This window comes from Dendropsophus ebraccatus, chromosome 12 (assembly GCF_027789765.1).
Source record: "Dendropsophus ebraccatus isolate aDenEbr1 chromosome 12, aDenEbr1.pat, whole genome shotgun sequence".
Classification (NCBI taxonomy): Eukaryota; Metazoa; Chordata; class Amphibia; order Anura; family Hylidae; genus Dendropsophus; species Dendropsophus ebraccatus.
Window position 1 is genome coordinate 9,774,937 of NC_091465.1, and position 144,179 is coordinate 9,919,115.

At 46.2% G+C, this 144,179-nt stretch overlaps 2 protein-coding genes across 5 annotated transcripts; one reads left to right on the forward strand and one right to left on the reverse strand.

Moving 5' to 3' along the window:
* The first annotated feature begins 11,361 nt into the window (after positions 1–11,361).
* On the forward strand, positions 11,362–37,819 carry PIK3CD (phosphatidylinositol-4,5-bisphosphate 3-kinase catalytic subunit delta). Its single transcript, XM_069947101.1, has 23 exons — positions 11,362–11,590; positions 25,363–25,532; positions 25,628–25,856; positions 25,938–26,161; positions 27,085–27,264; positions 27,413–27,553; positions 27,644–27,733; positions 28,168–28,386; positions 28,461–28,557; positions 28,662–28,792; positions 28,872–28,922; positions 29,495–29,662; positions 30,131–30,252; positions 30,467–30,610; positions 30,756–30,855; positions 32,346–32,524; positions 32,613–32,722; positions 32,911–32,989; positions 33,345–33,512; positions 33,623–33,746; positions 33,855–34,000; positions 36,386–36,518; positions 36,977–37,819. Exons 2-23 carry the CDS (start codon positions 25,392–25,394, stop codon positions 37,112–37,114), a joined length of 3,114 nt encoding a protein of 1,037 aa, XP_069803202.1. The 5' UTR covers positions 11,362–11,590; positions 25,363–25,391; the 3' UTR covers positions 37,115–37,819.
* A 1,204-nt stretch (positions 37,820–39,023) lies between these two features.
* Positions 39,024–115,875, reverse strand: CLSTN1 (calsyntenin 1). Of its 4 annotated transcripts, XM_069949093.1 has the most exons (19): positions 115,553–115,875; positions 91,040–91,162; positions 73,991–74,020; positions 66,882–67,077; positions 62,931–63,139; positions 61,789–61,938; positions 61,457–61,642; positions 60,699–60,947; positions 57,114–57,235; positions 54,614–54,776; positions 50,236–50,286; positions 48,574–48,731; positions 47,857–48,005; positions 47,264–47,490; positions 43,813–43,983; positions 43,440–43,585; positions 42,895–43,027; positions 42,173–42,357; positions 39,024–41,892 (listed from the first exon to the last, which is right to left on the reverse strand). In XM_069949093.1, exons 1-19 carry the CDS (start codon positions 115,629–115,631, stop codon positions 41,695–41,697), a joined length of 2,925 nt encoding a protein of 974 aa, XP_069805194.1. In that variant the 5' UTR covers positions 115,632–115,875; the 3' UTR covers positions 39,024–41,694. The 4 variants fall into 4 exon arrangements, with proteins under 4 accessions (XP_069805194.1, XP_069805196.1, XP_069805197.1 ...); XM_069949095.1 differs by lacking the exon at positions 73,991–74,020; XM_069949096.1 differs by lacking the exon at positions 50,236–50,286.
* Positions 115,876–144,179: the final 28,304 nt, after the last annotated feature.

The window sequence follows — 144,179 nt, forward strand, 5'->3', positions numbered from 1 at the left end:
TATTCATACAGCCCCCTCATAGTATACATACAGCACCCATGTAACATACCCACAGAACACATACAACACCCACGTAGTATTCATACAGCACCCTTAAAGTATACATACAGCACCCACGTAACCTACCCACAGAACACATACAGCACCCTCATAGTATGCATACAGCACCCATGTAACATAACCAAAGAGCACATACAACACCCACACGGTATTCATACAGCACCCTCACAATATACATACAGCACCCATGTAACATACCCACAGAACACATACAGCACCCATGTAACACAACCAAAAAGCACATACAGCACCCTCACAGAATACATACAGCACCCATGTAACATACCCATAGAATACATAAAATACACATAAACACATACACATAAAATAACCACATAGTATTCAGACAACACCCACATAACATACCATTGGCGCACCAAAGGACATTCACTCATGCAGTCAGTAAGTGGACGTTGTTCTCAGCTCATGGACCTCCACCAACAACGCGTTCTGTCAGACCAGGGGCAGATTAACTTTACAATAGGCCCTGGGCTGTTCACCAAGCTTGGGCCCCCTCGCCCACCCCACTGTAACTATGGCAGTACTAGCGCAGTGTTCATAGTATGGGATAGATAATGTCAAATTTACCATGTATCCGTAAAGTTTTATGAAAAATGATTAGGCATCACTGTGCTCATTTTTCATTTTCTAAAGTACTTCCATTTTGAATTTAGTAAAGGACCAGTGGTGACATCATAGTCACATGATAAGGTCCTTCAGCATGTTCTCTAATGTTACTAAATTGTCTCCTGGCTGCAGTTTTGCCCTGATTTGTGCAAAATCGTGGTAAAATATTTTTGCAAATCATGGCAGAATTCTAGCCAGGAGACAATACACCACTGAAAGTATAAGTCTGTGTGGGTGGCCATGGGCCCCCTGGGATCTCAGGGCCCCGGGCTACCGCCTGAAAAGGACCTATTATAATCCGCTACTGTGTCAGACACATGTCTGAGGACGTTTAGCGGCTGACATACTCTTTGTAAGAAAAAAGTGGGAAAGGGGATTAAAGTAAGGACTGTAGGGAAGTGGTGACTTTTTGGGGTGCAGGTCCATAGAAGTAACTGGTTATAATGTTGTCCATTTACCCTCTTCACGCACATTGCACTAGAAGAGAATGGAGATGTGTTAGTGGTTTGGATCTGTAGGGTGTGGAGCGATGGTCCAGAACATGGAGTAGACACCCGTCCTCATCTAGAACCATCTGCTCCAAACCCGGCGGAGCCTTCTAGCTCCATCCCCCTCTGCTTGTGTTTCCTGTGGTTAGAGTATTTTTCGATCCGCCGACACCCCCTACGTGTAGCTTACAGACAAGTTTCTCTGAAAACAATTCTACATAACAAGAGCCGTTTCCTCTTTCCAAAATAGCAAACCAACAAGCTAACCACTTGTATAGATAAAGGCTGTGCGCAGGATTGTGTCAGGCCGCTTGTATCTACTACTCTAGTACTACTACTGCTTCCGCCATGCTGGAGGGACCTTCACTAGACACTGTCTTTGAGGTCCTTGTATCCAGACTTAGTGGCCTGGAGCCAAAAAGACAATGAGATTCTGAAGAAAAACCTCAATGAAGGGTTTACTGGGGCGCGTCCTTTGGTGGAGCACAATGACTTCATTGATAAAATTCATTGATCCAGGCATACTTCCAAAATGGACAATCCCTTTAAATGTGCACTTAAAGATGACTGTACCTATGGTCACAAAACATCACCATCCATTGTTAGTCCATTGTAGTGGAGCCAGGGAGGCTGTGTATTACTTGCAGATTTTAGGCCTTTTCCTCCCTTTTTCATAATGGATGTGACTGGATGGACTGTTCTTGGGTGGAGCTACTGTGAGCTGCTCCCTCCCCCCTCTCGCAGCATGAGCTTCAGACAAGGTTCAGATAAGAAAACTGCAGCTTCACCTCCCTCCCACCATCTCTCAGCATAAGTCTCAGGACCCTATTACACTAAATGATTATTATGTGAAAAATCCTTAGACCGTTTTAATTTAAAGGGTTTGTTGACCAATTTGTTTTTTCTTTTCAAATCATCCGGTGCCAGAAGGTGACAGATTTGTAATGTGCTTCTATTAAAAAATCTCAAATCTTCCAGTACTTGTCAGCTGCTGTATGTCCTACAGGAAGTGGTGTATTCTCTCCAGTCTGAAACAGTGCTCTCTGCTGCCACCTCTGTCCATGTCAGAGCAGGAGAGGTTTTCTATAGGGATTTGCAGCTACTCTGGACAGTTCCTGACATGGACAGAGGTGGCAGCAGAGAGCACTGTGTCAGACTGGAAAGAATCCACCACTTCCTGCAGGACATACAGCAGCTGATTAGTACTGGAAGAGATTACAAATTTCTGGCACTTTCTGGCACCAGTTTATTTGAAAGAATTTTTGTTGTTGTTGTAAACAACCCCTTTAAGCAATAATCTTTCCCTGTGTGTGCAGGTAACAATCAAAAGACTAACAAAAATTAAGTTGCGTGTTGTTGATCGGATCTTTTGAGCTGACCATAAGATCATTGTTAATCGTTTGTTAGTGTCAAATCTTTCTGTGTATGTACACATTGTTCTCTCGTTATTACGATCTTTCGTGTACTTATGGTGAACAATTTCCGGTCGTTCACAGAAGCAATTGTTTGCTCTCATGTATCGTAAATCGGAGAAAACGAAAAGTCACTAATAGGACCCTCAGACACGGTGGAGGTGAGAAATCTGCAGCTTCATCTCCCTCCCCCTCTCCCAGCATGAGTCTCAGGGCCCTATTACACGGGATGATTATCATGCGAAAAATCGTTATATTGTTCGAATTTGAACGATAATCGTCCTGTGTAATTGCAGGCAACGATCAAAAAATCGTTCGTATGTCGTTGATCGTTGATTTAGATCTGAACCTAAAATTATTGTTAATCGTTCTCTGTAATTCCACATTCGTTCGCTCAAGTTCCGCATTTTTTCACTGATCGTTCAACGTAATTGCACATTGTTCATTCATAGTAATGATCGTAACTAATGACCATCGTTCTGTGTAAAATGGTGAACGATTTTAGGTTAACGATAAACAATCTCGTTTGCAATAGTTTATCGTTAGTCGTTAATTGTTAAAAATCGCTCCATGTAATAAGACCCTCAGACAAGGCTGAGGGGAGGAATCTGCAGCTTCAGCTCCCTCCTCCCTCTTCTCCTGCTGTTTTAGTGACATAGATGGGGGAATATAGTTTGCTGTAGGGTGAGAAAGATGAGATTGTTATATTAAGCTGTACTAATGATTTATACCAGGGATGGGGAACCTTTGGTCCTCCAGCTGTTGCAAAACTACAATTCCCATCATGCCTGGACGGCCAAAGCTTTTTAAAATCATGAATACAGCCTAATATAACAATCTCATCTTTCTCACTTTCCAGCAAACTGTATTCCCCATCTATGTCACTAAAACAATGGGAGGAGGGAGCTGAAACTGCAGAAGATTAGTCATTCTAATTACCACTTATTATACTTGATAAAAAAAACTTTTCCACCCTCAAATGAGTTGACAACAGGAAGAACAACCCCAGCTTGACGTCCTATATGGTCATATCAATTTGATAGAAAGAGGCCCCTAATTTGGGACCCCATTGATGTGAGGATCACTTTTTTTTTAACAGAAGCAGCGCCCCCTATGTCTATAGGCTGTTTTTGGTATTGCAGCTTCACTCTGTGCTCATGTATTCCATGTGTTGCTGGTAATGGAGTGCGTAGAAAGATCCTTTTGATTATCTATTTTTTTTTTTTTGTGTCTTGGCGATGACGGCTGCTTTACGCTAAATTTTAACTTTTCCTGCCGTGGATTTTGCAGATAACTTTCCCAGCTGGAAGGTAACACTTCTACAATCACTTTTGTTGCAAACCTCATAAGTTCTAGAAATATCTGTTGAGTTTTTATGGTTGTGGATAAAGGTCACTCACATAACTCTGGTCGTGTTTACTCCTGATGTAACGGCAAGAAATCAATGTGCGCTGTGCCACGACTGCCGAGCGCCATAAATCCCGGGAATTCGAGGAAGTAAAGAAGGAAAATCTGACATCTGTTTCTAGCATGACACATGTACCAGCGGCTGCTGATAAGGGACAAATAATGAGGCTACTGCCATTAGGGGGTCCCGCTGCCATAAAGGGGGGGCTTGGTGTGTATAATGGTTAGGTAGGTGGTAGGTGTCACAGTAACCTCCACATGATGCCAGGACACAAGGTCTCCAGCAGAACATTGCTCATCACACTGCCCCCGCCGCCATCTTGTCTTCTTCCCATAGTGCATCTCTTCTCCAGGTAACTGATGCACATGCACGTTACCCATCACACCAGACAACTTCCTCCATTGCACGAGAACAGCGCCGAGGAGAAAGGTAAGACTATGGGTGGTATTACATGGGACGATTTTTCGACGATTAATGATAAATGATCTCAAACGGCCGCTATGACGAACGATCTTAATCGTTCACCCTATTACACAGGACGATGATCGTTAATTGCGCTCGTCCTTTCCTGGCTGATAGACCAGGGAACAAGCCAACGACACATTATTACACCAAACGATGTTCGAACGATTTGTGAACGATTAACGATTTCTCGTTTGTCATTTAATCGTTGTCTGCTATTATCTAGCAATTTTCTAGCGATCTAGAGATTTTTGGAACGATAATCGTCCCGTGTAATAGAGCCCTAAGGGTATGTGCACACTACGGATCACCCGCCGCGAATTCTGCAGCTTGCCCTCGCTCGCGGACGCTGGCGGCAAAGCACATCTCCGCTGGTCCTGTAGGCTTCATTCTATAATTTGCCAGATTCTGCCGTCCGACTGAAGAATGAGCGAGTTCATTCTTTGGGTGTACAGTGGAATCAGCGGAGATGCGAGTGGGGGCGAGCTGCGGAATCTGCGGCGAGGGATCCACCAGGATTCTGTAGTGTGCACTTACCCTCATAGCTTCCTCCTTGGCGTCTCCTGTACAATAGGGACATAGATCCGTCTAACCTGCTGATAGTTCCCCTTTAATGTTACCGCTGTTAATGCTACCGCCACAATGCGCCACTGTTGACTCTTCTACATATAATACAGATTTTCTCTCCTCACAATACAAAAACAAATAGACTTAGTGGGGAGGGATAGGATTCTGCAGCTGCACTTTACATAGTCTCAGCCTTATAGGAAGTGCACAACACATGACTACACATAAAGGGGTCCTCTGACAAGTCACAGCATGATAAGAAGAGGGGCGCTGTACCTTATTTCCCACAGCCATGGATTTAATATTCTCATTCTGCCACTTGGACAGAGCCCCCTGGCGTGCACCTTGGTATAGGAAGGGGTCCGCACTTTCTATATTATAAACATCTATGGTCAGAAAACCCCTTTATCTGTAATCACAGGCGCCCCTATAACAATAGTAATAAAAGCAGAGGAGATGACAGTAGACACACAGAGTTCCTGTGCAGGTGACACAACAAGGACAGGTGTGCAAGCAAATCCCCGGAAACATGAATGGCAATAAGAGAGCAAGGACAGGTGCGCCGTACCGCCACACTCCCGATAAGTCACTGTGCACACTATGATGTCTTGTACAAGGTCATAGACATCTCACTTGTGTATCTTGTGCCGCTCTCTAAGCTTCGCTCTGTCATTTATTAACATTTTTTTTTCTTTCAAATCAACTGGTGCCAGAAAATGGCAGAAATTTGTAATTTACTTCTCTAAAAAAAAAAAATCTCAAGTCTTCCAGTACTTATCAGCTGCTGTATGTCCTGCAGGAAGTGGTGTATTCTCTTTAGTCTGACACAGTCCTCTCTGCTGCCACCTCTGTCCATGTCAGGAACTGTCCAGAGCAGCAGCAAATCCCCATAGAAAATCTCTCCTGCTCTGGACAGTTCCTGACATGGACAGAGGTGGCAGCAGAGAGCACTGTGTCAAATTGTAGAGAATACACCACTTCCTGCAGGACACACAGCAGCTGATAAGTACTGGAAGACCCGAGATTTTTTAATAGAAGTAAATTGCAAATCTCTTGCACTTTCTAGTATCAGTTGATTTAAAAAAAATTTTTTTGTGATCTACCCCTTTAACACATCCTTCCCTCTGCGCTGTGAGACTTTTATTAATATCCTGATAAGGAACTGCTCGGAGAATTATTAATATGTGATGCTATTCATTGTCATTGGTCCCGCAGGAGCCTAAAACATAATTTCCCTGCCAGGCAGATTCATAGGAGGATAATTGTAGTTTGTGATGCGGAGGGACCATTCGTCTCCTTCATGGCATCTATTAGAGGGGTTCTCAGCGTTGGACAATCCCTGATCACCAAGCGTCCCCCAGTGATAAGCTGTAATCTGACAGTAAGGGCCTTATTACATGGGGCGAGACTTTGTAACCGCTCTCTGATGAAGAGATGAGGGTCCCAGACACCAGATCCTCCTCTATCAACTCAGACTTCCCTAATAAGATGTATGAAAAATTTTAGTGGACAACCCCTTTAAAAAATGCCCCTGTCCCTTTAAGAAAATAACTTTTGATGTGTCACCCAGACATGTGCAAAGGTTTGATCGGTCAGGGTCTGAGTGATCAGATGAGAGAAGCTTCTCTCCTCGGCTTGTAGTGACTTCTGTCTCCATAGACTTATAGTGGTGACCATGGAGAGTGAAGTGCACAGCCGCATGCTTCTCCCTGTTATACTTAGAGATCTGTGGGGGTTGGAAACTTTTAACATATCATGTGTGCCATGTCAAAAGTTAAAGTGACAGTGACACTTTAAAATGGACCTGTTACAGGGTTTTAGTTTGTTAAGGTAGAACTCCAGCAAAATGTAAAAATCCAGGGCAGGGAACATAATAAAGAAGCTATACATACCCATACAGGCGTCTCACGGTCCTCTGTAGATCCTGGTCCTTTGTCATCACGACCCTGGCTAGGAAATGCCCACAAACACCAGGCAGTGACTGCAGCAGGTTACCTCTGCAGTCACTGACCGGCTGGGCGGTTAGTTCCAGCCGGATCGTGACGACACAGGAACTGGGAGAAAACTGGAGACCGGAGGCTGAGAGTAACCGGTGGCATCGTACATAGAAAGGACCATCTATACATGGTATACATGGCAGGGGTCATACAAATAGTCAGAGCTAGTAACCCTAACCTAAAAGTACAAGACAGATAAAAAAAAAAAGATGACTGCAGGGTCAGACTACACAGGGTTTGTTTGTAGTCTGTAACCATGGAGACACTTAGGTTTGCATAAGAGCTGTTAAAAGTGGAAGAGACTACTTGAGCCTGTGCAACATTGCTTCACTCTTCACTACTTGCTCTGCGTGTTCCTGTTTATGCCCAGAAGCCGCTCTGACCTTGTCCGGTTGTAGTTTGTTATAATATATTGTGTAGATAAAAGATAAAAGCTCCGAGCCAGGCCACTAAAGGAAGTTGTTGTGATGCTGTGTTCAGCTCACAGAGCGTTGCCTGGTCTCACACAGTAAAGTGAAGACCAGAAGCTTTAGGGGATCTTTAGCCCCTAAAACATATTAAAATGGTTGTTCAGCCCCCCCCCCCCCCCCCCAAATTATTTCAGATCAACTGGTTGTAATTTACTTCTATTAAAAAAACCTCCAGTCTTCCAGTACTTATCAGCTGCTGTATGTCCTGCAGGAAGTGGTGTATTCTTTCCACTCTGGAGAGCAGGAGAGGTTTTCTATGGGGATTTGCTGCTGCTCTGGACAGTTCCTGACATGAACAGAGGTGGCAGCAGAGAGCAATGTGTCAGACTGGAGAGAATACACCATTTCCTGCAGGACATACAGCAGCTGATAAGTTCTGGAAGACTGGAGATTTTTTAATAGGAGTAAATTATAAATCTCTGGCACTTTCTGGGACCAGTTTTGAAAGAAAATTTTGGGTGAACAATCTCTTTAACCCCTTAAAGATCATGGGCATACATTTAAACCCCCGCTGCCTGGGCCTTAATGCAGGAGGGTGTAAATGTACGCCCTGCCGGGGTCCCGGGCTATGGAGAGGACTGAGCTCGCTCCATAGCCGGTGAGGAACGGCTGCTATCTGCGCGCGGCCACCCACCATTAACCCCTTAAACGCCGCAATCGAGTCACGACCGCTGCGTTTAAGTGTAAGTGACAGGAGCCCGGTAATTCTGATCACATGATGAAGCCAGGTAATGCTGATCACATGATGAAGCCTGGTAATGCTGATCACATGATGAAGCCTGGTAAAACTGATCACATGATGAAGCCCGGTAATGCTGATCACATGATGAAGCCTGGTAATACTGATCACATGATGAAGCCTGGTAATACTGATCACATGATGAAGGCTGATCACATGATGAAGCCTGGTAATGCTGATCACATGATGAAGCCTGGTAATGCTGATCACATGATGAAGCCCGGTAATGCTGGTCACATGATGAAGCCCGGTAATGCTGATTACATGATGAAGCCTGGTAATGCTGATCACAGGATGAAGCCTGGTAATGCTGATCACATGATGAAGCCTGGTAATGCTGGTCACATGATGAAGGCTGGTAATGCTGATCACATGATGAAGCCTGGTAATGCTGATCACATGATGAAGCCTGGTAATGCTGGTCACATGATGAAGGCTGGTAATTCTGATCACATGATGAAGCCTGGTAATGCTGATCACATGATGAAGCCCGGTAATGTTGATCACATGATGAAGCGCGGTAATGCTGGTCACATGATGAAGCCCGGTAATGCTGGTCACATGATGAAGCCCGGTAATGCTGATCACATGATGAAGGCTGGTAATGCTGATCACATGATGAAGCCCAGTCAATTTAGACAGAATTGGCACAGTATTATATTAAGGGTCACAGTGTGTTGTAGTATTAAATTCAGGGAATATACTGCTAGGAGGTGTTGTTTTTAGGGGACCTCATGTGTGGCAGTAGTATATTCAGGTGCACAATGTTTGACAGCAGTAAATCTAAGGTACATTGTGTGGCAGTAGTATATTCAGAACACAGTGTGATGTGTTACATTAAAGGGCACAGTGCACTCATGGACGGGTTTCAGGGGGGGGGGGGGAGTGTGTGGCAGTATTAGGGGCATTTACCGTGCCAACTTTAGGCCGATTTTTGGCAATGAGTGTTTCTAGAAACGCCCATTCGGCCGATAATCAACCCGTGTAAAAGCCAATGCTCAACCAAGGAGCAGGAAAAAGCCCAATCATTGGCTGATTTAATAATGAATGTTAATGGCTGCATGAGCGATATATCAGTTGTTCATGCAGCCCGGCCACGCCATTTCACAGGCCTTGTAAAGGTACTGTAAACAAGCGCCAATATTGTTGATATTGGGCCGTGTAAAAAGAACCGAAGAAACCTGTTCTTCAGATCAGGGGGTGCACACATCCAGCAGGGTACACTACACTGGGGTACAGATCAGGGAGTGCACACATCCTGCAGGATACACTACACTGGGGTACAGATCAGGGGGTGCACACATCCTGCAGGATACACTACACTGGGGTACAGATCAGGGGGTGCACACATCCTGCAGGATAGACTACACTGGGGAACAGATCAGGGGGTGCACACATCCTGCAGGATAGACTACACTGGGGAACAGATCAGGGGGTGCACACATCCTGCAGGATAGACTACACTGGGGTACAGATCAGAGGGTGCACACATGCTGCAGGGTATATAACACTGGGGTACAAATTAGGGGGTGCATCAAACTGGGGTACAGATCAGGGGGTGCACACATCCTGCAGGATACATCACACTGGGGTACAAATTAGGGGGTGCACACATCCTGCAGGATACATCACACTGGGGTACAAATTAGGGGGTGCACACATCCTGCAGGATACATCACACTGGGTTTCAAATTAGGGGGTGCACACATCCTGCAGGATACACTACACTGGGGTACAGATTAGGGGGTGCACACATCCTGCAGGATACACTACACTGGGGTACAGATTAGGGGGTGCGCACATCCTGCAGGATACGTCACACAGGGGTACAGATTAGGGGGTGCACACATCCTGCAGGATACGTCACACAGGGGTACAGATTAGGGGGTGCACGCATCCTGCAGGGTACATCACACTGGGGTACAGATTAGGGGGTGCACACATCCTGCAGTATATATATAACTCTGGGGTACAGATTAGGGGGTGCACACATGCTGCAGGGTATATAACACTGGGGTACAGATCAGGGGGTGCACACATCATGCAAGGTATATAACACTGGGGTACAGATTAGGGGGTGCACACATCCTGCAGGGTACATCACACTGGGGTACAGATCAGGGGGTGCACACATCCTACAGGGTATCTAACACTGGGGTACAGATTAGGGGGTGCACACATCCTGCAGTATATATATATATAACTCTGTGGTACAGATTAGGGGGTGCACACATCCTGCAGGGTACATCACACTGGGGTACAGATCAGGGGGTGCACACATCCTACAGGGTATCTAACACTGGGGTACAGATTAGGGGGTGCACACATCCTGCAGTATATATATAACTCTGTGGTACAGATTAGGGGGTGCACACATCCTGCAGGGTACATCACACTGGGGTACAGATTAGGGGTGCACACATCCTGCAGTATATATATATAACTCTGGGGTACAGATTAGGGGGTGCACACATCCTGCAGGGTACATCACACTGGGGTACAGATTAGGGGTGCACACATCCTGCAGTATATATATATAACTCTGGGGTACAGATTAGGGGGTGCACACATCCTGCAGGATACACTACACTGGGGTACAGATTAGGGGGTGCACACATCCTGCAGGATACACTACACTGGGGTACAGATTAGGGGGTGCACACATCCTGCAGGATACACTACACTGGGGTACCGATTAGGGGGTGCACACATGCTGCAGGATACACTACACTGGGGTACAGATTAGGGGGTGCACACATCCTGCAGGATACACTACACTGGGGTACAGATTAGGGGGTGCACACATCCTGCAGGATACACTACACTGGGGTACAGATTAGGGGGTGCACACATCCTGCAGGATACACTACACTGGGGTACCGATTAGGGGGTGCACACATGCTGCAGGATACACTACACTGGGGTACAGATTAGGGGGTGCACACATTCTGGGGTACAATAACAATGTAACACATAACAGGACACACCACACAGCAGACAATAAACAGGGAGGCTCTAGGACCTCACGTTTCACATGAACAGCCACGCCTATAGCGTCATCAGTCTCCGCCCTGTCTTACCATTGGGTGATGTGATTGGCTGGGGGAGGTTGGCCCCGCCCCTGGTGCTGCTCTGTCACCTCTGATGGGAAATGCTCGGCAGTTGGAGGCCGGCCTGTACCGGGAACACACCGGCGTGTCTGCGGCTCTGGGGAGCGCGGAGGGCGGCACAGCGTGCTTCACACGCCCGGCCCGTTCACATCACCGTCCCCAGGAACAGCTGGAGATAACGGGTTAATGCCGGGGGGATACGGGCAGAAGACCGGAGGGGAGCGCGGCACCGGAGCCAGGGAGGAGGCAGGTGAGACCGCGCATCCTCCGCCGCATCCAGCCGCCCTGACTGCCATCCTGCTGTGTCTGCCCTGTCTCCTGCCACCACCCTGTCTGCAGCCACATACCCCCCCCCCCCGCCTGGCATCACTGCCCCCCCACACTCTGCTCACCCCCCCCCCCCCCCCCGCCTGGCATCACTGCCCCCCCCGCCTGGCATCACTGCCCCCCCCCACACTGCTCACCCCCCCTGCCTGGCATCACTGCCCCCCCCACACTGCTCACCCCCCCGCCTGGCATCACTGCCCCCCCACACTGCTCACCCCCCCTGCCTGGCATCACTGCCCCCCCACACTCTGCTTACCCCCCTGCCTGGCATCACTGCCACCCCACACACTGCTCACCCCCCTGCCTGGCATCACTGCCCCCCCCTGCCTGGCATCACTGCCACCCCACACACTGCTCACCCCCCTGCCTGGCATCACTGCCCCCCCCTGCCTGGCATCACTGCCCCCCACACACTGCTCACCCCCCTGCCTGGCATCACTGCCCCCCCCTGCCTGGCATCACTGCCCCCCACACACTGCTCATCCCCCTGCCTGGCATCACTGCCCCCCCACACTACTCACCCCCCCTGCCTGGCATCACTGCCCCCCCCCCCCACACTCTGCTCACCCCCCTGCCTGGCATCACTGCCCCCCCCCGCCTGGCATCACTGCCACCCCACACACTGCTCACCCCCCTGCCTGGCATCACTGCCCCCCCCACACTGCTCACCTCCACTGCCTGGCATCACTGCCCCCCCACACTACTCCCCCCCCCCCTGCCTGGCATCACTGCCCCCCCACACTACTCACCCCCCTGCCTGGCATCACTGCCCCCCCACACTCTGCTCACCCCCCCCCCTGCCTGGCATCACTGCCCCCCCACACTGCTCACCCCCCCTGCCTGGCATCACTGCCCCCCCACACTGCTCACCCCCCCTGCCTGGCATCACTGCCACCCCACACACTGCTCACCACCTGTCTGGCATCACTGCCCCCCCACACTACTCACCCCCCCCTGCCTGGCATCACTGCCCCCCCACACTACTCACCCCCCTGCCTGGCATCACTGCCCCCCCACACTGCTCACCCCCCTGCCTGGCATCACTGCCCCCCCACACTACTCACCCCCCCTGCCTGGCATCACTGCCCCCCACACACTGCTCATCCCCCTGCCTGGCATCACTGCCCCCCCACACTACTCACCCCCCCTGCCTGGCATCACTGCCCCCACACACTGCTCACCCCCCTGCCTGGCATCACTGCCCCCACACACTGCTCACCCCCTGCCTAGCATCACTGCCACCTCACACACTGCCCCCCTTGCCTGGCATCACTGCCCCCCCTGCCTGGCATCACTGCCACCCCACACACTGCTCACCCTCTGCCTGGCATCACCTCCCCCGCCCCCACCCTGCCTGGCATCACTGCCACCCCACACACTGCTCACCCTCTGCCTGGCATCACCTCCCCCGCCCCCTTCCCCCCCTGCCTGGCATCACTGCCACCCCACACACTGCTCACCCTCTGCCTGGCATCACTGCCACCCCACACACTGCTCACCCTCTGCCTGGCATCACCTCCCCCGCCCCTCCCCCCCTGCCTGGCATCACTGCCACCCCACACACTGCTCAGCCCCTCTGCCGGTCACTCCTGCCCCCCCTTACACTTGCTTTTCTACCACCCACAAGCTTCTTACCTTTCCGCCTGGCATCACTCTTACTTCCTATGTGTTATAAGCAGCCCGGTGCCCGCATCCTGACTGTCACTTCCTCTTTGCCTGCCATGTTACCACCCTGTGGTAGGGAATCCCCGTCCCATCATTTGGTCACCTGGTGCCCTGGCTTGTGGAGCGGTAGTGCCCGGTGCCACTCTCTTGCCCTCACACCAGCTTTCCAGAGACTGGCATCTGTACCAGCTTGGTCTGTTCACCCATTTCCCCAGTAACTGGCACTTATCTGCCTAATCACCACATCTGTCCACCTAATGGGTGACTCAGGCTGGCATGAATCACTGCTCATTGACTGGCATCTTGATCTTCTCTGCAGCTTCACCATTCATCCCCTCTGAAATTACAGAGCAATTATACCCGCTGTCCGGCGGGCGCTGACGAATCGTCTTCATTATCCTCCGCTACATAAATCACCCCCGCTCTGTGATGGGGTGCCTGCCTGGGCAGACTGATGAATGCCCGTCTGGCTGCTGCCCATGCCAGCCTCGTGCAGATTTGTTTGGAGTTCTGCAGCTGGGTTGGCGCTATGGCTTGGCATTTTCCTGATACATTGGCATGGCTACGTTGTTGCCAGTTGTACAGGTCCTTCTCACAGCTGAGGGTCTGTTACATTGTATCCAGTGTAGAGCTCTCATCTTTATACTTTGTTACAATGTATCCAGCTGCTTCATAACTGTATTTGGCTGCCGGGCATGCTGGGAGTTGTAGTTTTTATATTTCATGGTTTAGACCAGGGATAGGGAACCTTCCGCCCTCCAGTTGTTGCAAAACTACAATTCCCATCATGCCTGGACAGCCAAAGCGAAGCTTTGGCTGTCCAGGCATGATGGGAATTGTAGTTTTGCAACAGCTGGAGGGCGGAAGGTCCCTATCCCTGGTTTAGATTGTAAGCTCTTGAGGAGAGTACATGTTCAACCCTCTGGGCTCTGCTACATCTACCTATAGATCCAGCTGCGTTCTTCATCAGGTTGTGGACTATGAGGCAGGCAGCTGCTGATTATTACAGGTAGTAGCCCTGGGTCCACTTACCTTCCTCCAGTTGTCGTTCCGATGACTGTGTGATAAGTGCGGGGTTTCCCCCCGTTCTCCTCTCACCTTGTTTGCTCGCCCCACAGTTCCTCATACCTGTGATATCACCCATTACTGTGTAGAGAGGCGTGCGTTAAAGGGGTACTCCGGCAAAAATCTTTTCCTTTCAGATCGATCGGTATCAGAAAGTTACTTAGATTTCTAATTTACTTCTATTAAAAAAAAATCTCCAGTTTACAGTACTTATCAGCTGCTGTATGTCCTGCAGGAAGTGCAGTCTGACACAGTGCTCTCTGCTGCCACCTCTGTCCATGTCAGGAACTGTCCAGAGCAGCAGCAAATCCCCATAGAAAACCTCTCCTGCCCTGGAAGTAATTTACAAATCTATATTTTGTTTTTTTTGTTGGAGTACTCCTTTAATAGCAGTTCCCTCTAATTCACACTTGTCATAAGGTATAATGTTAGGGACGGGGCAGGATCGTCCATCATTGGCTCCATTGGTGGCTGCCGACTTACAGTGTCACTGTTGTTTAAATTTTTTTTTGCAGAAATCAATAGTACGGGCGATTTTAAGAAAATCTGTAATTGGGTTTATTAGCCGAAAAATGCATTTTCAGCATAAAAAAGCAGTTTGAAGCTCTCCCCCCTGTCTTCATCATTGTGTATGGAGAGGGGAGGGGTGAAGGGAGATGAGGCATCAAAACAGGACAACAAAGAGTTAATTTACAGCTACATCACCAGGCTATCTCCCCTGAAGTCAGCACTGACCTCTGAATACCTGCTTTCACACAGGTCCCGCTGTGTAATCCTTTGTTCTCTGCTGGTGACTAATCTCCCTCCTCCCCCTCCCCTCTCTATAGGTTACACAGGGCCTGACTGATGTACAAGAGTCGAGATTTCCTGATAATGAGCAGTGGATGAGAGAGAGGAGGGGGGGACCTGGGGAAAGTCATTTTGAATGCAGATAATGGCAGATTTGCCTAATAAACCCAATTACAAAGTTTCTTAAAATCGCCTGGACTATTGATTTCTGCCAAAAAAAAAAAAAAAGTGACTCTTTAAAGAGATCAGATGTGAGAAAACGGCCAGGGAAGTGCTGTGTCTGCATAAATGGGCGCTGTCACTTTAAAAATACTTTTATCATGTCAACAGGGTTTGTTCAGACACTGACTGATGGTTGGGTGAGCCAATTGCATCCTCTCCCAGCTCTGTGCCATCTAAGTCAATGGGAGGGATGGGGAACCTTTTGTCTTCAAACTGATGCAAAACTACAATTCCCATCATGCTAATGCTTTGGCTGTCCAGGCATGGTGGGAATTGTAGGCAGAAGATTCCCTGTCCGTGGTCTATGGCACGGGCAGGCGCTCAGCTGGGCACATCTCCCCACTCCCAGCGATCAGTGGGGTTGGAGCTCCCAGACTCTGACTGGCCTAGAGACATGTAAAAAAAACAAAAAAAAAAACCATTTTGAAGTGACGGGTGAGTTAAAAATCTTATAGAATAGCACACAGCGCCTACAGCGCCCCTCCATGAGCTGAGGTCAGTGTGTGTGTACCGTCAGCAAGCACAATGCTTTGGGACTTACAATTAAAGGGGTTATCCAGCGCTACAAAAACATGGCCACTTTCCCCCTCTCTTGTCTCCAGTTCAGGTGCGGTTTGCAATTAGGCTCCATTTACTTCAATGGAGTTTCAAACCCCACCCAATCTGGAGACAAGAGAGGGGCAAAAGTGGCCGTGTTCTTGTAGCGCTGGATAACCCCTTTAAGTAGTTTTCTTTATGTGTGGACCGTTCTTAGAGGGTGATGTTGTGTCAGTTTGTGCTGAGAGCTGCCCCCGGCAGCAACTACCACCTGTATCATCCCACTACTGTTTAGACTGACGTCACTGTATGTTGTCTTCAGAGGGTCTGAATAGCATCCAACGTGTTTCAGCGTTACATTGCGTCTTCATCAGGGATCCCTGACATGATCCCAGCACAAACTGACAAGACATCATCATCTAAAGGGAAGAACCTAACAGGCCACACATAAAGAAAACTACTTAAAGGGATAGTTTACCCCCCCCAAAAAATCAGATTTTCCACTACTTATTAGCTGCTGTATGTCCTGCAGGAAGTGGTGTATTCTTTCCAGTCGGGAGAGCAGAAGAGGTTTTCTATGGTAATTCGCTACTATTCATGTGCAACACTTAAAGTAAATGTAACTGATGGTACATTTGCTTTAAGAATGGCAATTTTTGTAGCACGCTAGTTTCTAAAATACATTCCAAGTAATTTTTCTTAAAAGGTTATGCCAACAAAATGTGTGTTTCTTTCAAATCAACTAGTGTTAGAAAATTATAATGATTTGTAAATTATTTTTGTTTAAAAATTTCCTGTACTTATCAGCTGCTGTATGTCCTACAGGAAGTGGTGTATTCCCTCCAGTCTGACTCTGCTGCCACCTCTGTCCATGTCAGGAACTGCCCAGAGCCGTAGCAAATCTCTATATAAAACCTCTCCTGCTTTTCAGACTGGAAAGTATACCATTTCCTGCAGGGCATATATTAGCTGATAAGTACTGGAATACTGGAGAATTTTTTTTTTTAAATGGAAGGGAATTACAAATCTTTGTCACTTTCTAAAACCAGTTGATTAGAAAGGAACAAAAAAAAAGTTCCTTTTTAATGACATTGTATGTTGGACTTTACCAGCTGCCTGCTGGGTTCCTATGAGATAACATTATCCCAGGCCCCAGTACAGACACGTGGTTAGATGATGAACAGTCCCTTTAAACGTAGTAGTAGGACTAGAAAACAGCGCCACCCCTTAGGTTGTGTGTAATATTACAACTCTGCGCCATTCACTTCAATAGAAATCAGCTGCAGTACGGCAGACAACCCGAGGACAAGGGGGAACCGGTTTGTAGAATTCATCTACGTTTTTCCAATTCTAGTTAAAGGAATTATCCCGGCTTAAAATAACGTCCGCTTTCTTCCAGAAACAGCACTACTCTTGTTCTGCTGGGTTTTGCAGCTCAGTACCATTGAAGTAAATGGAGCTTAATTGTAGTAATACACACAACCTGAGGACAGGGGTGGCGCTGTTTTTGTAAGGAAGTAGCTGTGCCTTTTCTAACCCGTTATCGTTGCATATCCGGAACATTCTGTTTACTGAGGATTGTTTGCACTGGATACAATGTAACAGACTCTCAGCTGTGAGAAGTATCAGTACTCCGATGATTCCAGATGCTGGCGGAAAGCAGAAATTGTGAATATTACCAGGCCGCATTCCCGTAGCATATGCGTGAAGCCAGTGTGTAATAGGTGTGACGTCACTTATTCACTAGGGAAACACGTCGGGCACCCTGAGAGAGTGGATATGCCTCAGTGATTGGGACTGATCTAAAACCACATGAAAAAACACAATACAACATGGTGAAATCTGCAGCGTGAACCTTCCCTCAGGATGCAAAACGGAAAGTGCTAGAACTTCTCCTTGTTAAGTTTCATTTACCAAAAAGCAGAAATCCCAGTGTCAGGCTGGTGGTTTTAAGGCTCGGTGAGACCCGTGTGGCGGCCTTGTGGAAGAAAGTAGCCGGCTTCGGTCAGATCTCTGGGGGTGGAATGGCGTTCCCTATTGCGCCATATTTGTATATTGCATTGACCGCTTTTAAAGGCTACGGTCTGGCGTGACCACACAATTGTCATGTGGAAACTGCAATACCGAATACAGCCTGTATATAGGGGGGGCGCTATAGTTGGCATGACGTCTGTAATCCAGGACAATCACTTTGCATCCACATTATCTCCACAATCCAGCTATATGCCAGTGGTATGGTGTATCCTGTACACTTATATGTATCACTGCCTATACACAGAATCCCGCTATAGAGAGAACGAGCCCTCAGGTGGTTGTATATAACACCAGGGATCGGGGCACATCGCTTTCTGTAGGGATTGTTCCTGCTCTGGAGAAACCTGAAACGCGATATCAGAATCCAGGACCCCCCCCCCCCCCCCCCTAGTTTATTGCGCAAATTGTATTGTGTATAGTGCAGCACTGCCTGCAGCGGGGGGCCGACCTGAATTCACATAGAGGGATCATTTACAGTATATATAGACTAATCCTACTCGACACTATGTAAATATCTGATCCTGAGTTACATTCTGTATTATACTCCGGAGCTGCACTCACTATTCTGCTAGTGGGGTCACTGTGTACATACATTACATTACTGATCCTGAGTTACATCCTGTATTATACTCCAGAGCTGCACTCACTGTTCGGCTGGTGGGGTCACTGTGTACATACACTACTGATCCTGTATTATACTCCAGAGCTGCACTCACTATTCTATGCACTGACACTTCTCAAAATATGGATCCCAGTAGAAAGCTTTGTGCAGGGAATGCTGGGAGATTTCAGCTGGTATATATCTGGGCTAAACCGTATTACTCTTATTTCTAATGAAAGTATATACTGAAGGTCAGTAGGCATTCAGGAAATATATAATTGCAGTATGAGATGGAGTGCCCCTTTAAGGCTCCTGACTTTCCTTCAGCGTCTTTATAATGTGGCCTCTCATTGACTTGTGTAGTGGATTTAGAGGGTATTGATCGGATCGCCCTCAGTGATTACCGGCGCTGTATAATGGCCGCCAGCTTGGTGAATAACTTCCACCAGGAATGAAAGGGGGAGAAATCGGGAGTTGTTGCTTCATGTCAAATACTTTTATGAGTTGTTATTGGTGCGCTGGCTGGGGGAGGGGGGGTCTTCCCTACCAACACCCCCACATGTTGTACCTTGGAAATTATAAGCCAAGAGGCTCCTTTGTGTGCCAGCGATGTCCTTTATGCCCTCTGATCCCTCTGTCCGCCTGGGCCAGGCCCCCTCCCTCCGATCCCTCCGTCCGTCCGTCCGCCTGGGCCAGGCCCCCTCCCTCCGATCCCTCCGTCCGTCCGTCCGCCTGGGCCAGGCCCCCTCCCTCCGATCCCTCCCTCCGTCCGTCCGCCTGGGCCAGGCCCCCTCCCTCCGATCCCTCCCTCCGTCCGTCCGCCTGGGCCAGGCCCCCTCCCTCCGATCCCTCCCTCCGTCCGTCCGTCCGCCTGGGCCAGGCCCCCTCCCTCCGATCCCTCCCTCCGTCCGTCCGTCCGCCTGGGCCAGGCCCCCTCCCTCCGATCCCTCCCTCCCTCCGTCCGTCCGTCCGCCTGGGCCAGGCCCCCTCCCTCCGATCCCTCCCTCCCTCCGTCCGTCCGTCCGCCTGGGCCAGGCCCCCTCCCTCCGATCCCTCCCTCCCTCCGTCCGTCCGTCCGCCTGGGCCAGGCCCCCTCCCTCCGATCCCTCCCTCCGTCCGTCCGTCCGCCTGGGCCAGGCCCCCTCCCTCCGATCCCTCCCTCCGTCCGTCCGTCCGCCTGGGCCAGGCCCCCTCCCTCCGATCCCTCCCTCCGTCCGTCCGTCCGCCTGGGCCAGGCCCCCTCCCTCCGATCCCTCCCTCCGTCCGTCCGTCCGCCTGGGCCAGGCCCCCTCCCTCCGATCCCTCCCTCCGTCCGTCCGTCCGCCTGGGCCAGGCCCCCTCCCTCCGATCCCTCCCTCCGTCCGTCCGTCCGCCTGGGCCAGGCCCCCTCCCTCCGATCCCTCCCTCCGTCCGTCCGTCCGCCTGGGCCAGGCCCCCTCCCTCCGATCCCTCCCTCCGTCCGTCCGTCCGCCTGGGCCAGGCCCCCTCCCTCCGATCCCTCCCTCCGTCCGTCCGCCTGGGCCAGGCCCCCTCCCTCCGATCCCTCCCTCCGTCCGTCCGTCCGTCCGTCCGCCTGGGCCAGGCCCCCTCCCTCCGATCCCTCCCTCCGTCCGTCCGTCCGTCCGTCCGCCTGGGCCAGGCCCCCTCCCTCTGATTCTTCCGTCCGCCTGGGCCAGGCCCCCTCCCTCTGATCCCTCCTCCCACATTCCCTGTATGTTTTCTGTCACGTTTTTGAGAAGTGAATGTCTTCCTGTTCTCACGCTGCCATCAGATTTATTTGCCTTTTTAAGTCTTTACTTCTTCTTTTACACGTTTTGTTCACATGCGAACTGAGACCCACGTGTCAGGATGACGGCCGCCTGCGCCTCCCAAAGCGTAATTCCACTTTTAACAGCGTTACATGGTTGGATTTGACACGATTGCTTGGACGACTCCTCAGTATTATAGTTTTTGTTGAGTTTTAGGCGTTTTCCTCCATTCACATCCATCATCCAATCTGCTGGTTGCCCTTAGAAATTGACTAATATTTAGCTCCGCCCAGAAGTCATGTGACACAACAGCCGAGGCGTCATTTTAGGCACTCACAATGCACCGCTCTGTGTTAACCAGCAGAATTATGAATTTCGCTCTGAGTGCTGTTGAGTTATGCGGCAATGTGTTTCCCAGGTCAGTTTTGTCGGTCAGGAAAGTGGAGTTGATCTGTAGGAGCTGTAATGGCGGCCATATTGGGTGTCACTCAATTTTCTCTGAAACTGATTTATTATTTGTGTAAAATATATAAACTTGGCAATTTGATAGAAAAATTATTAATCTTATTTTAGAGTGTTCCTGACTGACTTTATTTTTTATGTGTCCTGCCCCTTTAAGTGAAATGCTCTGCAGCTTCCCGGTCAGGTAACTGATCTGGCATTCCTCTTGGTGATGCTGAACGTGTTCGTAAGCCGCCTGACAATGAGCTCAGAGAGACAATGGCTGAACACTCCCGCGTCAGTGTGCGAGCACGCTCTGTAGATCCCCCCCCACCGCTCTGACTCAGCCGCCCTCTATTAATAAAAAATACAGTCTGTAACGGACGGTGACGACTCGCAGGGAGCGTCCAATGCCTCTTAAAGGGGCAGCGAGCCCCCATGTGAGATAACAGGAATATTGGATGGGGGAATTGCGGTGTTGCCTTATAGTCGGACCCCTCATTGGTTAATTGTTCGACCTGTGATGTAAAGTAAAGGTGGCGCAATTCCACCATTCTCCATTAAGAGGGTAGATTGGGGGGGGTGAGAAGTTGTCATAGCTCCTCTCTTTTTTTAATATACAGTATATTTATAATTTAAGGGGGACTCAGAAAGTTGTCACTGTTGTCACAGCTCAGTTTTTATTTTACCAGTGCCGTGGGAGAAGCAAAAGCTGAGCTGTGATTGGTTGCTGTGGGCAGCAAGAAAAAGTTTACTATAAGACAGGGCGATAAATGTTCATGTATACTTTCACATAGTGACAATCTTATTATGTCTGGTCACATGACCTCCTTTCAGAGAAACCAGTCTTGTTTTCCGTGGCAACCAGTCCTTGTGAAGTGAAAACTGAGCTCTGACTGGTTGCTATGGGCAACAAGCCAGGATTCTCTAGGGTTGCTATGGGCAACAAGCCAGGATTCTCTAGGGTTGCTATGGGCAACAAGCCAGGATTCTCTAGGGTTGCTATGGGCAACAAGCCAGGATTCTCTAGGGTTGCTATGGGCAACAAGCCAGGATTCTCTAGGGTTGCTATGGGCAACAAGCCAGGATTCTCTAGGGTTGCTATGGGCAACAAGCCAGGATTCTCTAGGGTTGCTATGGGCAACAAGCCAGGATTCTCTAGGGTTGCTATGGGCAACAAGCCAGGATTCTCTAGGGTTGCTATGGGCAACAAGCCAGGATTCTCTAGGGTTGCTATGGGCAACAAGCCAGGATTCTCTAGGGTTGCTATGGGCAACAAGCCAGGATTCTCTAGGGTTGCTATGGGCAAGGGTTGCTGGGCTGATACATTGTGTTTGAGTGGGCGGAGCATGACACACTAATTGTAACTAGCATTCCTGTGTCGTGCCCCACCCCCTGCACAAGTTATAACTGTGTAATGGTGGTTTTACACGGAACGATTTATTGTTCGAATTTTCGCGATAACGGTCGAATTCGAACGATAATCGTACATGTAAACGCAGCGAACGATCAAGCGACGAGCGAGAAATCGCTCATTTTGATCTTTCAACAACTTCTCAAAGCGTCGTTGATCGTTCTCAAAAAATTTGCAGATCGTTCCATGTAAACATTCTTTCAACGATTTCACCTATGTATGAGATAGCATTAAGCGATCGCAGAACGATTTTTCCGTACGATGTATCGTTCCGTGTAAACGCTGATCGTTATGAAAAAAACATTGTTCATTCTAAATCGTTAATCGCGTGATCTGGCGAATTATCGCTCCGTGTAAAAGCACCATTAGACCCAGATGTGCAGGCTTAAAGGGGAATATCCTGAAGCTGGCTGTGATCTCACTCGTTTTTTCTGTAGAACCAGAGGGAAATTTTACACCTCCCATCCTTCTCCCTCCCTCGACTGTACTGGGAACCATCACCCAGCTTTCCATAGACCCTGAAAGCCAGAATCTGTGTTCCTAGGCATGGAGCTACAGTCTTTCTGTAGCTCCATGAACCAGGAGGCTCAGGATGAACTCCATGTGAGCTCCAGTACCCTGTGGCAGTCTAGTCATGCTGGGAGTTGGTTTCACTCCTACCAGGGAAGCTGCTGGGTTAGATCAAGTCACTTTGGGCAGCCAAACAGACAAGGGATGGGAGGTGACCCCCAGGGGCCACCGTATGAGTATTTATGGCTCGTCTGTATTGAAGTAACCCCGGAAAGTCGGCATATGTCCGCTGACTCACCGGAGCGCCCCTCGTGTATCGCAGCTTTATAGTCTCCAGATGTGGAATCTGCCGTCACCTTATATATTTATATAGAGATGGCGGATGGGTCTGGTGTCCACCGCCATGGGGGTCATCTGTCCCTACGTCGCTCCCACTGAGGGCGGCTGCATGCCATGATTCAGGATTGTTACGTAGCGGCAGATAGAGATGGGAGCCACATGCTGCTTCTCCCCAGGATGACGCCAAACGCTGCAGATCCGTGAGTCAAAGGAGCGGCCGAGGAAGAGGCCAACGTCTGCGTACAACTACTCGCTGGCGGCCATGTTGGATCTGCTGTCTGGCTATTGGCAATTGTCCAAGCGTTAGTTAGGTATACCGTAATGACTGGTGTATACTGGGGAGGGGGGGGGGATCCCAGAGAAGAGCTGCTGTAAAGCAAACTGCTGAAAAATCCCTATGAGCACAGTAGTGACTGTATTAGGCTCTTGTGTTCCAGCTGACCGGTGATCTTTCCATTACACCATGTGATATTCTGACACTTCACTGCTGTACCTGTGTATAGTATACCGTGTGCTCAATATGGCGGTGTCTTTTCTTTGCAGTGTTTGTTTTTAGCTGCTTTTTTTTCCTGTCATTCATTGTTTCCGAGACCTGAAATGTCACATACCAGGGGGGCCGGGGGCAGATGTAGTAGAGATCCCGGATATGGCTGGCCTCCTCTAACAGGTCTGACCACTCGGATTATCAGCTTGGTATCCCGCCATGGCGTTCATCATCCTCACATTATCACCACGTGTCTGCTGTATGAATCATTCGCGACGTGTGTGGGAAAATTCCCAGAATCTACACTAAGGGCCCTATTACTCGGGACGATCATCGTGCGAAAAATCGTTATCGTTCGAATTTAAATGATTGTTTTGTGTAATTGCGGGCAACGATCGAAAAATCGTTTGTATGGCGTTGATCGTTGATTTAGAGCTGAACCTAGAATAATCGTTAATCGTTTGCTGTATTTCCACGTTAAGTTCCGCGTTTTTTCACTAATCGATCAGTGTATTTGCACATTATCCATTGTTTTGCTTTGATCAGAAGGAATAAACGATCATAGTAACGATCGCAATAACTATCGTAACTAACGATTATCGTTCTGTGTAATACGGTGAACGATTTCAGGTTAACAATAAACAATCTCGTTTGCGATCGTTTTATCGTTAAAAATCAATTTTTGTAATAGGACCCCAAGGGCCCTATTCCACCGGACGATTATCGTTCGCATAATCGTTAACGATCTCAAACGACCGTTATTGCGAAAGACTTGAAAACGTTCACTCATTTCCATGGAACGATAATCAGTACTTATGATCGTATTTGCGATCGTTTTTTCTTCGCTATTTCTTCGCTATTGCGTTCGTATCTACTGAGAACGACCGAACGATGTCTTATTCAATTCAAACGATTTGCGAACGAGCAACTATAAAAATAGGTCCAGGTCTTAAAAAGCGATCAACGATTTCTCATTCGGTCATTAATCGTTAACTGCATTTCAACTGAACGATTATCGTTTAGATTCAAATGATTTAACGATAATCTGAACGATAATCGTCCAGTGGAATAGGGCCCTAAGGGTACTATTACACGGAACAATGATCGGCCCGATTCGGCCGATTATCGTTCTGTGTATTAAAGACAACGATTAGCCGATGATCGTTGTCATCGGCTGATCGTTGATATAGGCTCTGACCTATAACTGTCGGGCACCAACCACGAACCGCTACGTGTAATAGCTGAGCGCGGCTGGCGACTGACGATATACATTACCTATCCAGGTTGCAGGGCTCCTCTTTCTCTGTACTTCTCCCTGAGTCCCGCGCGCTCCAGTTCCAGAGTGGCATGTCAGCTGACGGGCCACTCAGCCAATCACTGGCCGTGACCACCGTGGCCAGGGATTGGCCGAGCGGCCTGTCAGCTGAGACAGGTCACTCTGAAGCTGGAGCGTGCGGACCCGGGGAGAAGTACAGAGAAAGAGGAGCCCTGCAACCTGGATAGGTAATGTATAACATTTAAACAAGGGCTGCGAGGACATCGGTAACGATGTCCCTGCAGCCCTTGTTAAATGATTATCGGGCCGTGTAATAGGCCCAGTAAACTTGCGCCGATCTAACAGATGGGAACTCGTTTACATTTATTATCGGGCCCCCGTTTACATTTATTATCGGGCCCCCATCAGCCCATGTAATAGTACCCTTACACATAGCAGCGGACACCCAGCTTTCTCATGTTCCAGCACGGCAGATGTATAACCCTGGTACTAGGAAAGCTGGGGGGCCCCCTGAGAGCTGGGATTATTCTCTCTGTATGACACTAATGGAGGCCTCTTCTCTCTCTGCAGGGCCGGTGGGGCGGTAGCCACGGGGCAGGATGCCGCCCGGAGTTTACTGCCCAGTGGACTTCTGGGCCAAAGAGGAGAAGCAGAGCATCGTGGTGGATTTCCTGCTACCATCTGGCATTTACCTCAACTTTCCTGTGCCATGCAGTGCCAGCCTAGGGAATATCAAGAAGGTGAGGACGGTCGTGAGTGTTTTGCGCCATGATGCAACTTTAGCCTCATGACAATGGGAACGTCTTGTTTATGTTGACCTCTTTTCCCCACTTAGTTATTATGGCAGCGGGCGCAGCAGGAGCCGCTCTTTCACACCCTCGGATCCCCCACGTCTTACGTCTTCACCTGCATCAATCAGACGGCCGAGCAGCAGGAGCTGGAGGACGAGCAGCGGCGTCTGTGCGATATCCAGCCCTTCCTGCCGGTCCTGAGGCTCGTAGCCAGGGAGGGAGACCGCGCCGAGAAGCTACTGAACTCTCAGATCAGCCTGCTGATCGGCAAAGGTAAGGAGTGGGGTTCAGTAAAAGCCCCCCAATATTGTACTACAGTGCTGTTCTGTTCACGTTCTCCCTCCACCTCCCCAGGTCTTCATGAATTCGACTCGCTAAATGACCCAGAAGTCAATGATTTCCGCAGCAGAATGCGCCAGCAATGCGAGGAGATCGCCCTGCGGCGGCAGCACATGAACTGGGACAGCTGGATGGAGGCCAACTTTCCTCTGCAGCTCGAGCATTCCTCCAAAGTGTTCTCCAAGACTTCTCAGAGCAACAAGACCCTCATGATCAACGTCAAGTTCGAGAGCAGTGAGGTACGAGGCGCGGGATGCCTGCTGTGCTAGTGCAGTATAGCGGGGTAACACCTACATGCACATTAAGGGGTGGGGGCCACGCCAGGTGCTGCAGCTCAGTCTCAAGTGCAATACCAGGTACGACCACACCTGATGTAGGGGGCGTCAAACTCGCAGCTCTCCAGCTGTTGTGTAACTAAAGTTCCCATCATGCCTGGATAGCTAAAGCTTTGGCTGTCCAGGCATGATGGGAATTGTAGTTTCGCAACAGCTGGAGGGCCACAAGTCTAACACCTGTCTAGTAGATTGTAGGCCTGTAAGATTCTGCATCGGTGACTTCTGCTTTTCCTCCTCAATTCTTTAAAGGGGTACTCCAGCGAAAAAAATAAATTTTGTAATTTACTTCTATAAAAAAAAAAAATCTCCAGTCTTCCAGTACTTATCAGCTGCTGTATGTCCTACAGGAAGTGATGTATTCCCTCCAGTCTGTCACAGTGCCACCTCTGTCCATGTCAGGAACTGTCCAAAACAGCAGCAAATCCCCATAAAAAACCTCTCCTGCTCTGGATAGTTCCTGACATGGACAGAAGTGGCAGCAGAGAGCACTATGTCAGCCACTTCCTGCAGGACATACAGCAGCTGATAAGTACTGGAAGACTGGAGATTTTTTTAATAGACATAAATTACAAATCTATATAACTTTCTGACACCTGTTAATTTTATTTTTTTTCTGGAATACCCCTTTACCCCTTTAAAATTTCTGCTTCTTACTTATAATACTTTATAAAAGAACAAGTAAAAGCTACAATAAGGAGTGTGGGTGGAAGAATAATTTATCGCCTCCTGTGCCGTTGGTTTTGCTTGCACTGTAACGTCTGTCTACGCTGTGATGTTGGGGGGGTCACCTCCTTATTGTTTCCATTGTGCCCCCCCCCCCCCCACAGGAGAGCTTCACACTACAGGTGTCTCCTCGTGACTTCCCGTACGCCATCATCCGCATGGCTCTAAAGAAGAAGTACAACGTGTCTGGTCAACAGTGCCCAGGACGCCCTGAAGATTACATCCTGCAGGTCAATGGTGTCCTGGACTACATCTATGGAAAGTACCCGCTGTGCCAGTTCAGAGTAAGTGGGCACATCTAATGCTGGGCTAATGGCTGCCATGTTGTTTCTCTGCTCTTCCCTGTGATTTGGTTCTCCATCCTGATCGCTGTGTGATGAGTCAGCACAGTCCTGTTATGTAATGGTGACATCATGTCCCCTATTGTTTCAGCACATCAACCACTGTCTCCAGTCCAGCTGCACCGCTCACCTCACCCTCGTCTCTATCTCCTCCACGCTACCGGACCAGCAGGGAGACCCAATCATCAGCTCCAAAGTACGACACAAACCACCGCCGCTACCGACCAAGAAGGTAAGAGGAGGAGGAGGAGGAGCGGCTGCCGCTGTGTGCAGACTGTGCGACAAAAGATTCCTAATTGTACGTCTGCTTCTTCCTTCCCAGCCACATCAGTGTTCACTATGGAAACTGGAGAGACCGTTCTGTCTTAAACTCCTGTCTGGATATAATGTCAATGCAGACGACGGGTTAAAGGTGCGGAAGAGTCTGTCTATATATACAAAATAGGCTTATCGCCACGTACAGATCTATTTACATATGGGACTACACCAAATATAATGAACATACATTACCTTACTGATCCTGAGTTACATCCTGTATTATGCTCCAGAGCTGAACTCACTATTCTGCTGGTGGGGTCACTGTGTACATACATTACATTACTGATCCTGAGTTACATCCTGTATTATACTCCAGAGCTGCACTCACTATTCTGCTGGTGGGGTCACTGTGTACATACATTACTGATCCTGAGTTACATCCTGTATTATACTCCAGAGCTGCACTCACTATTCTGCTGGTGGGGTCACTGTGTACATACATGACGTTACTGATTCTGTATTATACCCCAGAGCTGCGCTCACCATTCTGCTGTCTCCTCCCTGATGTCAGATCCTTGTATCTTTCAGCTGCTGGTCCAGTGCGGCCTGTATCACGGCAATGAGCTCTTGTGTAAGACTGTGGCCAGTAATGAAGTCAACGCTTCCTCGGATCCGCAATGGTTTCAGTCTCTGGAGTTTGACATTCACGTGTGTGACCTCCCTCGGATGACCCGGCTCAGCCTCGCTCTCTATGCTGTCGACAAGTCCAAAAAAGCCAAAACCTCTAAAAAGAAGTCAAAGAAAACGGTGAGAGTTGTAGTCCTGCCGGCGGTGGTGACGCCCTCCTGCGCCTCATTGTTCTAATGAGTCTCTGTACACAGGATTACCCCATCGCCTGGGTGAACACCATGCTGTTTGACTACAAGGACATGCTGAAAAGCGGAGAGTATTCGCTGTGTATGTGGTCCTCGTTTCCAGGTAATCCCCCCCCCCCCCCCCTTCCCCCCAGATATATCGCTGCTCCTCGTGACCTGATCCGCACTATATACAGCCATCTTCTATGCTTCATCTTTCTATCACAGATGAGAAGGGAGACCTGCTGAATCCAATGGGAACCGTCCAGTGTAACCCGAACACAGAAAGTGCCGCCACCCTGAGGATCAGCTTTGTCAACATGTCCGATTACCCCGTGTACTACCCCTCTATAGAGAAAGTAAGTGATGATGGGAGTAGTGTGCCAGGCTCAGCACATCCTGATACTAAGTAATACCTGTCTTCTATGTTACCTTTAGATACTTGAGCTGGGCCGACTGGGAGAGATGTGTAACGCCACCTCTGATGAGGTAAGGGTATGGCGGGCATGTGTGCTGTATATGTGTTCCCAGTAATATGGAGCCCATGTTACTATATACCAGGGGGGTCAGACTCGTGGCCCCCCCCCCCAGCTTTAGCTTCAGCTGTCCAGGCATGATGGAAATTGTAGTTTTACAAGAATTGGAGGGCTAAGGGTTCCCCATCCCCCAACTTGCAGCTCTCCAGCTGTTACATGACTACAAATGCTGTTGGGGCATGCTGGGAGTTGTAGTTTTGCAACAGCTGAAGTTTGACACCTGTGCTATATACTCTCTACGTGCAGCAGGTACTGTTCACTGCAGCATCTAAGGGGTTAAACAGCTACTTCGGGGCTCCTTCTAACGGCCTATAATTGTGTTAGTTGGCAGCTCCTTGTTTTTGCAGTCAATAATCTTCATTATAGCGATGCGGCGGGCGAGCGCTCAGGACACGTGTGGCGCTCTCGCCGTGTCGCTGCAGTCCATGTGACCCGGCCCCCACATGGGCCGCAGCCTGAGCACCGAAGATCTGGGACACTGTTAAGGGCTGACAAACAGCAGGTGTCTTGTCTCTTCCTCCGCAGAGGCATCAGCTCCAGGAGATAGTGGAACGGAAAGGCCAAGCCGAGCTGTACGAGCACGAGAAGGAACTGGTGTGGAAACTGCGGCACGAAATCAAGGAGCGCCACCCGGAGGCCCTGCCCAAACTGCTGCTCACCACCAAGTGGAACAAGCACGAGGATGTGGCACAGGTATGGACAGCGGGGGGTCCTATAGATCAGGGGTGGGGAACCTCCGGCACTCCAGCTGTTGCAGAACTACAATTCCCATCATACCTGGACAGCCAAAGCTTTAGCATGATGGGAATTGTAGTTTTGCAATAGCTGGAGGGGAGTGCAAAGCTTTGCCATCCATGCTATATAGAGCAATGGTCTTCAACCTTTGACCCTGCAGGTGCAAAATGATGCATGCTCTGAGAGCCGACGACCACTGCTGTTCACCATTGGTGTCATATGGTTGCAGGACATGCTGGTAGTTGTAGTTTTACAACAGCTGGAGAGCCTGCTGCACCCAGGGCATGCTGGGAACTCTAGTTTTGTAACAGCTGGAGAGCCGCCGGTCGAGAACCACTACCATTGACCATTGTAGCTAAATTGCTGTAGCTGCTGGAGACCCCGACTATAGGATAGATCTAATGTCTCCTCTTCTATCTTTACTAGATGGTGTACCTGCTGCAGACCTGGCCCGAGCTGCCCGTCCTCACCGCCCTGGAATTATTAGATTTCAACTTCCCTGATAGACACGTGGGATCATTCACTATGAGCTGCCTGAAAAAACTAACGTGAGTACGGGAAGATGATGGAGTCAGACCCCTGATCTGGCAGCGGGGGTGGTGGTCGGTTGGGTTGGTAGAAAGTGTTATGATCTTGGCAATAAGCAGAGGTGGACTCCCCATCACCATGGTCCTATGGCTGCCGGTGGTGGCCTGACAGCATCCTGAGCATTGGATGGGAGCACATTACACTCATACTCACCATCTCCCTCCTTCTGTGCAGGAACGAGGAGCTGTGTCAGTATCTCCTTCAGCTGGTGCAGGTGCTTAAGTACGAGTCTTACCTGGACTGTGAGCTGACCACGTTCCTCCTGGAGAGGGCGCTGATCCATCGCAAGATCGGCCACTTCTTATTCTGGCACCTTAGGTTAGTACCAGTTAGTCGTCTCGTCTCCCTCTCTTCAGATCTCTTGATGACGGCCGCCCTTTATAATAATTCATGTTCTGTTATATGATGTATGTTATATGATGATGTTGTATGATGCGTGATTTTTGTGTTCTCTCTTCCTCAGATCTGAGATGCACGTCCCAGCAGTGGCCTTACGGTTTGGCCTTATCCTTGAAGCTTACTGCAGGGGCAGCACCTACCACATGAAGGTCCTGATGAAACAGGTAGATCCCAGGCTATATCTGCTTAATGGTCATAGGAAAAGCAGCTTAAAGTCCCAGACTGCCGATAACGCGGTGACTTCACATAAAATAGAAATGGTTAATGATTTGGTAAGAGGAGGGGGAGGAAAGCGGGAGAGGGGAGCACCACATCGATTTTTTTACTTTTTCTTACTCTGTTAGACCCCCTTTACGCGTCCGTGGCCGTTCTTACAGTCAGGAGGAGGAGGAGGAAGCCTTTCAGGAGGTTTCAGGAAACATCAGTGTTTCCTTATTGTAAAAATGGAGGAGGAAAGAAAAAACCACATACTCACCTGCTGCAGCGGTGACCTTCTCCGGCTTCTCCCTCTATCTTAGAGCAGAGAGCGGCCTCTTGTGGCTGGAAGTATAATGCTGCCTCCGGCTAGAAGAGTGATTGACAGGGACTGGAGCCAATGGCTTCGGCCCTGTCAAACACAACACTGCGTTTAACTTAATGCGCTCCTGATACAGCGTTAGCACCCGTTAGGACTTGCTCAGGTGCTGACAGTGGCCCCGGCTGTCAAGCAAAGCATCTGGAATTCCTGACCGTTTCTGGATGTACTTCCGGACATATAGGACATGTTCCATAATTTCTGGGCCTATTTCCCAGCACAGACACCCTTAAGGAAAAATCCTGAAGCATGTCCATAGGGGTGGTTACTGATACACTGGCTTTGTAAGGTGATATGTGAATTGAAATGAGTGCAAAACAGCAAGGAAGGGGTTACACTAAGCACTGAACTGCTGAGAGGTTTCAGGATATATGCACACTAAGGAATCCAGCCGAATCTCACAGCTCGCTCCCACTCGCATCTACGCCGGTCCCATAGACTCCATTCTATGGTCAGGCAGATTCCACAGTCGGCCCGAAGAATGAACAGACAGCGGAATCTGCCTGACTATAGATTGGAATGGAGTCAATGGCACGGGGGTGAGCTGCGGAATCCACGGTGGGTGATGGTTGAGTCCACTTGTTCCTCATTTGAATACCGGTAGCCAAAGAAGTTGGATGCCACCCTAGCGAGTCCAGGAAAACATGGGTACGGCCATAGACTGTAATAATGTCTTCCATTACTCCCTATAACGGCATCCAACTACTTCAGCCACTGGTATTCAGATGCAAAACGATTGGACTCAAGCATCCTCGAGTCACGCTCATCTCTAATGGGAGGGAAGTCTTAAGTTACCTTCCAGGTGCAGACAGACTGGCTCAGCACACAGTGCCCCCACTTCCTGTGTTCTGTCCTGATGTAGCTGTTACTAGAGACAGATTTCTCCTAACATCAATCAGTGAACTGCAGGTTGCAGTAAAGGGAGGCCCCTAGTGGTTGAGATTTTATAGAGCTGTCCTTCCAGGGTAAGGAGTCATTTTTGGTAAATGAAATGATTTGCAGATGTTACAGATCACATAGACTGTCACATGGAGGGAAGGTGTTTAATACCACAGTGACCATTTAACCCTTTCCCTGCAGGGAGAAGCTTTGTCCAAACTAAAAGGTCTTAATGACTTTGTAAGGTCCAGTGTCCAAAAGACCAACAAGGCCCAGGCCAAAGAAGCCATGCACATGTGTATGAGGCAGGACACCTATCTGGAGCCGCTGTCTCACCTCTACTCCCCCCTGGACCCCAACCTCATCCTCACAGACGTATGGTGAGTACACCGCAGGCAGAGGGTGTGGAGGGGCTGACATGGGTTATAGGGGGATGATCTAACCTCCCGGTACCCCTTCCCTTCACAGTGTGGAGCTCTGCACTTTCATGGAGTCCAAGATGAAGCCCCTTTGGATTGTGTACAACAACGACATGCTGGGCGGGAGCCGGGTCGGTATTATCTTCAAGAACGGAGATGGTAAGAAAGGGGATGAAGGAAGATGCTCTAGAGCAGTGTACCCTTAATCTGTAGCTCTCTGGCTGTTGCAAAACTACAACTCCCATCATGCCCTGACAGCTGAAGAGCTACAAGGTAGGAAATCTGCTCTAGAGGGAGTGTTTCACTATTGGTAGATGCTTCTACAGAACAAATGACTCTTTCCACAGATCTGCGGCAGGACATGCTGACCCTACAGATGATCAAACTGATGGATGTTCTATGGAAGAAGGAAGGACTGGACCTCAGGTAGGGATCTGTATAAGGTGATATGTGCACACTGTCCATTCAGTCTCTGTGTTCTGAGAGAAATTCTTGTTCTTTCTCCAGACTGTTAGGACAAGCTGGGAGTTGTAGTACTGCCCCAGGTTGGGATTTACTGGTCTCCAGAATGAAACTTATAACTCTTAGGTGCAGAAATACATCATAAATGAGGGTTTAGCTCTGCTACCTAAGTCTAAGCCAGTCTGCCTGTAGTTTATCGCCACCTGGTGGCTCATTTAGTTAACTACATGGCATTGTTTAGTTATTAAAAATCCTAATGGGTAACTACACTGCAAAGTTATAAAGGATTAGTAACTGATGGCTTGTCTTTCCTATACAGGGTCACCCCTTATGGCTGCCTGTCTACAGGAGATAAGACGGGTCTTATTGAAGTTGTCATGCACTCTGACACCATTGCCAACATCCAACGTAACAAAAGTAACATGGCAGCAACTGCGGCTTTCAATAAGGACGCCCTGCTCAACTGGTTAAAGAGCAAGAATCCTGGGTGAGTGCCGGAGACTGGTGTGACAGCTGAGCCCTGATAGAGAAGCGGTGTTGTTACAATGTGCACCACAGGTAACGTATGTAAAGTCTAATTGATGTCTTGTCTGACAGGGAAGCCCTGGAGAAAGCGATCGAGGAGTTCACCCTGTCCTGTGCTGGCTACTGTGTAGCAACATATGTCCTGGGCATTGGGGACCGTCACAGCGACAATATCATGATACGTGAAACCGGGCAGGTACGTGGTGATCGGCACTACACCGATTCTGTTATATTCTGCACTGTATTCCTACCAAGCTTACCGCAAGTCATTAATCCGCCATACATGGTGTCTCCTATATTCCAGCTGTTCCACATCGATTTCGGTCACTTCCTCGGTAACTTTAAAACCAAGTTTGGCTTTAACCGGGAACGTGTTCCTTTTATTCTGACGTACGATTTTGTGCACGTTATCCAGCAGGGGAAAACCAACAACAGTGAGAAGTTTGAGAGGTGAGAATTCCCCAAAATATAATCTGGGATGAGTATATGGGACCGATGAGTAGCTTATCAGGTGGGGGTGTCAGCGCTCGTTTGCTCCTCGTTCCCTGCTCGCTGCCGCCGCTATTTCATGCGGCGGCAGCATGCGGGTGAGTTTGCCCATAGCAGTTAGCAGCGGTCTGCTGCCGCCGCTCCTATCCCGCGGAGCGGCAACAGAAGATCGCTGCTATATGAGTAAACGTTGAAAGAAAAACGGCTGCAACGATCAGCCGACACCGTTCATGTCAGCTGATCGTTGCCTTCTATCATTAACGGCCGATAACACTGGTCAACAAATTTGTGCATTCTGACATCTCTACACAGGTGTAAAGGGTAAATTTTAGCGGTTTTCATACCTTATTTTATATCATACGTCACAGTGCTTGTTCAAGTAAAAAGTCCTCTTTTATCAACTGCAGATTGTGTTAAGTGGGCGGGGCCTTGCAGCATTAGCGTCACTTAGCCCCGCCCACGACACCACAGTTGGCCCCCTCGCCGGCCATCGGAACAGGCTGGCCGAAAGGCCTAGACCCCACTCCCTTTACGTCAGCCAACCAATGGACGTCAAGGGGGTGGGGCCAACGGTGCAGTTGTGGGCGGTGCTAAGTGGCGCTAATGCCTCGAGACCCTGCCCACTTAATACAATCTGCAGTTGATAAAAGGACATCATGACGTATGATATGAAATAAGGTATGAAAAACGCTAAATTTACCCTTTACACCTGTGTAGAGATGTTAGAATGCACAAAGGGGGTGACAGTGATTTAATGATTTTTATGTGCTGAATTCAAATATCACAAGGAAAAATGTGAATTGGCTCTAGTTTCTATGATATGGAAGAGTTCTCATGTTACTGTTTTGTGAATTGTATAGAATACAGTATAATAGCCGACATATTACTCCTGAAATCATAAGGAAGCAAGTTTACTGTCCATAAACTTTAGAAATATATTCATAGGAAACTTCTATCTGAAATCAACTACAATTTACAGGCAGATCCAAGAATTTTTACAACGTAATTATGTTTATTGAACTCTGGAATGTCGCTCCTTATTCAATGGCATCTTGGTGCATTTACACGTCTTTTGTGTTCATACATGGGATTGTCTCTAACTGTCCAACAGTAATCTGCAAGCATTGATGGCTTCAATTTACCCCGATACCTAAGGCTAGGTTCACACTGCGTTTTTGCAATCCGTTTTTTTTTTTTCCATCTGTTTTTTGCAAAAAACTGATGCATTTGTGTGCATCTGTTTTGATCCGTTTTTCCATTAACTTCCATTAAAAAAAAAAGTATCGAAACAGATCCTTTTTTTTTTTTTTTTTTTTTTTTAGAATGAAAGTCAATGGAAAAGCAGATTAAAACAGATGCACACAAATGCAGTTTTTTTTTTTTTTATCCGTTTTTCGCAAAAAACGGATGAAAAACACGGATAGCAAAAACGCAGTGTGAACCTAGCCTTATACCATAACTATTGGTCATTCTAAGATGATCCAATATACCAGTTGATGATGCAATACTGATGATGCAAACTTTTCCTAGTATTGTATCACAGGCTGTGAGAAGTCTATCTTGAAAAATTAGAGCCAATTTCAAAATTTGAACATCATTTTCGATCTCAGCACCCCAAAATTAAGTTAAACTGTTTTCATGTTTTTGGCTTTTGACCAGTGTAATCGTTCCATGTAATAGGGCCTTTAGTAAAGAATGAATGGAGCAGTAGGGGTTCTAGCAGTCAGACCTCCTAATCAGCTAGTTTTCCCCTGTCCTGTGGGTATGAGACCTTTTGGTCCGGGTCACACAGTAACCCATGTTATGGGTTGCATGGTCAAAGATGCACTGAAGCAATTGTGAAGCTTTACAAAATTGAACGTCCATCCTGGATGCTTTTTTGCGATGGTCACGGCCACTTGTGGGTTGCAAAACAACCTCATTCACTTACATTGGATGCCATGCAGCATGAACCTTTTAAGGGGAAAAGGTCACCATGCTGATGCTCTTATGGCTATTTACCAGGGCTGGGAATAAAAATAACTGTATTTCAAAAATAGCAGACTTTTAAAGGAATTATCTAGGATTAGAAATAGCACAGCTACTTTCTTTCAAAAACAGCGCCACCCCTGTCCGGTTGTGTGTTGTATTACAATTCAGTTCCTTTAACTTCAGTGGAACTGAGCTACAAAACCGCACACCCAAACTGAGGAAAGGAGCAGTGCTGTTTCTGGAAGAAAGTGGACCTGTTTTTTTAAGCCTTTATAACTAACACCAAATGCTGTTAAGACCTTCTATATGGTTTGGAGAAGATAATGGAAACCTTAAAATATTTGTTAATATTTCTCCATTATTTTGGTCTTGCAGGTTCCGCGATTACTGTGAAAAAGCTTACACCATCCTCCGATGCCATGGTGCTCTCTTCCTTAACTTGTTTGCACTCATGAAAGCGGCGGGCTTGCCTGAACTTACCTGCTCGAAAGACATCCAGTATCTCAAGGTGAACGTAGTTTTGTTTTTCCTTTTTCTGACATCGGGCATTTTTTTTCAAAGGAGCTGGGGAGGAGGTGGCTGAACCTAACAATGTGCACCTATCCCCCCCAGCTCCAGCGCAGGGGTATACTGGCCCCGGTCCCCCAGCTGCTTCCTGGTATGAGTGGGAACCCATGACGTGTCAGTGGTTATAGCGGGATCCTGCCTTGGCCAATGACTGAGGCTGACACATCACAACCTGGTTCCCTGCTGAGACACTGGGAACAGGAGCCGGGGAGGTAGGTGCAGGTTATGTTCAGCCACCTCCTCCCTGGCTCCTTTGGAAAAAAAAAACAAACTGCCCGACGCCAGACTTCTCCTTTTAGCCATTTACAACAGAAGGACAGAGCGGTGATCAGACCGATAGTCACAAGTCATGACTAGATAAAACTGGTCAGACATAACTCTAATATTGTTGTGTTACAGGACTCCTTAGCACTTGGGAAGAGCGATGAGGATGCACTGAAGCAGTTCCGGGTAAAGTTTAATGAGGCGCTGCGGGAAAGCTGGAAGACCAAAGTGAATTGGTTCGCTCACACAGTGTCCAAAGACAATAGACAGTGATGAAAAGGGACAAGACTTGTTGGGTTTTGATACAATATTTGGATCTAAAGGCACAAGAGCGTTCCCTTATAGTGTACTCCACAATCTCTTCATACGTCTCTACATTTACAAACTTTGGGATTTATCACAGTAACCTCCGTTACGTTGTTTGTTGGATGCAATCAGGTTCCTGGCATCATCGTGGGTTCAGCCTTGCCAATGCAGGATACTCCAAGGGTCGAGCTGCCTTGGCATGTTAGTCCAACGCTACAGCCATTAGCATGAAGCTACTGTAGGACTCTTATTGTCTCGATCACCGACATACGACGTCTCCCTACAACTTCTGTATGATGGGCTGGTGGCCTGACCCCTCAACGCTGCGTGAATTGGTTTGTAACACAGACTCCATGATGCAGGACTCGTCTCATTTCAAGCTTGTTGCACTGGGGTTGCTCTATAGCAGTAGTCTGCAGCTGATGTGAAGCTATAGCTTTCTAGCCATGCTGGGAGTTGTAGTTACACAACAGCTGGAGAGCACTGGTCTACAGGGACTTGTGACCCATAAATGGCAGATCTTGCACTGATGTCATGTCATCATATAGACTACCTGTAGTTCTCGGCAAGCTTTTTACATGGCCCGGACCAGAAGAAGCTCTTATTTGTTGCAATAAAACCCTTGTAATTATGTTAATAAATGTGTACATTGTACGTGTTTGGACAGACCGACCTCCGATGGTGTATGGCCTCTATGTCTTATTTTTACCTGGACTCCGCACACTCAGTAAGAGCTTTATGACATTGATCTGAGAATACACTGAACTGTAGGGAGTCAGAGCTTAATGATTAAAGGGATTATGCACGTTTAGAAAAACCAGGACTGCTTTCTTCCAGAAACTGCACCACCATTGTTCATGTGTGGTATTACAATTCAGCTCCATTCATTCATTTGGAACTGAGCTGCAATATCGCGCCCAAACTGATGCCAGGAGACGTGCTTGTTCTGGAAAGCGCCCATGTTTTCCTAATCCTGGACAACCCCCTTTCATGAGAAAAAAAAAACAAAACTCTTTTTTTTGTAAATCAGAGACTACAAGTCACTTTAACCTCAGGGCCGTGTTCCCTCATATTGGTGAATGTATGCGGCTTAACCACAACCACATGCATTCACCAATGGCTGGGATTAGTGGCAAATAGCGATGAGCAATCAGGATATTTCCAGGTTCGGTCGCGTGGCTAACTCGGGACACTTGGCCTTCGACCTGCGTCTGGAGAAGTTCAATGCTGCCCTAAAGGAGTCCATAGACTGTAACTGTTTTTCTGGCGGCTCTTAGGCAGCATCCAACTTCTCCAGGCGCGGCTGAACTCATCTCTATTGGTAAATAGTACCGATTCTGGGGAATTTACAATGCGGGTGAAAACACTCAATCAGGTTGTGTTGCCATTTCCAATACCACTGTGAAATTCCTCCATTACTTACTATGGGGAAACTGTGATTCAGGTCCAAACCGTGACACAACCTGATCGCCAGCCAATAAATCTGCCCCCATCTCACCGCAGAGATCCCTTAAAGCAGCTCTTTACCCCCAAACCACTTCTATCTTCGGATAGCAGCATTTAATCCAAGATCTTTCCTGGCGTCCGTTCGGCAGGTGATTGCAGTTATTGTCCTAAAAATCTACTCTTAAACTGGAAGCCCCGTGTCAAATTGGTGTGGCCTAGAATATCACTTATTACTGTACATAGGGGGGCAGTATTATAGTAGTTATATCCTATATAGGAGCAGTATAATAATATTATAGGCAATATTACAGTTTGGGTAAGTAAGAAAATTTTCCAGATTGCCTGGCGTTACATTTTGGTCCCCATCCACCACACACAACATACAGCAGGATCACATCAGGTACAGTGAGAAGTAAATGGAGCAGCAGAATTTAGAACCAGAAATTTATTGTAGCTTATAGACTGTTCAAACTGACCTATCACCAATATACAAATCTGAAAAGTTATATTCATTGCGCCTACATACAGCATCAGAAAGTTTAGAACGCTTTAGCGGTTGCGTTACATGTCGCAATTGTTTTTTGTTTTTTTTAAGTCTAAACACAGCAGCTACGGTGATATTAAAATGGATGGACAGAGCTACACAACATAAACACAAGACGAGAGGGGAGGGGTCCCCGGGTTATTTGAGCGCTTGCAGTTATGTTTATCACGTTATCACAGAAGTCATTAAACCGTCCCCCAAACCTTACGTAAAAATCTAAGAATTTACATTTATGGTAAACAGAACGAGAAAAAGAAGCCGAAGCTCGCTGGTCTGCAGCCCCCGGGACCTGCCGACCACCTGTAGTGTATCTCACCTGTCCTTCCTGCCCCCACTGTCTACATCCACCACAATGGAGGATCATCTCAATGGGGGCGCACCAACATCCCAAAATTCCTTGCATGGCTTTCAAGTCATGTGACGTCCCCTACATCTATATATAAACGTACCTCAGTCTACGCACAACACCAATCCAATAAGAGACTTTTTCCACTTACCTGGCACAAAGACACCTTACCGAATCCAATTCTAGGGAGCAGAGCAAGTCGCCCCCAATCTCTATTTGCACTTTATCCATCCTTAGAGGGGCACAACCTAAAGTGATCGTAAGAAAGGGCTCTCCGATGGTATCCACTGACCCCCATGGGCACAATGGAGCCGGCGTGTTCTCACCTCTGACCTTTCTGCAAGGCATTTACATGGTGACCATTACAGGACGCCCCTTCTATACGTCACTACCATAGGTGTAGCGTCTCTTCACGTAAACCTTTCATGAACCAATTATAAGCTAAAGACATATGATACATATTAACCCTTTGTTACTGCCTGCACATCCCTGATAACTCGAAACCTAGAACTCCCACTATTTCGGTTCCTTAACATTGGCATAAGAACAGGTTACCTTAACACACTGTTACCCAACCTGTGGCTCTCCGTCTGTTGCAAAACTACAACTCCCAATACAGTAATGTACCCTAAGCTGTGTATCTCTGGCTGCTGCAAAACTACAACTCCTATCATGCTCTGGTAGCTTTTTGCAAGATATAGCTGTGCAAAAAAAACCCCAAAGTGTTGTATAACTTGTGACCCCTCCAGCTGGACTACAAGTCCCATCATGCCTTGACCGCTGTGGTTTTGCAGCAGCCGGAGAACCACAAGTCACGGAACACTGTAATAAAACAACACAAGAAGCGAAAGAATATCAGGATAAATGAGAGTTGTAGTTTTACAGCAACCGAGCAGCGTTCCCCAATTGTTGCAAGATGATAACGTGATGGGAGCTGGAGCAGAACACAGTGGTCAGGGCATGCTGAGAGTTGTAGTCTTGCACCAGGCTGAAGGCCAATGCCTTAACCCATCGTTTATGCCCAGTGGCAGTACCCAAGAGCCCCGAATGGCTCATACATTGTAATATCTCCCAACAACCCATTGCACCTGTATCACAAGATCAGGATTTTTGTGAATTTTTTTTTCCTCACCTCCCACAAAAAAAAGTACAGATTTTTTTTTTTCTCTCTCTTTCCAATCTAAGTGAGGAAATAACATGGTGACATGTAAACAATCCGCCCCGCAGGTGAGGACATCCCGGGGAGTCTCTGTAGTGAATAAAACCTTCCCCCACCAGAGGGGGAGCTGGAAGTTACAATGATCCACATATGTATAATCTTGCCTGTCCTGCAGAAAAGTGAACCTGGTATGTAAAGCAAGGGGGGGGGCGGACCTGCTGAGGTCTGGTGATGGACCTTTCCCCCCGAGAGCGGCAGACTGGCACCGTGATGTCCTTATGACTGCTTACAGCCCTGTGCTTCTATTTTGGAAGGTCATGGATCTTGAGCCAGAAAGACAAAGCGCTCGGGAGTGAACGGTATTAAAGCTGACGTGCACCACGTGTGTCAGGCTGCAGACCTCCACCAGCCACGGGAAAATCACCTCACTGAGGTTGCGCAAGACTGGCACAGGTGCCACCCTGCATTCCAGATGTCCAAACCCCTTTACACTAGTAACATGGACATAATTACATTGAATCCACCATATTTACAAAGAAAAATATTAAAAAGTTAGTCTTGGTTTGGCCCCTTTTACTGTCTGCAGGAGCCATTGGCAGCACCACCCAAAAAGCTGCCGGCACCCCCAGACAGGAAGAGGGGGTTCTGCGGTGGAGAATTGCCAGTCATCGACATGCAGTAAAATTCTGGATGGAGAAAAAAAAAAAACATTAAAACCAATAAAATCACCAGTCTACATGGAGTCCCTGGGCCCCGTCTCTCAACCGGAAGTTTTGCATTTTTCACAACAGAAGTCAGGAATGGAGGATGAAGTCCGGTAACGGTGGCGTTCCTCCGATCGGTGAGCGACGGAGAGAACGTGGAAGGAAAGTGCAGGATGGATTGGAACACTGACGATGACCCCAGTCACTGGGAGGGCAGAGAGGGGCACCGTCTACCCGCAGATGGGCGTGTGCTGGTTGGTTTCAGCCCCTGGAATGACTCTATACACGGTGTGCCTGCAGGAGTGATGAGTGTGAGCGGTGGTGACTGGGTGGTAACGGCGGCTGAGATCAATAGGTCAGGGTGGAGTCATCCCACTCCAGCTGCTGCTGCCGGTTGACATTCTGCTGGTCCTCTTCCTGCTCGCCCTCCTCTTCCTCGCTGCTCTCAGACTCGGCGCTGGTGATGTCATCATCTTCTCCATCTTCACTGTCCTCATCATCATCCTCCTCCTCTTCCTCCTCACTGCTGTGCTGGTCTTCATAGGTCTGGGCCAGGAAAAACAATGTATAACATTCAGTAAGGTCTATTCCACATCCCCTAACCTGGGGCAGAACTACCACTCCCATCATGCCCTGACAACCTTCAGCAGCAAAAGGTTTGATGCTTTTCCTTATTAGTGTTCTAATGGCTTCCTACCTCTTGCAAAACTACATCTCCCATCATGCCTCCAGCTGTATAAGGCAACAGTTGTCCCCTTTTACAGGCTGGAGAACACTGGTCTGCATGATGGAGCAGTGGTGAGCGCCCCCGTATGACAGGACTCACCTCCATAGGGTTCACAGTGATGGTAAGAGCAGAGTCATCCCAGTCCATTTCATTCTCTTTGCCGCCCTCTTGGTCACGCATGGTGCGCTGATGGGCGGCGCGAATACGAAACACTCCTAGAATGATCATGAAGACCAGGAAGCTGACACAGACCACTATGACGATGGTGGCAGCACTGGGAACCACTATGGAAGAAGAGAAATCATTACAATCACTATGTACTATATATTACTGAGCAGTAGAGGGCGCTATCATTACATCCCTATGTACTATATATTACTGAGCAGTAGAGGGCGCTATCATTACATCCCTATGTACTATATATTACTGAGCAGTAGAGGGCGCTATCATTACATCCCTATGTACTATATATTACTGAGCAGTAGAGGGCGCTATCATTACATCCCTATGTACTATATATTACTGAGCAGTAGAGGGCGCTATCATTACATCCCTATGTACTATATATTACTGAGCAGTAGAGGGCGCTATTATTTCATCCCTATGTACTATATATTACTGAGCAGTAGAGGGCGCTATCATTACATCCCTATGTACTATATATTACTGAGCAGTAGAGGGCGCTATCATTACATCCCTATGTACTATATATTACTGAGCAGTAGAGGGCGCTATCATTACATCCCTATGTACTATATATTACTGACCAGTAGAGGTCGCTATAAGACTGATGCATGTTCTTGCAGACAATACAGACGTACCTGATGCTGCGTGGGTGCTGGCCGGGTTGTGTCCCAGCAGATCAGAGGACTGATGCCGGGATGGAACAAACAGCGCCTCAGCTATGGCATGATTGGGAGCCTCTGGGGGGCTGGCAGTGTGGATCACATTCACCTGTAATGAGAAAGAACACACAGGATAGGAGGGGTCACCATCATAATCCCCACCATTATCAATCACACCACTACCATCATCATCACCATCACCATCATCACCATCACCACCACCCTTCTCACCAGCAGCACCATCATCATCATCATCCTCCTCCTCCTCCTCAGCAGCACCATCATAATCCCCACCATTATCAATCACACCACTACCATCATCATCATCATCATCATCATCATCATCACCACCACCACCACCACCCTTCTCACCAGCAGCACCACCACCACCATCATCCTCCTCCTCCTCCTCACCAGCAGTACCATCATCATCATCATCCTCCTCCTCACCAGCAGCACCATCATCATCATCATCACCACCACCACCACCAGATCAGCGGTGCTAACTCAGTGTTCCTCACCTCCACCTGGAACTCGTTGCTGTTGTATCGCCCGTTCAGCTCGGAGCAAATGACTTTAAATTTCCTATCGAACAGGGAGAGGGTGTTCCAGTTGCGGTAGCGGACCAGATGCAGCACCTCCTCATAGTTGGCCATGGTGTCCACACCTGTAATACATGATTTCCTATGAGACATGAGTCTTCCTGCTCACTGGCCGGGATCCGGGGATCATGAACGGACATCATTACATATAGTGGCACGTTTCCCAGACATGACTAACCCCCGGAAACACAGCTGAGGAACCTTCCTGCATCTTCTCAGGAGTTATTATTATACGGGATAAGAAGGAACGACACACAGCAACAAAGAGGCAGCAGCGAGCAGGACGGCTGACCTGTGATCACCATGCCCTGGCTGGAGGAGCTCATCTCCATCCCCTTCTGCTGCAGGTGGGTCAGGTCCAGCTGGAGACTCTCTTGGTCGGGGTTCAGGGCGTCCTCCACCACGCTGATCTCACACATATCCAGGTTGTGCATGATTTCCTCCGACACCAGCGATTCTTGGACTAGTGGGGAGAAGAAAAAAAGAAAAGGGGAAAAAAAAAAAAAAAAAGAGTCCTGGTTATATACCAAGGAAAGTCTTGTTTTTTTAAATCAACTGGTGTCAGAAAGTGTTAGAGATTTGTAATTTACTTCTATTTTAAAATCTTCCAGTACTTATCAGCTGCTGCATGTCCTGCAGGGAGTGTTGTATTCTTTCCAGTCTGACACAGTGCTCTCTGCTGCCACCTCTGTCCATGTCAGGAACTGTCCAGAGCAGTAATCCCCATAGAAAACCTCTCCTGCTTTCCAGACTGGAAAGAATACACCACTTCCTGAAGGACATACAGCAGCTGATAAGTACTGGAAGACTAGAGATTTTTTTAATAGAAGTAAAATTCAAATCTCTGACACGAGTTGATTTGAATGATTTTTTCTTCTTTTTGCTGAACTACCCCATTAAATTACAAAGTCGTATGAGGTTGCTCCCCCTACAGAAAACTCAATCTGGGCTCCTACACTACAGTGTGAATAAGCAAGACTGCAATATTTCCCAACCCATGGCTTTCCAGCTACTGCAAAACTACAACTCCCAGCATGCCCTATACCAGTGCTTCTCAAACTTTTTGTTCTCAGGCCTCACCTGGGGCTCCATATTGATGGTCGGGCCTCACCAACAAACACATACTACTATGCATTGTCAAATATCGCCATATAGAGCCTCACACATCCTTAATTCCCTTACCAGTGCCAAATAGTTACAGAACAACCTGCACATTCAATCGCCGACAGAACCCTGGCATCATGACAGGGTTACTCTTGCTTATAGTAATGCCCCCTGCTGTATCCCCCCATTTAGTAATAATGCCCCCTGCTGTGTCCCCCCATTTAGTAATAATGTTCCCTGCTGTATGCCCCCCATTTGGTAATAATGCCCCCTGCTGTATCCCCCCATTTAGTAATAATGTCCCCTGCTGTATCCCCCCATTTAGTAATAATGTCCCCTGCTGTGTCCCCCCATTTGGTAATAATGCCTCCTGCTGTATCCCCCCCCCCATTTGGTAATAATGCCTCCTGCTGTATCCCCCCCATTTGGTAATAATGCCTCCTGCTGTATCCCCCCCATTTGGTAATAATGCCTCCTGCTGTATCCCCCCATTTGGTAATAATGTCCCCTGCTGTATGCCCCCCATTTGGTAATAATGCCCCCTGCTGTATCCCCCCATTTAGTAATAATGTCCCCTGCTGTATCCCCCCATTTAGTAATAATGTCCCCTGCTGTGTCCCCCCATTTGGTAATAATGCCTCCTGCTGTATCCCCCCCCCTATTTGGTAATAATGCCTCCTGCTGTATCCCCCCCATTTGGTAATAATGCCTCCTGCTGTATCCCCCCATTTGGTAATAATGTCCCCTGCTGTATCCCCCCATTTGGTAATAATGCCTCCTGCTGTGTCCCCCCATTTAGTAATGTTCCCTGCTGTGTCCCCCCATTTAGTAATAATGTCCCCTGCTGTGTCCCCCCATTTACTAATAATGCCCCCTGCTGTATCCCCCCATTTAGTAATGTTCCCTGCTGTGTCCCCCCATTTAGTAATAATGTCCCCTGCTGTATCCCCCCATTTAGTAATAATGTTCCCTGCTGTGTCCCCCCATTTAGTAATAATGCCCCCTGCTGTATCCCCCCATTTAGTAATAATGTCCCCTGCTGTATCCCCCCATTTAGTAATAATGTTCCCTGCTGTGTCCCCCCATTTAGTAATAATGCCTCCTGCTGTATCTCCCCATTTAGTAATAATGTCCCCTGCTGTGTCCCCCCATTTACTAATAATGCCCCCTGCTGTATCCCCCCATTTAGTAATGTTCCCTGCTGTGTCCCCCCATTTAGTAATAATGCCCCCTGCTGTATCCCCCCATTTAGTAATAATGTTCCCTGCTGTGTCCCCCCATTTAGTAATAATGCCTCCTGCTGTATCTCCCCATTTAGTAATAATGTCCCCTGCTGTATCCCCCCATTTGGTGGTAATGTCCCCTGCTGTGTCCCCCCATTTGGTAATAATGTCCCCTGCTGTATCCCCCCATTTGGTAATAATGCCTCCTGCTGTATCCCCCCCCCCATTTAGTAATAATGCCTCCTGCTGTATCTCCCCATTTAGTAATAATGTCCCCTGCTGTATCCCCCCATTTGGTGGTAATGTCCCCTGCTGTATCCCCCCATTTGGTAATAATGTCCCCTGCTGTATCCCCCCATTTGGTAATAATGCCTCCTGCTGTATCCCCCCCATTTAGTAATAATGCCCCCTGCTATGCACCAATAGTAATAATGTTATCCCTCTGCCTGTTATTAACCCCTCCACCCCCAATACATTCAATTAAACCTCTCTGACCCACCAACACCAGCAATTAATGCTCCCCCTCACCCCACCCCCTTGGTATGGCATGCCAGCTCCTGCTCAGCACCTTCCAGTGCTCCCCGGCCTCTAGCAGCTCTGCCATGTCCCGCTGCGGCCATGTCCCGGTCTCCAGTGTCTTGGGGAGACACATGTCTGCCTGCAGCTAACAGTGCACCTGGTACCTGCTGCACTTCCGGATTCGCGGCGTCATCCACAACGAATCCAAAAGTTCGGGTCTCCATGGATGCGTATCCATGGAGACCCGAACTTTTGGATTAGCGGTGAATTTCACTGCAAATCTGGAACCGAGGCTGGTGACAGGTGGACTAGCAGGTCCTGCTGGGAGAGCACCCCATGTCCCCCTAGTACACCTGGCAGTGCCTCCTCGGCACCCCCTGCAGACAGGGTCAGTAGTATGTGTGACCGCACTGCAGGGGGACCGGGTTCCTTAGAGAGCAGCTACAGCCCGGGCACTGCAGCACAAAGCAGCAGCCCCAGCTGTATCAGTGTGGTCCTGCGCACCAGACCTCGCGCCTCACCAGACTGTAAGCTGCGCCTCACAGTTTGAGAAGCGCTGCCCTATACTATGATATACCAAATGCAACGCTCAATGAAAGCCTTGAATATTATCCTAAAAAGTTGCATGAGGGTGCTTACTTACAGAAAGCCCATTTTAGGTTAAATAATAAACACGCGGCTCTCCAGCTAATGCAAAACTACAACTCCCAGCATGCCCTGGGCAGAGATATCCTAAATGCAACAGTCATTAAAATCCTTGAGCATAACATTAACAAGTTGTATGATGGTACATTGTTACAGAAAGCAGCCAAAATGACCGAAACCTGCAGCCATGCTGGGAGTTGTAGTTTGGCAACAGCTGGGGGGCCCCACCCTTTTGTCTAACACTCCCCATACCTGTAGGATCCTCATCTCCTTCCCCTTCGGCCTCCACCTCCCGGGTGATGGTGCTGATGATCCGCAGCTCGGGGAACAGGGCCACACCTTCTGTGCTCTCAAACTCAGAGGCGGATCGGGCAAAGTGGTCAATGCCGCTGACGCTGATCTTGGGCTCCTCGGGCTGTAGCACCATGACGTAGCCATCCACATCGGGGACGCTGATACAGGTCTCCTCGTTAAAGCATCTACAGGAGGCAATGAGACGGCGGCCATCACTCTATGTGTTATACTATAACAGGTTGTGTAATCCCGGCCCCCCGCTGCTCTCTATGTGCTATAATATAACAGGGAGTGTAATCACACACCCCCATCCCCCCTCCGCTCTCTACGTGCTATAATATAACGGGGTGTGTAATCCCCCCCCCCCCCCGCTCTCTATATGACTAATATAGGAGATTACAGTAAATCCTGCAGCCCGTCTCATCTCATTTCTCTAATCTCCTAATAAAGAACAGAAGAAGAGATTTCATTTCCCATCCATAGAGGCAATGAGGAGACCCCCCCCCCATGTTGTCTATGTGCCCCCACAGAGAGGACGCTGTAACACGTACTTCACTGTGGTCGTGATCTTAAGACGTCTGATGCCGGGGGTGGGGAACTGGCGGGAGTTCAGGTAGGAGATGTGCTGCATGGCCTGATCAAAGCGATCAATGTCATCTCCTTCCAGGGTTAGAGTGGACTGGCTGGGGCTGAGGTTAATCTGCAAAACAATAGAGGAGGTTAAGGGAGTGCAGCTCTGGAGTATAACACAGGATGAGTAATGTAATGTATGTACACAGTGATCCCACCAGCAGAATAGTGAGTGCAGCTCTGGAGTATAACACAGGATGTAACTCAGGATCAGTAATGTAATGTATGTACACAGTGACCCCACCAGCAGAATAGTGAGTGCAACTCTGGGGTATAATACAGGATGTAACTCAGGATCAGTAATGTAATGTAATGTATGTACACAGTGACCCCACCAGCAGAATAGTGAGTGCAGCTCTGGAGTATAATACAGGATGTAACTCAGGATCAGTAATGTAATGTAATGTATGTACACAGTGACCTAACCAGCAGAATAGTGAGTGCAGCTCTGGAGTATAATACAGGATGTAACTCAGGATCAGTAATGTAATGTATGTACACAGTGACCCCACCAGCAGAATAGTGAGTGCAACTCTGGGGTATAATACAGGATGTAACTCAGGATCAGTAATGTATGTACACAGTGACCCCACCAGCAGAATAGTTGGCACAGGTCTAGGACACACATTGCCTCTCACCTTTATGCCTTTGCCGACCCCCTCAGCGGGTGGGAACTCCAGCCCCTCCTTGCAGGTATACAGACAATCAATCACTTTCTTGCTCTCTAGTTTTCCAGAACGAATCATCAATCCTGCGAGGTTTCCACGGAAGAACTGGGTCATGTGCTGTTCGCCACCTTGACGTAAAAGAAGCAAAAACAAGTCAGAAACTCCATCATGTCCACCTGGGGATCTGCCTTTCGCCTTCACAAGGTGTTACGGTGTTGCATGCAGGTTAGTAATATCCAGTCGTGGTGAAAACCTGGCTCCATCCACGAGAGGAGGACGACATGCAGATGAGCTCTGGAGGTGGCAGGTGGTAGTGGAGATAGAAAAGGCATGGGACCTAGTGACTTCTAGGGCAAGTCAAGGCCACAATGACTTCCTACTGCTGCAAAGACTCGCCAACCACTGCGCATGTATTGGAATAAGCCTTATACTTTCTGTAATTTTTTTGCATTTTTATTATTATTTTGCATTGACCAAAATCTATGTCATAGCTACAAATGCCATTCATGGTTATAGGGCATGTCCATGGGGGAAAAAAATTAATCGCACTGAAAGCCTTCAGGCTAAGTCACTCACTATTGGGTCTCCACTGACCCTCCAATACCAATATCAGAAAAAATTAGTGAGAGTATATATATGTAACGAAGGTACCTGAGTGTCATAGGATAGTGATCTTCTTGTTGAGCGGGATACCCGTGTAGAAAAGAATCCAAACACTGGTGCTGCAATCCAATTTGCTGCTTTATTTTTTGGCAATATACTCGGTACACTTCAGCTCACCGGCTGATCCACACACCCAAGCGTCCACCTGGTGTCCTGCGGACGTTTCGGAGGATAAAGCTCCTCCTTCCTCATGCGCATGAGGAAGGAGGAGCTTTATCCTCCGAAACGTCCGCAGGACACCAGGTGGACGCTTGGGTGTGTGGATCAGCCGGTGAGCTGAAGTGTACCGAGTATATTGCCAAAAAATAAAGCAGCAAATTGGATTGCAGCACCAGTGTTTGGATTCTTTTCTACACGGGTATCCCGCTCAACAAGAAGATCACTATCCTATGACACTCAGGTACCTTCGTTACATATATATACTCTCACTAATTTTTTCTGATAGAGGGCATGTCCGCCATACTAAGGAATACTGGCCAGTAGCCACAAGACCTGAGTAGCCGTGTGGGCACTGGTTGCCTCGCCTTCGTACTATGGTTATCACCGTCCCTATAGGGGACGCCTTTCATTTCTTAATGCAGCGTTACATGACGGATCCTTAGTGTTACAGAATGGACCAGGGGTAGTAACCTTAGCTCTCTAGCTGTTGCAAAACTACAACTCCCATCATGCCTGGAAAGCCAAAGCGTTAGCTTTGGCTGTCCAGGCATGATGGTAGTTGTAGTTTTGCAACAGCTAGAGAGCCAAGGTTCCCTACCCCTGGAATGAACTATGTTAGCATTGTCCCCGAGTTATGTAAAGGGAGAGAAAAAGAAAAAGGTCTCAAGACCAACTGAAAAGAGGGACAGAAGCAAGGCCCGAAAATAGAGGCAGACATGAGTTTTGCTTTTCATGCGGGACGTGAATGACATGAAATGTGTGTGGTGGTGAGGAAGAGGAGGAGGAGGATGGGGGGTGAAGGGCAGCCACCTGCATCGCTCTCTGCCATTGGCTCACTGACATTTCCACTTCCTGAATACTCTGCAGAAAAGTAAGAAAGGACAAACAGGGGAAGTGACCACAGGGTTAGGGACATCGGAACATTGACAGAACACGTTATGACAACAAATGCACCGGTCTGAGGGACAGCTGGACCATGTACGGCTCAATACCGGAAGCCGCACCAGGTGTAGACTATATCTGCAACCTCTGCAACATGTTTCAGCAATATACACAGATGCAGAAGCCTCCACTGACACAACATGGCCAGGACGCCATCACTGATATCTGCATGCTTATTACTAGTATTACTGGATTAGTATGGACCAACAATAACTTAGATCGGGGGATGGGTCCGCCTCCTGCAACCCCAATAACAAGCAGATTGAAGGGGCAATTGTGCTCTGTACTTATAGAAGAGGAGTTCGGGTACTATTACACGGAACGATAATTGTCCGAATCGGCCCAATTCGGCCGACTATTGCCGTGTGTAATAAAGACAACAATCAGCCGATGACTGATTGTTGATATAGGTTAGAACCTATAATTGTCGGCCGCGCAACGCTACGTGTAATAGCGGTGCGCGACTGGCAGGGCACTCAGCCAATCACAGGCCGGGACCGGCTGACAGGCCGCTCTGAAGCTAGAGCGTGCAGGACGAGGGGAAAAGGGGACTGCAGGAGCAGCCCTGGAGCATGGATAGGTAAAGTATACAGTTTAAGCAAGGGCTACAAGGACATCAGTAACTATGTACATGCATCCCTTGTTAAACGATTATCGAACCGTGTAATAGGCCCAGTAAGCAGATCGGCACTCGTTTACAGTTGATATCGGGCCCCCATTGGCCCGTCTATTAGTACCCTTAGGCCTTATTCCCATGTTCCATGTTTCACGGACGTGAAAGACCTGTAGTTTAATCCCTCTCAAATGGCGGTCTCTCCAATATGATGCTGGGAGCAGAGATACTTCCCCGTGGGGGGAGGGGGGGATTCTACTACAGGCCTTCCACGTGAGAACATGGGACTAAGGACTTTGGTGTATTAACAATGAAGGAAACTCTTTAAATCGGTGGCGGAGATGAAAGTCAGGCCTCCGCAGGTATAATATAGATGGCTTATCCCGAATCCTTTCAGTCCTGCGAATCCCTTTTAATGCATCCTGCTTTTATAGAACAATCTTAGTGAGAAATTCTGCAACTTTCTACCAAGACTTTGTGTTTCCGCCTCTTCTCATCTTCAGCTTCTCTTTGCTTTCAATTAATGGGATCATTCTTAGTTATTAGGAAGAGTTTCTGCGACACTCCTGATCTAGAGACTAAAGGCCCTATTACACTAAACGATTATCAGCCATATTTGGCCGATAATCATCTGGTATATTAGAAGGCTATGATCAGCTGCCGGGAAGACCTAGGGCACTCAGGCAGCCACCCCCCCAGGCAGCTTAAAGTGACACTGTCACCCCCTTCTGACATTCTGACATCTCTACACAGGTGTAAAGGGTAAATTTAGCATTTTTCATACCTTATTTCATATCATACGTCATGGTGTTTGTTCAAGTAAAAAGTGTCCTTTTATCAACTGCAGATTGTATTAAGTGGGTGAGGCCTCACGGCATTAGCGCCACTTACCCGCCCACAACGGCACCGTTGGACCCGCCCCCTTGACGCCCATTGGTTGGCCGACATAAAGGGGGTGGGGTCTAGACCTTTTGGCCAGCCTGTTCCAATGGATGGCGAGGGGGCGTGACAAACTGTGATGTTGTGGGCGGGGCTAAGTGGCGCTAATGCCGTGAGGCCCCGCCCACTTAACACAATCTGCAGTTGATAAAAGATGACTTTTTACTTGAACAAACACCATGATATTTATGATATAAAATAAGGTATGAAAACCGCTAAATTTACCCTTTACACCTGTGTAGAGATGTCAGAATGCAAAAAGGGGGTGACAGTGTCACTTTAAGGGCCCTATTACACCAACAGATTATCTGACAGATTTTTGTAAACCAAAGCCGGAATGAATTTGAAGAGAGGAGAAATATCAGTGTTTCCTTTATGACCTGTTCTCTGCCTATAGTCTGCACCTGGTTTTGGCTTAAAAAAATCCGTCAGATATCTGTTGGTGTAATAGGGCCCTTACCTGTGGCTCTCCAGCTGCTGTAACTACAATTCCCATCATGCCTGGACAGAAAAAGCTTTAACTTTGGCTGTCCAGGCATGATGGGAATTGTAGTTTTGCAACAGCCGGACGGTTGCAAGTTTGGCACCCCCTAATCTAGATGTAAAGTCCTGCCCACAACGCTGGGAGCTCAGATACACACAGGTTAGCAGCCTCTGGTCATACAACAGATATCCAATACTGACTCAAACATGAATCTAGAGACCTGATCCGGAAGCATTGTGGCCATCTAGGATGATGCTCTCAGATCTGGTCAATAGACCCGTCCATATTGCACAGGTGTTACTGGTATTTGCAGAGGCCTCATTCACATAAGGCAAAGAAATGTTATGGCTCAGTTATATAGTCTTGTATCTGTTTTTTAACCCTTTCAGGACCAAGGCAAATTTTATGAATATGACCTGTGTCACTTTATTCATCAATAACTTGGGAATGCTTTTACCAATCCCTCTGATTCCAAGATTGTTTTTTTGTTACATATTCTACTTTATGTTAGTGGTAAATTTGAGTTGATAGCTTTAGAATTTTTTTGTGAATAACTTCAAAATGTTGTTAAAAATGTAAAAAAAAGCGCATTCTCTACATTTGAAAGTCTCTGCCAATAAGGAAAATAGTAATACTACATTCATTATTTATTAATTCATATCTATAACATGTCTACTTTATTTTAAAAGCATTTGGTGAACATGCTTTTACTTATTTAGGATGTTAGAGGCCGTAAATGTTTAGTAGCAATTTTCAAAATGTTCATGAAAATTTCAAACTCAGAAATTCTTTTTTGCACCAGTTCAGTTTTGGAGTATATTTTAGAGGCCTGTATACTAAAAACCCCCACAATTCAACCCATTTTGAAATCTTCACTCTTTCAAGTATTTAAATTTACATTCATTCAGTTATTTAACCCTTTCTGCATTTCACAGGAATAACTGCAAAGTAAGAGTGAAAAGTTAAAATTTGCATTTTCTTTCCAGAGATTCCAATGTAATCCTATGTGTTTTTTTACAAAACCAATTACCGTTACTGATCCACCAAAGCCAGCAATTGCCGATGCTGGATCCCCTTTGGGGGTCCAGTGGCGGTTACACTAAACTGTCAGCTATCAGCTGAAAGTTTAGTTGCGGCTCCCGGTCACTGTTTTTCTAAACAGCGAGCATCTGAAGCAGGTCAGTAAATGTACTGACTTTTGCTTGAAAGGGTTAAGCCCTCACCTTTTTTGTGTTTATTTTTAATGTTATACAAAGTATATTAGAGCCGTGCACATCTTCATTATGGATTCATTCTGCTTCAGTGAGTCTTCGAAACTTCATGTAACAAAGACTGGATGAAGCTTAATATTCTGAAGGTTACGGTGTATCTCGGTGGACACCGATACGAGAGAACCCTGTAATCATTTATTCACAATGCTACAATTACTGGTAATCTGAGGCCGGTGAAGGGAAGTAATGAAGGACTGAGATCCTCCCCGGCCGCCCTTGGAGCCCATCACTGTAGGCCACTATTTAGGTCAATCTATAGACTGCAGCCTATGGAAAAGTCCGCAACAGAATTCCCTATAGCTGCTTGGGAACCTGAGCATTCCTGATAACGTCTCCGTCCCGGCTTACAGCAGGAGACATATAGCCGCAGACAATGGACGGAGAGACGAGGGCTCGTGGCTAATATAGTCTCCATACTGAGTGTTTGAAGGTGAAATCTTCCTTCTAGCAAAACTGCAACTCATAAAATGTGCCCAGTAACAAGAAGAATCACCAGCACTTATTGTACTGAACACGGAGACGTTAACTACCTTGACAGTTCCTGACATGGACAGAGGTGGCAGCAGAGAGCACTATGTCAGACTGGAGACAATACACCACTTCCTGCAGGACATATAGCAGCTGATAAGTACTGGAGGACTGAAGATTTTTAATTAGAAATTACAAAATCAATATAACTTTCTGAAACCAGTTGATTTAAAAGATTTTTTTTTTTTTGGAGTACCCCTTTAAGAGTCTCCAGGGGTGTAAAACGCACAGCCCTCCAGCTGTTGCAAAACTACAAATCCCATCATGCCTGGACAGCCAAAGCTTTAGCTTTGACTTTCCAGGCATGATGAAAATCGTAGTTTTCATCCTATGATGGGATAACCCCTTTAAGGATTGATTTAGAACCACAGATCTGGTCCTAAGAAAGGAATACTGGGACTGGGCTCTTACCTTGCCAGCAAGCACCGACCACCAGCTGAGTGTCCAGCTTTGTAGGATGGAGTGGGTAATCCTCAGTCACTGTGAATGGGTCGTATGATACACCATCAACATAGAGAGTGACGGTGGGGGAGTCAACTGTCAGGACGTAGTGATGCCATTCCTTGTCACAGGCCTGTAGATACAGAAACATGAGACATTTGTTTATTACTTAAAGCAATACTGTCACTACACCCCTACTCTATGTGCAATTCTCCGCACCATCCACGAGCTTATATGCTGTGCATTTCATATATACCTGTAATAAAACTTATTTGCATCTACTTTCTGCTCTAAAATCGCTTCATTTCATTGGTGGATGGTGTCAACTGGGGCCCAGATGCTGTGAACCCCGCCCAACAGACACTGTGAGTAAGGGGGGGGGGGGGTAAAGGGGGTTATAGGATCACTAAGCTGTCAGAACATGCTGAGAGTTGTAAGTTTGCAAAAGCTGGAGAGACACAGGCTGTGCACCAGTGATATCACATGCGTTATTTTACATACACATAAGCTAATGCTAAATAAAACACAAACATTAGAGAGAAAAAAAACTATGTCTCCAGCAATGCAAGAAAAACATCCTTCAGAGAAGAGAAAGTCAAAGTCAGGCTGGATGTGGCTCCCGCTCCATAGGGATACAGACATCAGGAAGGCAGGATGGCCTGTTATTTGGTTACACTGAGGACATGAAGTCTAGAACAGAATAAGCTGATCCTCCTATAGACCAAGGTCATATTGGCTTCTGGCAGCGGCTCCCCAGGGGCAGATAGAGTAACCCATCACTTAAGGGATACGGTAAAGCTAATATTAGAAGTGGCTGCATAATGCCATTCTATCCACCAAGAGGGAACCTGGGACAGGAAAGTCTTACAAAGGAAGAACATAATATTAGATGGTAACCCAGTAGGGACTCCTAAAGGCTCTTAAAGGGGAAATCTAAAAAGTTTTACCTTCTGACATTCATTTCTTTAGACCACCACTATTTCCAGGACATGCAGGATGGCAGTGGTCTCTAACACCTGTGACACTACAACTTCCAGCATGCTCTGTGTTGATAGCTGAAAGCATTAGATCTATTTACTGATGGGTCTGTCTGGTCAGCTAATACAGAACCAAGTGCGGTCACTGCCAGACACCATTGGTAGAGGTATGATAATCGGCTTGATTCGGCTGATTTTCGCTCCGTGTAATAAATACAATGATCATCGGCTGATCATTGATATAGGTTTGAACCTATAATTGTCGGCGCCGACAGCGAATCGCTACGTGTAATGGTGGCGCGGCCGGCGGCTGATGATATACATTACCTATCCAAGCTGCAGGGCTCCTCTTGCAGTCTTCTACCCGGGTCCCGCGCACTCCAGCTTCAGAGGGGCCTGTCTGAGCTGCCAGGCCGCTCAGCCAATCACAGGCCGGGACCACCGCGGCCAGTGATTGGCTGAGCGGCCTGTCAGCTGAGACAGGCCGCTCTGAAGTTGGAGCGTGCGGGACCCGGTGAGAAGCAGAGCGCAAGAGGAGCTCTGCAGCCATGACAAGGGCTGCAAGGACATCGGTAACGAGATCCCTGCAGCCCTTGTTAAACGATTATCGGGCTGTGTAATAGGCCCAGTAAACAAGCGCCGATCTAGCAGATTGGTGCTCGTTTACAGTTATTTTCGGGCTTTCATCAGCCCGTGTAATACTACCCTTAGTGTGTTTTTAAGGACTCATGTTCAGTGGAGTGGATGAACTCTCCTGGCATTTGACTCTCGGCATCCGGGGAGGTTAGATGCCTCCTTAGAGAATCCTAGAAAACACGGTTACAGCCATAGGCCATAGACTGTACACGTTTTCAAATCAAATGCCGAGCGTTTGGATTGTCCAACCCAAACAGTTCAGCGACTCCACAAAACATTAGTTACCAGGCCCTGACAGGTTAACCCATACATTACCAGTGACTGCAGCTACCTACACATAGAGCAGTGGTGTCACATTGTGATGGAGCGGCTCTGCAGGGGCTCGCTGCCTCTCTAAATATTGACAAAGAACCTCTTGAACTGACACAGAATTCCTGGTATTTCCACCCGGAGCAGCGCTCTGCAATCTGACATGAGGGCTTGTCTAGAAGTGTTTACTTGAAATGATGTTTGCTGCGCGGTAACATGCATCCCACACCGCCCACCGCAATATGTTACTACACAGCGCAAAATAAATCCCTATAATATAAGAGCTGCAGGAACCACCTCATATCTGGAGGATTCGCTGCCATACGAGACCTTAACGCTTGCTGATAAACATTGCTGCCCTGCATGCTGTCAGATTACCCCCCACAGGACTGGGAGTCACATAGCTATTATATTGTATCCTTGTGAGCCTGGACCGGTATATAACGCGCCCATTGACAGCCTTATACATGTACACGTGGCGACATCCACATAACCCCCATCTTAAGGATACGCACGGCAAAGCAGTAGACATAACATGACCCTCGTACCTGATCCAACTTCCAGTGGAACTCTGCGGGTTTATAGGACTTCTCTTCTGTGGGTTCTTGTCGGAACAGGAATCCCAGCTTGCAGTTGTGTATGTAGAGAGAGTAATGGTGCCGATTCATATCTAGAGAGGAAATAAGAGCCAATGGGTCAAACTGCAACGGATCTCTGAACACCGCCAGGGAAAAGAGCATATGGCACAGTGTGACCCGGTCACTCCTCAGGCCAGCTTTACTGCATTTACTAACTCACTATGGGCTGACCAGTCTGTGGACCAGAAAACTTTTGGTTATCAATAGCGCCATGGCTGTTTCATATAAAACCACCCTCATAGGAGCTTAGCCAAGACTTTAAAAGGGGGTAATACAGGTTCAGAAAAAGCACAGCTACTTTCTTGCAAAAACAGCACCACCCCTGTCCTCAAGATTTTGTGTGGTATTACAATTGAATGGAGCAATCACTAGAGCTGCAAAACCGCATGCAAACAAAGGAAAGGAGAGATGCCTTTTCTGGAATAAAGGGACCATGTTTTTCTAAGGCTGGATAACCCCTTTAGCGTTCACACGTACAGGATCCGCCGTAGATTTGATGGTGCAGATTTGATGGTGCAGATCCGCCGCAGATTTGATGCTGCAACTAAATGATTGAACACAGCATTAAATCTGTGCCATCTGCTGCGGATCAGCGGCATCAAAACTGCCGCGGATCTGCGCCATCAAAACGGCCGCGGATCTGCGCCATCAAAACTGCTGCGGATCTGCGCCATCAAAACTGCTGCGGATCTGCGCCATCAAAACTGCTGCGGATCTGCGCCATCAAATCTGCTGCGGATCTGCGCCATCAAATCTGCCGCGGATCTGCGCCATCAAAACTGCCGCGGATCTGCGCCATCAAAACTGCCGCGGATCTGCGCCATCAAAACTGCCGCGGATCTGCGCCATCAAAACTGCCGCGGATCTGCGCCATCAAAACTGCCGCGGATCTGCGCCATCAAAACTGCCGCGGATCTGCGCCATCAAAACTGCCGCGGATCTGCGCCATCAAATCTGCTGCAGATCCAACAAACTACATGGTCTGAATAATGCCCATAACTGCTTCTCTTAGGAACCACTTGGAGGATCTGACAGCTTGTTGAAGGTTTACAAAGCCAACCAGCAGTACTATGAATGCAGCTCTGGAGTACAACACATGACTATAGTAGAGTATTTAGAAAATATTAAGAGCCTGGAAACTTACATTTTATTGGTTACTTTTCAATAGGAGTTATAGGGGCGGAGAGAGCTATTCTAACCAGTTGGCAACAAAAATGAGTTTGCTAAGACCTGGTCTCATGCCGCTGATATCCACCAGAGGCGCAGAGCTTTATTTTTATTTAAAAAAAAGAAAAGAAAAAGAAAACATCTATTTCTAGAGGGCAGTGATACAGCCAGGTTACATTTCACTTCCCAAAGACAACAGGTCTCTGTGCTCCTCCATTACTGTTCTAGCTGATCAATGGCGTCTCTGTGCACCGCAGCAGCTCAGGTGGAAACCAAAGTGAAGAAATTGATTGGATTCTGCCTTACCCAAGCTTCTTAGTAAATGCACTCACAATATATTCTGGAGAGCCAAAGGTTGTAATTTACTTCTATTAAAAAAATATCCAGTCTTCCAGTACTTATCAGCTGCTGTATGTCCTGCAGGAAGTGGTGTATTGTTTCCAGTTTGGAGTGCAGGAGAGGTTTTCTGGTTCAATGTTTTTATTAGGTTTTTTAAGAACAAATTACAAAAGAGAAAATCTATAAGCACTGACTTTAGTGCCAACAGTATAGTTAACGTTTAGAAACAACAGGAATAACATTCGGTATATTATATAGATATAAAATTGTGGTAACATACAATCAGCATGGTAGAATGACATTAGGTGTAGCACCTCCTGAGAAAATACGTGTAAAGTATACTGGTTTGTCAGTAGAGATAATATACAAGGTAAAGAGAGAAAAATAATATATTATAATATAATGCACATTTCCTCAAAGCCCATATGTGAGCTGCTTATTGTGTGTGTGTACAGTATGATGATTGCGGAGAAAACAGTATTTTTATTCTTATTTTCTAACAAAAAAGGCCTGCGTGCTATATATGAGCAACTAAATAACCTGACGTCCTTTACAAAAATACCGCCCTTGTGTACTTGGGAGCGGGCGCTGGGCCGGCAATTTAGTGACAAAGATTGGCAAGCAGCCTTCTCTGTTATACATAAAACCTTCACATGTAGCACCCATATAGAATCTGCTAAAAAAAACCATCTTGCAATGGTACTACACACCCACAAAACTGTCTCATATCTACCCAGGAACATCAGACAAATGCTGGAGGAATTGTGGTGACCGCCGTACGCTCTTCCATCTACTTTGGCAGTGCCCTATAGTGAAACCGTATTGGAACTCATGTATTACAATCATTAATAGAGTACTACAGGTGCAGCTGCCCCTGGGGCCCCACATGATCCTTCTTTTCTTGGATACCCACTCTATTCCTCCCACAATCAGACCATTAGCTTGTCTACTATTCATACATGCAAAAATAGTGTTAGCCAGATACTGGAAAACTTGTAACCTCCCTCCGGAAAATGAGTATATAACTGCAGTAAACTCATCTTTCCATTTTGAAAAGGTTTTAGCATATGGCGCTGGCTCAACTCAACCTTTTCTACGCAAATGGGGTTTATGGATGGAATCATCATACTGTACACACACACAATATGCAGGAGAGGTTTTCTATGGGGAGTTGCTGCTGCTCTGGACAGTTCCTGACATGGACAGAGGTGGCAGCAGAGAGCACTGTGTCACACTGGAAAGAATACACCACTTTCTGCAAGACATACAGCAGCTGGTAAGTACTGGAAGACTGGAGATTTTTAAACAAAAGTAAATAACCAATTTTTGGCATTAATTGATTTGAAAGTGATTTTTTTTTTGCTGAACTCTCACTTTAATCGCTACCAGGGATGAGAAACCTTCCTTCCTCCAGCTGTTTCAAAACTACAATTCCAATTATGCCTGAACAGCCTTTGTGTCCTGGCATGATGGGAATTGTAGCTTTGCCACAGCTGGTGGGATGAAGGTTCTCCATCCCTGCATTAAGACATCTGATGCTACTGACATAAAGAACATCTATATAGTACATAATAGGGAGAGAAGCAGGTCCCATAGTCCGCTCCATCAATGACTGCACACATTATGACACACGGTATAAGAGGGGTCATTATACAGACCCAAAGTCAATAAGGGCGGCTGACAGATAGTTGCTGCATTGCAGTATCCAGCCCTCTGATGCTAGCAACTCGTCATGGAAACAGAAATCAATCTGTGCCATACGGCACATCAATATGCTGGAGCCTGGATAGATTTACAAAGGCGTCACTACATTATGTGGTTATCATAATGCAGCTTCCTACCTCATCAGAGATATGTGACGCTCAAGGACTTCAACTATTGTGGAACTACAAGATCCACTTTTGAAGTCAGAGGCTGCCTGGATGCTGAATTACTTATAGATTCTATGTGTACAGTCATGTGTTATGTGCGTCTTTGCTATAAACCTACCTGTCTTGTCAGAATTACACAGGATGGTCTCCTTGTCGCGTCCTCCTGGTCCGTGCCTCATCCACACAGATATGACAAATGGCTCTTTCAGGTCGGTAGTCACAATCCCATCAGGAATCTTGACGGCTTGTGTGCCATTGAACTCAAACACCTGATCGCTGTCATGGCCATTATCTGTGGACAGCCCCATGGTCCAGTTGGCGGTGGTGCTGGGAGGAGGCAGAAGCTCAGCGGTGCTGGAAGAGGCGCCTATAGTAACATACAATATAAGGACATGACTTCATGTAACATGCTATCATCATATAATCACTGTAAAAACTCTAAACATAAAGGAAATTGATAAAATTGTTACACTGATGGTATATTTTGGTATATTTTCAGAATAGGTTCCAATGTCTGATCGATCAGTCAGCTGATTGGCAGAATCTTGGCACTCGTATATACACAGTGAATGAGGTCGAAAGCCGCTGATTCCGTTCACTGCAAAATGGCCGTGCCGCGTTATTGCTGACAAGCTCCCATTGAAATGAATGAGAGCTGAGCTGCAGCAGACCGGCATGGCCAATGCACAATGAACTAAACCATCTGCTTCTGGCCCTGTTCAAGATGTATATGCCCTAGCCATGGTTTTGTTGATTGGCAAGACTGCTGGGTGACGAATGGCCAATCCTAGGGATTGCCCATCAATATAAATGCCCATTGCTAATGCTAGTTATCCAATAGCCTAAAATCCAAATAAAGCAGCTTGTGGCTCTCACCGCACAGCCTGTGAATGGACTTCTCAGAATAGGTATCGCGATCACACCCCTTGCCGATGTGACTGGTTTCCAGTTGTACTGTGGCCTGAATGGAGGTAATGGGCTCATCGCACGTCTCCAGATGCATTCCAGGGAACAGCGCCAAAGATCCAGTGCCAGGCTCGTACTCTATCCTCTTACTCCAACCTATAAGGGAAATGCAGACGGTACTGAGCATCACTCCCTGCTTCTCATAATATGCCCATTGCACCAAATTTTACTTTACTTTTAACGTCAAACCCTGCTCAAAGCTAAGAAGCAGAGATGCCAGCTATGACTTACAAATGACCCACCTTGCCAACTTGCTTTACATGTTGGTTTAATGTTGATCTTGACCAATATGTCCTCACTGGCCCTCTTCTTGCCGCAGTCATAGGCGGTGACTGTGAGCTTATACTGGCGATCTTTTCCATAATTCAGCTTCTCTGTGTTCTTGATGTAACCTGCGGCAGAACAGGTCACGAGGCGTTACTGTAAACGTATAGTGTCACAATAATGGGAAAAATAACATGGTTGGCACCGGAGAAGTTCCTATCCTTATGGGTGAGACAATTCCACGTAAGCAGGAAACCACCCCCATGATCATGGGAGGCCATGTCTGAACACTATACCAGATCTATCAGCTCCTATCTGCTATAAATGCCCCCTGTTAATAAGTTAACCAATAGAGATTGGAGGTCGATCAGCTCTGATCTGCAAGGAGATCTTCCAGTAAGGCCTTCCCACCACAGGGGAAGCGCAGTATTACACAGAATCCTTTCATAAGGATGGGTGGTCTGTGTACGGCAGGACAGGGCAAGTTATGAAGACACGTTCTATAACAGCAATCCTCTCCATTAACAGGATACACCAATAAAGATAGACAACCCCTTTAATGTATGTGACCGTGTAAACATTCCCTATTGGAATCTGTATAATAACACAGACTAATGGGAGTGACACCCCGTGACTGTTGCCAAGCAACTACATCACCAATCTACAATCTGACAGTCTGGTTGCTAGGTGGGCATCGCTTAACAACCGGTCTCAGTTCCTAGGAAACCTTCTCCCTAGTAACCAGTCCAATAAATCAAGCAGGCAACTCCAGGCTCAGTTGCTAGGCAGCCCATTGCCTAGAGACAAGTCTCTTATTTAAATTGGTCAGAGTAAAAAGTGACATCGATTAGCCAAAGAGCAGGAGAAGGTCCGCTCGTTGGTCGATTGGATCTTTTGAGTGGCCGTAAAATTCATTGGTATAGGACCGCACATCTCTCTATGTAAACAGGAAACGTACTACAAATAACAATGAATGTAAATGGCCACATGAACAACACAGCAATTGTTTGTGTGGCCCGGCTAAGTAATTTCTCATGTCTTGTACAGGCACCGCAGCGAGATCTTGCCGGTTGGTGCCCATTTGCAGCAGCGGATACAGTTGTGGTGATGGGGACCTTACCGTCTTTGTCGATAGTGAAGGGGACATCAGGAGTCACAATTTCATAGCTGCAGATCTGGCTGAACTGTGGGGAGCAGTCGGCATCCACAGCTTCCACCTTCAGGATATTGTCGTACTTCTTTCCCTCGATGACCGTGGCTTTGTAGGACTTCTCCTTGAACACTGGAGCGTATTCGTTCACGTCATTCACCTGGATGTGCACGGTTGCCCTGCAGCGAGGTAATAACATAATTGAGGTTAGATCAGCTGCGATGGAACTTAATGCAGGACGCCTAATAACTGGAAAAAGGAGCCTCGGGGGAGCGGGAGCCACATAGGGACTGATCCTCTGTTACACGAAACCTCAGGACCAAGACTCTACAATGCGACTGTGAAGGAGCAGTAACACCAGGGCGCACATTTATCTTACACCAATAACAGGGCAAGCAATATAACATAGGGTAAGAGCCCTGTTTTTGTGACTGGTGGGAGTCCCAGTGCTCAGACCCATAGCCTTTAATTTAAGGATAACCACTTTAAAGGGGTATTCCCCTTAAAGATAACTTCCGATATGTTGCTGCCCATGGTGAGACTAACAATTCCTTCCATACTTGTTATACTCTATCCAGTCTCCTTCCCCCCATTCTGAGCTGCTGCTTTCTGCTTAAGACACAAAAATTAGTGTGTGAGCCTCTCTCTCTGTCTAACCCTCCTCCTCCCTTGTTTATATCAGCTGTCTCAGAAGGAAGAGGGGAGGAGGGGGAGACAGAGGAAAAACTTCACACACAGATTTTTGTGTCTTAAGCAGAAAGCAGCAGCTCAGAATTGGGGTAGGAATTGGAAGGAATTGTTTGTCTCACCATGGGCAGCAACATATCAAAAGTTATGTTTTAGTGGAATACCCCTTTAAAATGGCTTGTAAATCGAAGGCAAAGATAGAAATTATATTGGATTTGAAGACACTGGATTGACAAGACAGCTCTTACATTACGGATAGGGAACCATCGCCCTTCAGTTGTTGCAAAACTACAATTCCCATCATGCCTGCAAAGCCAAAGCTTTATCCTTACATCAATGAGCGAACCTGTCACAGTGCAGACAGACATGTGATTCTGCTGCCGGCAACTGAAGTGAGCAAAATCTAGGCAGAATCGTGTAGTAAATTATGTACATAAATTACTTTACAAGCTTCAGAAAACGACCTCTAAAACATTGATGACGGACGGAGGTTCCACAGCGGTTGCTGACTGTCGGCATCATGCCCCGCATTAAATATGCATGGCCATTTTATTTTACAGTAAGGGATGGGGTCACGATGATGACCCTTTAATGATACAGACAGGCGGCTAGAAAGTGAACTGTCTCTGTCTATGTGTTTCTGCAGAGATGGGGAACCTTCAGCCCTCCAGCTGTTGTAAAACTACAATTCCCATCATGTCTGGACAGCCAAAGCTAAAGCTTTGGCTGTCCAGGCATGATGGGAATTGTAGTTTTGCAACAGCTGGAGAGACGAAGGTTGCCCATCCCTGGGGACCCCATTAAAGTCAATGGGGTTCACTAAGTGTCTGACATCGAGGTCTGTAAATATCGTTAATTTGCTCCTACGAAGCGACTGTGATGGAAATCCTTAAAATCTCCCTCATGAAAATATACCTTTAACACATTAAGAAGAAAATGTCCAAACAGAATGCTACATTGTAAGCTTATTAACATACATAAAGATACAAAGAAGGCAATATGTCGATGTAACAAGCATGATAAAGAGGGTTGCAATGTTGGCCTTGTGTTTTTGGATTAATAAGATCACAGATTAGGATTCAAGCAGATGCTGTATGTACCTTTTATTCATCATATATCCAGGTAGACTGCATTAAAAGGGGAACTCAGGTGCAATTGTCTTTCAAATCAGCTGGTGTCAGAGTTATATAGATTTGTAATTTAATTCTATTTTAAAATCTCCAGTCTTCCAGTACTTATCAGCTCCTGTTTGTCCTGCAGGAAGTGGTGTATTCTCTCCAGTGTGACACAGTGCTCTCTGCTGCCACCTCTGTCCATGTCAGGAACTGTCCAGAGCAGCAGCAACTCCCCATAGAAAACCTCTCCTGCACTGCAAACTGGAAATAATACACCACTTCCTGCAGGACATACAGCAGCTGATAAGAACTGGAAGACTGGATTTTTTTAATAGAAGTAAATTACAACCTTTGGCCCTTCAGCATATATTGTGAGAATCAATTTCTTCACTTTGGTTTCCACCTGAGCTGCTGCCGTGCACAGAGACGCCATTGATCAGCTAGAACAGTAAATGACGCCCCTTGAGAAAGCGAAAGAGCGCGAAACGTGCGTCTGGGTTAGTGACACTACAGCCACCATGGGTAGGCATATGTTTGATTTAGAGCTTATAGTAGCAACAGGTGATGCATATTGATGCGTAGGGCACCTAGGAGGCCATGCGGATACACTGCATGTTTATGAATAGTGATTCCAATGCTTACTATTATGTGTATATATTAATATGAGATGTTAAATACTGTGGATTTGGGCTGTCATTTTTTACTGGATCCTTTTTGCACTATACTTATTTATGTTGTAGATTTTATAATCATGATAATAAAAATTGTTAAAACTATAGCCTTGCGGTGTATGAATTATAGTGTATAGGGGCTATAATTAAAGTATGGTATTGTGGACTAAAATATAAAGGGAAATTAACTCTGATATGTATATATTTAGAGTGTCCATTGGAACTATTGTGTATAAAATGTCAGGAACTGTCCAGAGCAGGAGAGAATTTCTATGGGGATTTACTGCTGCTCTGGACAGTTACTGACATGGACAGAGGTGGCAGCAGAGAGCACTGTGTCACACTGGAGAGAATACACCACTTCCTGCAGGACATACAGCAGTAGATAACTACTGAATACTGGAGATTTTTAAACAGGAGCACATTACAAGTCTATATAATTTTCTGACACCAGCTGATCTGAAAAAACAAAAACAAAAAACATTCACCAGAGTTCCCCTTTAAAGGAGAAGTCCGGCGAAAATTTTTATTAAAGTATTGTATTGCCCCCCAAAAGTTATACAAATCACCAATATACACTTATTACGGGAAATGCTTATAAAAGTTCTTTTTTCCCTGCACTTACTTCTACATCAAGGTATCACTTCCTGGATAACATGATGATGTTACTTCCTGGATAAAATGGTGATGTCACGACCCGACTCCCAGAGCTGTGCGGGCTGTGGCTGCTGGAGAGGATGATGGTAGGGGGACACTGAGGGACACAGGGCACTGGAGGGACACTGAGCATCTCTCTGCCATCATCCTCTTCAGCAGCCACAGCCCGCACAGCTCTGGGAGTCGGGTCGTGACATCACCATTTTATCCAGGAAGTGAAGCCTTGATGCAGTATTAAATGCAGGGAAAAAAGAACTTTATAAGCATTTCCCATAATAAGTGTATATTGGTGATTTGTATAACTTTTGGGGGGCAATACATTCCTTCATAAAAATTTTTGCTGGACATCTCCTTTAAGAAATTATCAGTTACCCAGCATGCATCCCAGTAACATAACAAGCTCTGAACACGGCGATGGTTGACATCTCTCTTTCTCTATACAATATGTCACAGTGAAGTGTAAAAAATTTTAATTGGTGGAGGTCCAAGTGCAGAGACTCCCATGAGCAGGAGGAGAGGGGAGAAGCGTACGCTTAATATACACATGTGGGAAACTTATGACCTATCCATGGGATGAGCTGTAAGTGTCCCCTAGATACAGGTCCCATCTGATCCCATCAGATCAAGGACGTCTGAGGCCCCCTGCAGTCTGTCCACCATCGCTGGCTGTAGGACAAATGAAAAGTTTGACTTTCTTTCCTTATAGGGGTATTCTCACCTCGATCCATATGGCATAACAGGCTAATGGCTAATAGGACATAACATCCCTTTAATCCCATTGGCGTTCTTACTTGTGGGATTTCTTTGCGTTGGAGCCGTCTGGTCCTTTGCCGCAGTCGTAGGCTTGAATAGTAAAAGTGTAGTCTTTCTGCAGTTCACAATCCAGCTTCTCAGTGGAGCGAATGACTCCCTCGCCCGTGGACTTGTCCACCACCATGGCCTCGAACGGAACATCTTGGTCATGAATCTTAAAGCCGCAGATCTCCCCTGAAAACGTCATGAACAAAAGAAAGAAGAAAACAATAGTTACTATCAGAAACTGGCTACGCTTAACCCTTTCACTGCCCAAATCTGTCAAGCCCATAAACAGGAGCAAGCGGGCAGAAAAAGGGTTAATGTCGTGCACACAACAGGGTGAGAAATATCAACGGAGGATATTGAAACATAATCAAAAGAAAGAAATAAAATATGACGAGTCGGCAGCCAGGGGGGGGGGGGGGGGGGGGGGTTGTGAGGGTCTGTGGACAAGGCAGAAGCACTGTGCTTTATAGATGGGGTGAGTCCGGGGACTGCAGGTGCCTGCCTCACAAGCAAGATCAGTCTCTGGCATCCATTCATGCAGGATAGAGAGAAAAATAAAAGATATATATATGTAGACAGGCATTTCACAGGAGAACTCGAGATTTACACTAAAAAAAAAAAAAATACAACAAAAAAGAAAAGGAAGAAAAAAAAAAAAAAAGAGAGAAACTAATAGAAGGGCATGCAGCCGAGGCGGCTGGTGCTGATGCCAGGGAGCCGGGCAATGTTAGAGGTTATAAAGCAGAGCTGGGTGAGAGATGGAGAAAGCTTCAGCTCCGGCACCACTCAATGGTGGATACTTCATTACCAATAAGATTGGTTTCATGGGTCGGGATAAAAAAGACAAGTAAGTCAATCAGATTAAGTCTTCCTGTGCAATGAACCTGGCTAAAATTAGGGAATCAAGTGCAAAAAAATTCATGGGAGGAAAACAGAAATATCCGCCAGCTCAGACATCCATGTCAGGAGTGGTGTATGTGCGGCTGAGGAATACACCTAGAAATAGGGATTTATATAGGGATGTATATACGAGAGGGAGCGTGCAGATAGACTGTGTGTCTGAGCGTCACCTCTATGGAAATGTATAACAGATGGCGCCTCTGTGTGTATATGAGCAGCTCACATACAAGAGACAGCAGCTGTCTGGGTGTAGTGGCACTGCAAGTCTCAGCAAGGATTGGGTGGACTCATCCTGCAGAAGTGATGGACGCTGATCTATGCCTGGATCTCATCTACATGGAGGACATGCTGTGTGAGCTGGAGCGCTGATACACGAATGGCTTCTAGATATTCATAGATTCTGGTTGATCTTATAAACTAAGCAGATTAAGACATCACGATGACAACCTATTATATGGCGTCTAAGCTTCACTATGGACGATGTAATAAGACTGGATAGAAGATGATACACTGCAGAGAGGAAAGAGTGTATATATAGATAGATATAGCTGTGCTTCTCATACTGGGGCAGTATACATGTATATATAGATAGAAATAGCTGTGCTTCTCATACTGGGGCAGTATACATGTATATATAGATAAATATAGCTGTGCTTCTCATACTGGTGCAGTATATACATGTATATATAGAGGGATGGGCTGTGCTTCTCATACTGGGGCAGTATACATGTATATATAGAGGGATAGGCTGTGCTCCTCATACTGGTGCAGTATACATGTATATATAGAGGGATGGGCTGTGCTTCTCATACTGGTGCAGTATACAAGTATATATAGAGGGATGGGCTGTGCTTCTCATACTGGGGCAGTATACATGTATATATAGAGGGATGGGCTGTGCTCCTCATACTGGTGCAGTATACATGTATATATAGAGGGATGGGCTGTTCTCCTGATACTGGTGCAGTATATATGTATATATAGAGGGATGGGCTGTGCTCCTCATACTGGTGCAGTATATACATGTATGTATAGAGAGATGGGCTGTGCTCCTCATACTGGCGCAGTATACATGTATATATAGAGGGATGGGCTGTGCTCCTCATACTGGTGCAGTATATACATGTATATATAGAGGGATGGGCTGTGCTCCTCATACTGGTGCAGTATATACATGTATATATAGAGGGATGGGCTGTGCTCCTCATACTGGTGCAGTATACATGTATATATAGAGGGATGGGCTGTGCTCCTCATACTGGTGCAGTATACATGTATATATAGAGGGATGGGCTGTGCTCCTCATACTGGTGCAGTATACATGTATATATAGAGGGATGGGCTGTGCTCCTCATACTGGTGCAGTATATACATGTATATATAGAGGGATGGGCTGTGCTCCATATACTGGTGCAGTATACATGTATATATAGAGGGATGGGCTGTGCTCCTCATACTGGTGCAGTATACATGTATATATAGAGGGATTGGCTGTGCTCCTCATACTGGTGCAGTATACATGTATATATAGAGGGATGGGCTGTGCTCCTCATACTGGTGCAGTATACATGTATATATAGAGGGATGGGCTGTGCTCCTGATACTGGTGCAGTATACATGTATATATAGAGGGATGGGCTGTGCTCCTCATACTGGTGCAGTATATACATGTATATATAGAGGGATGGGCTGTGCTCATACTGGTGAGGTATACATGTATATATAGAGGGATGGGCTGTTCTCCTGATACTGGTGCAGTATACATGTATATATAGAGGGATGGGCTGTTCTCCTGATACTGGTGCAGTATACATGTATAGAGAGAGGGATGGGCTGTACTCATACTGGTGCAGTATACATGTATATATAGAGGGATAGGCTGTGCTCCTCATACTGGTGCAGTATATACATGTATATATAGAGGGATAGGCTGTGCTCCTGATACTGGTGCAGTATATACATGTATATATAGAGGGATGGGCTGTGCTCCTCATACTGGTGCAGTATATACATGTATATATAGAGGGATGGGCTGTGCTCCTCATACTGGTGCAGTATACATGTATAGAGAGATGGGCTGTGCTCCTGATACTGGTGCAGTATACATGTATATATATATAGAGGGATGGGCTGTGCTCCTCATACTGGTGCAGTATACATGTATATATAGAGGGATGGGCTGTGCTCCTCATACTGGTGCAGTATATACATGTATATATAGAGGGATGGGCTGTGCTTCTCATACTGGTGCAGTATACATGTATATATAGAGGGATGGGCTGTGCTCCTCATACTGGTGCAGTATACATGTATATATAGAGGGATGGGCTGTGCTTCTCATACTGGTGCAGTATACATGTATATATAGAGGGATGGGCTGTTCTCCTGATACTGGTGCAGTATATATGTATATATAGAGGGATGGGCTGTGCTCCTCATACTGGTGCAGTATATACATGTATATATAGAGGGATGGGCTGTGCTCCTCATACTGGTGCAGTATACATGTATATATAGAGGGATGGGCTGTGCTCATGATACTGGTGCAGTATACATGTATATATATATATATAGGGATTATATATAGGGATGGGCTGTGCTCCTCATACGGGTGCAGTATACATGTATATATAGAGGGATGGGCTGTGCTCCTCATACTGGTGCAGTATATACATGTATATAGAGGGATGGGCTGTGCTTCTGATACTGGTGCAGTATACATGTATATATAGATGGATGGGCTGTGCTCCTCATACTGGTGCAGTATACATGTATATATAGAGGGATGGGCTGTGCTCCTCATACTGGTGCAGTATACATGTATATATAGAGGGATGGGCTGTGCTCCCAATACTGGTGCAGTATACATGTATATATAGAGGGATGGGCTGTGCTCCTCATACTGGCGCAGTATACATGTATATATAGAGGGATGGGCTGTGCTTCTCATACTGGTGCAGTATACATGTATATATAGAGGGATGGGCTGTGCTCCCAATACTGGTGCAGTATACATGTATATATAGAGGGATGGGCTGTGCTCCTCATACTGGCGCAGTATACATGTATATATAGAGGGATAGGCTGTGCTCCTGATACTGGTGCATTATATACATGTATATATAGAGGGATTGGCTGTGCTCCTCATACTGGTGCAGTATACATGTATATATAGAGGGATGGGCTGTGCTCCCAATACTGGTGCAGTATACATGTATATATAGAGGGATGGGCTGTGCTCCTCATACTGGCGCAGTATACATGTATATATAGAGGGATAGGCTGTGCTCCTGATACTGGTGCATTATATACATGTATATATAGAGGGATTGGCTGTGCTCCTCATACTGGTGCAGTATACATGTATATATAGAGGGATGGGCTGTGCTCCTCATAATGGTGCAGTATACATGTATATATAGAGGGATGGGCTGTGCTCCTCATACTGGTGCAGTATACATGTATATATAGAGGGATGGGCTGTGCTCCTCATACTGGTGCAGTATATACATGTATATATATATAGAGGGATGGGCTGTGCTCCTCACACTGGTGCAGTATACATGTATATATAGAGGGATGGGCTGTGCTTATACTGGTGCAGTATACATGTATATATAGAGGGATGGGCTGTGCTCCTGATACTGGTGCAGTATACATGTATATATAGAGGGATGGGCTGTGCTCCTGATACTGGTGCAGTATACATGTATATATAGAGGGATGGGCTGTGCTCCTCATACTGGTGCAGTATACATGTATATATAGAGGGATGGGCTGTGCTCCTCATACTGGTGCAGTATACATGTATATATAGAGGGATGGGCTGTGCTCTTCATACTGGTGCAGTATACATGTATATATAGAGGGATGAGCTGTGCTCCTCATACTGGCGCAGTATACATTTATATATAGAGGGATGGGCTGTGCTCCTCATACTGGTGCAGTATACATGTATATATAGAGGGATGGGCTGTGCTCCTCATACTGGTGCAGTATACATGTATATATATAGAGGGATGGGCTGTGCACTTCATACTGGTGCAGTATACATGTATATATATAGAGGGATGGGCTGTGCTCTTCATACTGGTGCAGTATACATGTATATATAGAGGGATGAGCTGTGCTCCTCATACTGGCGCAGTATACATGTATATATAGAGGGATGGGCTGTGCTTCTCATACTGGGGCAGTATACATGTATATATAGAGGGATGAGCTGTGCTCCTCATACTGGCGCAGTATACATTTATATATAGAGGGATGGGCTGTGCTCCTCATACTGGTGCAGTATACATGTATATATAGAAGGATGAGCTGTGCTCCTGATACTGGTGCATTATACATGTATATATAGAGGGATGGGCTGTGCTCCTGATACTGGTGCAGTATACATGTATATATATATATATATATATAGAGGAATGGGCTGTGCTCCTGATACTGGTGCAGTATACATGTATATATAGAGGGATGGGCTGTGCTCCTCATACTGGTGCAGTATACATGTATATATAGAGGGATGGGCTGTGCTCCTCATACTGGTGCAGTATACATGTATATATAGAGGGATGGGCTGTGCTCCTCATACTGGTGCAGTATACATGTATATATAGAGGGATGGGCTGTTCTCCTGATACTGGTGCAGTATATATGTATATATAGAGGGATGGGCTGTGCTCCTCATACTGGGGCAGTATACATGTATATATAGAGGGATGGGCTGTGCTCCTGATACTGGTGCAGTATACATGTATATATAGAGGGATGGGCTGTGCTCCTCATACTGGTGCAGTATATACATGTATATATAGAGGGATGGGCTGTGCTCCTGATACTGGTGCAGTATACATGTATATATAGAGGGATGGGCTGTGCTCCTCATAATGGTGCAGTATACATGTATATATAGAGGGATGGGCTGTGCTCCTCATACTGGCGCAGTATATACATGTATATATAGAGGGATGGGCTGTGCTCCTCATACTGGTGCAGTATACATGTATATATAGAGGGATGGGCTGTGCTCCTCATACTGGTGCAGTATATACATGTATATATAGAGGGATGGGCTGTGCTCCTGATACTGGTGCAGTATACATGTATATATAGAGGGATGGGCTGTGCTCCTCATAATGGTGCAGTATACATGTATATATAGAGGGATGGGCTGTGCTCCTCATACTGGTGCAGTATACATGTATATATAGAGGGATGGGCTGTGCTCCTGATACTGGTGCAGTATACATGTATATATAGAGGGATGGGCTGTGCTCCTCATACTGGTGCAGTATACATGTATATATAGAGGGATGGGCTGTGCTCCTGATACTGGTGCAGTATACATGTATATATAGAGGGATGGGCTGTGCTCCTCATACTGGTGCAGTATATACATGTATATATAGAGGGATGGGCTGTGCTCCTGATACTGGTGCAGTATACATGTATATATAGAGGGATGGGCTGTGCTCCTCATAATGGTGCAGTATACATGTATATATAGAGGGATGGGCTGTGCTCCTCATACTGGTGCAGTATACATGTATATATAGAGGGATGGGCTGTGCTCCTGATACTGGTGCAGTATATATGTATATATAGAGGGATGGGCTGTGCTCCTCATACTGGTGCAGTATACATGTATAGAGGGATGGGCTGTGCTCCTCATACTGGTGCAGTATATACATGTATATATAGAGGGATGGGCTGTGCTCCTGATACTGGTGCAGTATACATGTATATATATAGGGATGGGCTGTGCTCCTCATAATGGTGCAGTATACATGTATATATAGAGGGATGGAATATATATAGATAGATTGGTACAATAACCATTATAACAGACAGAGTGATGTTATAATCGGCAGAATTTCCCTTTTCTTTCCTGATGTGGATGTCTGACGCTCGATATTTCTAACCAATGGGGGGGTCACATAGCAATTCAGTTTGAGTTTAAAATAAAAAATTTAAATGTAACAAAAAAAATTATAAAACAAAAACAGTCAAAACAGAAGATCTTAAAAAGGGATCAGAGTATCTTCTGTTTAACCCCTTCAGAGCCAGTGCGCAGCAGCAATTCACACACTGCGCACTGGATGGCGCTGAAGGAGTCAAGGGCTGATTCCCCATTTTCAGAACCAAAAAAGTTAGTGGGTTAATAAGTCATAAGAGGATAGAAAGAACCCTTTATCACCTTCTTTGGTGACTGTCACCTCAAAACTCTCTAAAGGGAGAAAAGATAAACCTGTGTCAGTAAATGGGGAGAGAAGGGACGGTCAGAGAGAGACACACACACACAACCCAAGCCCCCATATCCAGCCAGTATACCTGCCGTATCCTCTGCTGCTGCTGAATAAGGCTGAAGGGAGAAAAAGAAACACACAACCTCTCATGTAGACAATGAGCGCTGCAAAGTAACGTCCCTGCCATACGGTGTTGGAGGAAGCATCACATGCCATGGCAGAAGGGGTTAAAGTGCCCTTGTCACCTGTACATTATGTTATCGGAAAATCCCTTTAAATGGTAATAATTCTGGCTGCTTACAGAAACCACAGGAAGCTTACTGCATGAATGAGGCACTGTATGGTAAAGATTGCATATCTGTCTTCAGTGGGCTCCCCCTAGTGGTGGATGCAGGCAGGCAGAATTTTACTGGAAAAACAAAAAAACTTAAATATATATATGTTAATAATAATAGTCCTGACACTAAATCTGGCCATACACATTAGACAAGTGCTGCTTGGACCATATGGATATGTAATATCTTGATAAGTAAGGATTGGGCACGTTCCTGACCGCTATGTTCTTGCCGAGATAAGCGGCCAGACCAGGTGTCTGGCAGCGCTAACCCCCTCATGAAGAGTACATGCATCTTATGTGTACGGCCAGCTTTACATTTCATGTGGGTTATAGGACAAAACCATCTGGAGAAGCCCATAGGCCGACATAAGACTGATGCCCAAAGCCACTCATATCGACGAACAGACCTGGACTTGCGGTGACAGGGGAACTTTAGAAACCAAACAAAAACAATGAGAATGAGAAGCGACCCTTGTTTTCTGCATAACCCATAGATGACATTTATTATTGTTATTACAATAAGGCTGGAGGTCAGACCGAAGCGTTACATAGAACAATGCAGAACACTCTAGAACAGACAGTGCATTGGTTTAGTATATAGAACCTTCTAGGCATTTCATGGGCTACAATAATAAACCATTCACGTGTACCTGTGGAGAGAGGTGCAGTGCTTTGTCCTATTCACATCTGCAGAACAAACATGTAACCCTTCAGGGGCAAGAGGTTAATCTGCGCTTCCTGTGACCCTCTGAGCGAGCGGGACCCGCTTACTGGTGAACAAATAGGTCCTGTATGTGTCAGCTGGAGTTCGAGGGGATGTAGGGCAGAGCTCTGTATCCCCCACCACCAGCACGCCAACCCCTGCGTGTCCAGCAAAGGGCTAAACTAACACTCATGGCAAAAAAGCTTATAATATCGTGTTTTCCGATTCTTAGTAAAGACAAGTCAAAACTTTCCTAAGTGCCCTATTACACGGAACGATAATCGGTTGAATCGGCTCTATCTGGCCAATTATTCTTCCGTGTAATAAACATAACGATCATCGGCTGATCGTTGATTAAAGTTTGGACCTATAATTGTCGAGCGCCGACTGATGTCGCTACGTGTAATAGCGGTGCGCGGTGCAGCTGACGATTTGCAAAGCGCATACATAACCTGTCCATGGTCCAGGGCTTCCCTTGCGGTCCTCTTCTCCTTGGATCTCGCACGCTGCAGCTTCAGAGCTGACAGTTGGCTCAGCCGATCACTGGCCAGGACCAGCATGGCCAGTGATTGGCTGAGTGGCCTGTCAGCTGAGAAAGGCCGCTCTGAAGCTAGAACGCGTGGGACCAAGGAAGAAGCAGAGGGCAGGAGGAGCCCTGGACCATGAACAGGTAATGCATTCAGTTTAAGCAAGGTCTGCAAGGACATCTGTAACGATGTCCATGTAGCCTTTGCTAAACGATTATCGGGCCGTGTAATAGGTCCAGTAAACAAGCGCCAATCTAGCAGATGGGCGCTCGTTTACAATTATCGGGCCGTGTAAGGGTGCGTTTACACAGCTTCAGGCCCATTATAGTAAACAGTGGATTCATTGGCTCCCAGTATACAGGGAGACACAACAGAACAGGCCACCCTTCAGGCTTACATACACCACCAAGCTTTGTGTGGCATAAAATGTTTGTTTTAGTGACGGCAGCGGCGCTCTCGTACAGGATAAGGCAGGCGGTGACGCTTTCGGAGGACTCCACCAAACCCCTCGCAGGATTCCCCCATAATTGCAGGCTCTCCCATGATAAAGCCTCTCCAGCTTTATACTGGGGATGAGTAAGCTCTGAGCTCATTCAGCCATCGGCTTTGTGTACGGTAACGCTAATAAAGCGCAGCCTCCTGTTACGGCGTGCAGAGATGTTCCACCGCCGCTCACCTCGATATACATGTATGAGCAGCTAACAGCATTTGGCAGCTGCCTGCTATAAAAAAATGGTACTGTCTTGAGTAATTACCGTCTGCAGCTGAGTCCCGAGTGATACAACTTTATTAGAAGTGATGGCCGGGTTCACAGAGGCGCTCAGCTCATACTGAACCAAGCGTGACCACTGCAATCTCCTGGAGGTCTCTGGATCCCTTACACAGGGCTCAACATAAGATGTCAGATTTAAAGGGGCCAAACAAAGACGCTCCTATGCAGCAAGAAGCCTATCATCCCACCAGGGTTGTTTGGTTACATAGAAACGATGCCTGTCCGGTCTCTTCTCGAGCTCTGGGGGGGGTCACATCCGGTCTTGCATCCCCCTCAGCCCATTGGTGGACGCTGGTAAGGCATCCCAGGGGGTCAAGAACAAGACAGGTTACCCATAAGCCTTAGTAATCTCCTTGAAGGTGCAGGAAAGGGAAGGGTTGTGCAATAGGCCGCATCCTTGTGCACTCTTATGCATTTGGATAATAGAGAACTGAAGCTTTGGCTGTCCAGGCTTGCTGGGAATTGTAGTTTTGCAACAGCTGGAAGGGCTGCGTTTGACACCCCTGACGTAACATCCCTGACATGTGACAGACATGTGACCCCTTTACGGCTTCTTACTAGGATACATAAAATGTGCTTAATGCGAGAACAACCCCGACCAGATGTTCCAGATCCTGCGACGGCTATTCCATTGTAGCACAGAGAAATCGGCGTGAAGAGAGACAAGACAAGGCTTTCTCCTAACAAGCGGCCGATCCTGTAACACGGCCTTGTATGGAGAAGCCGCAATCTGCCGGTGGGTTTTTATCTGCTCCCAGGAGAGACCCCCGACAAAAGGGAGGAGGGTGGTGGGCGCATGTATCTGTGCCATGAAGAGAGCGGCCTGACACAGGAGGGAAGAGCAGGAGCCATGACCTCATTGTGCGGATGATAATACGCGGGGGCGAGCCGCCATTATTAGCAAAGTAAATAAAAGCCAGACACAGGGGTGGGTGGGGGTCCTGACGGTCCCTCCGAGACTCGAGTGCTACTGAAACAAGTATGTACGTGCCAATAACGTCTGCGCCCTCCACGCCTGCTGGTTATTAACCCTTTATGCTTAATTATTCCCGAGATAAAAGTACAAAATGCTGAATATACAGTATGGTGGAGGTGAGAACAATGGAGAAGAGGACTGCTGCACAACAATGGAGAAGAGGACTGCTGCACAACAATGGAGAAGAGGACTGCTGCACAACAATGGAGAAGAGGACTGCTGCACAACAATGGAGGAGAAAACTGCTGTACAACAATGGAGGAGAGGACTGTTACACAACAATGGAGGAGAGGACTGCTACACAACAATGGAGGAGAAAACTGCTGTTCAACAATGGGGGAGAAAACTGCTGTACAACAATGGAGGAGAGGACTGCTGTGCAACAATGGAGGAGAGACCCGCTGCACAGCAATGGAGAGGACTGTAGCAAAACAGTATGTAACAATGGAGAAGAGCAAAATCAGCTAGAAATGCTACTTCTGCCAATAATCGACCCATAAAAAAGTAACATCAGCCGAGAAGCATGAAAACAACTGATCCTCAGCTGATCGTATCTTTTGTGCGGCCCCCAGGTGTCACATGTGCGGACCCCATACACAGCAAGCTGCCATGTCCTGTGTCATCTGGCACCTTTCTATATTAACCAGTGGGATGTTTTTCAGCAGTTTTCTCTACAGCAGCTCTTCTATGGGTTCGAGACTGACCTTAGGCCCCCATGGCCCTATCCCTGGTTATACTAAAAGAATAACTCTTGTTTTATTAAAATCAGTTTGGAAAAGAAAAAAATAAAGATAAAACCCATTGGTAAAGGCTTCCCCTATATGACCTGTAAGTTTTCTATGTGCACAAGGATAAGTCCCATCCCCACCTGCCGCTCACTGCGGTCAAACCTCTACTGAACCTTTAGGGAGGGAGGGGGGGGGGGGGGAAACACAGTCAGCACTGAAAGGAAAAAATGTCAAATCATACAAAAGCGGAAAACATAAATTGTTGAAATAAAGCGTCTGGGATGGCTGAGCTGTAAAAGACTCCGAAAGGGGGAAGAAGAAAAAGAGCAAAGCGATAACAAAAGTTGCACCATTTATAAAGTGCTGAATGTATTCCCGATGCCGGGTTTTCACTCGCGGCTCACAACACCAACAAAGAGCATAATAATGTAAAGGAGGAGATGGTGGAATGAGGCGCCGGGTCCCTGGTGGGATATGGGAGCCTTTGATTCTCCCATCACATGTTCCAGCCTGCAGTGAGACAAGCAATAATGTAACCTCATTGAGATTCCAGCCACGGGCTCCTTCCACTGCCAGCGAGTTCTCAAAGTCCTCTCCTCGCTCACTTCAAGGAGGGTCGTCTTTCATTCCCTTTAGAAATGTTAAAACCGAATCACCTATGAGGGGGAGCCGGGGGAATCCATGAGACTGGGAAGAGATCACCATGTGCATCACCGTAATCTGCCCTGTGGGAAGCCAGGCGGCAAATGGTACATTAAGGGTCTATTCACACGTCAGTATATTTTTCCAATCCGCAAATTTCAGTCAGTATACAATCCGCAAATTCAGTCCGTATTGCATCCGTATTGCATCCGTATTGCTTCAGTAAAATACAGACCCCATAGAGTTGTATTGGATGTGTCAGTTACTGTCCGTACTAGGGTCTGTCCTTTTTTTTTTGCGGAACGGATTGCAGCCCAGTACACAACACGGATGTGTGTATAGGTCCATTGAAATACATTGGTCCTATATTATTGCGGATCCGCAATTGCGGACAGGAACAGGATGTGTGAATAGGGCCTAACCGTCCCAAAAATCCATCAGGGGCTCCAGGTGCCGTCAGTGTAAGATTAGGGAAAGAGCGTGGGTTCGGTTTAATGGTGGGAACCCCCCCCCCTCCCCCAATTAATCCCCAGGATGAATCCCCTCACCCGTAACAAGTCAGTATATACCGGGTCTGCGCTGGAGAGAACTAGGATAGCAGCGATGGGTGTGAACAAAAATATTCAGCAACATTGTAATTCAATATGGAAGCTTTATTTAAAGGGGTTATCAAGGATTAGAAAGATATGACCGCTTTCTTCTTCCAGAAACAGAACAATTCTTGGTTTCCGTTTGGTTTGGGTGCGGTTTTGCAATCAGGCTTCATTCAATTCAGTGGAATCAAGTTGCAAAACCTGCACCCGATCTGGAGACAAGAGTCGTTCTGTTTCTGGAAGAAAGCGGCCATGCTCTTCTAATCCAGGATAACCCCTTTAATTGTGCCGCCCACCAACATAACACAACCTCTCTGCTCGTCCCAGTCACATTTATTTAGCTAAAAAAAAAGACGCAATACAAGAAGTGGACACCAGCAGGTGATTTTGTGGCAAAACCTAAATGCACCAAATGCAATACTGCAATGCTGGAGGGAGGACATGATGGACCCTGATACAAGAGAAGCAATGCTGCAATGCTGAGGGAGGACATGATGGACCTGATACAAGAGAAGCAATGCTGCAATGCTGGAGGGAGGACATGATGGACCTGATACAAGAGAAGCAATGCTGGAGGGAGGACATGATGGACCTGATACAAGAGAGGCAATGCTGCAATGCTGAGGGAGGACATGATGGACCTGATACAAGAGAAGCAATGCTGGGAGGGAGGACATGATGGACCTGATACAAGAGAAGCAATGCTGGGAGGGAGGACATGATGGACCTGATACAAGAGAAGCAATGCTGCAATGCTGGAGGGAGGACATGATGGACCTGATACAAGAGAAGCAATGCTGCAATGCTGGAGGGAGGACATGATGGACCTGATACAAGAGAAGCAATGCTGGAGGGAGGACATGATGGACCTGATACAAGAGAAGCAATGCTGCAATGCTGAGGGAGGACATGATGGACCTGATACAAGAGAAGCAATGCTGGGAGGGAGGACATGATGGACCTGATACAAGAGAAGCAATGCTGGGAGGGAGGACATGATGGACCTGATACAAGAGAAGCAATGCTGCAATGCTGGAGGGAGGACATGATGGACCTGATACAAGAGAAGCAATGCTGCAATGCTGAGGGAGGACATGATGGACCTGATACAAGAGAAGCAATGCTGGGAGGGAGGACATGATGGACCTGATACAAGAGAAGCAATGCTGGGAGGGAGGACATGATGGACCTGATACAAGAGAAGCAATGCTGCAATGCTGGGAGGGAGGACATGATGGACCTGATACAAGAGAAGCAATGCTGGGAGGGAGGACATGATGGACCTGATACAAGAGAAGCAATGCTGGAGGGAGGACATGATGAACCTGATACAAGAGAAGCAATGCTGCAATGCTGGAGGAGGACATGATGGACCCCGATACAAGAGAAGCAATGCTGGAGGAGGACATGATGGACCCTGATACAAGAGAAGCAATGCTGGGAGGGAGGACATGATGGACCCTGATACAAGAGAAGCAATGCTGGAGGGAGGACATGATGGACCTGATACAAGAGAAGCAATGCTGGAGGGAGGACATGATGGACCTGATACAAGAGAAGCAATGCTGGAGGGAGGACATGATGGACCTGATACAAGAGAAGCAATGCTGCAATGCTGGAGGGAGGACATGATGCACCTGATACAAGAGAAGCAATGCTGGAGGGAGGACATGATGCACCTGACACAAGAGAAGCAATGCTGCAATGCTGGGAGGGAGGACATGATGGACCCGGATACGAGAGAAGGACCTGATGGGCGCTGATACAAGAAAAGGACCTGATGGGCGCTGATACAAGAGAGAGACCTGATGGGTGCTGATACAAGGGGAGGACCTGATGGGCGCTGATACAAGGGGAGGACCTGATGGGCGCTGATACAAGAGAAGGATATGATGGGCGCTGATACAAGGGGAGGACCTGATGGGCGCTGATACAAGAGAAGGATATGATGGGCGCTGATACAAGAGAAGGACATGATGGGCGCTGATACAAGAGAAGGACATGATGGGCGCTGATACAAGAAAAGGACCTCATGGGCGCTGATACAAGAGAAGGACCTGATGGGCTCTGATACAAGGGGAGGACCTGATGGGCGCTGATACAAGAGAAGGATATGATGGGCGCTGATACAAGGGGAGGACCTGATGGGCGCTGATACAAGAGAAGGATATGATGGGCGCTGATACAAGGGGAGGACCTGATGGGCGCTGATACAAGAGAAGGATATGATGGGCGCTGATACAAGAGAAGGACATGATGGGCGCTGATACAAGAAAAGGACCTGATGGGCGCTGATACAAGAGAAGGACCTGATGGGCTCTGATACAAGGGGAGGACCTGATGGGCGCTGATACAAGAGAAGGATATGATGGGCGCTGATACAAGGGGAGGACCTGATGGGCGCTGATACAAGAGAAGGACATGATGGGCGCTGATACAAGAGAAGGACATGATGGGCGCTGATACAAGTATCAGAAGGGTAACAGCATCTCACAAGGCGGAGGTAGATAAAAAGCAAGTTGTTTTATTCCAGCACGGCACAGATACAACGTTTCAACCGCAATGGTCTTTTTCAAGTATACAAGGACATGAACACGTCACAGTATATAAAGCAGTTCCAGCCAATAGACAGAGTAGTATCTTCACTCTAGTTAAAACTATTAACCCTTAACACCCATCGTGATATATATTACAAATACTTGTTTTATTAGAACATACAAAAAGAAGTGTTTCACAGGTTAAAAACACATATTAAAAGACCCACCTCCCTCCAGCTGAGATCACCAAAAGGAGCGAGGAAGGAGCGCGTCACGCGTGGATGTCGGCGTCCCGCTGCATCCACTGCGCATGCGTTGTTACGCACCAATCACTGCGCCGTGGGCGTCAACTCAAGCGGTCAGCAAAACAACTTGCTTTTTATCTACCTCCGCCTTGTGAGATGCTGTTACCCTTCTGATACTTGGACTGTTTTTGACCCTGCCTGGACACCGGGGTTGGTAACTGTTGCATCTTTATTTTTGCAAAGTTTTTTCATTATTTTTAGACTGGATAGTCTTTAAGGAGGAGTGCTATAGTACTTTTTTGCTTTTTGGATGATTGTGTGTCCGAACTAATGTGCACCCCATGCTATATATTTTTTCCTTTTGGTAGTGGAAGGGAATGATTTTTTTGATCTTTTCCTCTATTACTTGCTAAAGATTTTTTCTGGAGTTTTTTGAATATGTCGTTAGGAACGGAGAATGGCGGCTCCGATCAAGCAGGCACGTTTTCATATACGGATGATGACGCAAGACGTATCATGGCGGGTTCTATTCCCAATGGCGCCTTTCTATATACCCCTACGGTGGACCTATTACGCAGAAAGTGGGAGAATGAGAGGAGACATTTGGTATCAATGGAATTACATCTTTCAACCCTGTCCGAGTATTACAAGGTGAGACGTATTCCCAGGGGCTTGAGATCACATGTCAAACCTAATCTACTACCTCACAATCAACAGTTTTGTACAAGATTTGAACAGATATGTAACAAGTTTTCATTTGACATCATGCTACTTAATGTGGAGTGTTTGCAGACGGAGGTAGAGAATAGTAAAGTTAAAATCTTGACTTTTGAAAGACAACTCAAGACATTGATTCCCACTGAACAGTGGACACAGTTGTCTGATAAAGTGGAAGCTAATATAAAAAAATTTGGCTTGGACATTGAGGAAACAAAGAAAAATAAATGGTTCAGAGATATGGATGATTATGACAATGGACAAATATATAACTGGCAATCTTCAGCTGATTTCCAACAGGACAGGAAGAAAAAAACGAGAGGACGCAAAACAACTCGTGGAAAAAATTTTAAACAAAGAAAGGAACATGACTTTGGATTTACTGGTGAATCTGACTCTACGGATGACTCAGCACAGGGAGCTACAGGAAGAAATCCAGCACCTTTTTTAGACAGAGGCCCAATGAGAGATGCAGGGGGCGGACACGCCGAGGCGGGCGTAAGCACTGGAGGAAACGTAAGAGGGAACAACAACAGCAACAACAACAGAGTAACCCGCACTACGGTGAAACGCAACCCAGTGACATAGCTCAAGTCTCCATCGAACAAACCTCACTAGTGGTAAATATTTCTGATGTTTCCCTAACTGATGAGCAAATGCATTTGTTATCTAAAGGTTTATCATTTTGCCCCATATATTCTACGGACTGGTTTAGATTGGACCTAGATTTGCATAATTTTTTTCGTAGACTTAAGTTGAAAGTATTTTTTTCTGAGCAACCCAAAAAACAACCCAGTACAAAACATGATAATATGCTGTGTTTGAAAGATATGGGCCTCACTAATGTGAGTAAATTTTATCCTCCTGTAAACAATCATTGTGTGGAAGCATTTATACAGATTGTACTTAGGGAGGTTGAACAGCTGAGATTGAAAGAAAGTAGAGGTGTCATCAATCATAATCTCACTAAACCAGAAAAACTAGCTCTGGATGAGTTGATGACGGATGGGCGCATCACCATCAAGCCCGCCGACAAAGGCGGGGCCTTGGTGGTGATGCGCACAGAAGCCTATAAACAAGAGGTATATAGGCAAATTTATGATGAGGAGGTTTATGCCAAATTACAGTTTAACCCAATTTTTGATTTCCAGAGGGAATTGGGTAAACTGGTATCCGACGAGTTGTCGATGGGAATTATTGATGAACACCTACATGAATTTCTACTTGTTGACAACCCTACTACACCTGTCATATATATGCTTCCAAAAATTCACAAACGATTGGACGCCCGATCGTTTCTGGAAGAGGCTCAGTTTGCTCCAATGTAGCTATCTTTCTTGATAGGGCACTCAGACATTTTGCTGTAGAGACAGATTCTTATGTGAAAGACACAACGGACTTCCTAACAAAAATTTCTACTCTACACATTACAGGTCAATGCATACTTGCGTCTTTTGACGTAGTCTCACTATATACGTCGATTTCACATGATTTGGGTTTGAACGCAGTACAGAAGAAACTGGCCAGCACGGACATGCCTCCAGAACACACGGACTTCCTCCTGGCGCTGCTTGAGTTCGTCCTGCGTAAAAAAATTTTTGCATTTGGTGATGAATTCTTTTTGCAGCGCCGCGGGACCGCCATGGGGTCCAATGTGGCCCCTACGTACGCTAACATCTACATGGCGGTCCTGGAGGAGGAGTTCGTGTATGTATCATCTTTCTGGAGACATGTCCGTTGCTGGCTTCGGTATATTGATGATATTTTTCTGGTGTGGGAGGGGACAGAGGAGGAGTTATGTAACTTCCGTGAGTACTTGAATACGCTACATGATGACTTACGTTTCACTCTAGTATCCTCACAGGTGGAAATCCAATTTTTGGATACACGTATCTTTAAGGTTGGTGATAGACTGGAGTCTGATTTGTATATAAAGCCCACAGATAGGAACAACATTTTACATTTCCAGAGTAACCATCCCAAAAGGATGTTGGAGTCTTTGCCATGGAGTCAGATGTTGAGGGTGAGACGAGTTGTTGGACAGGAAGAGGTGGTGGATGAGAGATTGAGCTCCATGTGCGAGAAATTTATCGCTAGGGGGTATCCGCCACAATTAGTCCTGAAACACAAGAGTAGGGCTTTGGATATGCCAAGATCGGATTTGTTTAAATCCAAAATACGTAAAAATGAAACACGTATTCCATTTATCTCTACCTTTGGGCCACTCAGTGGCAGAATTGCCAATATCCTCAGAAAAAATTGGGGTATTGTCGCTAATGGCTGCCCCAAAGTAGAGGAATTCAAAAATCCTCCCATGATGTCATACAAGCGCACACGTAACATTAAAGATATGATAGTGAAATCAGATATTGGCATATCTAGAGGCTTGAGACAAACCACATTAGGTGCTAGTAAAATGGGATGCTACCCATGTTTGAGCTGTTCATGCTGTAATAACATGCTGAAAGGTGACACATTTAACCACCCCCACACAGGGCAGAAATATACAATTAAACAGAGGTTTAGTTGCAGATCCGACTATGTAGTCTATATAATTTCTTGCCCTTGTGGTTTATACTATGTGGGGGAGACCACTAATGAGATTAGGGTGAGGATTCAGAAACATAAAAGTACAATCCGGTCAGGGAGAACAGAGTTACCTGTTCCCCAACACTTCCTAGAGGTGAGACATACCATCAGTCAGCTACAATTTCGTGTAATAGATTGTGTTGCACCACTGATTAGAGGAGGTGATAGGAAACTTAGGTTAAAAAAACTGGAGCTGAAGTGGATTTTCCTTTTGGGCACATTAGCTCCAAAAGGATTGAACTTAGAATACAAAGTCTTGCCGGGTATGTAATGCGTCTGGTCCATATATTGGAACTTTTTACGGACATGACTTTTTCATGATTGATTGTTTTTATGTTTTTATTATATATTTTCTAATGCACTATTTTTGTTTTAGATTACCCACCCCGGGCTGAGATTTACCAACTCAAGGATGTATGATGAGGAGGAGTATTTCAGTATACAAGATGTCAGCAATATCCCCATTTGCATATGGACAATCTGGTGGGACACTGTTATGCCGGAATTCACACCGAAGACGTTTCTTTGGTCAGCAGAGAAATATTTATCTGCCCCTCAATGGGTGTTTGCTTATGGATAGAGCGTCACCTTCCAGTCGCTGTTTTGATCAAGGTCAAGCCATCTATGTTCGCATACTAATTGGGATTTTACCCGATAGTTGGAGTGGACTCTAAACCGGCGATATGGGATCCGAGGATATGAGTGAGTAGCGGACACACATGGGAGACTGTGTGTGAAATGCGCGGCGAAGCCACGGAAACCATGGTGAGAGAACTCTCCGTATGATGATGAATGAATAAATTTGAACTACGTTCCGATTGGTGCGACCACACAGCGACTGCTAAGATTAATGGACTCTGCCGTATATGCTGACCTTCAGCTGCTTGAGGGATGCTGCTGATGGAGATCCGTTGTATCCGAAGGTACATTTCACAAGCAGGTGTCCGGATGAAGAATTCAGCCTTCCCTGATGCTATTAGATGACATCTAAATGTATACGGCATCGTATCGGATGATGAATGGACTTACATAGGGCTTGCTGATGTCTTGTTAGTTTAGCGTCGGTGGTCGCTATGACAGCGGTCAGCTGACCGCTTGAGTTGACGCCCACGGCGCAGTGATTGGTGCGTAACAACGCATGCGCAGTGGATGCAGCGGGACGCCGACATCCACGCGTGACGCGCTCCTTCCTCGCTCCTTTTGGTGATCTCAGCTGGAGGGAGGTGGGTCTTTTAATATGTGTTTTTAACCTGTGAAACACTTCTTTTTGTATGTTCTAATAAAACAAGTATTTGTAATATATATCACGATGGGTGTTAAGGGTTAATAGTTTTAACTAGAGTGAAGATACTACTCTGTCTATTGGCTGGAACTGCTTTATATACTGTGACGTGTTCATGTCCTTGTATACTTGAAAAAGACCATTGCGGTTGAAACGTTGTATCTGTGCCATGCTGGAATAAAACAACTTGCTTTTTATCTACCTCCGCCTTGTGAGATGCTGTTACCCTTCTGATACTTGGACTGTTTTTGACCCTGCCTGGACACCGGGGTTGGTAACTGTTGCATCTTTATTTTTGCAAAGTTTTTTCATTATTTTTAGACTGAATAGTCTTTAAGGAGGAGTGCTATAGTACTTTTTTGCTTTTTGGGCGCTGATACAAGAGAAGGACATGATGGGCGCTGATACAAGAAAAGGACCTGATGGGCTCTGATACAAGGGGAGGACCTGATGGGCGCCGATACAAGGGGAGGACCTGATGGGCGCTGATACAAGAGAAGGATATGATGGGCGCTGATACAAGAGAAGGACATGATGGGCGCTGATACAAGAGAAGGACATGATGGGCGCTGATACAAGGGGAGGACCTGATGGGCGCTGATACAAGGGGAGGACCTGATGGGCGCTGATACAAGAGAAGGATATGATGGGCGCTGATAGAAGAGAAGGACATGATGGGCGCTGATACAAGAGAAGGACATGATGGGCGCTGATACAAGAAAAGGACCTGATGGGCTCTGATACAAGGGAAGGACCTGATGGGCGCTGATACAAGGGGAGGACCTGATGGGCGCTGATACAAGGGGAGGACCTGATGGGCGCTGATACAAGAGAAGGATATGATGGACGCTGATACAAGAGAAGGACATGATGGGCGCTGATACAAGAGAAGGACATGATGGGCGCTGCTACAAGGGGAGGACCTGATGGGCGCTGATACAAGAGAGAGACCTGATGGGCGCTGATACAAGAGAGAGACCTGATGGGCGCTGATACAAGAGAGAGACCTGATGGGCGCTGTCACAAGAGAAGAACATGATGGGCGCTGATACAAGAGAAGGACACATAGATAGACCTCTGTACAGGCCCTCTTGGAGCAGCCATTACACTGCGTATTCCCCTCACATTCTGACTTCCAGCCTCTAGTCAGGACTCCACATGACTTCCCCGTGTGCTGCAGACAGTCCATCAATCTCACTCCTCTAGTCACGGCAGCAGCATGGGCTGAGGGCACACAGGGGCGGGGGGTAAGGACTCAGTTATGGACCAGAAAGCCTGTGAATTCATTACACTGTGGGAATCGGCCAGACTCCGCCAGCTCTGCATGGACACTCATGTTCTTTGCTTTGCTTCTTATGGCTACTTCAGATTCTGTTCACACTCCACACAGATACGTAACACTTTTGCACATGAAGGGTTCTGTACAGAGAGCCACATTGCAGCCAAGGACAATATCAGCCAGCGGTCAGAGCAGCCCCAAGTACAGCACCATATTAACAGGGGAGATGTATGTGTGACAGGTAGTCCCAACAGGGGGCACAGGCAGAGGAAAAAGGGGGGATTTCAGACCCAGAAAAAAGAAGCCATACTCACCTGCCCTGATCCCATGCAGAGGCCAGTCCCTGCTGTTTCCTGTGATACGCTGTCCCTGCAGGAAATGTCAGATTAGCCAATTAGCCTCCTCTGATTGGCTGTTTGGGAAATAACCGTGCAAAAGCGCATCACAGGAGGCAGCAGCTAGAACCAGGAACAGTCGAACAGCAGCTGTGAAGTATGGGGGGGGGCAAGTAAGGCTATTTTATCGTTATATCAGCCAGACTTACTTTTAACATTTTCTGGAGGAGTGCGGCAGCAGCTTTGTCCCCAATCATCTCCAGACTACATGCATGCTCGACCAAGCTGAGCATGCACATGTATGAGGGTAGCTGGGATGGACAGCTCCCAGCCAAATGCTATGACCAACTTCACACAGTTATGTACATAAGGCCTTATTCATCATATATATAACACTCTGGCATATGTTGGCGCTTTATAAATAACCAAAAACAAACAAGTTCTGGACAAGCAAGTGGTGAAAACGTCACAAACAGCAGCTGTGTACACAGCGTCTATCGGCAGATAGAGTGCAGGCCTTGTCCTCCATTCCCATACAGCGGCCTGATCCTCTGACAGGACAAGTATACAGGCCGCACAGACGTGTCCAATGTGCGCAGAGACGGCTAAGCAGATTAACACGTCTGTGCCATTGGATCCAGCATAGAATCACTTCAGCCGTAGTTAATGGGCTTCTCGCAATTTACACTCCACACAAACACCTACTGGAGACGGCCGGACAAAGCCGGGCTATTTGTTCTGCGGGGGGAGGGACAGAACAAGGCCATATTGTTTACTAGGGTGACATGAAAGGGCCTGCTGATTCAACGCTTTGGGAATGTGGTCTGTGCCGGCGTCATGCATTTCTATGGAGCAGAAATCCATACTGGGCATCTGTTAGCAGGAATCGCTCAGGAATATCCGCTACGGTCATCTAACACCATCTAAATAAAGAGTTTTTTAACCAGATATGACAGTGTTAATGTCTCTTGTTTGGCTGACACCCCGAGCTGAATCATTGACTGTGGAGCTTATAAATATACTTTATGTTTCTCAGCATTTTCAAGAACTCTGCTTGCTGTCATTTACCTAAACCCGTGATTCCTTATCTGTGTCTCTCCAGATTTTACTAAACTAGTAAAGTCCCATCATGTCCTGACAGCCCGTTGCAATTATAAAGCAGTCTTAAAATGCAGCTAGGGCATGCTGGGAGATGTAGTTTTACAATCGCCAGAGGGCCACAGGTTGTTAATCATGGGATGGGAAACCTTCAGCCCGCCAGCTGTTGCAAAACTACAATTGTCATCATGTCTGGACAGAAAAAACTTTAGTTCTGGCTGCCCAGGCATTATGGGAATTGTAGTTTTGCAACAGCTGGAGGACTGCAGGTTCCTAATCTCTACTTTAGACAAAAGTTTCAGCGCAATGACAGCAAGTAGAGATCTCTATCCATTTCAAGAGCTCAGCTTGCTGTCAGTGGGCTGAAACATTAATAGCATGCAGTCATTTCTAATAAGTGCCTCTTCAGCTGTGGCAAAACCACAAGGCATGATGGGACTTGTAGTTTTGCAACAACAGAGCAGTCTCCAAATACTCTTGGTGCATGGAATTATAGTTTTGCAACAGCAGGGGATCCCTGCATTAGGAATCACTGATCTAGGGCAGTGTTCTTTAACCTGTAGCTGTCTATCTGTTGCAAAACCACAACTCTCAGCATGTTCTGATAGTCCATCTCTCAGGGAATGATGGGAGTAGCAGTCTGGCAACAAGAGAGCAGTGTACTTCAACAGCTGTCGCAAAACGACACCTCCCAGCATCTTCCGAGTTTTGAATATACGTGCATGCTGGGAGTTGTAGTTTTTTAACTTATCTAAGACTGAACTGGTTTAACATGTTCCTTAAATCTACTTAATGCACACACAAAAGCATACCCTAAACGAGAGATGGGGAACCTTTGGCAATCTAGCTGTTGCAGAAATACAATTCCCATCATGCCTGGGCAGAAAAAGCTTTAACTTTGGCTGTCCAGGCATGATGGGAATTGTAGTTTTGCATCCAGCAAAGGTTCCTCATTCCTGATTTAAAAACATAACGCACCATAAATTTCCAGGGGGGGGCAACTATTTTGCCCCCTCCGTTCCAAATAAGAATTAACCCTTTAAATTAGCAATAAATGGGGTCACATAGTAATAATTGACAGTAACAGGATTAACAATCTATGTTAACCGATCATTTTATCAATACGATAATACAATGCAAACCCTCAGAAATGGCAGGCGGCTACCACAGGACATGTAGGAATGAGGAAAGAATCCAAATAAGATTTTATGAACAATTTGCTAACAAACGGAGTGGAACAATCGGGAAACTGCTTCCATGCTCAGTGGCGTGGTGCTGTCTGGCAGGGAGGCCTCACAAGCCCAGGGGCTATGAAGCCAGCGAAGCAGAACACTCCAGCAGCCCAACGTGATCGCTGTTGTACTGGAGGGGGCACAGGAGCCAAGGAGCTGATGTGTGTGGATGGTACGCCAGGCCAAACGCCAAGCCCCATCATCGCCACTTAGCAGAGTCCTGCATCAAACGTTCTGACTTTCCCCGATGCACGTGGCACGTTATGCAACAGCAAAGTCAGAAATCACAGCGGATAAAGCCTTCTGGCCATTTAATGGAAATGGCGACTGAATGCAAAACCAAGTACAACTTCCCGCAGGGCTGGAGGAAAGCTGCGTGTTGGAAATGACATGAGACCGGACTCGTACCTGCGTAACGGAGGGGAGCGTCTTTGTCTAGTGCTATGAGAGGAGGGTCCAGCAGAACCGCATTGTCGTTTTCTGTTACTATTCCGTGATACGTGGTCTCGATCCATGGCTTGTGTTTATTAACTAAAAAGTAAAGGCAAGAGGAAACAAGTCAGACACCAAGTAAAGAGCATTATATATATATATATATATATATATATATATATATATATATCACATAAAGAAAGAAAGCTTAAAGTGACAATGTTCCCCCCTTTTAGCATTCTGACTTCTCTACACAGGTGTAAAGAGTAAAGTTAGCAGTTTTCATACCTTATTTTCTATCATACCTCATGGTGCTTGTTCCAGTAAAAAGTGATCTTTTATCATCTGCAGTTTGTGCTACCTGGGCGGGGCTTCACGGCTGAAGCATCACTTAGACCCGCCCACATCATCACATAGCCCCCCCATGACATCGGTGCATAGGCCCCACCCACTCAAAGCCTATTGGAACAGGCCAGCCTAAAGGTCTATGTGGCAATGACGTCACAGGGGTGGGGCCTACAATGGCGATGTGGACGGGGCTAAGTGGCACTTCAGCCGTGAAGCCCCGCCCAGGTAGCACAATCCACAGATGATAAAAGATCACTTTTTACTGGAACAAGCACCATGACTTATTATAAAAATAAAGTATGAAGGTCATAATGGAAAAAGTGTTACTTTAAAGGGGTTCTCTGGCGAAAATCTCTTTTTTTCTTTTTAAATCAACTGGTTATACAGATTTGTAATTTAGTGGTGCCTTGGATTACAAGCATAATTCGTTCCGGGACCGCATCTGTAATGCAAATAGGTTACCTTCACACGTACCGGATTCGCAGCAGATTTCACGCTGCGAGTTTGCAGAGAAATCCACTGCGAATCCATGTAGAGTGAAGGTCTATGGGGTTACATATCTGCAGCGGAATTTTCATTTCACTCTGGATATGTAACCCGGCCCCTTTAACCCCGCAGCCCTGGCCCGGAGCATATATTACCTGCGTGGCGCCACGGCTGCAGTTAGCCTCCCGGTTCCCATCGGTTCCTATCAGCCAATCAGTACTGCTGTGCACTGACTGGCTGATGGGGACCGGCGGGAGCCTTACATGCAGCCGCGGTGCAGAGCAGGTAATATATGCTCCAGGCCGTGGGCTGCAGGCGGTTAAAGGGGCCGGGTTATTTATCCACAGTGAAATGAAAATTCCGCTGCAGATATGTAACCCCATAGACCTTCACACAACACGGATTTGCAGCGGATTTCGCTGCAAACTCACAGCGTGAAATTCGCTGCGAATCTGGTACGTGTGAAGGTAACCTTAAACCAAAGCAAAAAGTTTCCCATAAGAAATTACTAAAATGCAGACAATTTGGTCCACACCCCAAAAATAATGATATTTTTATTCTGAATAACAAGTAAAACAAATGAAACAAACATTTAGAAAGCTGAATAAGTGATATTATAAGTTACTGTATAGTATAGCAGCATGTGGAGTATAATGTATAGTAACTGTATAACCCTGATAACACAGCAGCTGGATATGTGATATATAAGTTACTGTACAGTATAGCAGCATGTGGAGAATAATGTATAGTAACTGTATAACCCTGATAACACAGCAGCTGGATATGTGATATATAAGTTACTGTACAGTATAGCAATCAGCATGTGGAGTATAATGTATAGTAACTGTATAACCCTGATAACATAGCAGCTGGATATGTGATATATAAGTTACTGTACAGTATAGCAATCAGCATGTGGAGTATAATGTATAGTAACTGTATAACCCTGATAACACAGCAGCTGGATATGTGATATATAAGTTACTGTACAGTATAGCAATCAGCATGTGGAGTATAATGTATAGTAACTGCATAAACCTGGTAACACAGCAGCAGTTTGTAGATACAGGATGGAACTGCAGATCCCCATAACGCAGTAGTGTAGTACAACAGGCTAGAATAGAGAAGCAGGGTCTGTGTGGTCACATGACAGCAATGGGGAAGGGGTGTGTTAAGCATGGACCAATCAGGAAGTGAGAATTACAGAGCTGGACAGTGACAGAAATTTTCCTATACAGGAGTGTGAATGGATAAGTGTAAGTGCAGGAACATTATAGCAGCAATGTGTATAGCTGAGTGTAAGTGCAGGCATATTATAGCAGGAATGGAGAGAATGGGAAACACAAGGGCTGACAAAGACTACAGGAAGGAGTGAGCAGGGTATAGGGTGAGCACAGTATAGCAGCGCTCTCTGTCCAGGGAGAGAGGGGATACAGCTATGCTAAGAGATTACCTCCACAGTCCTGTCCCCTGATTCTATCCCCTGGATCTGCTATGATTTGGAAGGTAAAGGAGACTTCCTGGGTCAGAGTACAGTGCTGTAGACCCCGCTATGCAGACCATGCCCCTCCCCCTCTCCGCCTCCCACCCAGTACAGGGAGCTCTTAAACCAAAGCAATGCTCTTACACCAAGTCACAATTTTGAAAATCTGTGAGCTCTTCTTGCAAAACACACTCAATACAAGTTACTCTTAAACCAAGGTACCACTGTACTTAAAAATCAACAGTCTTCCCATACTTATCAGCTGCTGTATGAGGGTGAAGAGTTTGTTTAGATCACAGGTGTCAAAATCAGGCTCTCCAGCTGTTATAAAACTAAAATTCCCATCATGCTCGGACAGCCAAAGCTTTAGCTTTGGAAAATTAGGAAATTGTAGTTTTGCAGCAGCTGGAGGGCCTGAGTGTCAAACGTGTGCTTTAGGGTACTATTATGGTGCGTTTACACAGACAGATTTATCTGACAGATTTTTAAAGCCAAAGCCAGGAATGGATTTGAAAAGAGGAGTAATCTTAGTCTTTCCTTTATGACCTGTTCTCTGTTTATAGTCTGTTCCTGGTTTTGGCTTCAAAAATCTGTCAGATAAATCTCTCTGTGTAAACGCACCATTACACGAATCAATGATAAACAATCTCAAACGGCTGCTATGGCGAACTTAGGATCATTCTTGCCGTCATCTTGTCATTGCATTCTCTGCTACTGCGAACGACTGAATGACATCTTATTCCATGTGAACGATTTGTGTACGATCAACAATAAAAATAGGTCAAAATGTTATCAATAGACTAACAATTTGTCGTTGGTCGTTTCATCGTTGTCTACTATTACACTAAGCGATTATCGTTCAAATCCGAACGATCTAACGATTTGTGGAACGAAAATAATAGGGCCCCAAAGACTGAAGCCTTTATCTACAGCCATGCGGATTATCAGTGTTTCTTCATTGGTCCAATCACCCCTATTATGTGATAACCTCCTGACCTGTCAGGGATCAATTCTGCCAATGCCTGTGAATGCACGGTACCCTTGAAGATCTCTTACTCCACAGGACACACTTGCATATCCTTCTGCAGTAAACCAAATATGATGGAGTATCTCCTGACCCCTATGGATAGGTCACTGGGGGTCATCATGCAAGTATTTTCCACCATCTGAGCAGTCTAGTATGATGCGACTGATCCCCTACTCCCCAGTTATTGCTGCTTCCATCACACAACCCGTAATAGCCGTCATATTTGCAGAAACAATAATCCCACGTCTCCGCCGTCTATATATTTTTCTCCTCGTACAAGTAAACTAGTAATCTTCCCTGATATTAGTTTTGCGCTGTTGATGAGAAGCGCGATCTCCCTCCTATAATTAGATCCGCTGACGCCGGGTACTGCGATAAACACAGGTGCACATTACCGCCTCTCACCCATCAAGCACCCGCCGTCAGCTTTCCATCAAACCTTAACATAAACACAAATTGTGTTCCTGTAGCATGGAAGCCACAGTGGCGGCGGCTCCATCCACGCCGTTTGCTACTCCCATATAAATGACTTCAGTTCTCTAGTGGAGCATCATGACCGCCGCACAAAGGGCCGATCTCTGGAACGGTGAGATAACAAATAGATGGTGGGATTCGTGAAGCTAAAAGGACAGACTATAGAAGTTAAAGGGGTATTTCACCAAAAAAACTAATTTCAAATCAACTGGTGCCAGAAAGTGCCAAAGATTTGTAATTTACTTTTATTAGAAAATATCAAGTCTTCCAGTACTTATCATCTTCTGTATGTCCTGCAGAAAGTGGTGTATTCTCTCCAGTCTCGACAGTGCTCTCTGCTGCCACATCTGTCCATGTCAGGAACTGTCCAGAGCAGCAGAAAACCTCTCCTGCTCTGGACAGTTCCTGCCATGGACAGAGGTGGCAGCAGAGAGCACTGTGTCAGACTGGAGAGAATACACCATTTCCTGCAGGACATGCAGCAGCTGATAAGTACTGGGAGACTGGAGATTTTCAACAGAAGTAAATTACAAATCTCTAGCACTTTCTGGCACCAGTTGATTGAAAATTAAAATAAAAAAAAAAAAAAAAGGTGAACAACCCCTTTAAGAGAACCTGTGAGCGAACACACAACCCACCGCCATCCCCTAACCCTATAAAGAAAACACCCCTCTGCATCATATTACTACAAAGCCCGCCATAGAGGAAACATTTACCCGTACAATATTCTAATATGTTATCCCAGCCTCATGAGTAATACTTCTATCATTTGCAGCATCACCCCCCCCTTCTCCTCTCCTCTCAGATATAGGCTGCAGGTACATAGAGGAACGCATCGATCCTCCTATAATTTTTACACATTAAACATGGAGATCTTGTACGCTACATATCCTGCAGCAAATCCTGTACAGATTCTTAAGCCGTTAGGACACAGTAGGCGACATCCGAGGTAAACCAACAGCTTGAGGAGCTACCAGACACCTGGTTTCCTTCAGTCGGAATAGAAAGATACCATTGTGCAGAAACGAATGCTTCAACATGTTTGTAGAGCTACGTCGTCTCCTAATCTGTACCCGAAGCGCAACGGCAAAGATAAGAGGAGATGATATCCTATTTCCACAGCTATATACCTCCGGGCCTACAGAAAGCAGAAGAGCTATTTAATACATGGTGATCCCTACTATTAACACAGCAGGGATTAGGAGGAATAGATGTCAGTCCACAGCAATCTAAAGTGTATGGTCTCCTTTAAGGAAACATATATCCAGAGTTCTCTTTTAAAGGGAATGTGTCCCCTAAATTTTCTTTTACTGATGAGAGTCAGATACTATAACATGAACTTTTATTCTAATCTGTTTCTATTTCCTGACTGTAATTTCTTTATTTAACTATTTGTACAGTGTTATAGGGGCGGCCATATTTCCTGGACTGTTTTTAACAGCATTTAGTGACATGCTTTACAGCAAGCCTCATGGACATAGACGACAATAGGCAGACTCTGTCCCCTTGGGATGAATGTGAGACATTACTGAGCACGCTCTGTGACCTGCGAAGAGGTCATTCCACAGGAAGCTGCTATTGTCTCCTCTATCTACTGGTGTCACATGCAATGCTGTACAAATCACTTTACAGCAGCCTCCTCTCATCACCACGGATACAACAGGAAGTCTAAGCTCAGTTTTAGCCCCAGTGGTGAGAACGAGAACTGCAAGATCTCAGAATTATTTTATAATATTGATAGAAAATGGAAAATTTAAAAAGATTTTACCAAATATTCATAAAAAATATGTTTAACATAAAAATATTATTTATACAACAAGTCATTTTCTAATGAGACATTCCCTTTAAAGGAAACTTTAAAGGATAGGCATATTCCTATCTCTAAGCAGAACACGAAGCACGAACAGACAGCCTTGGCACACCGACCTAACCAAACAACTACGGCGAGTGTCCAGAGCTGCTGAGCGGCGCTGGAAGAAGACAGACTCTGAGGAACACTTCCAAACATACAGGCGAGCACTCCTTGAGTTCAAATCTGCCTTCACCTCTGCTAAACAGGACTACTTTTCTTCCCTCATATCTTCCTTATCTCACAACCCTAGGAAACTGTTTAACACCTTCAACTCTCTTCTCCGCCCCCCACATCTCTCATCTCTTCTGAGGACTTCGCCACATTCTTCAAGAAGAAAAATGACATCAGCGTAAGCTTCACCTCACAGTCCCCTCAGCCCCCCCTCATGCCTGTCTACTGCCCGTCCCCACTAATGCCCCTATTCCACAGGTCGTTTAGAGGAGCAAACGAGTGCTCTCAGCGCTCGTTTGCTCCTCGTTCCCCGCTCACTGCCGCAGCTATTCAACGCGGCTGCAGCGAGCGGGTGAATGCGGGAGGGGGCGGCGGGGAGCTGCGGGGGGGCTGCCCCGGTGATCGCTGATCGTCCGGGCAGCCCATAGGATATAGCAGCGTCTGCTGCCGATGCTCCTATTCAACGGAGCGACGGCAGCAGATCGCTGCTATATCAGTCGCTTGTTTTTCAACATGTTGAAAAACAAGCGACTGCAACGATCAGCCGACATGAACGATGTCGGCTGATCGCTGCACTCTATTCCACCGGACGATTATCGTCCGTAGCGGCCGATATCGGCCGAATACGAACGATAATCGTTCCGTGGAATAGGGCCTTAACTCACCTCTTCACCATCACAGAAGAACATCTCTCCAAACTACTCTCCACATCGCACCTCACCACCTGCGCACTTGACCCAATTCCATCCCACCTTATCCCCAACCTCTCCTCAGCACTTGTCCCAGCACTAACACATCTCTTCAATCTATCACTAACTTCTGGCGTCTTCCCATCTTTATACAAACATGCAACCATCACACCCATCCTCAAAAAGCCATCCCTTGACCCTACCTCCTTATCCAGCTACCGCCCCATCTCTCTGCCTCAAAACTCCTGGAACAACATGTCTACCATGAACTTTCCTCCCATTTTTTATCCAACTCGCTTTTTGACTCCCTGCAATCTGGCTTCCGCCCCCACCACTCCACAGAAACCGCCCTCACCAAAGTGGCTAATGACCTGCTGACTGCCAAAACCTCGCGCCAATATTCTGTGCTCCTTCTCCTTGACCTATCTTCTGCCTTCGACACAGTTGACTATTTTCTCCTCTCATCCCTTGGTGTCACTAGCCTAGCTCTCTCCTGGATCTCCTCTTACCTCTCCAACCGCACTTTTAGTGTCTCCCATTCTCACACCACCTCCTCTTCTCGTCCCCTTACTGTTGGTGTTCCCCAAGGCTCTGTACTTGGGCCTCTTCTCTTCTCCATCTACACCTCTGGCCTGGGACATATCATAGAATCCCATGGCTTCAGGTACCATCTTTATGCCGATGACACTGAGATCTACCTCTCTGGTCCCGATGTCACCTCTTTGCTATCCAGGATTCCAGAGTGTCTATCGGCCATATCCTCCTTCTTCTCCTCCCGCTTTCTAAAACTCAACATGGACAAAACAGAACTTATCATCTTTCCCCCATCTCGCTTCACCCCGCCTTCTAATCTGTCAATCACTATCAATGGCTGCACTCTGTCCCCTGTCCCCCAAGTCCGCTGCCTTGGGGTCACCTTTAACTCTGCCCTGTCCTTTAAACCACATATTCAGGCCCTGACCACCTCCTGCCGCCTTCACCTCAAAAACATTTCCAGAATCCGCTCTTTCCTCACCCTTGACTCCACCAAACTGCTGGTACATGCTCTCATTATCTCCAGCTTGGACTACTGTAACATCCTCCTCTCTGGCCTTCCATCTAACTCCCTTGATCCCCTCCAGTCTATCCTTAACACTGCTGCCTGACTAATCCACCTTTCCCCTCGCTTTGCCTCAGCCTCTCCCCTCTGCCAATCCCTCCACTGGCTCCCCATTGCCCAACGTATTCACTTTAAATTGTTGACCATGACATACAAGGCCATTCACAACCTGTCCCCTCCGTACATCTTTGACCTGATATCCCGCTACCGTCCCTCACGCAACCTTCGATCCTCCAGTGACCTCCTTTTGTGCTCCCCCCCCCTTGTTTGTACCTCGCACAACCGCTTCCAAGACTTTGCCCGAGCCTCCCCCATACTCTGGAACTCGCTACCCCGACACATCCGTCTCTCATCCACCATCAAGTCCTTCAAAAGTAACCTGAAAACCCATCTCTTCAAACTAGGCTACAACCTACAATAACTCTGCATCACACTTGAATGGCTGCACTTTACCTCCTGTTTCTCTCCCTATACCCTATAGATTGTGAGCCCTGGCGGGCAGCGTCCTCTTCCCCCATGTACCAGTCTGTCTTTTGCCTTCATGTAATGTTTTCTGACCTTGTATTGTTCCTGCCTGTTGCCTATCTATTGTATAGCGCTCTGGAATTAAGGGCGCTTTATAAATAAATAATAATAATAATAATAAGCATCTTTCTGCAAGGTCAGTCCAGTGTTACAACTGATATGAATCGACATTGTGTAATTCTTCATTTTTCCTGTGGTGGTGCTGTTGGGAAACCATTTTACTGCAAGGTTCCACGGGAGCTGATCACTGGGGGTTTTCAGCAGAGGGATCGACCCCTCTAAGAAGCAAGGTGGCAAAAAAAAAAAAAAAAAAAGTTTTATAGACTTTTTATGCAATAAAAGCAATAGAAGGTGACAACTATACAACTATATCAAATAAGTCTACCCCAGCTGTCACTGTTATGGTGACAAGTGTTAACAAGTTTTATAAACTTTTACCTCTTGAGCCTGGGTAACCAGACATAAAATAGACAGGAAACCCTAGCTAAACCAATGAAGAACATGGGGGGTGCTAACTACCAGGGGATATTACCTACAAGGGGGATACTACCTGCACAGAGATGCCTAACTACTATATGCACAGAGGGGGGCTAACTACTATATAGGGGCACAGGGGGTGACTAAATACTATAAAGTGGCAAAGGGGGTGCCTGTTATACACTATAGGTCTAATAAGTGGCCCCACATCGAGCTCCAGAAATCATGGATGATGGTATGTATATATATTCATCAAATCGGTATATACAATAGACCTTCTACGATCAACTTGGGATTATACACTCAGCGTCACTTTTCTTTATTTCAAGGCCTATTAATATTAGTTACACTAAAAAGAAAAAATCATCTAGAAGGACATGAGGATTTCCCTTTTGAAATAAAAATAAAAAAATTATACTTCAAGTCAAGTGGGGAAAATTGCTGCTTTAAAATACAGAAGAGATTTATATCAATTAGGCCTGAGAAAGCCTCGGCGGGATAAACGGTGGCTCCACGCCGGCCGGGAAGGTCAGAACGGATGTGCAATTAGGGGAGAAGAACAGTAGGAGATAAAATCTAATGACTGCAAAGAATAAAACATTAAGCTGGTTAATGACACCCTCTAAGGGCAGCGGCGCCCAACGTGTGGCCTCCAGCTGGTGCAAGACTGCAATTCCCTTCATGCCCTGACAGCCGAAGGCATTATAAGTGTTGTAGTTTTGCAGAAGCTGGAAAGCTCCTTGCACTAAGCGCATGCTGGGAGTTGTAGTTTTATCACCGGTGGGGAAACGCTGGACTGCGTCTCAGAGTCACAGGCTCCTCCAAAAAAAAAACAATGCCATCGATTTACAGAGGAGGAATAGAGAACCAAGTGCCCGGCACCTCAGTAATGTGGCAGTTTCCTATCTATACGCTGCTTTATGATGGAAATTTGGTTCAGGCCCCAAAACATGGATGAGTCTTGTTTATTGGGATAAAATATTAATGGAAGGAAGGAAAAGGAAAGAAAGAAAGAATGGGGGAAATTACTTTAAAAGCCACAATGAAAAAAAAACAAACCGGCAACATGTGAATAAGCCCTATTAGAGCATAAGGATCTGCGGACATACACAGACACACCATTCTGTTAGGTTGGGTTCACACTGCGTTTTATGCAGTCAGTTTTTTTCATCCATTTTTTGCACAACATGTATGAAAAAAGAATGTATTTTTGTGCGTCTGTTTTGATCCTTTTTTAAAATGGAAATCAGTGGAAAAACAGATGCACACAAATAAATTAATTTTTTTTAGGTTTGTCATTTTGTTTTAACAAAAAAACTGATGAAAAACGTCAGTATGGACCCAGCCTTACTCCATAAAATACTACCTATTCTCTACACGTCCACAAGGTGGGTAAACTAAAAATGTAACAAATAACCCCCCATATGTGAGCTTCCTGGCCCATCACGAGTGTGACTCTGAGGGTGCTCAACCACAGGGGATCCTCTGATCGGGTGTCATGACTGAATAAAGTGGCAGATGATTACACACACTGCTGCCCCAGTGACACTCTATCGGACTGGGGATAACAGACCAGGACAGAACACATGAAGAGGGGGGTGGAGCTTAGCTTGTGCTCTGTGCAGGAGATAGGCTGCAGGTACAAGTCTGCCTACTGAAGATGATCCACACATTTCCTAAAACACAGGTGTCAAACTCAGGCCCTCCAACTGTTACAGAACCACAATTCCCATCATGCTCGGACAGCCAAAGCTTAATCACTAAAATGCACTAAAGCTCTGCAGCAGTCAGGGCATGCTGGGAATTGTAGTTCCGAGATTGCTGGAGAGCCACAGGGTGGAGGGGCCGGGATCAGTATTCTAAAGGTTACAGGAACATTTTGTAACAGCAAAGATATGAGATCTAGTAAAAATGCCTGCTGGGTAATTTGCACCAAGGTGCGGCTCCTGGCAGGGAGAAGTCAGGAGAGCAGACCAGAGTAATCATTTCTTTTATCTGTTGTTTACATAGTGCCGGCATATACCACATCACACGGGCAGTCGATATAAGATCGGATCCGAGATGTTAACCCCTTAAGGAGCAGCAGTTCTCACTTTATGGACTAACACCTGGCGCTCAGGACACATGACAGACTCCCAGCACCGATAATTGTCGGCCATAAATTTAGGTTATTTAGGTTGTAAACCTGCCGCGATGTTAAGAGTAAAATCCTGAATCCCGAGCTGGTGTTATTTATAGTGTGCGCAAGCAAATGGAGGAATATATGAAGCGACCGCAAATCATATAACGTGTCTGCCGGAGGCTGATGAATAATGCAGAGGCCTGGAGACTGCGGTGTGTGTCCTCTGCTGCAGTAAGAAGCGCTGCACCGGAGGAAGCCGGAAAGTTTATCGGGCCGGCACACGACACAAGACTCATTCTGAGGGTCCTATGGGAGGTCACAAAGTGAGATGCTGTGCATTTTCTACAGATGAAGAGGTTGGTTCACAGTAGCGCTGGTAACGAAGAATGTAGAAAATAGGATTGAGTGAGAATGCAGAAAGCTGAACCCAAACTCTTGTCTCTAGGGTCACGGGTTCAGCCAGAGTCAAAAGCCAAGCATTCAAACCCGAGCCTTCAGCATGCTCACTCAACACTACTATAAATGCTTGGGTGAGCGAACCCCCTCATTCTGGCAATCCATAGGGGTTTCATCATCTAGACCCTGATAAATCAAAACTTTTCATACATCTCTATGACATGTCAAAGTCAAAACTTTTTGTAAATGACGATAATACTGACGTGAAACTGTAGGATAAAAAACAAAAACAAAAAAACACATCATCCCAAACTGCTTATATGGCAGCCTAGCAGGGAGACTAGAGACTCCCCTGGCAGTGGCTTGTCTCCTCCAGACTCCCCTGGCAGTGGCTTGTCTCCTCCAGACTCCCCTGGCAGCAGCTTGTCTCCTCCAGAACAAAAGGCCCAAAAAAATGCTAAAATCCAACATGACTCTTCTGCCCCCTCCATCTACTGTTGGTGGGGGGTGTCAGGAGTTCTTTCAAATAAACTGGTGTTTTAACTTACTTCCATTTAAAAATCTTGTCTACCCATACTTATCAGCTGCTTTATGTCCTGCAGGAAGTGGTGTATTCTTTCCAGTCTGACACAGTGCTCTCTGCTGCCACCTCTGTCCATGTCAGAAACTGTCCAGAGCAGGAGAGGTTTTCTATGGGGATTTGCTGCTGCTCTGGACAGTTCCTGACATGGACAGAGGTGGCAGCAGAGAGCACTGTGTCAGACTGGAGAGAATACACCACTTCCTGCAGGACATACAGCAGCTGATAAGTACTGGAAGACTGGAGATTTTAAAATAGAAGTAAATTACAAACCTATTTAACTTTCTAGCATCAGTTGATTTGAAAAAAAAAAAAAAAAAAAAAAAAAAGATTACAACCGGAGATCCCCTTTAACAGCTGTGGTCCAGTAGACTGAAGCCCGAGGATCACTAATAGTCAAGCCTGTGGACGTTTCTGATCATCAGGTTTCGGCCTCCATTACATTTAGACCTGGAGAGTGAAAACGCTTTCATCATAGACATGTCACAACAATAACAACGCTGAATGCGCCTGGAAGAAAGCTGTGGACGCATTATAGTTAATGGCCTAGCCACTGGATCCCAGACAATAGAGGAAACACTCGGCGTGTAGCGAACGTTTCATTAGGCGGCGCGGTACACGTTCTCAGGACGGGCGGCTGGCGCGCTTCACTCATCGCTCCACATATAATGAGATCTTCCTTTTTGTTCTTTCTTTCCAGCCGAGTTTTTGATCATTTTTTTTATACTGGGCAACAAAATAAAGTGGCTAAAAAAGCAGATTCTACAAGTAAGAATGAGGCCAGGCTCACCTGTACCTGCTGTGCCGCCGGATGAGGATGGCGCTCAAGGTATAAAGTTAAAGAAATCTTTACTATACATAGATGAATCTTAAAGGGGTGGAAAAACATGGCTGCTTTCTTCATAAAACGGCGCCAATGAGTTTCCATTCAAGTGAATGGAGCTGAATTGTAATACCACACACAACCTGAGGACAAGGGAGGTGCTGTTTTTGCAAGAAAGTAGTTCTGCTTTTTCTAAACCTGGAAAACCCCTTTAAAAGTTCCCCCCCCCCCCCCATAAATGACACTCGCCAACACTGAGAATGTGGGTTGAATTGTGGTAGGGAGGGGCGGTGGTACATGAATGCTACTGCTCCACTGACACAGGTGGCTAAGTTCAGCTCTGGGGGGACATGGGAGCCATGTTTACAGGATCCAGCAGTCAGGCACTCAGACAGGGGATGGGTGTCATTTTTAGGAAACCCCTTTTGGCTTCACGAGAGGAAAAACCCCAAATGGTGTTTTTTTTACAGGCAACATTTTTTTATTTTTTGGAAAACCACTAAAACTTCTCAACAGAAGGCCAGGAACAGATTAAAAAAGAATGAGGAACATGAAGTAAGAACATACACCTCTCTTCTTTTAGCAAGATCCACTTCTGGCTTAATGGGGCTGCCCCACAATTACAAGATTTCCCCCTGTCCTCAGGGGACTCCAGTCCCTGTTCCTGAGGGGGTCCCAGCAGTCAGACCCTCTGGGATCAGATACCCCTTTAAGTTCACAAAACTTGATAGAAAACTGCAGATAAAAAAAAAAAAAAAAGCCACGCATGAAACCAACCTAGGGGCTCTATTAGACAGTGATACCATCGGTAAAGGAGCGGGGATCCCAATGATTGGCTCTTGGTCACAGAGTCTTTACAACACTCGATCAGTTTTGCAGCCGGGCCGCACGAGCGTTTACTGGAGGAAAGTACAGCCAATGGTTTTTTCAACATGTCACAATGGCCCTGACAAACAAAAGTTCTGTATACAGCCAGGTCAACCAATTCCAGGATTATTGATGCACAAGGAAGACGTCAAACCAACTATCTGCGGTCCGCTATAGGCAAACGTTCACATTCTGTTCGCATTGGTTTTCATACCCGAGGGCCACAATGGCTTACGACTGATAACGTCACTGCCCAATCTGGCTATAAAGTTTTGCGTATAAGGGAAAAAAATAGCTTCCTATGAGGCTTCCATCTGCCGGGGTGTCAGGAGATTCTTATCGGGAACAAATGGAAAAGCGTTCAGAGAGCAAAGACATCAGAGCGGCGGACGGCTTTGTATCCAACTGTGCAAACTGTGTTAAGTTGAAATAAGAAAAGCCGAATCCTACAGATACAACATGAAAACGTAACGCTAAAAAACAGAGAGAAATCAAAAGTCTAAGCAGCTGCCCGCCAGTCGGGCGTCTGTGGAAATGGTGGGGAGAGGCGGATCAGGCAGCTGCGAGTACTTCAACATTTATTCTGGGGACCTAATACCAATTAGTTTATTTGATTGGATACAATCTATCCCTGTTATGTTCCTGATTTACAATCGATCAGAGCTGGTTTTAATGCATCACGCTCTACAATAGGAAGCCCAACTGAGGAATGGGGTGCTAAGAGGGCACCTATGCCCCAATAACGTAACTGCCTCCAAGGCTACAAATGTCTACATTTTACCCTCAGGGGGCACAGAATAAGGATCAGGTGATAAACCGATAAGACCATCAGATCCTATCTTGTACTGGGATGGCTGTACATAAAAGATGATACATTGAGTTTAGGCAAAACCTGGCCCACAGCTACTTCACCCAATCTCCCCATACACATGCATGCCCAGTTCAACGGAGCAGACACGTATCCTGAATGAAGAGAGGAGGCTTTAGCTTCGGCATAGCTCTTGAATATAGATGAGTAAACTTGAGTATTTCAGGTTCCGAGTACTCAGCATTTCACTCCCGCTGAAGAATATGGATGAAGCCCTAGGGCCATAAGCCCCATGTTGTCCAGGACTCCCTAGGGTTGCATCCATCTTCTCTAGCTATCAGGAGTCGAATATGCCGAGTGTTTGGGTTCACACGAACCCAAACTTAGGGCTCTATTACACAGAAAGATCATTGTGCGAAAAATCGTTATATCGTGGCAATGTAAACGATAATCGCTCTGTGTAATTGCAGGCAACAATCGAAAAATCATTCGTATGTCGTTGACCGTTGATTTAGATCTGAACCTAAAATAATCGTTAATCGTTCGCTGTAATTCCACATTCGTTCGCTCAAGTTGCGCATTTGTTCACTAATCGTTCAGTGTAATTGCACATTATTCATTGTTTTGCTGGGATTAGAAGGAATAAATGATCGTAGTAACAATCGCAATAACGATCATAGTAATGATCGTACCTAACGACCATCGTTCTGTGTAATATGGTGAACGATTTTGGGTTAACGATAAACAATCTCGTTTGCGATCATTTATCGTTAGTTGATAATCGTTAAAAATCGCTCTGTGTAATAGGACCCTTACTGTATGTTATATCACTACTCTCGATTTAAGATGACATGTGAATAGAGCCTTACCAGACTAACCACACTTAACAAGCAGCTAACAAGGGTCAACACTGGTGGTCTCTGACACCCACTGCTAACAGCGACACTTGAGGAATCTCCAGGATACTCTATGACCACTTGTTTTCATTACTCTCACTAGTCTACTTCCTAATAAGTAAACAATGCAGAACGCTATGGGTCCGTACGTACAGAAAATATAGTAGAATCACAGACACGTTCCCTCCCAGGAAATAAGAAAAAAAAGCCAATACTGCAAAACATCTAACATGCCAGGAATTTCTGCAAGGTTGCCGGCACATCTTTGTCCCATAAGACACAATTACACGGCCACGCTGAGGTTTTACCACGTCTCACAAGGGGACTTACAAAGAAAGAGTTGAAAGCAGCAGGTCAGGAGGAGGGGACGGCTATAAACCTCCTGCAGAGGATTCCCAGGGAGATACCAACCAAGGAATTCACATCCCCCCCATCACTATGAACAGTCCGACATGAGGCAGAGATTTTACTGGAGCTCCCAAACAAAAGCCACAAAAAAAAAAAAAAAAAAAAAAAAAAAAGATAGAAAAGTAGTTATCATCCTTGACCAACATCTTGCACTTGAAGTGATCATTCTTCTTCAAGGTTCTGGCATCCCGTACTGGAGGAATGTTGGCCAACTCCTCCACACAGCACTGCCTCGCTTCTCTCCTGCTTCAGGGCATTCATTTTTGCAAAGCACTTAAGGACTTGAAGACAAGATGCCTGTTGCTTAGATCTTCGTCCTAGCGCAAGTCTGACGGAGGATGCGCGTTCCTTATACACAGATTTCCTCCAAGGAACACTGGATGAAGAGGCTGGAAATGCTTCTTGGACTTAAACTACAGTTACTTTCTGCTGCCAAAACAAGATGAGCGTGGGAGGGTGATCATTACCTGTCTACAGAAATAAATCTGTAAATGGGCGACAAGATCGGTAGAAACTGACTTTCAAGGATTCCGCAATTTGGGATACTCTGTGCCTTCCTGCCACTTTGTAGCTTTTACATCGATAAAGAGGCACAAAAAAAAAAATCTTTATTTTCCCTACTGTGAAACGCAACCAAAACCTTCACCTACATAGAAGAAGCTGGATATCAGAATTAGCATTTTTTTCGACCTTACACTTAGCTGCCTAAAAATAATAGACTTTACAGAAAATAATTGCAATCTAGTGACTTTGCACTATATGGTGAGGTTGGCGGCTGCGGCTGCATCCCACCCAATGAGTCACTTAAATGACACTTTCACACTTGGTGTCACGTCGGAGGTGACATATCACACTCTGAATAATGCAAATCCCACAATGCGGCCAAATCACTGCACTGTCTTAGGACGACCTCGCTGCTTTCCATTGTTTTTTTTATTCTTTTTTCCAGCACCCCCACTGCTGGGTTCTCAAGCGTCGTCACGTCAAAGAAATACGTTTTCAGATGTCATAGGTTTTAATCAATTGGGGCCTTAGTGTTCATAGTCAGGACCCATAATGTAAGCCTCTGGGACCATTCGGGTGTAATAAGACACAGTGGGAAGAGCAGTGGGGGGTTGCTAGGACATAAAAAAAAAAATATTTAAAAGGACAGGTACTTTATAAACAAGCACTGATATATTAGATCAGTACTCTTATCCTGCAATCCTGTACAGATCACTTTACAGCAGCCTCCTCTTATCATCACAGACACAACATCAACAACAACAAAGTCTCAGCTTAAGCCCCTATTACACTGGGCCACAGAGAAGAGCAAACAAGCGCTGTCAGTGCTCACTTGCTCCTCTTTCCCTGCTCGCTGCCAAAGCTATTACATGTGTTGGCAGCAAGTGGGTGAGTACAAGGGGGGGCTGCAGAACGCTGTGGGGGGGGGGGGGGGCTGCCTGGGTGATCCCTTGATCGTCCGGGCAGCTATTCCGTGGAGAAACGCCAGCAGATTGCTGCTATATTAGTCGTTTGTCTTTCAACATGTTGAAAGACAATCGGCATCAACGATCAGCCGACATCGTTAATGTCGCGCGATTGTTGCTTTCTATTACACAAGACGATTATCGGCCAATAATCGTTTTGTGTAATAGGGCCTTGAGTTTTGTCTCCAGTGGTGAGATTAAAAACTGCAAGATATCAGGATGATTTTATAATATAGAGAAAAATGTCACCAAAAATTCTTTAAGGGTACAAACCCACACACCGTATACACAGCAGATACGCAGAAAAAACGCAGCAGATTTGAAGCAGATTTGGTGGTGCAGATTTGATGCTGTGTCCAGTTATTTAGATCTAAACTGCTGCGTATTTGTTGCGTGTTTGTTGCGTGTTTGCTGCGTATCGCAGCAGTAAATAAGTTGCATATACGGTGTGTGGGTTTGTACCCTGAAACGTAAAAAAAATATTTAAACAATAACTTATTTTCTAATGATACATTCTCTTTAAAGTGAATCTGTATCCCCCTGCAACATTTCCTCCCCCCATTTCTAACACCAGTGATACCGTTTGAAAGCCACGTTCCGGACGATAGAACGGCACATGTGTTGGATTCTAATTGATACTAAAGATGGTCCTGCCCAGGAGGCATCACTCTAGAAAACAAGGACAGGGAGGAAGACTTAAGAGGCAGGGCAGGCCTAAAGCACTGAGGCTCTAGGCCTCGCCTCTTTGACACAGTATCACCGGAATAAAAGATTTTTTTTTTTTACAAAAACAAAGGTATCACAGGACGGGGCTTGGATTGAACGTGGGTTACAAACTGTACCAGCAGTGTAAGCGTTCCTACAGAACAAGAGAAATTCTTTGAAAAAAAAGTTTATTTTTACATTCAGCAATCCCTTTAATTTTTCCCTCCTGTTTGGGATCGGATCCAATGTTCACATAGAAAATCATCTCCTATATGAACTTCCCTGCAGATGTTTGTTGCTCCCATTATAACGCGTAACTGGAAACTGGTTGCTCATTTCCTAGTGAAGTCAGTCATTCCCCCCAGCCCGGTGTGTAGCAGGAATCTAATGGTCCAGTGCATCCATTGTGACCGTATTGCTATTTGGCCTGTCTGGCAGGCAGAGATGAGGAGATAGAGACAAGTGGAATCTGATAGCCGCCTAAACCCTTCTAAAAATCACAGTCTGGAGGCCACTGAACCGCCGGCATTGATCGCTGGGAGAGGAATGACTGAAATAGATCTCCTCCTTTAGCTGTGTGTCTTCTAAACAAGCGATCAATCTCAGCCAGAGAGAGAAATCCAGTCAAGCGGATCCCCTACAGCAGCACAATCCTGCCGGCCATAGATATGTAAGCTGCACCGTGCTGGCCGGCTCCGGAGCAGAATGCCGCCATGCCAGGCTTGCAATGAATTCCGTATTGGAGATCAATGGAGGCGTTACTTGTTCCTTTTACACTCCCTGTGGGTTTTTAATTTTCCGCTCGGACCCGAGCATTGTGAGAACATGAATGCTTTGTCGGCAGATGGTGCGGCATGAGGCAAAGCGCAGCAATCCGCAGCGCGGCAAGGTCACAAGTCTACATTATGGCTGCCATCATAAATAAGGTTCGCCATTCCGGGTAGTGTACAGGATCCCGGCCATAATCCCTATGTGTAAAGCGCCACCGTGACAGAACGCCATAATTATATCCGAGCTCAGGAAACCGGTTCTCTCGACTCTAAACAAACAATATGTTTCTGCATGTGACAAAGCGATAACAATCCCTGGAGCTGCTGTATATAGAGATATACCGTACAGATGTGTGTATGGAGGGGGCACAAGGAGCCGACATGTCGGCAGCAATTCAGCTCCTATAATAAGGCTCTGTATGAGACACATTGGGTGTCAGGAACTTTTCCTCCCAGGGTCCACTCCCATCCCATGCATTAGGCATTTAGCTCCCATAGAGAGGTGTATTACAGCTGTCTATATACAGCAGGGATTGGGGAACCTTCGGCCCTCTAGCCGAGCTAAAGCTTTGGCTGTCCAGGCATGATGGTAATTGTAGTTTTGCAACTGCTGGAGGGCAGCAGGTCCCCCATTACTGCTATGACTGCCATAAGGAGGAGGACATAAATGGCCGCCAGATACCTCTAGCATTACTGATCCCTGAGGTTGCAACTCAACACACCTCAGATTATCAGGATCTACCAATATTCGAAGAGAGCCCCAACAACACCTGAGTGATCTGATCCAGATACCCTTCAACCCACGGGTGTCAAACTCACAGCTGATGCAAAACTACAATTCCCATCATGCAAGTTTGACACCCCTGCTTCAGACATCTGTCTAAGCCGATGTTCTCAAGCTGTGGCACAACTACAACTCCCAGCATACCTGGACAGATAAAGGGGCAAGCTTTGGCTTCTTTCATGATGGCATAGGGCAATGTACATGTTCTTTTCCGTATGGTTTATTTTAGAAATCAGTCAAAAGCTCTCTCTTCTGAGATTATTTTTTATTATTATTATTATTACTGATTATTTAATATCCCCCTGACACATACAGAGAAAGGAAGGCAGGACCTTCTATTTTTGGTGGGAGTAAATGATTCAGAACCCACGTCTGGGATGGGAATTGTAGTTTTTCCACAAGCTGGAGGGCGGCGAGTTTGACACCTGTGGTATAATGTATATGAAGGCCTCCTGACAGACAGCGACGGGGGACAGACGTATCATACAGGACGGAATACAACGGTCTGACCCAAAGGTTTTCAGAAACAGCACCCAGCATCCCTAGAGTCAGAACACACCAACATTCTACCAAACCAAGGGGGTGGATAGATGGCTATAGCCAGTCCACAGATATCAAGTCAATGGTCTCTAGTCTGTAGCCCTCCAGCTGTTTCGTAACTACTACTCCTGCAAGTCACAGCACACTAAGGGTGGTATTCCACGGGCCGATGGGGCCCAATAAATGAGCGCCGATCTGCTAGATTGGCGCTCATTTACTAGGCCTATTCCATGGCCCTATTATCATTAAACAAGGGCTGCAGGGACATTGTTACCGAGGTCCTTGCAGCCCTAGCTTAACTAGTATACATTACCTATGCATGGTGCAGGGCTCCTCTTCTCCTGCTTCTCCCGGGGCCCCGCACGCTCCTCCAGCGTCAGGGCGGCCTGTCTCGGCTGACAGGCCACTCAGCCAATCACTGGCCGGGACCGCAGCGGCCAGTGATTGGCTAAGCGAGCCAGAGTGGCCTAAGTGATTGTAGCTTGAGCTGAGACAGGCCGCCCTGACGCTGGAGGAGCACGCGGGACCCGGGAGAAGCGGAAGAAGAGGAGCCCTGCACCCTGCATAGGTAATGTATATTGTCAGTCGCGCACCACTATTCCACGTAGCGGTGCGCGGTCGGTGCCTGACAAATATAGGTCCTAACCTATATCAACGATCAGCCGATGACAACGATCATCGGCTGATCGTTGTCTCTATTCCACAGAGCGATAATCGCTCCATGGAATAGGGCCCTAAGGGTCCTTTTACACTAAGCGATTTTTAACGATTAATGACTAACGATAAACGATTGTAAACAAGATTGTTCATCGTAAGGGTCGATTTACACAGAAAGATTATTTGACGGATTATCTGCCAAAGATTTGAAGCCAAAGCGAAAAACAGACTATAAACAGAGATCAGGTCATACAGGAAAGACAGATTTCTCCCCTCTTCAAATCCAATCCTGGCTTTGGCTTCAAATCTTTGGCAGATAAATCTGTCAGATAATCTTTCTGTGTAAATAGACCCTTAACCTGAAATCGTTCACCATATTACACAGAACGATAATCATTAGTTACGATCGTTACTATGATCGTTTATTCCTTCTGATCCCAGCAAAACAATGAACAATGTGCAATTACACTGAATAATTAGTGAAAAAATGCGGAACTTGAGCGAACGAATGTGGAATTATGGCAAATGATTAACAATTTTAGGTTTAGATCTAAATCAACGATGAACAATTTTTCGCTCGTTGCCTGCAATTACACTTAACGATTATCATTTAAATTCGAACGATTTAACGATTTTTCGCATGATGATCGTCCCGTGTAATAGGGCCCTAAGAGTCGTAGTAAAGAGAAGTGGGTAGTGCATTACACTAAAGCCAAAGCTAGTAACAGACTATAAGCAGAGAACAGGTCATAAAGGAAAGACTGAAATTTCTCCTCTTTTCAAATCCGCTTCTGGCTTTGGCTTAAAAAACATCTGTCAGATAAACCTGTCTGTGTAAACACACTATAAAATCTGTTATGACGTATACAATCCACCGTATCTGATATCCTTACAAACATCACCTGGGAAGTGTTTGTTTTGGCCGATGCGTCTCTGAGCAGCTTAAGACAAGGACGTGCCCTCCGGCTCCCGTCTACATTACAGTCCATAAAGCAGGTGCCCTATATACACTGCGCGCACACATGCATATCCTCCTAATAGTTCTGTAGTTTCCCGGTCTCGGTTAAACAGCGAGAGCATTCGGTATGTTGGTTGAAATTAGAAAGCATTGTGCTGTAGGGATGGAACGCGTCGTCACAAGCCTCGCACTATTATTGGACGCCAGCAATGCACACTCCAAAAATAACGCTATTTCCCGCAGTATTGTCTTACTAGGAGTCAATATATTTATACACACACATCTGCTGAATGCCACATATCTGTCAAATATAGCAACGTGACACCTCCCGCAGCGGAGGACCAGGACTTTGAGGGGTTAACCTTCTGTCGCCATTAACCAATGCATTGCACTATACACGGTCCTGGCAGCCAGGCGTTTAGTCAAAGGACACGTCAATGCACATATATTACCGGGCGTCATGTGACCTGGATTTCCACAGATGCAAATATCTCCTTCATTGTTACACGGGGTAATAAGACAAACACATCCAGACTCCTTAGAATCACCAGAGCTCTAGGTAAATATTCCCATTCACAGCAGGAAGATGAAAGTTTACTGAGCAGGTCTCGTATTTCCCTATAGAATGGGGCGTCTATTGTCCCTGTGTGAAGGTAACGTACGTCTGTGTGTGTGTGTGGTCTCCACTGATATCTATCATATGGAGAGATCTGCAATGCGCATACCCACACACCGCTCACCCTACAGCCCTGTCTAGGTCCCTACAGACACTATAAGAAATGTATAGGAGATGAGCAGCTCCCCCGGGAGGGGAGTAATGAATCCAAGCACATCACAGATGAGGTCTCTCCATGTAGCCGGCAGTTTGGTTACCTACTGACTATAGTGAACCCGGCAGGACATGCATGTCACATGAACAAACAATGTAGCAGCATAGACCTATAGTACTTCTCTATAGCATTACATCAATCTCAGCCGGGAGCGATTGTCTCTGTGTCTATGGCAACAGAGCAATCAATCATTTACGATCCGATTGGAAACGATTTTGTCTCTGGGGGGGAGGATCAGCGTTACCAGCACTGGCTGTCTGAGACCCCCAAGGGATAAGGGCTCAGGATGGGTGAAAATAAAAGGAAAGACAGGGAGAGAAACCCAATATACTGTAGGTATATAGATATGTTGTATCGTTCTATCTGATGTATATAGTATCTAATATAGGATATCTAGATATAGTGTATCTGTATAATACACAGAAGCTATCCAGGTATGGCGTATGGCTCTATATTGTATATGAAGGATATCTAGATGTAGTGGACCAGACTATCTAGTATATACACAGTGTATTGGGCTCTCTGGATACATTATTTGATGTATTATTGAAGGGTTCCTGAAGGACAGCAATGGAAAAATCCCCTCAAAGTCAGTGGGTTCTACAAGACTTAATGTAAAGTGCTAGTGAGCAGCTGTCGTGGCATTGTAAGGGTTAAGGGGTCAGTCCTGGTGACCTCTGACTAGCATGTATAGGGTAGGTACAGTGTGTATACAGAGGGTAGGTACAGTGTGTATACAGAGGGTAGGTACGGCGTGTACATAGAGGGTAGATTCAATGTGTACATAGAGGGTAGAATCAGTGTGTGTGTATATATATATATATATATATATATATATATATAGGATAGCTACAGTGTGTATATATATATATAGAGAGAGAGAGAGAGAGAGAGAGAGAGAGAGAGAGTAGATTCAGTGTATATATAGAGGGTAGCTACAGTGTATATATAGAGGGTAGCTACAGTGTATATATAGAGGGTAGCTACAGTGTATATATAGAGGGTAGCTACAGTGTATATATAGAGGGTAGCTACAGTGTATATAGAGGGTAGTTACACTATATAGAGGGTAGCTACAGTGTATATATAGAGGGTAGCTACAGTGTATATAGAGGGTATCGAGAATTTATATAGAAACGATGTGTAGAGAGTAGCTACAATGTATATAGAAGGTGACAATAGATATAAAGTATATAGATACAATGGATATAACGTATACAGGTGACTATTAATAATGTATATAGATACTGTAAACATAATGTATATAGGTACGATGTGTAGAGAGTAGATACAATGTATATAGAAGGTGACTATATATAATAAATATAGATACTGTAGATATAATGTATATAGATACGATGTATACAGATGCAATAGATATAGTGTATATAGATACACTGTATACAGATACACTAGATATAATGTATATACACTGTATACAGATACACTAGATATAATGTATATACACTGTATACAGATACACTAGATATAATGTATATACACTGTATACAGATACACTAGATATAATGTATATACACTGTATACAGATACACTAGATATAATGTATATACACTGTATACAGATACACTAGATATAATGTATATAGATACACTAGATATAATGTATACAGATACACTAGATATAATGTATATACACTGTATACAGATACACTAGATATAATGTATATACACTGTATACAGATACACTAGATATAATGTATATACACTGTACACAGATACACTAGATATAATGTATATACACTGTACACAGATACACTAGATATAATGTATATACACTGTATACAGATACACTAGATATAATGTATATACACTGTATACAGATACACTAGATATAATGTATACAGATACACTAGATATAATGTATACAGATACACTAGATATAATGTATATACACTGTATACAGATACACTAGATATAATGTATATACACTGTATACAGATACACTAGATATAATGTATATACACTGTATACAGATACACTAGATATAATGTATATACACTGTATACACTAGATACAAATGTAAGGAGCGCAGCAGGACAGAACCGCTGCTGACAGACAGACAGACAGGTAAAGCAATAGAGAGCAGATGAATAGAGCGATGGATAGATCGGCAGACCGATAGCTCGGATATCTCCATGGTAACCGTGTCGTGTGGTGCCGGCTGAGCCCCGGGGTCACCGCCCCTGACCCCTGACCCTGTCCCCTCAGTATCACATCCCCCTCACCTCGGGCGGCCAGTGCAGCACACACCAGCCCGGTGACGAGCAGCAGGCAGGCCGGGGAGCACCGCCACATCCCCGGCATCTTCTCCGCCCTCCTCCCGTGCTCCGGGTGCTAAGAGCAAGCACACGTCCCCTCCCCCTCCTCTGCTTGTCCTCCGGTAATCCGGGAGGGTGAGCCCTCAACTCCTGCTGTACGTGTCCCTCCTCCTCCGCTGAGGTGAGCGCGATATTCCCGGTCCGGTACCCGGTGCGGAGCTAAGATGGCGGATGCTGCTGAGAAGACGTCTCTGTGTCTGCGGGCACCGCGGCGACCGACTCCGCCCACTGCCACACCCACCAATCACTGCAACGTTTGCGTTCCAGGGTGTTGTAGCCACGCCCGTTTCAGGAGCTTTCCGCGGCTGCTATTGGCTAGCTGTGGAGCGCAGGATTTTCCCGCCCATTATGGGCTGAGGTGTTATACAAATAGCAGGGCCGCCCCCTGCCTGAGGGATGAGATGGGGCAGGCTCAGTGATGGGCGGGGGAGGTGCGGGAGGCATCGCCTGTATCCAGAGATGCTCTGCACCAGGGGCACACCCTGCCCGCCCGCCCGCATCCGTGTCACCTGTTATCAGGTGCTGCAGATTCTGCTCCCGAGGGACACCGAGCCCTCATGGCGGCACACCTGTCACCTGCTCACAACATGTGGCCGGACTATTACCTCAGATACCCTGTCCCTGACCTCAGCGGCCATAGCCCCGACCTGTTCCACTCAGTGCCCCATAATACCAGTCAGTGCCCCATAATACCAGTCAGTGCCCCATAATACCAGTCAGTGCCCCATAATATTACCAGCTAGTGCCCCATATTACCAGTCAGTGCCCCATAATATTATCAGTCAGTGCCCCATAATACCAGTCAGTGCTCCATAATATTACCAGTGAGTGCCCCATATTACCAGCTAGTGCCCCATAGTATTACAAGCTAGTGCCCCATAATATTACCAGCTAGTGCCCCATAGTATTACAAGCTAGTGCCCCATAGTATTACAAGCTAGTGCCCCATAGTATTACGAGTCAGTGCCCCATAATATTACCAGCTAGTGCCCCATAGTAATACCAGCTAGTGCCCCATAATACCAGTCAGTGCCCCATAATATTACCAGTCAGTGCCCCATAATACCAGCTAGTGCCCCATAATATTACCAGCTAGTGCACCATAATACCAGTCAGTGCCCCATAATATTACCAGCTAGTGCCCCATAGTAATACCAGCTAGTGCCCCATAAAACCAGTCAGTGCCCCATAGTAATACCAGCTAGTGCCCCATAATACCAGTCAGTGCCCCATAATATTACCAGCTAGTGCCCCATAGTAATACCAGATAGTGCCCCATAATACCAGTCAGTGCCCCATAATATTACCAGCTAGTGCCCCATAATACCAGTCAGTGCCCCATAATGATACCAGCTAGTGCCCGATAATATTACCAGCTAGTGCCCCATAATACCAGTCAGTGCCCCAAAATAATACAAGCTAGTACCCTATAATATTACCATCTAGTGCCCCATAATATTACCAGCTAGTGCCCCATAATATTACCAGCTAATCGCCCTATATTTCCAGCTAGTGCCCCATAGTCATAGACAATGCCCCATAATATTACCAGCTAGTGCCCCATAATACCAGTCAGTGCCCCATAATATTATCAGCTAGTGCTTCATAATACCAGTCAGTGCCCCATAATAATACTAGCTAGTGCCCCATAATATTACCAGTCAGTGCCCAATAATATTACCAGCTAGTGCCCCATAATACCAGTCAGTGCCCCATAATATTACCAGCTAGTACCCTATAATATTACCATCTAGTGCCCCATAATATTACCAGCTAGTGCCCCATAATATTACCAGCTAATCGCCCTATATTTCCAGCTAGTGCCCCATAGTCATAGACAATGCCCCATAATATTACCAGCTAGTGCCCCATAATACCAGTCAGTGCCCCATAATATTATCAGCTAGTGCCCCATAATATTACCAGTCAGTGGCCCATAATAATACTAGCTAGTGCCCCATAATATTACCAGTCAGTGCCCCATAATATTACCAGCTAGTGCCCCATAATATTACCACTTAGTGCCCCATAATACCAGCTAGTGCACCATAATAACACCAGCTAGTGCCCCATAATACCAGTCAGTGCCCCATAATACCAGTCAGTGCCCCATAATATTACCAGTCAGTGCCCCATAATACCAGTCAGTGCTCCATAATATTACCAGTCAGTGCCCCATATTACCAGCTAGTGCCCCATAGTATTACAAGCTAGTGCCCCATAATATTACCAGTCAGTGCCCCATAATATTACCAGCTAGTGCCCCATAGTATTACAAGCTAGTGCCCCATAGTATTACGAGTCAGTGCCCCATAATATTACCAGCTAGTGCCCCATAATACCAGCTAGTGCCCCATAGTAATACCAGCTAGTGCCCCATAATATTACCAGTCAGTGCCCCATAATATTACCAGCTAGTGCCCCATAATACCAGTCAGTGCCCCATAATATTACCAGTCAGTGCCCCATAATACCAGCTAGTGCCCCATAATATTACCAGCTAGTGCACCATAATACCAGCTAGTGCCCCATAGTAATACCAGCTGCTGCACCTTAATACCAGTCAGTGCCCCATAATATTACCAGCTAGTGCCCCATAATACCAGTCAGTGCCCCATAATATTACCAGCTAGTGCCCCATAATATTACCAGCTAGTGCCCCATAGTAATACCAGCTAGTGCCCCATAATACCAGTCAGTGCCCCATAGTAATACCAGCTAGTGCCCCATAATACCAGTCAGTGCCCCATAATATTACCAGCTAGTGCCCCATAGTAATACCAGATAGTGCCCCATAATACCAGTCAGTGCCCGATAATATTACCAGCTAGTGCCCCATAATACCAGTCAGTGCCCCTTAATGATACCAGCTAGTGCCCGATAATATTACCAGCTAGTGCCCCATAATACCAGTCAGTGCCCCATTATATTACCAGCTAGTACCCAATAATATTACCATCTAGTGCCCCATAATACCAGTCAGTGCCCCATAATATTACCAGCTAGTACCCTATAATATTACCAGCTAGCGCCCCATAATATTACCAGCCAGTGCCCCATAATATTACCAGCTAGTGCCCCATAATATTACCACTTAGTGCCCCATAATACCAGCTAGTGCCCCATAATAATACCAGCTAGTGCCCCATAATATTACCAGCTAAAGCCCCATAATACCAGTCACTGACCGATATTACCGGCTAGTGCCCCATAATATTACCAGCTAGTGTCCGATGATAACTCCTAGTGCCCCATAATAATACCAGCTAATGCCCCATAATACCAGTCAGTGTCCCATATTACCAGCTAGTGCCCTATAATAATACCAGCTAGTGCCCCATAATATTACCAGCTAATGCCCCATATTACCAGCTAGTGCCCCATAATATTACCAGCTAATGCCCAATGATAACTTCTAGTGCCCCCCTAATAATACCCCCAGTGCCCTATAATAATACCAACCAGTGCCCCCATCATACCTCCTAGGGCCCAATAGTAATACTGCCTTTATATTAACACAGTGGTGCCATAGTAATCTTTTGCCCTATAATAACACAGTCCCTCCATACTAATACAGTGCCCCATACCAACACAGTCCCTCTATACAAGTACATTGCCCCAATACCAACACAGTCCCTCCATACTAATACAGTGCCCCCATACCAACACAATGCCCCCATAGTTACACAGTCCCTTAATAGTAACACAGTGCCCCCATAGTAACACAACGCCCCCATAGTAACATAGTGCCCCATAGTAACACAGTGCCCCCATACTAACACCACACCCCCATAGTAACACAGTGCTCCATACTAACACAATGCCCCCATAGTTACACAGTCCCTTAATAGTAACACAGTGCCCCCATAGTAATACTGCCTTCATACTAACACAGTGCCCCCATAGTAATACTGCCTTCATACTAACACAGTGCCTCGATAATAACAAAGTTCCCAACACTAACATAGTGCCCCATAGTAACACAGTGCCTCGATAGTCACAAAGTGCCTCATAGCAATACTGCCTTCATACTAACACAGTGCCTCCATACTAATACAGTGCCCCCATGCCGACACAGTGCCCCATACTAACACAATGCCCCCATACTAACACAACGCCCCCATAGTAACATAGTGCGCCATAGTAACACAGTGCCCCCATACTAACACCACACCCCCATAGTAACACAGTGCTCCATACTAACACCACACCCCCATAGTAACACAGTGCCCCCATACTAACACCACACCCCCATAGTAACACAGTGCTCCATACTAACACCACACCCCCATAGTAACACAGTGCCCCCATACTAACACAACACCCCCATAGTAACATAGTGCGCCATAGTAACACAGTGCCCCCATACTAACACCACACCCCCATAGTAACACAGTGCCCCCATAGTAACACAACGCCCCCATACTAACACAGTGCCCCCATACTAACACCACACCCCCATACTAACACAGTGCCCCCATACTAACACCACACCCCCATAGTAACACAGTGCCCCCATACTAACACCACACCCCCATAGTAACACAGTGCCCCCATAGTAACACAACGCCCCCATACTAACACAGTGCCCCCATACTAACACCACACCCCCATACTAACACAGTGCCCCCATACTAACACCACACCCCCATAGTAACACAGTGCCCCCATACTAACACAACGCCCCCATAGTAACACATATTAGCAGCTGTGAGGATTTGTCTGTAAATCTAAATATCTAAAAGGTAAAGAGGCTGTAGCGGGGAGGGTCACATATCCCTGTGGTCTATAAAGTTGGGCAGAGATCTTAAAAATAAAAGTTACTGTAGTGACAAATATAAATAACCCCGACCATCCCTCCAAGCTATAAAATTATTACCAGACACAGCTGCTTTTCCAAGTCTAATTCCAAGAGGTTCTGCAGCAGCTGTGGACTGCTATAGCTACACTGCTTCTAGGAATATTCCTGTCACAGACAGTGTCCTGCTATAAATAAGTAAAGGACAGACTGAGATGCTATTATATTTATACACTAATATAAGAGCCAAGACCATTATATAGATAGAAGCGCACCCAGCGGCTTCTGGCTCTGCTTTCTGGCCTCTAAAATATCTTAAAGGGATATTCTGGTTTCAGCAAATAAATGGTGCCAAAAAGTGCCAGAGATTTGTAATTTACAGTCTTATAGTACTTATCAGCTGCTGTATGTCCTGCAGGAAGTGGTGTATTCTTTCCACTCCAGAGAGCAGGAGGGGTTTTCTATGGGTATTTGCTGCTGCTCTGGACAGTTCCTGACATGGACAGAGGTGGCAGCAGAGAGCACTGTGTCAGACTGGAGAGAATACACCACTGACTGCAGGACATACAGCAGCTGATAAGTACTGCAAGAGTGGAGGTTTTTAATAGAAGTAAATTACAAATCTCTGGCTGCAAGCAGAGATTTTGGAATCTGTGAGCAATGAATCCAGTAAGTATATTGGAATATATTTTCTACTTAAAGTGCAAAAAAAAAAAGTAGTTGGAATGATGGAAATGACAATGTGTTTGGGACCATAGATAGCTATAAAGAACAATAATTGTTCACAGTTATATTAGTTATCGCTATGTATTTGTGCAAAAAAATACATTTGGTCCAAAATGGATCCTCATAAAAACCTTCCTTCTCTAATAAATTCTATAAATACTTCTTTGTGACTACCCCCATCATATAAATACTTGCACCGTACAGTCATACGCTAGTGTTACACTTTAGGATCATTTGTTCCTAAGGCAAAAATTCTTCTTCTTCCCCTGGAGCCTGATGACAAGGAGAAGCATGTAAACCATGTGCGAGTCCTGTATGAAACAACGCAGGAGGTAAGATTTACCCCATTCATTCACATAGGACACGGATGGGGAACCTACAGCCCTCCAGCTGGTGCAAAACTACAATTCTCATCATGCATGCACAGCTAAAGCATGATGGGAATTGTTGTTTTGCAACTGCTGGACGGCTGATGTTTTTTTATCATTGATTAAAAGGGTAGTTCAGCAAAAAAAAAAATAATATATATATATAATTTTTTTTTTAACCCCTTCAAGACCAAGCCTATTTGCACCTAAAAGACCAGGCTCATTTTTCAAAATCTGACCTGTCTCACTTTATGCGCTTATAGCTCAGTGATGCTTTAACGTATGCTAGCGATTCTGAGATTGTTTTTTCGTCACATATGGCACTTTATTTTAGTGGCAAAATTTGGTCACTACTTTGTGTGTTTTTTGTGAAAAACATCAAAATATCATGAAAAATTGAAAAAATTTGCATTTTATGAACTTTGAAATTCTCTGCTTCTAAAAAAAGAAAGTGGTATCACATAAATTAGTTACTAAGTCACATTACCGATATGTCCTCTTTATTCTGGCTTCATTTCATAAACATATTTTACTTTTTTAGGGTGTTACGGGGCTTAGAAATTTATCAGCAAATTACCACATTTTCGTGAAAGTTTCCAAAACTGATTTTTTTAGGGACCAGTTCTTTTTTTAAGTTGATTTAGGAGGTTTGTATACTGGAAACCCCTATAAGTGACCCCATTTTGGAAACTACACACCTTAAACAATTAATCTAGGGGTATAATGAGCATTTTAACCCTACAGGGGCTGGAGGAAAGTATTCACCATTAGGCCGTAAAAAAATGAAAAATTAAAATTTTCCAATAATATATACGTTTAGATTAAAGTTTCTCATTTTCAAAAGGAACATGAGAGAAAAAGCACCCCAAAACTTGTAACGCAGGGTACTACGTTACTACGGTACTACGGTACCCCATATGTGGGCGTAAACCACTGTATGGGCACACAGCGGGGCTCAGAAGGAAGGGAGCGCCAATTAGCTTTTCCGTTGAAGATTTTGCTGAAGATGTTTCCAAGCGCCAGGTGCATTTGCAGAGCCCCTGTAGTGTCAGCAGAGAGAAAAAAAACCATAAGTCACCCCATTTTGGAAAGTGCACCCCTCAAAGAATTCATCTTGGGGTAGGATGAGCATTTTGACCCCACAGGTGTTAGAGGAAAGTATTCAAAATTAGTAAAAATGAAAAACTCTAATTTTTCCAATAATATGTTCGTTTAGTTTGAAATTTCTCAATTTCACGAGGAACAAGAGAAAAAAAGTACCCCAAAATTTGTAACGCAGGTTCTCCTGAGTAAAAAGGTACCTCATATGTGGGCATAAGCCACTGTATGGGCACACAGGAGGGCTCAGAAGGGAAGGAGCGCCAATTAGCTTTTTCAATGCAGATTTTGCTGAAGAAGTTTCTGAGCGCCGTGTGTTTGCAGAGCCCCTGTAGTGCCAGCGGAGTAAAATCGGAGTAAAGTCACCCCATTTTGGAAAGTGCACCCCTCAAAGAATTAATTTTGGGGTGTGGTGTGCATTTTGACCCCACAGGTATTAGAGGAAAGTATTCAAAAGTAGACAGTAAAAATTAAAAACTCGAATTTTTCCAATAATATGTTCCTTTAGTTTGAAATTTCTCAATTTCACGAGGAACAGGAGAGAAAATTCACCCCAAAATCTGTAACGCAGGTTCTCCTGAGTAGAACGGTACCCCATATGTGGGCATAAACCACTGTATGGGCACACAGCCGGGCTCAGAAGGGAAGGAGCGCCAATTAGCATTTTACGTGCTGATTTTTCTAAAGAAGTTTCTGAGCGCCCGGTGCGTTTGCAGCGCCCCTGTAATGTCTACAGAATAGACCCCCCCAAAAGTCACCCCATTTTGGAAAGTACACCCCTCAAAGAATTCTTCTTGGGGTAGGATCAGCATTTTGGCCCCACAGGTATTAGAGGAAAGTATTCAAAATTGGCCAGTAAAAATGAAAAACTTGAATTTTTCCAATAATATGTTGGTTTAGTTTGAAATTTCTAAATTTCACAAGGAACAGGAGACAAAATGTACCCCAAAATCTGTAACGCAGGTTCTCCTGAGTACAATGGTACCCCATATGTGGGCATAAACCACTGTATGGACACACAGCAGGGCTCAGAAGGGAAGGAGCGCCAATTTGCTGGAGCAAAACCGCAGCTAGTAATAGTTATTAGAATAGCGCAGTTACTAAAATAAAATAAAAAAATTAGATTACAGGTAATGTGGGGTGGTTTCGGACAGTCTAGGGTGGTTCCGGGTAATCTGGAGGTGGTTCCGGGCAGTCTGAGGTGGTTCCGGGTAATCTGGGGTGGTTCTGGGTAATCTGGGGTGGTTACGGGTAATCTGGGGTGGATACGGTCAACATGGGGTGGTCACGGGCAACCTGCTGTGGTTACGGCAACCTGGGGTGGTTACAGGCAACGTGGGGTGGTTACAGACAATCTGGGGTGGTTACGGACAATCTGGGGTGGTTACGGACAATCTGGGGTGGTTACAGATAATCTGGGGTGGTTACAGACAATCTGGGGTGGTTACGGACAATCTGGGGTGGTTACGGACAATCTGGGGTGGTTACGGACAATCTGGGGTGGTTACAGATAATCTGGGGTGGTTACGGACAATCTGGGGTGGTTACGGACAATCTGGGGTGGTTACAGATAATCTGGGGTGGTTACAGACAATCTGGGGTGGTTACTATCTGGGGTGGTCATAGGCGACGTGCGGTGGTCAGAGGCAAGGTGCGGTGGTCAGAGGCGACGTGCGGTGGTCAGACGCAACCTGCGGTGGTTGCGTGCAACCTGGGGGGTTACATGTAATCTGGCATGATTACGGGCAACCTGGGGTGGTTACGGGCAACCTGGAGGGGTTACAGACAATCTAGAATTGTTACGGATAGACTGAAGTGCTTATAGGTAATCTGGGGTGGGTACATATAATTTGGGGTGGTTACAGGCAATCTGGGGTGATTACGGACAATCTGGAGGGGGTCACTGGCAACGTGCGGTGGTTACAGGCAAGGTGCGGTGGTTACAGGCAAGGTGCGGTGGTCAGAGGCGCTATCACTTTTTATCCCCTGTCACCAATTATTTATGGTGACGGGATAAAAAGTGCCTGGAGCACATGGTACAAGCGATCAGCGGTATATAGTATATACCGCTGATCGCTTGTACCGGGACACCACAGGGGGGTCCCCGATCACTGCCCCATGCTCTCCGCTACCTACAGTGGCAGAGAATATGGGGCTTTCATTCATTTTTACTTTAGATGACTGTGAACAGACATTAGTATGTTCACAGTGATGGCGGCGGCCATCTTGGATCTGATGGCCGCCGCTGGGAGGGGGGGGTTAGTTACCGGGGCACTAGGGGGGCTGATCTGGGGTCTGATTTTACTTATTTCATCTCCCCCCACCGTGTTCACGGTGGGGGGAGATGAAATACAGCGGCGGCACCGGCCCATTAGTGACCACCGTATATATACAGATTGCTGACGTGAAGGGGTTAAATCAACTGGCTTCAGAGATTTGTAATTTACTTCTATAAAAAAAAAAAATCTCCAGTCTTCCAGTACTTATCAGCCGCTGTATGTCCTGCAGGAAGTGGTGTATTCTTTCCAGTCTGACACAGTGCTCTCTGCTGCCACCTCTGTCCATGTCAGGAACTGTCCAGAGCAGCAGCAAATCCCCATAGAAAATCTCTCCTGCTCTCCAGACTGGAAAGAATACACCACTTCCTGCTGCTGATAAGTACTGGAAGACTTGAGATTTTTAATAGAAATACATTACAAATCTCCGGCACCAGCTGATTTGAAAGAAAAAAAAATTGGTGAACTACCCCTTTAAGGGTAACACTGCAATCCATCATCATCCATTCTATATTGGAGAGATGAATTAGTAACACCGCCATGTAGAACACTGCCTGCACCTGCGCCCCTGGTGTTTTCATACCCATCTTATATTTACGTACAAGACAAACCTCTTAAGAACAATTTACCCAAACAGTGATGATGAACTTGATGCTTATGAACGGCCTTCAGTTCTGTTACTATAGAAACCGGCTCCATTAACATATTTACTAATCTGAAGAGCTCTTTATTCTTCTACAACATTTTTTTTTCCCCCTTAACAAGTGGCGTGAAGTGCGTGAGTTACAAAACTTCTACCACAGCACTTGTAGGAAGGTCTCAGCAGTGGGGGCCATGATCTGAGACCCCAATCACGCCACTATCTCCTATGGGCTCTAAAGATCGTCTGGCTTTAGGGTGCCTTTACGCAAAGACATTTATGAAGCCAACACTAGGAATAGATTAGAGAAGAGGAGAAATCTCAGTCTTTCCTTTATGACCTGTTCGCTGTTTATAGTCTGTTCCTGGCTTTGGCTGTCAGATAATCTGTCTGTGTAAACTCACCCTAAAACCAACTTCAGACTAAGGGCCCTATTCCAGGGGCCGAGCAAAGATGTAAACGAGCGCCGATCTGCTAGATCGGTGCCTGTTTACTGGGCCTATTCCACGGCCCCGATGATCGTTAAGCGAGGGCTGCAGGGACATCGTTACCGATGTCCTTGCAGCAATACATTACCTGCAGGGCTTCTTCTCCGCTCTGTCTTCCTCCCCGGGTCCCGCTCGCAGCATCAGCAGCTCCGGAGCGGTCTGTCTGAGTTGTCAGACCGCTCAGCCAATCACTGGCCGCGGCGTTCCCGGCCAGTGATTGGCTGAGCATCTGACAGCTCAGTCAGGCCGCTCCGGAACTGCTGCTGCACGTGGGACCCGGGGAGGAAGACAGAGCGGAGAAGAAGCCCTGCAGGTAATGTATGATGCTGCTTGAATCGTCGGTCGCCCCCGTGCACCGCTATTCCACCGTAGTGATGCGCGGTTGGCGAACAATGATTTTAGGTTTAAACCTAAATGAACGATCAGCCGATGACACAATCATCGTCTGTTTGTTCTCTCTATTCCGAGTGATAATACGCCGAATCGGGCTGAATGAGGCCGATTCGGCAGATTATCGCTCCCGTGGATTAGGCCCCTAAGGGCCCTATTCCACGGGACGATTATCGTTTGCATAATCGTTAACGATTAACTATTTCAAACAACTGCTATTGCGAACGGCCTGAAATCATTCACCCATTTACATGAAACAATAATCGTTACTTATGATCGTTCTTGCGGTCGTCTTGTCGTCACTATTGCGTTCGGTGATACTGCGAATGACCGAATGACATCTTATTCAATGCGAACGAGCAACGATAAAAATAGGTCCAGGTCTTATTTCTCGTTCGTTGTTTAATCGTTAACTGCTATTCAACCGAACGATTATCATTTATATCCGAACGATGTAATGGTAATTCGAACGATAATCGTCCCGTGGAATAGGGCCCTAAGGCTATGTTCACACAACGTAAGAGACCAGGTCACGGAATGGCCAGTCTCTGAAAAGATCATCCCGATGATCTTTAAGGCCGCAGAGTCCTGATGCGGACACATCCGTGCACGTCTGCATCAGAACTCCCCACAGCACACTATGGAGCGTACAGCCGGAGCAGCTCCATAGTGTGCACTGACAGGTCAGTTGTTTGTGGCGCCACTAGGGATGCCGGCCGGAGCGTGTACTATGTGTATATGCTCCGGCTGGGATCCCATAGACGGCCAGGTTAAGTATGTTTTCGTAATAATCACGGCCGTTGTACAAGAGCCCTGGTTTTACAAAAATATACGTTGTGTGAACATAGCCTTACAATGCATACTAGGAGTTAACCCTATGTTTGCCAAATGATATTCACAATAATAAATCATATAATCCAGGAAATGGAATATGGAACAGTACATATGAATGATATATATACATCCTCATATGGACTAAAGAAACAAATAGATAACCTACCAGTTTACATCTAAGTAAATCATCATTCTTCAGATTACAGATATAAGTCTAAATCACCAATTAGGTCACATTGATTGTACTTTTTATGAAAAGAACCGCCATTATTTTCAATTTACACAACAGCCGTTCTTTTCATAATGTAATGATTTGCATTGAAGTCAATGCAAACAATGGCCGTTGTATCACACAATGTATTGAACAACAACTACAGCCGTCGAAATAATGATCATGTCAATTATTTCTGGCCGCTGTCCATAGACTTTAATGCAGTTTCATTTAAAACAACGGCCATTGTTTAATAATCAAAAAAACTGACCTTTTTTTGAGTACCAAATATCATCTGATGATTATATGTTGTGTGAACATAGCCTTAAGATGAAGAAGCTTTCTACATAAATATAAGCCAAATGGAGCACAAGTGTTCAGCTTATAGTGAATGTACCATCAGGCCCAGGCTGAAGCACTGGGGGGCAGGCCGACCCACCCCCAGTGGGAGGAAACCCCAGCCCCTCTATGATGCGGCTTCATTGATTGTAATTGAGACGCATCATAGAGGGGCGGGGGGGGTTCCCCCCCACTAGGGGTGTATGGGCCCACCTCCAGTGCTTCAGCTCGGGCCTGATGGTACATTCACTTTAAACATCCAATAAGCTTTACCGTTTCCTACCCTGTGTTGTATATCTCCCCCTCAGGCAAATCTATAAATCGTTTATAGATTTGCCAGATGGGGCTCTGTGTTGGTGGATACTGGGTTAATAATGTGGAGGTTAGTGATAGCCATTTTGTGGGCCAACACTAAGGGGGACACTTATTAAGTCTGGCGTTTTTTACGCCGGACTTATAAATGCCCCCGCATCCGGCGCTAGGGGGATTTATGTAGAGGCGGACTGCCTCTACATAAATCCCATGCGCTCTGGTGCGCACCGCCGAAAACCTAAGCCAGCTGAGGACTAGAGTAGGTTTTCGGCGTATCTTTTCGCGGAACGGATGGTAAATCGCGCGGACTCTGAGTCCGCGCCCTCCGTTCCGCCCCCTTCACACCCCCTCCCCGCCCCCCGGCGTACCCGGCGGAAAGTGCCGATTTGCAAATATTTTATTCGCAAATCGGCCATTTGCAAATACAATATTGCGCAAATCGGCAATTTCCGCCGAAAACCCCCGGAACGCCAGATGATACATGTCCCCCTAAGGGTGCTCTGCTGCATTAGCGGCTGTGGCTACTGCATGCACTTGTGAACTGCAGGTGAGACCTGGAATTTCAAGCCTTGACTGCAGTTGCTAGTCGCACATGCTAGCTAGGTGGTGAGCACTGCAGGGAAGAGTGCCCACAGAGTGCTGAAAGATTATTGGGTGTCATATTGGGAGAGAGACTGACCATGAGGCTCCATGACGTCACCCACTGATTTTCCTATTCACTAGACAGCGAGTTATGCACACTTAGGCTATGTTCACACTACGTAAAACTGTTCTGTGACTCGGCCGGGGTCGCGGAACGGCCGGTCTCTTACTGTGTGTGAACATAGCCTTCTATGTTGGCTATGACCCTTTTCTTATACCGACCCCAGAGTAAAAGGACAAAGATAATGGAGCTTGTTAATGGATGTGTAATTGTTGTGGGTCCTGACAGCCGGGAAATGGTAACCGTACCATTACCATACTAGCGGCTACACATGATCCGCCTTGTGTGATCTGTATCCCAACAAATTTACATCAGATTTACAGTTATATATATCTCAAGACCTCCCCCCCTCCCCAAACTGTTCCTCAACATATGGCTCTCCATCTGTCAGGAAAACTACAACTCCTGTCATTTCTTGACATGATCAGCTATCAATGCATGTTGGAAGTTGTAGTTTTAGGAAACAGAATATGGAAACACAAGAAGCCTTTTGGGCAACAGCTGGAGAGCCATAGGTTGGAGACCATTGCTATAGACCAGGGATGGGGAAACTTCGGCCCTCCAGCTGGTGCAATACTACAATTCCCATCATGCTAAAGCTTTGGCCGTCCTGGTGTGATGGGAATTGTAGTTTTGATATAGCTGGAGGGCTGAAGGTTTCCCCATCCCTGGTCTATAGACCATTGGTGTTTAACTGTTCACCCACACATGGTTGCATACATGAGGACAAGTAGCGTAACCTATATTTATACACCGGGAGATGTTATAACATGTTGTCTGAATGGAGTTTTCCTTTTAGTCCTCTCAGCTCCTGCAGTCCATCTATTACTCTTTTTTTTTTTTTTTATGTTTTTTTGTTAATGCAAATACCTCTCGGAGATATTCACAGCGTGTTGCGGGCCGCTAACATATTCGCATAAATTAAAATAATGTCTGCATTATAATGAGATTTTTTAGAACAACTTGAACTTGTCACTTCAAGAGAGGAAACATCTTAAGTCTTTGTAATGAAAAAAAACTTCTCAGACCAACCTGATTTTCCCAAAGCAAAAGGCGGAATATTAATATCAGCGCGATGGGGAGTAAATGAAAACACGTCTTCTCTGTCTCCGCTCATAACGCCGACCGCGTTACATAACCGGATCGCCCTGAAGACCTAATGACGACAACAGACTTTTTTCAATATATATATTTTTTTTTCATATGCCCTTAACCCCTTGCTGACAACTGAAATACATTTAGGCTCCGTGCACATGGAGCAAAAGTGGCGGAATTCTCCATTGCGGAATGCTCATTCTTTATCACGGGGAGAGGACGCACGCGAGTCTCCCATAGACTATCATTATGACAGGAAGGCTGGCGGCATTCCGCCGCGCAATTCCGCCACTTTTGCTTCGTGTGCACAGAGCCTTACTGCGGAGCAGGTAACTATCCTATTAACACATTGGTCACATATTTTTTCCATTAGGCTGTATCTATGTTTTCCAAGACTCCCTCGGGCTGCATCCAACTTCTCCAGACACCAGTAATCAAATGAAAAGTGCTTGGGTTTGGATTTGCTCATCTCTATTCTATATCAGACGATCATACTGATCAGCTCAGGACTCGTTTGGAGTAGAAGCTTCTGATAAACATCTCTTTTATTATCCCTGCCTTTTGCAGTATGGTGCGGATTATACCATATGCTCTGTGTATTTCTTATGTTTCTCCACCCCTTTGTTCTAGCCTTGTTTTATTCTTAGCCTTGTTTGCTTCTGTGGTTCGTTCTTTCATAGTCATTGTTTCTGTATCCCGTAGTCGCTGATGTTTATTCCCGCTTGATCTTGTATTTGCTCTTTAGTTCATCACTGATCAGTCTTGGTCTTTGTCTCTGGGTCCAAAGATCCTTATGTTTGTGTTAGTATCAGATTTGTAAAGTTTTTCAGGGAATGTGTCTGCTGTTGGGGGTCTTTGTTCAGGAACAGATCTAAGGATAGATTCAGGGCTAGTTTTGTAGCCTGTTTATTTATACCAACACCCATTTCCGCAATCATTCAGCTCCCGTCATCTATTGGTGACCTCTTATTCTTAATATTTGTTACCTGCTTACATTTATACATGCTATAATACATGTATATATTCAGGGTCAGACTGGGGTATCTTGAGGACCCTTCAGAGGAAATGATCCTGGGGACCCAACAATGAAGAACCAGTTAGAAACAATATGTCAGTAAGTGTTTGTTCAGGTTCTAAAGCTGGGGGCCTACCGGAGGATGCTCCAGTCCTCTAGTGGGCCAGTCCGACACTGTATATATTTTCCTTGCAATTTTCTAGTTTTACAGTTTTAAGTAAATCCTGGGGTTATATGAGTACTTGCAGCCACTGTTAGGACCCAGTAAAGGTGACTATTATAGGTAAAGTGCAGACCTGCCATCTTACTCATTACAACATACATACTTTGTATTCACTTTCCACATTTGTTTATAAGGGTCCGGTTCCTGTTTTCGGAGCCCCTCCTGTGGGTTTGGGGCCATCAGGTTTCTCACTCTCCCTCCAACTCACAGACCCCCATCTCTAGAGGCCATCCATGACGTACAGCTCCTTGGTGGACACTGGGGTGGCAGCCGAGGTGGAAGACAAAAGGAAGATGGCCTTGTGGAGTATTTCTTCATGCTTATTTCTTAGGTTGCTGCTTACATGGATCTGGTCTGCTCCTCCACTGAAGTGACCTACATAGATCTTCTGACGCTGCAGGCCCCGGCAGGGAAGGATTTTAGCTTTCAGTCTATTGTTAAAACTTGCCGCACTCCTCAGGTTTCTTCCTTTCCCTTCCACTTTGTAATGAAACTGCTGAGACTTTCTCAGCATGTATATGAGTGGAAACATCACAGGGAGATTCACCATGATGGATGGATTGTCAGGGATAACCTGGATCACTGGCTGCCAGACATCCCAAATATTCTGCCGCATCCATCTAATAGGGGTCAAATCCATTCACTCATCGCTTGTAGTGGTTGTATGGGAAGGGTCTGAAGACAATGGCGGAGCGTCATACAGGTTAATGGCCTCTATCACACAGAGACAGCACACTTTGGAGGCTTGGTGACACAGAAAATTCTGTGTGTCCGCCAGGTGTGCACAGGTCCTATGCGTTACTGAGGTTTCTGATCTTAAATGCCTCTATAGCAGGGATAGGGGACCTCCAGTTCCCATCATGCTTCAACAGTGTCCAGGCATGACGGGAATTGTAGTTTTGCAACAGATGAAGGGCAGAAGATTCCCCGACCCTGCTCCGTACAAAGATTTGACCATCTTGGCTTTGCTCAGAGAGTTCTGTTACGGGAACTTTTATTAATTCACAGGCCTTTGCTTAGAGGAGAAATATCTGATCAGTGCCCAAGTGGTTTGAGATTTATATAGAACGCTTTGATTCTGGTGTAAAGGTGGCCGCACACATAAGATGGCTGGTTCTGTCAGCTATATTTTCAATTTCCCCATACACATAAACCCTGGATGAGTATTCATGTGTCCAGAATAGAGACAGCTATACCACAGCCAGATCCTTCTGTCCCTTTCTAGACTCCTCTATCCTCTCCAGACAGACTCATCTATCCCCTTCTGAATTCGCAGTTTATTCCAGACTCCCCAGTCCTCCCTTTGGACTACTCTATCCCTTCCTGGCCCCTCCAGACTCCACTGTTCCCCCTAGATTCCTCGATCCCCTTTAGATTTCTCTGTCCCTTCCAGATTCCTCGATTCCTCCGCAACCCCCCCCCCCCCCCCTCGCCGTCCCCTCCAGATCTCTCTGTCCCCCTCAAGACTCCTCTGTCCCCTCTAGCCCACCAGTCCCCTCCAGATTATTCTGTCTCCTCCAGACTCCTCTGTCTCTTTTAGATTCTTCTATTCTCCAAATCCTTCTATTTCCTACAAAATCTCCCTCCAGACTCTACTGTCCCTTTCCAGACTTCTCTGTTCCCCTCCAGAATCCTCTATTCCCTCCAGACTCTTGTGTCCTCCCCAGACTCCTCTGGCTGTGGTTTGTGTCCCCAGGGACAAAATGATTGGGTAATAATCCAACATGCCGGGCCAGTTGAAAGTGTTTTCTGTGCATGGCCAGCTTCATTGTCACACGTATCTATGACCCATGAGAAGCTCATAGGATGGATTCCCTGATTTATAAAGGGGGGGGGGGGGTAATAGGTGCGCTTTAAGGTTTGGTTTTCCCCTGCAGCAGATCAGCGCCATTCAGCAGCATTTCCCCTTCTCTTTCACCTGTAAGTGCGGAGTCTGCAGATGACTGGTAATAGCAGAGCCTGGAATTACATGTTTGCTCTAATTGTTAATGCCATATAAACAGTGCAGCTTAATGTCGGCTAACACAGCGGGAGGGGAGTTTGCTTTTAGGCCTCGTCTCTTTGTTCTTCTGTCATATTGATCACACTGCCGAGACTTTGGCAATTATTACAATTATAGTAACAGAGGCAATCACTTCATCCTAATTTAGTCTCGCCAACTACGGGGGCCCCCTGGGATCACAACTCCTCAGAATCTGAAAAAAACACTCAGAGGGGGAGCAAAACGTGAGTGACCTTCAGTCTATCATCAATACCTGCACAACTTCTGAGAACTCCCAATAATCCGGCATCCAGTCATCCAGCAAGAGACACAAGAACAATAGCAGACAATGGGACAGAGGGAACCAATTACCACTGATATAGATTCATATATATACACTGTATATATAATATTTTAATGATTTATACTACACCCCGCTGTGCTCCACGCAGTCAGAGCTCCACGTAGCCTGATTATCACAATTTACATAATTACAGGATTACAACATTTCATTAATCTCTGTACAATAGGAAAAAGAAGCGACTGTGAAGTTATAGAATAGAGGACATCGCTACTATCTGCTGCTGACAGATCCGCTTGTCTTCCGATGGGTTTTGGATGCGTGCCTTTTTAGATGCTCTTTTTCAGATCCCTATAGCTTTCAAAAAGTCAGCATTTCCCATCAAAGTAGACGAATCCTCAAATTTTTGTGGCATTTAGATGCGTTTTTTTTTTTTTTTTTTTTTTTTACTCTTTTTGTTCATGTAAACATACCCTAACGGCTAGGCTTACACATAGTATTCCGGTTAGTGTCAAGGAGACACACAGTACCTTTCATATATCTGTCTGTGCTTCCAGAATGTAGAAAAATGCTTTTATTCTCCAGTGAAAAGTGTGGGAGAGGCATTCCCAAATCTCTGATCTGCTGAAATGCCTCCTTGATCCCTTTCCCATGAGTTATAAGCAGGGTCAGGGATGGATAGGGGAGCAAGGAGGCATTACAGCCCTCAGCACTTGGGCTTGGGTTTTGCATTGGAGAAATGTTCTGGAAGCACAGACAGATATATGATAGGTACCATGTGTCTCCTTGACCTAACAGCATCTACCATGTTTCCACGAAAAGGCAATCTTCTCCCCTCTCTGTGTTATGTGATCTGGACGGCTGCATAACGTAAGTCTATGGGGCTGCCCCAAAGGCACAGCAGCACAGCCTTCTCCCAACTTGTTCTGATTGGTTCCAGATTACCAGGATGTTACTGTACATGAAGGTGCTGGGTCCTCCTTATTGCAGAGCTGCCCCCTGAGGCTCAGCCTGATCCTGAGAAGCTGCTGGTAAATTATTGAGTAGAAGATGGAAGCAATATTCCTTCTCCTATTCCTCATTCGGCCGCTCACAATATTTTCCCTTTGTGCAGTGAAGGTCAGAGGGAAGTCTGTTCTGCTGCATTATTCATGTCCATCTTCCCCCAGTAAAAGATCAGAACTGATTAGAAAAAATTCTTGGTTCCAGAAATATTTCTTCTCTTTAACCCCAAGCATCTTGCAATCGCTCCGCTGGGCTTGGAGGCCTCAACATTTGTCAGGCCTAAGTGTGCCATCAATGGAGGTTATGGGCCGCGCCGCCCCGGGAGCCGCTCTATACTTGTACAGTCAGGTCAGGTAGATACTGAGGCTGACAGTCCACAACTCTCTGTAATACAGGATAGGGCTACAACAGTCCGAGTCCTGGATTACTGGTAATGAGCCAATAGACGGGGGGAAGGGGGGGCTCTGGTCCTGACCTAAAGAGGTAGGGGTTCAAGTGCTGCAACCTCTTACAGGCCAGTTCATACTATTTGCAGGGGCAAGGCTGCACAGAGTGGTCCTGTTCACTTATATAGAGATCAATACAATCTCAAAACATGTTGGCACTTAATAAAGTTATTAAAACTTGGCATCAGACCGTTGGAGTCAGCGTCTGCCAGAATTGATCCTTCATTTTCTCCTGCTCAAAACAGTTCCTGACATGGACAGAGGTGGCAGCAGAGAGCACTGTGTCAGACTGGAATGAATACACCACTTCCTGCAGGACATACAGCAGCTGATAAGTATGGGAGTACTTGATATTCTTAAATAGATGTAAATTACAAATCTATATAACTTTCTAAAGCCATAGGTACAACCAGGAAATAATTTAGCTACTTAGGGATGGATGATTTTTTTTTAATTAAAAGGTTTGTTGCAGATTAAAAAATATGGCTGCTTTCTTCTAAAAACAGCGCCACACCTGGTGTGTCTGGTATTGCATCTCAGCCCCACTCCCGGCAATACAATATTGTAATATCTTCTTAAAGGGGCCAGAGAAGAGAAACCTTAAGATACAACAACACAGTGAAAACAAGGGACATGAGGACCCGATCATGGAGCTGTGGACTGGGGATGAGCTCATGGACGGTCCGGGGTCCTGATATCTTATGATTCACATCCTGCCGACGCTATATATGACTCAGTATACAGACAAATACAGGCTCAGCCGAGGCGTCATTGGTGAGATCAGCAGCGCAGCAATAATAGGAGCTCACTTTCCAGCCGCTGTGGGTGTAGGCCGGGGATGGGCCAGACATGAGCTCATGTTCTGTGTTAATATTTGTTTGTGATTATACATAGAGGCAGTATACGGCTCAGTATATAGTATACGGTTGTATTGTATAGCATAATAAACATTGTAAGAATTCTATAAAAATAGGCGACAACTGATATGGGAGCCCAGCGTCCAGCTTTCCCAGACTCCCCTGAAGTTAATGCTCCCTTACCACTGTGTAACATGGCAATATTGCCATTCAGGAGTTAGGAAAAGATGGGTGACCATACGTATTATTATGGCCTTACTTGCTGTTACATCTTACAGCTACAGAAGACTAAAGAAGAGTGGTCGTTTGAGTTTATCGTTAATCGTCGAAAAATCGATTTGTGTAATAGTACCCTAAGATAATGAAGGAAGAGAAGGATTAGCCATGTTGGATTTACTGCCCTTTCCTATTGTTCTCAGAGAGATAAGCCGCCAGCAGAGGAGTCTTGCAGCAACTTTCTCCCCTCTTACCATTCAGAATGGGAGCGGAGCATGGATGTGTATGGGGGAGATCACCATATTTTTCAGCAGTGGTGTATTATAATATAACAATATTACCATGAACTCCGGAGCTGCGTGCGGTGTGTTTCGTTATGCGTCACAGCGCTGCCAATGTTTGCTACATTTTGTAGACTCTCGTACGGCGGGAGAGATACGTTCTGAACAGAAATGGCAAATTTCTTCATGTGGAAAATTAAGGTTTATAAAGGTTGACTTCCCACTTTGTCTGCGGGATGCTAATAAGAAGTGATCTCCGGCATGTAGCACTTTATCTGCTCAAAAACTACAACTCCCAGCATGCCTTACATACTAGGAGTTATAGTTTTGTAACAGCCGGAGAGCCACAGGTTGGAGATCATTGGCCTAGAGGTAGCCAACAAGTAGGCCGTCCAGGCATGATGGGAATTGTAGATTTGCAACAGCTGTAGGGCCGCAGGTTCCCCATCCCTGCTATAGAGCAATGTTCTCCAACCCTTTTGCAAAACTACAACTCCCATCATGCCCATACAAATATAAGAATTGTAGTTTTGCCAGCAGACATTTCACAGCCGTATAGCGTTGATCTATGGCCTGTGTATTAGTAATTTCTGATGCCTGTGACCTCCGGCAGGGAATGCCTGCGTGTGCCGACCAGTGTCCAGGGCAGAAGTGACCTCTTGTCATAACTCCACAAGTGGGCAGCTGCCGAGGGCGGCACAGTCACATTTACACACAGCCATAGCCCAGTGCTGGAATTATTGTCATTCCCACATGCCAGGGCCACCGCCACAAATACTATCCGGGCCCAGCCAGGCTTTCCCAGGGATTGCTGGGTGAAGGCCTCTCCTCTCACAGGCCTATGGGAACCCGACCTGACCCCCACCTGCTCTTTCCCACACCAGTCAAAAGCTCAGCCGGCTCCTTCTCCCTCATTACCCTCCTGGAATGTCCCATTGTCTCTGAACTGCAGGAAGAAATGGCGAGCGCAGAAACCACGGACACACACAGTCCACAGGAACCTGCTATAGTGACACAACCATGAGATCTGCTTATAACAGTCACACGTGTAACATGTTGCTGGCCCGCTCTACCGCCTTAGGCCTTGTTCAGACTTTGCATTTGCTTTATGGTGTTCACTAAATAGTGGATTTATGCAGGGTCGATTCCAGGTCTTCTGTCGCCTGAGGCAAACCTGAAATGGTAGCCCCCTTCACCCCATCAACCCACCCCCGCCGATCTTTCACTCCAGCATCTAAAGCCCCTATTACACGGGGCAACTGAGAGGACCAGGGGCCATCAGCGCTGGCTTGCTCCTCGTTCTCTGCTCGCTGCCTGCACCATAACAAGTGTCAACAGCGAGCGGGTAAGAGCCGGGGGGCTGCAGGGAGCTACAGGGGTGGGGCTGCACGTGTGATCACAAGATTGTCAGGGCAGCCCATACCTTATAGCGGCGGTCTGCTGCCACCACTCCTATTCCACGGAGCGACGGCAGCAGATCGCTGCTATATTAGTCGTTTGTCTTTCAACATGTTGAAAGACAAACGACAGCAAAGATCAGCCGACATCGTTCATGTCAGCTGATTGTTGCCTTCTTTTACACAAGACAATTACGGTCGATAATTGCTTTGTGTAATAGGGCCTGTGTATTTTTGGGTTTGTGGGTGTATTACATGTGTATTTTTGGATTTGCAGGTGTATTATATGTGTATTTTTGGGTTTGTGGGGTATATTACATGTGTATTTTTGGGTTTGCGGGTGTATAATGTGTATTTGCGTTTAGACTACACATATATTCTACCTGAAAAATTCACATGAAAGAACGCAAAATCAAACGATGCCTAGAAAACACACAAGTATTTGTATGCTGTGTGAATATGTCCTTAGGGTTTATTCTCAGTTTTCCCTGAACTGCACCGTTTTCTCCTTGAAGACTGTGACAAGTCCCACAATACGAGCACCATGTGTGACGCCATGCATTCCTATGGGCAGGAGTTCACATGCAGCACGTGTCTGGCGTCACCATCTGGCCCATGTGAATAAAGCTTCTGTGATGAGACAACCCCTCTAATCTGAGAGCTCATCGCTGTGAGTTCAGCTCCGGAGACCCCTGATAAACAGCTGACTTTGTTGGCAGAGGATTCAGCCCTGGTGGTGAATGGCGACCAGAATAAAAGCTGCTCCTTGTCAGCTTCTTCTGCTCTGGTTCATGGACAAGGGTCCTTAACAGGAACCCCCCATGATTTCCATATGCCTCTGATAGGACAAATCTCGAATGAAAAGTTAGTAGTATTTATGCTGGTTTCCTGGCGTATATGCTTAAAAAAGCATGGAAATTGGGCTGATCGTTATACTTTTTTTTTTTTTTATATATATAGTTTACAGTACTTCTATTTTAAATTCTACAGTCTTCCAGTACTTATCAGTTGCTGTATGTCCTGCATTAAGTGGTGTATTCTCTCCAGTCTGACACAGTGCTCTCTGCTGCCACCTCTGTCCATGTCAGGAACTGTCCAGAGCAGGAGAGGTTTTCTATGGGGATTTGCTGCTGCTCTGGACAGTTACTGATAAGGACAGAGGTGGCAGCAGAGAGCACTATGTCAGACTGAAATGAAAACACAACTTCCTGCAGGACATACAGCAGCTGATAAGTACAGTAAGACTTGACATTTTTGAAATAGAAGTAAATTACAAATCTATATAACTTTCTGACACCAGTTGATTTGAAGGGGAAAAATGCCAGAGTACCCCTTTAAACATATAAAACATGAATAGCAGATAAGTCAGCAGGGGACAGGTTTTGCCTACTCTGACTGGTGGACCCTGTGTTAGACTACGGGCATTTTGGTGGTGGGCAGGATGGTGTCTAGTCATGTAAGGGGAATAGAACCCCCTTGTATGTGATCGGTTACGTGGCATCACTATTCACTCAATGGAAACATTGCCCACCACTATAGGATGAGCAGCTATATCCCCCAGACAGTGACAGTACATTTCCAGCTGTATGGACAGGCCAGGACGTGTCACATTACACAGCTTCCTGGAGAACACACCTTAATATTAGAACATCGCTGCTTGGGCCCCGGAGCCATGAAAATCATGAGGGGGGAGCAACTGTATATGTCATCAGGGGAGCGGGAGCGGGGATTATGTGTCTCCATAGGGGGTAGGATACATGGCAGGTAGAGAAAAAAAAGAGGCTCTCAGCACTAGTAGTGGGGGGAAAGTTACATAGGTATACGGACACTCACCTGTGGTAAGCAAACCATGGTCATATACCTGCAGACTACAAGGTGTATGTTCTTTATGGAAGTAATGTCCAACACACAATGTGTTTTAACCCCTTAGGGACCAAGCCTGTTTGGGCCTTAATGACCAGGCTCATTTTTCAAAATCTGACCTGTCTCACTTTATGCGCTTATAGCTCAGTGATGCTTTAACGCATGCTAGCGATTCTGAGATTGTTTTTTCGTAACATATGGTACTTTATGTTAGTGGCAAAATTTGGTCACTGTCTTGTGTGTTTTTTGTGAAAAACATCAAAATATAATGAAAAAATTTAAAATTTTGCACTTTACGAACTTTGAAATTCTTTGCTTCTAAAAAAAAAGGCACATGACAAAAATTAGTTAGTAAGTCACATTATCAATATGTCCTCTTTATTCTGGCTTCATTTCGTAAACATATTTCACTTTTTTAGGGTGTTACGGGGCTTAGAAATGTATCAGCAAATTATCAAATTTTCATGAAATTTCCAAAACTGATTTTTTTAGGGACCAGTTCTTTTTTTAAGTTGATTTAGGAGGCTTGTATACTGGAAACCCCCATAAGTGACCCCATTTTGGAAACTAGACACCTTAAAGAATTAATCTAGGGGTATAATGAGCATTTTAACCCTACAGGGGCTGGAGGAAAGTATTCACAATTAGGCCGGAAAAAAATGGAAAATAGAAATTTTCCAATAATATATTTGTTAAGATTAAAGTATCTCATTTTCATAATAAACATGAGAGAAAATGCACCCCAAATTTTGTAATGCAGGTTCTCCTGAGTAGAACGGTACCCCATATGTGGGCGTAAACCACTGTATGGGCACACAGCAGGCCTCAGAAGGAAGGGAGCACCTATTAGCATTTCCAGTTCAGATTTTGCTGAAGAAATTTCTGAGCGCCAGGTGCGTTTGCAGAGGCCCTGTAGTGTCAGCAGAATAGAACCCCCCCAAAAGTCACCCCATTTTGGAAAGTGCACCTCTCAAAGAATTCATCTTGGGGTTTAGTGACCATTTTGACCCCACAGGTATTAGAGGAAGGTATTCAAAAGAAGACAGTAAAAATGAAAAAATAGAATTTTTCCAATAACATGTTTGTTTAGTTTGAAATTTCTCAATTTCACGAGAAACAGGGGAGAAAACTCACCCCAATATATGTAACGCAGGTACTCCTGAGTAGAACGGTACCCCATATGTGGGCATAAACCACTGTGTGGACACACAGCGGGCCACAGAAGGAAGGGAGCGCCAAGCATTTTCAGTGCATGATTTTCCTGAAGAAGTTTCTGAGCGCCAGGTGCGTTTGCAGTGCCCCTGTAATGTCTACAGAATAGAACCCTCCCCCCCAAAATCACCCCATTTTGGAAAGTACACCCCTCAAGGAATTTATCTTGGGGTGTGGTGAGCATTTTGACCCCACAGGTATTGGAGGAAAGTATTCAAAACTAGACCGTAAAAATGAAAAAAATTTAATTTTTTCAATAACATGTTTGTTTAGTTTGAAATTTCTCAATTTCACTAGGAACAAGGGAGAAAAAGCACCCCAAAACTTGTAACGGAGGTTCTCCTGAGTACAATGGTACCCCATATGTGGGCATAAACCACTGTATGGGCACACAGCAGGGCTCAGAAGAGAAGGAGTGTCATTTTAGTTACAGGCAATATGTGGGTGTTTACTGGTTATCTGGGGTGGTAATAGACAATCTCAGGGTGTTTACTGGCTATCTGAGGTGGCAGCAGGCAATCTGGTGGGGTTATGGGCAATCTGGGGTGGTTACAAGCAGTCTGTGCCAATCTGGGGTGGTTACGGTCAATCTGGGGTGGTTACGGTCAATCTGGGGTGGTCACAGGCAATCTGGGGTGGTCACAGGCAATCTGGGGTGGTTACTGGCTGTATGGGGTGGTTATGGGCAATCTTGGGGTGTTTAATGGCTATCTAGGGGTGGTTACTGGCTATCTGGGGTGGTGATGGGCAATCTGATGGTGTTCACTGACTATCTGGGGTGGTGACGGGCAATCTGGTGGTGTTCACTGACTATCTGGGGTTGCAACGGGCAATCTGGGGTGGTGACGGAAAATCTGGGGTGGTGACGGGAAATCTGGGGTGGTTGCGAGCAATCTGGGGTGGTTACAGGCAATTTGGGGTAGTTACAGGCAGTCTGTGGCAATCTGGGGTGGTTACGGGCTGTCTGGAATGGTTATGGGCTATGGGGGGGATACGGGCAATCTGGGGAGATTACGGGCATTCTGGGGAGATTACGGGCATTCTGGGGTGGTGACAGGCAATCTGGGGTGGTTATGGACTGTCTGGGATGGTTATGGGCTGTCTGGGATGGTTATGGGCTGTCTGGGATGGTTATGGGCTATCTGGGATGGTTATGGGCAATCTGGGGTGGATACGGACAATCTGGGGAGGTTACGGGCAATCTAGGGTGGTTACGGGCAATCTGGGGTGGTTACGGGCAATCTGGGGTGGTTACGGGTAATCTGGGGTGGTTACGGGTAATCTGGGGTGGTTACAAGTAATCCAGGGTGGTTACGGGTAATCCAGGGCACTTGACTTTGGTGACAGGCGTAAAAAAGTGCCGACACCATTTGGAACAAGCGATCAGTGGTATATAGTATATACCGCTGATCACTTGTACTAGGACCACACCGGGTGGTCACCGATCATTGCCCCATGCTCTCCGCCACCTCCGGTGGTGGAGAGAATGAAGCTTGGATCATTTTTAGGAATCCATCACTGTGAACAGAGTCTGTTCACAGTGATGACGGCGGCCATCTTGGATTAGATGGCCGCCCAGGGAGGGGAGGGTCAGTGGCCAGGTCACTAGGGTTAATTCTGGGGATGGGGGGGACATGTTTTCATCTCCTCTCACTGTGGATTCACGGTGAGAAGAGATGAAAGCGTTCAGCTGCGCTGGCAATGCCCGTTACCGGTAGCCGCCTTTATACTGATAATAACGGCGATCACCGGTGAGGGGACTGGCCGGGACTGACCCCACACTCTGCCCCAACCCCTCAGCGACCTCCGGTAGCTGAGAGGAGGGGGCTGCGGGCATTACCGGCGCCGCTGCACTATTCTGCACCATCGCCATAAAGAGCTGATGGCAGCAGAATAGAGCCCATTAGTGATCGCCGTAAAAATCCGTATCGGCGGTCACTAATAACATAATACATGTATTCTCTGGGTCTCTACGGTTACGGCGATACCACATTTGTATAGTTTTTTTTAACTATTACCGCTTTGGCGCAATAGAAACTATCATCCTAGGAAAAACCCACAAAAACTGTCCCTGCATTGCAAGATCTATAGCGTTCTCATCTTTTGCGCGACAGAGCTGGCTTTGGGCTTATTTTTTGCGGGAAGATCTGTAGTTTCTATTGATACCAAGTTTTATATGTATATGACTTTTTGATCTCTTTTATGACGTATTTTCTAAAGTGGATTGATAAAATACAGCTATTCTAGTACGGTTTTTATAATTTTTTTTTCACAGCGTGTGTCGTGCGATATAATTATTGATATAGTTTTATAGATTGGGTTGTTACGGACGTAACGATACCAAATATGTATAGGATTTGTGTTTTTGATCACTTTTATGTAATGTTTTATAGTGTATGGGGAATGTAATGCATCTTTATTATTGGGGGGGGCTGGGGGGGGGCTGTGTTGTGTTTGGTGCACACTTTTTTCACTTTTTTTTACTTTTACACTAGTGTACATTACTGTACACTAGTGTAAAATACTTTGATCACTGATACAATACATTGCAGTACCTAATGTACTGCAATGTATAGTATCATGCCTCATGCTGACAGGCAATAGCCACGGCCACCCCTGTCAGCATCAGGCATCTCCATGGTGACCCCGGGGACCTTCATTAGGACCCCGGAATCACCATGGAGACATCGGGACCCCGGACGGCGCCGCGGGACATCGCGATCATGTAAGTGACCCACGGCGCCGTCCAGGATCCACCGGGACCCGTTAGATGCCGCTGTCATGGTTTGACAGCGGCATTTAACGGGTTAAACTGCCCGGAGCGGAGAATCTTTCGCTCCGGGCAGTTACAGGAGGGTGTCTGCGGTCACACTGACCGCTGATCACCCGTCCTGCTGCCGCCGCCGGGCGATAATTTATTCCGATGCGCCCGCCGTTAAAAGGCGTGCGCATCGGAATAAAGCCCATTAGTGGCCGCCGTGAAAAGGGAGCATGGCGGTCATTAAGGGGTTAAAGTTTCACTGTGGTTAATTTTTTTTTTTGCAGAAATCAAAAGTCCAGGCGATTTTAAGAAACTTTGTAATTGGGTTTATTAGCCGAAAAATGCATTTTTATCATGAAAAAGCTGTTTGAAACTCTCCCCCCTGTCTTCATGGTTCTCTATGGTGAGGGGAGGGGTGGAGGGAGATGAGGCACCAAAACAGGACAACAAAGAGTTAATTTACAGCTACATCACCAGCTATCTCCTCTGAAAATCAGCACTGACCTCTCTGACCTCTGAATACCGGCTTTCACACAGGTCCCTGCTGTGTAATCCTTTGTTCTCTGCTCTCAGCTGGCAACTAATCTCCCTCCTCCCCCCTCCCCTCTCCATAGGTTACACAGGGCCCAAATCATGTAAAACAGTCGAGATTTCCTGATAATGAGCAGTGAATGAGAAAGAGGAGGGGGGGGGGGGGG

Excerpts from the sequence above, each read along its gene's own strand:
- CLSTN1 (XM_069949093.1), bottom strand. The coding sequence starts at position 115,631 with ATGCCGGGGATGTGGCGGTGCTCCCCGGCCTGCCTGCTGCTCGTCACC. Across the intron at positions 67,078-73,990 it reads GGTGACAGTCACCAAAGAAG|GGGAGATCTGCGGCTTTAAG; the intron begins GTGATAAAGGGT and ends TGACGTTTTCAG. Across the intron at positions 41,893-42,172 it reads TCACTGTGAACCCTATGGAG|ACCTATGAAGACCAGCACAG; the intron begins GTGAGTCCTGTC and ends TTCCTGGCCCAG.
- PIK3CD (XM_069947101.1), top strand. The coding sequence starts at position 25,392 with ATGCCGCCCGGAGTTTACTGCCCAGTGGACTTCTGGGCCAAAGAGGAG. Across the intron at positions 28,558-28,661 it reads TATGTGGTCCTCGTTTCCAG|ATGAGAAGGGAGACCTGCTG; the intron begins GTAATCCCCCCC and ends TTTCTATCACAG. Across the intron at positions 28,793-28,871 it reads ACTACCCCTCTATAGAGAAA|ATACTTGAGCTGGGCCGACT; the intron begins GTAAGTGATGAT and ends TGTTACCTTTAG.